Source organism: Malaclemys terrapin, chromosome 2 (genome assembly GCF_027887155.1).
Source record: "Malaclemys terrapin pileata isolate rMalTer1 chromosome 2, rMalTer1.hap1, whole genome shotgun sequence".
Classification (NCBI taxonomy): Eukaryota; Metazoa; Chordata; order Testudines; family Emydidae; genus Malaclemys; species Malaclemys terrapin.
The window spans coordinates 76,046,387-76,190,565 of NC_071506.1; the positions used below are offsets into that span (position 1 = coordinate 76,046,387).

At 40.2% G+C, this 144,179-nt stretch overlaps 1 protein-coding gene and 1 long non-coding RNA gene across 2 annotated transcripts; one reads left to right on the plus strand and one right to left on the minus strand.

Annotated features, from left to right (window-relative positions):
- Nucleotides 1-7,373: 7,373 nt before the first annotated feature.
- On the minus strand, nucleotides 7,374-46,710 carry LOC128831216 (desmoglein-1-gamma-like). The gene is made up of 16 exons (XM_054017494.1): nucleotides 46,539-46,710; nucleotides 36,316-36,351; nucleotides 35,768-35,896; nucleotides 34,832-34,987; nucleotides 34,504-34,651; nucleotides 32,390-32,553; nucleotides 31,976-32,110; nucleotides 30,041-30,226; nucleotides 28,184-28,455; nucleotides 25,262-25,404; nucleotides 23,384-23,605; nucleotides 21,650-22,018; nucleotides 17,526-17,674; nucleotides 17,102-17,165; nucleotides 15,128-15,345; nucleotides 7,374-13,782 (listed from the first exon to the last, which is right to left on the minus strand). The coding sequence occupies exons 1-16, from the start codon at nucleotides 46,584-46,586 to the stop codon at nucleotides 12,793-12,795; spliced, it is 3,429 nt and encodes a 1,142-aa protein (XP_053873469.1). The 5' UTR covers nucleotides 46,587-46,710; the 3' UTR covers nucleotides 7,374-12,792.
- On the plus strand, nucleotides 11,719-64,862 carry LOC128831217 (uncharacterized). Its single transcript, XR_008443779.1, has 3 exons — nucleotides 11,719-11,796; nucleotides 38,483-38,544; nucleotides 63,048-64,862. It is a non-coding gene; the product is annotated as an uncharacterized LOC128831217 (long non-coding RNA).
- Nucleotides 64,863-144,179: the final 79,317 nt, after the last annotated feature.

The window sequence follows — 144,179 nt, forward strand, 5'->3', positions numbered from 1 at the left end:
CAGTCCCTCTGCAGGAGTGTTAATAGATAACTGATTGTTCCCTTGTACAGCAAAGTTGCTTAACTGTAATTCATTTAAATTATGTGAGTTCTAATTACACATTTTAGTTGGCATGTTGAACAGTGTTGAACATGTTGACCTGTTTGCTTGGCAAAGCTGTTAAAACCTGACAAAATTCCTGTCTTTAACACAGGTTTCTGACATCATATCAAAGTCTGAAAAAGAAAGGCCCTTACACTGTACAGAAAAGGGAGTGGCAGAACAATTCATTTGTTGTTTCAAGCTGCGCAGCAACGCAGCTCATTTGATATGGATTTGTATGTTATCTAAAACGTCTTTTATTAAAGGCCACAGTGATGCTCTTTCTGGGCAAGCTCAGGTAGGGTAACCAGACACTACAAGGAGTAAGCTAAATTAAAGCTATTGATAGACATATATGTTGTGAATCAATCCCTTTATTCTATTTGTGAATCGTTCACAAACAGACTTTGATATTTACAAATCAGTTCACTCTTTGTAGTTATTCAGTAAACAGCTTCTGCAAACATATTGCAGCCTGAATAGGGGAGGAAATTACTACTGCTCGCATTGAAGTCAGTAAGAATTTTGCTATTGACTCCAGTTGAAGCAGGATTTCCCCCTTAGTGTTAAAGGCCATGTCTATGCTAGAAACTTTTGCCAGTATAGCAATGTTGATTGGGTGAGGAGGTGATTATTTTGTGACATTTCTACACTGGCAAACACCCTAGTATAGGCTCAATTATACTGATATAAAATTCTTGGTATTCCTTATTACGGTCACCGAACCTGTATAAACTGTACTACCTAAATCACTTTTTACCAGTATAAACTGCTTTACACTCAGAGTGTTTGCTAGTAGTTATATCAGTATAGATTTATCAGAAATCCTTTTCTAGTCTATTCCTAGCCAAAGGCATGGGACTTGAAAAAACTGTACCTAGAGATCAGGAAAAAATGCCTAAGGCTTGAAAACAAGCAATAATATTTTCACTGTATAGTAAGTTTGGAAAAGGGGATGAAGAGACAGACAAAAGTATTAGTAATCAAGAGGTTAGAGAGCTGGTGTTCTTGCAGAGCAGAGGAAAAAGGGAAAGATACCTGGGTGAAAGACGACGAAAATCATGTCTACTTCTGAATGAGACATAGAAGTGCTGATTACTTCTTCACTTTGAGACAACAGACCAGGAAGTGCTTTGGTCAAGGATGAGATCTGTGTAAGTGTTGCATAGATTTTGAGAGGGCATATCATATAGTGTCAAGTTAATTAGCCTGGGAGTTGCTTGAACTCTTAGGGTATGTCTTAACTGCAGTTAGCTGAGGTTCTTACTCAGGTGTTGGTCCTATCTCCCATCTGTTCCACACTCAAAAATGTCTCACTCAAGGTAAGTGGTGCTTGCAACACAGCCTGACTTACGTGGCTGAGGATGAAGGCAAGAACTTGGGTTCCACTTTCAGTTGGGCTGGTAACCTGTCCATCTGGCAGTGAAGAGGCACACTAAACCACTCAGGTGCTGATAGTCTTCTAGTACTTTCTCCAAATTCCTCCCCGTGTGCCACGAAAGTCAGACAAGTTCTCCCACAATTCACTGGGAAAAAATATAGAATGACTCAGCGTACTGCAGCACAAAAGAAACACAGGATATGCCCCCCAAAAGTCCTAGCGACACACATGATTGAATGCACCACCAGCGAGGAGACAGTAACTCAGGTAGGGCTTTGCAGTGTGGCTGCTCACACCTGGGCTAAGCTAACTCAGGTGCTCAGACCTGGGTGCCAATCACCTGAGTTAACTCTACAGGGAAGCTATTCCTTAGGGAACACAGCCATCAATAGGAAATGAAAGTGGTCTGAAGAGAAGACAGGAGCACAGTGTTGATCACCCTTTTCCTCTGCAGTACATAATAGCTAGCATTTAGTTGATGAAGCAAAAATCCCTGTAATGTCCCATGCCAAAGCTATTAAATACCGATACTTGCATGGTAAGCTTTTCATTACTAACTTCAGATATCCCAGTAGCTCCACATCAGAAGGGACTACAGAAACTAAGTTGTCCATTCCAAAAGGCATATTTGAATAGTAGGCAAAGAACAGTGTTTGAAAGTGGATAGCATTGGAAGTTGTGCAGTTAGTCTGAAATCCTATCTTCTTTTAAGGATAGGAGAGTACAAATGTGGAGGGCAGAGAGATCCATTATCTTTCAGCCAGGTAGAATGTGGCCATATCAAGATTTTGCTAGAGACTATTCTGAGCTGCAAAATCACCCCAAATTATCCTCTTGCCTAGATTCTGTGGTGAAAATTTTAGGTTAGAATTTGGACCTTTATTTGAATATTTTCTGGGAGAATAGGAAATTTGTACCCCTTGTGGTAATCTGAATTTATTCTTTTTTCTTACCCAAATCCCCCATAATGGCCTGGATTGCCGCCACACGTGGATCTATTTTTTCCAAGCAAAAGGGGGAATTAATCTATCTCCAGGGCAACTTTCCACCCACTTTCTGGATCATATAGAATGTCCTCTGTGGGTCTGAGTCCACCCTTGGGGAAAGTGAGGGAGAACAGAGGGGCTGGAGTAACACACACATTATCCTCCCTTCAAACCTGTAGAGATTTATAGGGAAAGTAGATACAGCTCAAGTTTGTTTTATCTTTTCTACATTCCCCACCCCAGTGGGGCAGCTGTGGCTGGAAGGGGTCCCTAATAGTGTGTTTTCAATGAAAGCCACTGGGAGGTCAGAATCCTTGCAGATCTTTGGGGATCAGCCAGGTTTGCCAGCAGACTCCATGGCTTTTTCTAGTGGGATCTCTTCCCGGTACCCTGACAGAGTGACATGGTGGATCTTCATGATGTGACCCATTAAGAGATTTCCTTCTGCACTTTTAACCATGGGATGATTTGGCCCACTAGTTCATCTGAGAGAACTTGATTACACTGCAATTTGAATAAGAAATACAATTTGACCAATTTGTGTGCTTAGAAATACCAGTTAAAATAAGAACTGCATATATGAAGGCACAATTAGGGCTTCAAGTTTTGGAGTCCTACTAGAGAATGAAGGAAAAAGATACTGTCATTATCTAGATAGGAGAAAGAAAAACTGTTATTGTGGGGAGGTTCTTATTCCTGTACTGATCAAAGGGTATTTGCCATCAGGCAGATTTTGTGTACTGGAGATGCTCTCTAATCAAAATCTACATAAACCTCAGCATTTCATTCTATCAGTTGTTACAGTTGGAATTTTACTTTTAAACATTATTGTTTTTCACATTTTACATCAGTGCAGCCTTTGAAATGAAATGTTAACTTACATCCAGTGATGTGTGAAACCAGAGAGTCCAGCATTATTCCTTTGTTGTCATCTGTCCAACATGCTTTTCTTTCTCGCCATATTTATAACACAAAGTGATCTGTTTGCTCTAGTTGGGCAAATATTGAGCGGAAGTGAGCTAGAAAAGATAACACATGAAAGATAAAATATGTTAAGAAGAAAAAACTGCAAGAATGGTATAGAATAGCCAAGACTTCCTAGGTGAAAGATTCATTGAATACCCAGTTACACAAACAACAAGGAGTCTGGTGGCACCTTAAAGACTAACAGATTTTAAGCATAAGCTTTCGTGGGTAAAAACCTCACTTCTTCAGATGCACAGTTACACAGTCTTTTTCAGTAATCTTTCTCACCCTGGGTATTCCTGTGAACTTTGATGGGATTACTCATGTGAGTAACATCCTACTCAGTGGTTGGGCTTTTCAAGAGTCCAAGTTACTTTGGAGCACATGTTCCATTAATTTTCAAGGGGAGTCATGCTCCTAAATCACTTGAGTGCTTTTGAAAAATCTTACCCAGTGAGAGTAAGGGTGGCATGATGGACCCTGAATGAACATTAGAACAATGAGTTCATGACTACCAGTAGATTTCAAAGAAATTGTAGGTAAAGACATCATGATGTTGGGTTCTGTAATGTCTAATGGTCAGCTAAAAGTAAATACAAAATATCCAGACTCCTCTCTTGCTAAGTTTTTCAGGTTTTTCTACAAAATAACTTTAAACTACAGGTACTGGTAAACCACAATATTATTGTTACTCTAGGGCCAGATTTCTTTACTCTTTAAGTAGCATCTTTCTCCTTAAGAAATCTCATTTACTTCAGTGGAGCTACACATACAGTAAGGTGCTACTCATTCTGACCCCTAGAAAGTATTACTTTATGTGCACTGAAATTTTGCTTAAACCTACCCATACAGGATGCTGAGCTGCAGTCGAGAGGACCTCAGGGTACTCAGTACTTCTTAGGATCAGGCCCCATGTTTCTCTCTCCTTCCATGAAGTTAAAACCTGAAACAAAAAACAGATATTCACAGAAAGAATAGTCACCTACATCTTTGTGCTTCACTGTTAGTTCTTTACCACACTGTTGATGGGTTTCAGTATGATTTGGTGATTGGTGGGTTTCAGTTTTATTCCACATTTCTCATGCTAGCAGTAGTTGGGAGCTTCATGTGGCTGACTCTGCACTCCAGAAAGAGGGATTTAGATCAGAGAAATAGTAGACTGAGAAGAACGAAAATAGCACTCTGAAAAGAGCCTTAACTCTTATCGTGTAAAAGGAGAATAGCATGATGCTACAGAAGCCTTTAAGGGTATTGGATGGGGGTCAGTGTTGTGCCCTACGTAGCAGAACTTATTCTTAGTTGGATTGGAATTAAATACAATTACAAATAGATCCTTTTAAGGATACATAAGAGAAAACCTAAATCACTCTGTATAGGGCCTGAAATCCATTATGTCGGATTCATCTACAATTTATCTCACCAAAAAGGCCCAATTGTTTGAGAAGCAAAACTGGTGAGACGCTCAACAGCAGCTGTATGGTTTGGAGACACTATGCGTTGGGGAAAAAGAGTCTTGCCCCATAAATAATCAACATTGCTACAGATTACAACATTATTACAACATTATGCAAAAAAAAATTGTTTTTTTATGTAATGCATGACGGGAAAGTGAGAGGCCTGTAACAGCCATTCATTTTGCTGAATATGCTGACTGTGGTGCAACCCTGATTTCATAGAATGCCTAATGAAATCAAGGGGACTTTCAAGCTTGAAGGATTTACTGGGTCTTTTCCATGATACTGCTAGTCTGTGGTATGGCATAGCCTGTGTCATATCACAGCTGAAAAGCATGCGTGTGGAAGACTATACGCCAATGGGAGCTGCTGGAAGTGGCAAGGGCCGAGGGATGTACTGGCCGCCTCTTCCAGCAGCTCCCATTGGCCATGGAGCAGTGACCCAGGGCTACTAGGAGCCGCAATCGGCCGAACCTGTGGATGCGGCAAGTAAACAAACTGGCCTGGCCCGCCAGGGGCTTTCCCTGCACAAGCGTCGGAACACGCTTGGGAACCACTGTTATATGCCATAAAATGCTGCAACCCCCATCTCACACTGAACCTGCTATTTTTGGTTACACATGGCTTTATCAAACCAGTAAAAAAAAAAACCCTCACCCCAATTACTTTTCTCAGAGGTATGATATTTTAAAAGATACCAAATTAATTGTATGTATGTGTAACATATATAATTCATATGTATATTTAGAAGTGTCATTTCCTTTTGAAATATCACATTACTGTACTGATGAAAATGGTTAGTTTTCTTTTACATACCATGAACAGTTATGAAGCAAGATAATATCTGTCGCAAGATGACAGTTCTGCCAGACATTACATGCCATATATTTTTATGCCAGATTTTCTGTGTGGAATGATTACAGGATAATTGGTTTATGGAAATGCACAATAAATTCTGGTTTAAATGGTAAATATAAAGAAAACAACAAAACCCAAAACCAAAAAACCCAAAATGGCTTCCACTCTGTTCCCACTGAAGTTAGTGGCAAAGCTTTCAGTGTTTTCAGTGGGAATAGGATCAGAACCATGGACCATAGTCACTAGACTCTCAGGATTTCACAGCTTTGTATGCTGTAGAGTGCAAGCTATTCTGGTTAATATCAGTGATAACATACACTTTGTTGCATATTTATTATTTTATGATATTTAAATATTTTTGACAGTTTAGGTCCATAACTTCACTGGGAATTTTACCTGATTAAAGACGTTGGGGCTGGACTTTTTGTTTATATTTCAAGTTTCAATAAATCATATTAGCAATGATATAACACCCGTGGAGTAATATAGTAAATGAGCAAAATAAATGTACTAAAATACATACCCAAAATAATGATATTGGCAGAAGATTAATATCCAGTAATTTTTGGCACCATTATATATCAATTGATTCTGATTTTGCTTCATATAAATACAGCGGGTTCTTTTGTCTTACATCAGAACTGCAGTATTGGTAATGTTAACTGAACAATGTTAGGCAAACTTTCAACTCCACAGAAATAATTTAGAAGCTAGCTCAATACTGTATTTCTGAGCTTGAAGTAGTGGATCTGTCAAATGCAAATTGAATGCAACAGAATTATTCCAAAATGTGCTGGCAGCCCTCAACTTCCTTTGGTTTTAATGCGCGCTGAAGGTAGGTTCTTAGCATTGAAGGTTGCACCAGGTGTTCAGTAGTCTACAGTATCAGATGCTGAAAGATACATGGTTGGAAAATCTATCTAGGTACTTATATGGTGCTCAGCACCATAGTATCTGAATACCACACAAACAATGAATTTATCCTCACAATACCTTAAGGGTATGTCTATACTGCAAAGAAAACCCACAGTGCTGAGTCTCAGAGCCCAGGTCAATTGACTCAGGCTTCCGGGGCTCGGGCTACTGGGCCATAAATAGCAATGTAGACATTTGGGCTTGGGCTGCAGCCCAGGCTTCGAGACCTTACCCCTTTGCCAAGTTTCAGCCTGAGCCTGAATGTCTACACTGCTATTTTTAGCCTTGCATCCTGAGCATCACAAGCCTGAGTCAAGTGCCCTGGGCTCTGAGACTCAGTGCCACGGGCCTTTTAGTGCAGCGTAGTCATAACCTAAGCGGCCAGGAATTAATTTTCATCCCCATTTTACAGACAAGGTACTGAGAGTTCTGAGAAATTAAGTGATTTGCCAAAGTCCCACAAGAAGTCTATTGCATAGCCAAGTTTCTTGAGTCCCAGGCCAGGGTAACAAGACCACCCTTTCTTCCTAAAGCACTGATCCAGCCATGAACTCCACACAAACAGATCCATGCACAGGTGCAGAGCTACATTGAAGCCTAGAGGGCTCCATACACATGGACTCATTGTAGGATTGGGAACTATGGGAGTAAAATTATCATCCGTTACACCTAGAGTTTGAATGACTTTAAATAAACCTTTAATGAACAAGCTGAAAAGAAATCTGCAATAAATACAGTGTATTTAATATCACTTTATTAGGGCTTTTGAGAAAGTACAAAAATATAGCCAATCAATAGACAATACATATAAAATCAGCTAAACAAACTTACTTGCAAATATATCTGCTAATGCATAATCAATATCAAAAGTCAGTCTACGTAGTAAATGTCAGTTAAACAGCTTCAGAGTTCTTATTTAGCTTCTTAGATAAACTATTTCATTTTATACTTTATTTAACTGCATCTTGAAATACCTATTCCTTCCAAAGAATACCTCTGATGGCCTTTTAAATATCAACGGCAACAAGAAAGTGACTTTTTTATGGTCGTATGATTGTTTTTTTGAAAATATCACAAGTATGTTTTTGTCGTTGTTTCCTTTTACATAAGTTTTCAGTGCAATTGGAATATGGTGTTATTATTTAGGGCCATAGGCTATCCTTGACCTGTACACATAACTCCCATAGATTTGCATGGGGGTTGCTTGTGCAGAAAAGGGGCATATCTGATCCTTTATTCTGCCTCTGTTTTGTTTCTACACTGAAAAGTAATGGGAGGCTTCTCAGTACACTGAAAATTAAGGGGAAATGTTGCCATTTCCAGTACTTCTCTTTGTATTAAATTACAGTCTTCCCAGGGAAGTCACTATATTATCAATATATAGTTGAAAATGATCAGTGACGAATAAAAGATAGAACTTGATGCCCAGATATTTAAATCAATTGTTTGCAATGTTGTATAAAATACTGAAGGAAAGAATGTCAAGATTTAACAGCAAAATATAGTGATAAATTAGATTTTTAAAAATTAAAAATGTACTTTTCTAACAAAAAAAATACCATACTACTTTCAAATAAAACATTTTAAAAGTAGTGCTGGTTGAAATTCAGAATTTGTGTCCCAAGGGAAATTCCAATGTTTCAAAATTTGTTTTTGTCACAAATTGAGTTGAAAAGTTGAAATATCAAAATTTTTCATAGAATGGAAATTTCAGAAAATGATTGATTCAGAAATGTCAGAATGTTTTGTTTCCACTTGTCAAACTGAATTGTTTTATTTTGACTTGATTCAACACTAAACTGTGTCTTTCTGAGTTGCTGCTCATGGGAGTTGTAGTGCCGCATGCCCCTATTCTTTTGTATGGGCTGGCCTACATGGCCGTATCTCCCAAGATGCAATCTAATGGTTCAGCCAGAAGGGAGACTGTGGGGCATCATAGGAAATATCATCCAGAAAGGGAGCTTGGCTCATAAAGGCAAATGAGGGCATGCTAGACAGATTAATGTTGAACTGACACAAACCAAAATGTTTTGATTCAGGTTGACCTGACCCCAAATAAAATATGTCATTTCAATTTTTCTGACTGAAAATCCAAACATTTTGGCATAATTGAAATTTTCTTGTAGAAAATTTTGCTCAAGCTGCGTTTTTTGTCAAAAGACATTTTGAATGAAAATTCCTGACCAGCACTTCTTAAAAAAGCATGACATATTGCAAATGGATATTTGTCTCTATTTTATTATTTCTGTGCCATTCATTGGCTATTACAAGTCAAATTTAGTTTAAACATATAAGAGAAATTATGCTGTTTGGGAATTCATTAGCAGAAAGTATTTCAAGAGTATGGCTATACTATCTCAGACAAAACAGGAAGACTCTCTAATGATATGCTTCATTTTTAAACCGTAAGCATGAGTCTTCTTGAGTTACAAATAATGGGCCCTATCCTACTCCCAATATTAAAAATTCTATTTATTCCAAAAGAAGCAGGAATGAGACCAAAGAGTTAAATCCTGCAGTTCCAAGTCAGGTAGTGCTCCAATTGAAGTAACCAGGCCAGATCCTCTGCTGGTGTAAATTTGCATAGCTCCAGTGACTTTAATGGCATTACACCATTTATACCAGTTGAGGATTTAGCTCATCCTGTGTAAAATTGCAGGATCAGGCTCAAATATAAAAGCTGTGGACCTCCTTCTCCAAGCCCTTCACACTTTAATGGGAATACTTTGTGGGAAAGGCTTGCAGCAGGACTGAAATCTATATATTCGCATTCAGTTTTGCCCTTCTAACTTGAACAGCACTTATGTTGCATATAAAACAACATTATCAAACAACCAAGGCAGAAACCACACTTTTATACAATAATTGAAGGAAAGCAAAATTAAACTAAATATCTCTTAATGAGGATTAAACTATATGCCATTTCCAGCAATAATAAGTCTAGTAAAAGTGTTTGTACAGAATTTTTAATAAACTGAATAATTTCTTACATTTCCAAATGTATTTTTATTCAACAATTTGTAGTAACCTAAAGACTTCCATATCTTACTAACAAAACTTTTTTAAAAAGCTGAAATTACACAGCAAGAGAAATTAATATTCAGAAATGCATTGGTAGTCCAGTTTGAAAGAGAATAATGTTGTTGCTACTTGATCCATGAGAAATCAAGTGTTAAAAAAGTACACTAGAATATTCTTTCATGACACTTCACTAAACATCAAACTACTGTTCTTTAGAAAGAGTTGGCAGAAATTATTAAGAACAAAGAAAGGCAACTACCATATAATCAAAATAGATCCAGATTTTTTAACATTTTTTCCTTTTTTTAAAACCATTTCTATTCCTAGACATGCAAGAGACTATAGCTAGTTCAAAAACTGATACATCATATAACATTCCTGTTCAACAGGGTAAAGAAAGAATACAGCAAATGTTTCTGAAACCTAATTTTACAACTAGTGAATATCATGGGGGGAAAAATATTTTTGATTTGCATAAGATGATTAGAGAAATACTTACACAACACTGATATTTTGCAAAAAATCCTTTTTTACATCAAAATCATCTTTGTTAATAAAAGCTTTTTGATTAGTGAAAAAGACAACATTTGATTTTTGTACTGAACTTTATAGTTTGCAATACTCAGTCATGAAACCATAAGCCTGTGTACAGTAGTAACCTGTTTTCCTTCTTCAATGAACAATCCTGCAATCCTTACTCACACTACGTAGGACTTACTGTTGAGAAAAAATTCATTTAAGTCAATAAAATCTAAGTGATACCCAACTTGAGTGAGGATTGCAGAATCAGGCCATAAGAGACTTTACACCAGCATTAATGTGTAGAATATGTAGCATAACAAGTGGCTTTATAAGAGGTTTGAAGCTGGATACAATACCATGGGAGAACTGTTTTGTGAGGCAGCCTTGGGCTTTATGATAAACTTCAGGAAGCCATTGATATCTGTAGCTGTAATGTCAGTGCAGAAGGCACTGCACAGTGTCTTTGACAATGGGCCAATTTGCATTTCAGAAAGCATATTTTAGAAAAGCCTTTAAATGACATCAGGCTCAGAAACTCTTTGTCCAGATCTTATGAGATAAATCAATCTAGGTAGGTGACTAAGTCTCCTCCCTTTTAACCCATGGGAAGTGATGTCAGAGATCAAGTGATTATTCTAATACAACTCTCGTAAACTCCTCAATAACTTACCCATCAGCATTGAAGGAGCAAAGCAAGAGGGAAAAGAAATTCAGATTTTGTAGCTTAGTGACAAAACAAGCCCCATTAATAATTTTATTGTATTTACACTAAAGTATTGTTGTGTACACTACAGTTACTATACTTTACATATGGTACAGAATTGAAACAAGGTAGCTACTATATTTCAGTATTTTGTTCATTCAGCTTCATGTATTCGATGATGTATATATGCAATTAGTAAGCTATCCACAGAGGCACTAAGCAATGGATAAAAGATTTCCAACTTTTTGTTAAGTATCAGCTGAAATTTGGGGCCAAATTTTTACTGTTTGTATTTATTTAGAATCAAACAAATAGAGATTTTGGCTGAGCTGGTGTCTTGTGGAAAAATAGGAACTAAACACCCAATTTAATTTAGATGATAAAATCCATAAGGACTTCCATGTAGTTTTCCCATTTAACATATTCAAATTCACATTCGAAATACAATGCAAAGTACAGACATGATATGAAATATCTAGTCTCTGTACTGTGTGCTAGCAAAGCTATATTTTCCCAAGTAGTCTTTTCTTCTCCTGAAAGACTTCTATGGCCAAGATCAGAATTATAACACTTTGACTAAACTGCAATTGTACCCACAGAACATGAAGCTAAGATGATATTTTCTTGTGATTTTTTAGTGCAGAGAACTAGTAAGATATAATAAAATACTCAGAATATACTCAGTAATTGGAGATTATCTTCTGGTTAGTAGATGGCAACAAGCCTGACTAAGAACCTCCGAGTCACTGAGGATAGCAGTCATGGCTGATTAGACTATGGTAGTAAGTTTAGTGGAGCCACAGACGTGACTAATAGTTTCATACCCTTACCAGATCAGATGGACTAGATGTGGTGTGTTTTGAGTCAAACCCTTTCGGATGGAAGCCTTGGCATTTACTGAGAAGTGTGGTGAGTAATGAGAATATACTGTATTTTTATGCTTGTAACTGTTTCTATACATTGTATTATGTTAGTGGCAAGGGAATAACTTTTGATAAGTAACTTTTTGTAAAACATATAGTGACAACATGCAATGTAAATTCGATGCATTTGAAAGTGATTAGTTAAACATTGTGTTGACAACTCATAACAATGACCCTTTCCCGAGACAGCACTGCACTATTGCCACACCACATTTGGAAGCGGAAGGGGGGCAGTTAATCAGTCCAAGGCCTTTAATCCCAATTTAAATAAAGGCCAACGATATCACGACAGGTCATAATAGGATAAAATATCTCAGCATGGGCACCATGTGAAATTCATGCAGCTCAATACTATACACATACAGTCAACCCTTCTCACTGACACATTCTGATACTAAGCTCTTTCTCCTGGACCAATTTTAAGCTCATTTTACCTTACCAGAGTAAGTACTGGAAATGGATTTACAAAATGAAATTTTTGCTCTGGATAGACTCTGCGTAAGTCGGTTAGTCCTGAGCCAAATGAACTGTTCAAATTGATCCTAAATATTTCAACACCGCTCCAGTGCTGTTCCATTTTCATATTGCCTGAGAAATATGGCAGAGAAACAGAGAGCAAGCTGACTAATGTATATTAGGAGGGTAATATTTTGAATGAACAATGCTCTCACTCTTAACACTGGCAGTATGCAAAAGGCCACGTTATGGAAGAGGAATCACCATCTGTTTTTAGCACTGCATTTGTAATAATAAAAGAAAATATTTAAAGTTGCTTACCTGAACTTTCCCCCATTGACAATGTTTCTGTGTTTCACTTTGAAACTGGAAAACTTTACGAGATTCTTACTCAGACAAGAATCACAGGAATTTTAGTACTATTTGCTAGTTATAAATAATAAAAATATACTTTGGTATATTTAGTAAGAGTTAAAAATTTCAATGTAAATCATGATCTCTGCAGAAAAATGTACTGATAGAAGCCTTACTGATTAGCATACTGTATTGTGCTGTATTTTGTTACCCGTCTTCGAGATGTACCAGGGGAGACGGATCCAACTGTCTGGCTAAGATGAGTGTCAGCGCTAAGCATTTGACCAGTCATGCTGCTCATGCCCCCCATGCCACTCATGCCCCCCATGCCGCTCACGCCCCCCATGCTGCTCACACCCCCCATGCCACCCATTCCCCCCATGCCAGGGCCAGACACTACTCTCTCTGTAACAACTACATTATGTGCATTTGATAGCTCAGAAGGAATAGTTAAATTGCCTGGCAGACCGGAGGCAGGTCTAATCACCCGTTCTGTCACCACTACATTTGATGCATCTGCTAGATCAGGAATACTCAAAGAAGGGGGTAGCCTTGAACCAGGTGCAATTACCCTTTCTGTGACTACAACATTTGCCCCATCTGTTAGATCAGGAATATCTAGAATGCCACGCAAATCAGAGGCAGGAGCAAGCACCCTTTCTGTTACAACAACATTTGATGCACGGAGAGGATCGACACTAAGTGTGGGTGGTTGAAAAGTTGAGCCGGATGTGTAGGTCTCAGTCACCATTACATTACCATGGAGCAAAGGATCAGGTATAGGCCTTGCAGGCTGTAGGGTAGAACCAGATGTGTAAGTGTTTTCGGTAACAATTGTTGTACTACCAACAGGGGGAGGCATAGATGAAGATTCATTAACGATGATCGTAGTTCCAGGTGGTGGCAGCTTTAGATCACTTTCGATATTGGGAAAGGTAGCACTAACACCTGGAATGGGTTCGATGACTTTGCCTAAACAGATTTCTGCCAAGGTCTTAAATTTTGGTCCTAACGTATCTAAATAGGTGTCATCGATATCTTCTCCAATAAAACTGCAGCAGCCAATGGAACCAACAGGAGTACCTATTCCTTCATGATCATATATTAGTAGACAATCATTTGCTGGTCGGCCTTCATCTTCATCTGCATAGGCAAATGCTTTCTGAAGGAGAAAACGGGAAAACAGAATTAGACTGACTTTTTTCTTTAGATCGGATGAGATCCAATATTAGCAATCTTTATACTGGTGATTTTCACAAGGCATTTAATGGTTTAGTGTCAAAAACAGGAGGAAGAGATGTTGAATATCTGAGGCATGATTGGAGGGATCATTGTGATTTGCCTGTTAACAAGTAGGCCCCTGAACCTTTGGTCATGGTGCATTATCTTCCATCTATTGTGCCTCTTGCAGAAGAGCAATGTTTCAAGTCGGCCAGAACTGAGGTAGCTGATTTGTGCCCTGTGGGTCTTCATCTACCAATTGTAGATTTCTAGCATGCATGAACTCCCAGGCAGAATGTGACCTACTGTGATAATACTGCAGAACACATGTGACTACAACTACAAGTGGATAAAAGCAGTGAGAAAATGTAGTCATTAATATTTGTGTGAATTTTTAATAAAATGTCTACTTATCAGTATTTGTCACCCTTTTATGCTTGCTTTCTGTGAACATTTAACCTCTCAAGCTTTTGCTAAGGCAAGTACTTATGAAGAATGAAATTTGAGTTCAAATATCCACCGGAAATGAATTTTGATAACATATTTAGTTATAACATTTGAGACTCAAAGGTCATGTTGTTAGCTAAAAACATAGTCCCATGATACTGTTTCTGTTCCATATTTAAATGACTTATGTAACTAATCAACATGGTGCAAACTGAATTTTACATTTGAATATACAATTTGCATTTCACACCATGTTGGTTAGTTACCTTAGTCATCCATTCAGGGAACAGAGACAATAAGAAAAGAACAAGACAGTGTGAAGTGATAATATTCACAATTCATGAACTATGCACTAACCATGCATTATTTGATGAAGAAATTCATGAGAAATTTTGAATCAAATATATATTCAAGAATTTCATGATCTATTCATAAATAATTCACAAACAGAAAAAAGGTGACATTCATCAAATGCATGAGTTGCTATGAGTTATTTACCAGCTCTAATCCTAACCAAGGCAATGATAAATCATTTTAATAACCAGTTTGACAATTAATGAAAATGTTCACTGTATCCCTCAACAAGGGGACTTTAATGCAAAATGCTATTGAGCATTCAGATTTATTATATCAATAACACATAAAGCAATTTCATTTATCATTCCCTTTTTTTCTTATCAATGTGCACAATGGGCTTGATTGTCCTCTCAGTTACACCATTTTATACTATGTAACTCTTTTGATTTCATTGAAGTTACTTGTCAGTTATACAGGTGTAAATCCAATTAGAATCTGACATTATATAGACAAATATATTAAAAATCAGGTAGAAAAATTACCTCCGAGAAGTAGCTGTCTAAGAAAGCCATATTCACTCCTCCTTCTCTATACTCTCTTAATGTCCCTCCAATTGACTCTTTTTTCCCCATTGTTCCATAGGCAGTAGCTGCCCCATAGCTGTTAGTTGTTCCATAACCTACAGCTGTTCCGAGCCCTGTAGTTTCTTCAAGTCCTGAAGTTACCACTGCTCCTCCTCCATATGTATTTGTATAAATGTCTGAAAATAGAAAACAATATTATCCTACAATACACTGTGAGGAAAACTTTCACTGAAATTAATTGCTTACCGTTTGATTACTACAAACATTAAAAAAACAACAACTAGTAAACCATCAATTAAGGGCAGTTTGGGCTAGTGTCATTCACAGATTCACACAAGCATGTGCTATAGTGCTAAATAGTGGAATTGCAATAAAAATTAAATGCATGCAAATATACACTTACAATCTTCCTGATTTTCTGTAAAGTTCTGGGCCTGTATTTGCATAAACAATACAGAATATGCTTGAAAAAATCCTTGATTTGCATATGCACATGATAGATGACTATGTAGTCATGTGTGTGCATATATCAGGGACTTGCATGAGTATGTCTGATATTGTACTTTAATATATGGACATGCATAAGTGTGCACCTATAATCTTACTGAAAATCAGTCCCTATGTTTACTGGATGTTAAGAATAGAAAGACCCTTCTGCCTTTGCTGTGCATAATTGTTCAAAAGCAGTGTTTCTGGGGGGAAAATAAAAGGCAATAGCTAAAGTATATAAATATAGTATTCCTAATGCAGAATGAAAAATTCCTTTTAAAATTCTGTATGTTGTGTGGAATTTTCTTTTCTCCAGAAGTCTTTATATGAGATCAACCAATGAATTGGTCTCAAATGTCAACTTGTACTAAAACAATTAGTTGCTCAGTCACTATTATCTTGACTATGACTGTGGTAAGTTATACCCAAAGGCCAAATTTTGCTCTCATTTATACCCAGTCACCTTTGTTGATCTTAACTGATGTTCGAGTTTGGCCCATAGGCTCTTGCAAGAGGACTGAAGAGAAGGATTGGAATGAAGTTGCAAATGTCTTAATCCTATAGTCATTATTCTGGCAAAGCTCCCCTTGACATCAATGAATAAAAGTTCCCATTCTCAGAACCATAAGATTTCATCTTTTGATTTATCTTGAGGGTAACAAATTTTTTGTCTATAAATGGCCATCATAGAATACGATTTGTGGAAGGGAATTCCTTGCTGGCATCAACCTAGTGGAGGTTGCTGCTGTGTTGGCCATCCTCACCTCATGCTTTGGCATAGGGAGAGTACTGGGGGAAGGAAGAGCAATGGTTACATTGATTCTCCACGGGCATAAGATCTCTAAGGGACCTTATAGCAGAGGTGTAAATTAGAGCATCACAATGGCTGCTCTAGCGGATGTTGTGTCTGGGCTGACAAAGGATCAGGGAGCAGAAACTAGCTCCCTGGCAGTCCCCACCCTCCTCGGTGCTAAACATTGCTTAAAGTCAGGGAAGAACTGAACTCTTTAGCTATTACTGAGAATTACATTATTCCAATACTGAACATGATTTTTGCTTATATTTCTTATGCTGTACCTGAAATAGTTAATTTTGATGAGGAAAAAATAATTTGCTAACTGGAATGTTAAAGCAAGATGTATTTGGGCTTGAAAGCATTGGCAAATATTTCAAAACAATTATTTCTTAAACACATAGCTAAGGCCCAAATCTACCTGTATCTAAGACTTAAACCTTACTCACGCAAGTAGCCTTTTACTCACATGACAAATCCCACTGACTTCAGTGAGACTATTTGTATGAGTAAATGTTCCAGGATTGGGCCCTTGCTTGGAAAAGGAAACCTTTTAAATCAGATAATGGCCTTTTATATCAAAAGGACATTCCATGCTGAAAGATGGCTCTCTGCATTACAAAACTTAGAGAAATTCAGTGTCTACTTACCAGAGGGGTCAACAAAGTCACCTGCAGTGGCAACTGATTTTGATGCATTGATGCCTGTGATAGCCTGGAAAATAATATTTCAGCTATTTAAATATGCACTAAGATCACCATTTGGGGTGAATTTCCATTTTTTCTCTTTTTTTACCTTGCTCATTTTTTTAAATTTGTAATTTACAAGAAGGAAAGGTCAGCTGTAATACTTTACAAATTCTGGGCCTGATCCTGCAACTTTACTCAGGTATTCACTCAGGCGTCTTAAGTCCTATGTAAGTCAATGAATAAACTTGCATGTGTAATAGTTTGCACTATCAATTCCTTTATTTAAAAAAAGACGCAGCACCACAATCACTGTCCCAACTCTAGGCATTACAATAGAATTAATTCTAAGTACAAATAACTGTGTTTTTACAAACTATGGACTGACCATGTCTTCAGGATGTGCTCCTTCTATTCCCCATGAATGAATTGCTCCTTCTGTGCATTCGGGTACAGGCTCAAATCCAGCCCCAACGCCACCTACAGGTCTAGCTCCATAACCACAACAGTCACTCATTGCCATCAAAATTGGAAACACTAATGGAGAAAGAAACAAAAAAGTAAATCAATTATCTTTTTAAATGTATTTCCATCTCTGATATATATCTACATCTAGATCTAGTTCTTCAGATGTCTGTTTCCTCAGAGGGCTGGTGATCAGCACTTTCTGAAAATCTGACTCCCTTAAGATGTTTCAAGTTGAGAACTCAAAAACTGGGACACTCAGAATCACTAGTGACTTTTTGAAAATGCACATATTATTTTGTCATCAGGAGAACTTCTGCTCCCACTTGCAATGGAGTAAATCTGGAGCAGAGTGGAGTTACTAATCCAGATTTACTCCAGTATAACTGGGAACAGATTTTGGTCCATACAGATATATCAGTAACACTTTAAAACCAAGCAGACTCAGGTTCAGGGTAACTTGAATCTACACGTATGAGCAGACATTTTCCTCTGAAGTCATTGTCAGAGCCTAAGCAAAAAGAAATTAAGGTTGCCCTGGCAACGTTAATTCAGCCCTCTTACGTATATGCATTATGAGACCATCGTTAATTACATGATCACATGCTATAGTTTCCAAAGGACCCTGCCTTATTCACCGAATGGGTTTATCTGAATACATCACAAAGATTATGGAGGTGGAAGTATTATCACCACTTTACAACTGGAAATACTAAGGCAGAGAGAGAGAGAGAGATTAAGGTCAAAATATCCACTGCTTTTGGGTGCTCAATTTGAAGACCCTCAGGCCTGATTTTTCAGGGTACTTAACAATTTTATATGTTCAAAGTATAGCTCCAATTGACTCCAGAAACCTGTAGGAACTCCATGGCAGAGACCGGGATATAATCCACTTCTCCAAGGCAGCATTCAACTGCCTTAACCATGAGGCCCTCTCTTCTCTTCTTAAAAGCTCCTGCCTCCTTCACTATATACCTTCCAACTTCTAAAATGCATGAGGCAAGAGTTCTACAGATAAGAGACTCATTCATGACACAGCCCTGACAATCCTGTGCAATGAATAAGGCAGAAGTCCAGTGGATAAAATAGTATGTGATCACGTAATTAAAGATTGTAGCATAATGCATATGAACAAGAGGACCAAATTAAATGTTCACAGGCAAATTTACTTCTGGCATTTCCTAAAGTCTGAGTTTGACTTTGCAACCTTAACATTCTTTTAATGCAGTTTTAAAAATGTTATTTCCTAGGTTTTTAAAAAAGCAAACTGAAAATTTCCATCATGTGGAACCATATGGATCCCAACATGAGACACCAATAGGGTAGAGACCTCTACCACATCAGACCACAGCACATACCTCTACCACTTGAGATAACAAAGTCAGTGGTTGCAGTGGTAGGTTATCCTCTATGTGGACCAGCCACTAGAAGGGGATGACATACATACTTGCCAGTGGGTTTCACAGCTATTTGCTTGACACCATGTTGAGACTCAGGAATAATGGGTTCAGTTCCAGGTTCTGGAGGGGAGTGTGCTCTAATGGTTATAAACCCTTCTGCCCCTGTGCTTCCAACCTGACCCCCTCTTGCTCCAATTCATTTGGCACATGTCTGTCAATCTCTGCTCCTATATTCTCCTACTCTGTTCCTCTCCAGCTCCCTGGCTCCTGCCCCCTCCCTCTCTGTTCATCCCTGCCCCCATGCCTCCTTCCTTCAGCCCTTTCTGAACATATCCACCTCCACCCAATAGCTCCTACCCCCATCTACTCCAGTTCCTTCCCCCCTCCCCACTTTTCTCTTTCCCACTGCTCCTATTCTTCTTTTCTCCCCTTCATTGCGCCTCATTCCAGTCAGGTTGCTTCTTCCTTTTCCTCTTTGTTCCCTGAGCACTAGCGTGGGATGATTGAGAGCAAAGGAGAGTTCCCATGAAGCTGAACATAGTGGACTTCAGTTGCCAAGAGGTGCAACTGCAGGAAAAGTTCTGCTATGGGCTCTGCAGTCCTGGACTGAAACATGCCCAGCAGAGATGGAATCTGAAGAATTTAGCCACCAAACTCTTACAAGTCTCTACTGAGCAAGTGAGAACTGTGATTTTCAGAGGCTTATTACTTGGCTAAATTTGCTCTGGTTTTCATGGGGACAACAAAGCATGGAAATGCTAGAGCTTCTCAATCAAATAGTTATAAGAATATTTTAATATCTGCACAACAGTGTATTTCCCTTAACCTAATTCTCAGAAACAGCTGAATTGTTTTAGCTGAAACTTTCAATGACAACAAAAATAAATCAGCCTGAGGCAGAAACCTGGCATGGAAAATTTCAGCCTGAACAGATTAAGTTTGGCAAAATTATAAGCAGGGTCTTAAAATGGAAAGTGTCAGACTACCTTAACTATAGGTGTTTCTATGGTGGTTCTTATAATTATAAATAGCCTCATCAGTGATTTGTATGTGAAATTTAGGCATTTGGGAAGACACATGAAACTCTCAAAACCTGGGGACCAAGATACATAAGATGTAGTCTATTTGGCCTCACATTTATGACCTTCTCTTCCACTTTTGGTTCCCATTGATTTGTCCTGTTGGCCTGATGTTTGAATAGGATGGTTTTCAACATGTTTTTATTGTGCTTTACTGAATTATTGTACTCCAAGAATCTTGGTGAGAGAACACTTTATAAATAAATTGATTATACTGAAAACCACAACAAGGAAAATACATTTCCTGTTTGGAAAATTGAATGTTTAAAGCCAAGGAACAGACAAGTTAGGGATGGGGGATTTCTTTGGCCATGACCTACAAATAAATAACCTGTAATTTCTACTGACTTTCAGAGGAGTAGTAAAATGCAGGGCTGTGGGTTATACAAAGTGGGTTATATAAAGTGCCTTACAACAATGGGCCAATGCAGCCAGGTGATGCATGAAGGTCTGCCCATACATATCACATTACAAGATTAAGGCCATGGTTTACCCTGACAGCTATTGATTATGGAGGTGGTTTTTGAAGGCAAAAATGGGGCTGCTAGGCGCATAACTTTCACTGAAAGTGAATGGGTGCCTAACAACTATTTTTATCTTTGAAAATCTGCACCTATTTTTATTTGCCCAATTGTAATCAAAGATTTAAAAATAAAGTTCTAAAATGGGAAACAAATTAAATTCCTACAGTAAATGTAGCCAATATTTGTGAATCAGACCATTTCAAAATGTTGTTAGACGGACATTCAGAATACTCTTCATTTCATAACATGACCAGCATGTTAAGAGCGGTCATACTGCTGAAAATTGTCACCATTTGTGATTCTGGCATTATGGGAGGTCATTTCTAAAGTTCATATACCACTTCTACTGCTGAAACACGACAGTGTGGATGGATTCATTCTTTTCCTCCCCAGATCACAACTTCCATTGTTTGAAAAATGAGGACATATTTAAATAAGTGATGTATTCTAGTTGTTCTCACAGAAAATATTAATTTTCATCAACATAATGAAATGACTTCTACATTAGGGCCTTGATCTTGCTACCATTGAAGTCCATGAAATTTTTTGTTCTGCCTTTACTGAAACCAGGATTGGGTTCTTATTTATTATTTTTTGGTTTATTTTCAGTTTAGCATCAACCGCTCTTTTTAGAAATGTTTTGAAATAAGGAGGCTCATTTATGTTACTGAGATAAATGCAAGTTGTGGTAAAGTTTTAGAGCCTACTTTTGCCCAGATTTTATTGACTCTTGATCCTAACCTCCACACTTCTTTCTGATCCTGCCTAAACTCCCATTGACTTCAGTAGGAGCAGCGTAAGATCCTTATTCTGATAAGGGCAGTGTTCTAGGAAAAAGCTATATATAAAAGGACAGAAAAAATAATTTCTGAATAAACTACATGCAAAAATTCATATTATTTAAAGGATGCTTCTTTTTTTCCCACAGAGATACTCTGTGCTTCTGTGTTTTAATAAAAAAAAATAAAAAAATATTTTGGAAGAGTAAAACAGTACTCTTTGCATAGAGAGATCATTAAATAGCATACCTTATTGAATACTTACACACAAATATTAAGCCTCCAAGAAACATCAGAGCAATAGCAGCACCACCAAGTGTAGTTATTCCACCCTGCCGGACTCCAAAATTAGGATCTCCATAAACATCAGTATAATCAGAATAAGGTTCAACAGGTATAACAGTACTACTAACAACAGTGATCAGACCATCATCAATTGTCACATCCGGCATGTCATTGGTAACATTTCGTTGTGTAGCACCATTAGTACATATTAGGCGGCTATCACAAAGACAGGCTTGCAAAAGAATTCTCTGTGGTCGTTGACATCTTCTGCCTTGGTTATCTATCATATGGACATAGACGTCATAAATGAAAAACTCGATATTTTGAGTGCTCAGTTCTGCAGAGTAACCTTTGGGGAAACAAAAGAATAAAAGATGATATTCTCATGCGGAACGCACCTGTTTCTGCCCTGCCTCTGCTGCTGACCTGCTCTGTGATATTGGGCAAGTCACTTCACTTGTCTGTGTTTAAATGGACAAGACAGACAAAGGATAGAAGCGAAAATAGTTCTTTGGGACAATGATTACTCTTACTATGTATTTGTGGAATTCCTATTACATTGGGTCCTAGATCCCAGTTGGGGTTCTGGGTGCTATTGTAATATAAATAAAATAATGTATATTCAATTCAGAATTTACACTGTGTTGTTTGGTGTAACATGGTGGCAGGTTCTCCTATGGACCCACCTTCTTGGCAGATTTTGACTCTGGGAGATACTTAGTGAACCTTGACTGTGTTGCCAGTGTGGTTTATTAACTCCACCCTGGATACAAGGAGGTAGGGGCACTCCTCTGAAAGATAAATCTAGGGAGTTGGGTATGGAGATTATTTTGAAGTGACTTGTTTATAGCCCCTTCCCCCACTCCCCAGAAAGGGGGTGATTTGACCATATACAAAATATGTGGACTTGTATTTACAGCATGGTTGGAACACCACTTGCTAACAGTCACTCTTTAAGTCATGTGATATTGTTTCCAATCCCTGGTTGGATGTCTTACATAGCTAACTGAAAGAGTAATCTGTGACTATTACAATATAAAATAGAATCTGAAAAGCACATTGTAATTTATGTAACTAATGTATTAAACTAATGTAGGGGACATTCCTTCCATTAAAGTCAGTGGCAAAAAACTGCAATGGATTCAGGATTGTAGATTGTAATACAAATTGTATTTGCAATTCTAATATACTCATTTCATAAATCAAGTATTCTGTTGAGCAAGAAATTCATGGATAACATATAATTAATACATTTGGGATTTTCATGACATGTTCAGAACTCTTTGGGCAATTGACAAAACAAACAAAATAATTACAAGATTAGCTTTAGACCCTCTTCAGCTATATACCCTGTACACCACAATTACAGTGCAGCAAAATAAAATCAAAAGCATAGCTGTCCCGTGGAATCTTCATATAGGTTTATATTTTAAAACTAATACATTTTAGATAAAATGCAAATAATGAGCCTCTTTCTCATCTTACACAGTTGAAAATCAGGAGCAACTCCAGTTAGTCAATGAACTATACCTATATAAAAACTATGCAAGTGATATCACAATGAGGCCCAATAACTGTATTGTTCATCTTAATTTCTATTAGATGTTTGATTTTCATTGTCGTCAATCTTACACATAAACAAGCAAGCAAGAAAACCCTAAATGAGTTTTTATTTCTATGACTTACTATGTTATAAAAATTTAACTTTACTCACCATCTATTGGTCTAATACTCCATGAACTTCTTGCAGGCTGATTAGCTATGATAAATGTAAAGGGAGGACTATATGTATCACCATCCAGATCTTTTGCTGTGATAATAACTCTTGGAGAACTCATACATACTTTTCTCATTTCAGTACTAAGAGTTGGACAGTAATAATTGGAATCGTCAACTACAAGCACAATGGTACCAGTGGAAGTTTTTGCAGGAACATCTGTCAACAATAATTGGTGTTAAAGAAGTATTCAAGGGGTTGTAAATGCCTGTCAAAACATGCACAACATTTATTTCTCTTTTATATCACTGTCTAAAATACTAATGCAGTAATACAGATAAATAATGCTAGCAATTTTCTTAAAATTTTCTTACAATTCAAGAATTAAATTTCTAACTCAACCCAAGCCTAACTTTATTTGTTCACACATTGATGGCGTGCTAATTAAAGTGAAGGGGTCCAAATCTGCTCTCAGTTACACAGGTGTAAATCCAGAGTAACACCATTGACTTCAATCGACTTAGTGCCCATGAAAGTCTCAATGAAATCAGTGGGACTAGTTGCATGCATAAGTAAAGATTTGCAGGAATAGACGTCACTTTGGACTTCCACGGATGTAAGTGAAAACAGAATTTGGCTTCACAACTACAGGTGGTTGAATAACGGGGAAAAAATGCATGTGCATTTGTTTCTAATTATTTTTTTAATTATGGGAAATTTTCAACATTTTTCCAACTCATTGTTCACAACTGACAAACACAGGCCACATTAATATCCCAAATCAAACTTATTTTGCAACATATTTGCTCCAGAAGCTAGAGCTTTGGACTGTTCAGTAGTATATTTGGAAGACATCCCCATTTTTGATGGCAATGTTTTGTAATTAGAATCCTTGCTGGTTCTAAATCTTTAAATGATGGTGATTATCATTTATTATTTCAGACCTATCAAAACACTCAAATCCTCCATGTCTTCAAAGGTGGCAGCCATAAGAATAAATAGCAATCTAGCCTTTGGGTGCAGTACTAGCTGAGTTTAGAAGGCCTGAGCTCAGGACTACTTAAGGCTGGTAGCGATTGATTCATATGTGTTAGTCATATTTGATCTCAACTAACAGTGGAGGGAAGGAAACTAGTTACATCATTTTTAGAACATTCTACGCTTGCTAATCTTACTCATGTGTGATCCCATTGAAGATACTCCAGTGAATAATGGTTTGCAGAATCAGACCTATATTAGGGCTAGTCAAAATTTTTCCATCTAAACTGATTTTCAGTGGCTAATTGGGTTTTCAGCTAAAGAGTGGCTGCTTTCTGTGCAAAAATCTCAATTTTCATTAAATATTTCAGCCAAAACCTGAAAACTTTTGGCTGAAAATGAGAGTTGCAGTGCCTTGGAGGAGTTGTAGTTTGCTCCTCATGCCCCATTCTTCTCTATGGGAGGGAATCCCCAGCTGGATGACATCTCCCATAATGCATCAGTCAGAGACTCCATGATGGACAGCTTCTCACCAACAAGGGAAGTATGATGCATTTTGGGAGATGTAGTACAGCTGGGGATCCCAGCCCATAAGGGGGAATAAGGGACATAAGGAACAAACCTCAGCTCAACTCCCATTTTTGGCTGAATTATTTTGGTTTTCCAGTTTCCGTTGAAAAAGCAAAAATTTTCTTGAAACTTTTTGATGAAAATTACAGTTCTTTTCATTTTTTGTTGAAGATTTCTATGTGAAAACACTTGGGTTTGGACCAGCTCCATCTTAAACTTTTTGTTCAGAGAAATAGCCACTTTAATAGGATAGGAGACCAGTATTATAGGGCCAGGACAGTTCTATAAATAAATACAAAATGACAAAGGGTAAATCTATTTTCTTACCTCTTGTAATAGCCAGCAACTTTGCTCTGTATAACCCATTGACTACATAGGATGACTCCCGATCAATAATTTTGTTCAAAAAGATTTCACCAGTTGTGGGGCTGACTCTGAACCAGGCAGCTGGATCATGTCCAATCCGATATCTGTTTTTGGTTTACAAAAACTGCTTAGGATTATGTTTAATGTAAAGTATTACAAACATGACAGTCCCAACTACTCAGCTGGTATAAATTAGCATAGTTTCATTGGCTTCAATGGAGATACAGCAATTTCCATCAGCTGAGGATGTGGCCTCAAATTTTGTTTATGAGAATTATTAATTTAACATTTATATTGAAATAAAGTTTAATGTGTTGGAGAAATACAAATATACTAACATGTTTTACAAACTATGACATTGCATAGAGTCATAGAACAGCAGGGTTGGAAGGGACCTCAAGAGGTCAGCTAGTCCAACACCCTGCTCAAAGCAGGACCAATCCCCAGACAGATTTTTACCCTACTTCCCTAAATGGCCCCCTTAAGGATTGAACTCACAACCTTGGATTTAGCAGACCAATGCTCAAACTACTGAGCTATCCCTTCTCCCTGTAAGAGTACAATGTTCATTACAGCTTTAAAATATATCTTACAGTAGCCTGCACACTACCTTTCCTCTATTCAGTATAATTAGCATGATAGAAAATCAGCCATGTAATACAAGGGTAATTTTATTCAGGAGATCCGGTGACATTTTAAACCTTGCAAGCAAACCTCATACAATTTGTCATAAAAATCCCCTAGTATAAGCTCATTACACTGTTATATACTGCTACATACTTGTTAATTTTAAAATAATATTTGTCACTTTAAGATACTTCCATGTATGCTAAAGTCCGAGTTCTATAGTCCTTAATCAGGCAAATATACCATTGGCTTCAAAAGGAGATTTGCCCGAATAATACCTGAGTATGGATTGAAGGATTTGGTTCTATATTTCCCCAGATCCACGCTGTGGTTAACATGACATCCCATTCTAATAATAATGTAGGGCCTAATCCTGCAAACCCTTCCTAACACCAGTAAGTACCACTGAAATCCCTTTGTACAGTATGATATCACATCATATAGTTATATGCCTTTTTATGTTATTGTCTGCTCTATGGAAAATTTTCAAACTCTCTCTCTTCCTAAATATGTAAGTTTGTATGTATTTAGGTAAATATATATGCACTAGGAACTAATCCTGCTCCCATGGAAATCATCTGCAAATTATCCTGTTGATAATCTCTATGTACAGACAGACACAAAGTGAAATAAATTGCAAAATTATCACTGATTTCAATAGGAATACATTATAGGATGAGCTGATAGTGACCTCTATATTTAAACTACTCTTACTTTCCATTATGAAAAAATATTGTGATTTAAATTTTTTCCCTCTTATTATTATTACTGAGATACTAACAACTACATTGTTTGCAGCAGACCTTTCATATTTGGCAGGCCCCAGGCTAGATGAGAGACTTTCATTGTCTAATTAATTTCTATTCAGGTTCAGCTCGGTTATAAACTGTTAGGCACTAGCATTTCCCCCCTCTTGCATTTAAGTCTAAGGATAATTTGGGCAGCTTAGCAAGATAACATGTAGCTAAACATGAACATTCTAAAGATCTGGGCCCTTGCTGCCACCAAAGCATGCACTGGGAATGCCTGGCAGCCGCAAAGCACAGGGAAGTAGGGAGAACACCTGGCATAGGCTCCCCTCTACCAAATCCCCCACTGCATTCTCTAGACCCAGCCCAGGTCCATAGCAGCCCTTCTTGTGGCACAGAAAGGGGAAGGTGCCCCTCACTTTCCAGGAAGTGAGAGAAAAATTTGGGCTGGGCTCCCCATTACCACCCTGGGGATCCAGGGCATATAATCAACAGTACATTCTTGGGAAAAGTCTTTTCCTTCTGTAGTTTAAGTAGTAGAATTCTGTGCTGCAGAGATAAATATCCAAGGTTCAACTGTTGATGATACTTGAGGGGATGTGGGCAGTTGCAATTGCAAATAATAGAATTTGTTTTTATATTTTTCTAAAAAGGAAATTACAAAAAAGCCTCTTTTTTAAAAAGAGAGTAATTTAGATTGCAAAATCAAACACTCAAAAATTAGGAGATGCCAGATTCATGGTTACCTGTACAAACTTATTTTGACCCCTTTGTGCATAAGTGTTATGATATAGTTTTTAAAGACATGGTCTCATACTATTTTTTCCCACAAGACTCCAGCCTCCTTCAGTGAATAGACTGGATGCACAAGGAACTAGAATTAAGGATTCCTGGGTGACTATAACACTGACATTTTCTAACTTTCGAGTGCTTGACTTCGCAGAATGTATGTTCTTTTAATGTAGTTTTTTTAATGTAATATATTATAAATCTTCAAAGGACAAACAATCTGACCATCCAGATAATCTCATGTGACTAAAACTGATTTAGCACCATTGCTTTCCTAGCAGCTAATATTCATTAGGACCAGCCAGCTAGATATTGGCTGGGCAAGGTCCCATACTCATGAAACAATCTGAATTGTCTTTGGCAATACAGGGATGTGATGAATACTGTCTCTTTGGAATATACATTGCTGTGTAATGTCTTTTAGAAATGAAGAGATAACACTGTTGCTGACTTTCCTATATGCTTTGTTTAAAATGTATCTGTTACCTGTTGGGATGAAACATTTTCAAATTATTTAAATGGTTATTTATTTCTTTATTTATTTAGTTTTTGAAATCTTTCTTGTTTTGAAATGTGCATCCGTCCCAGGCTCTGATTCTGTTCCATGGTCTGGAATAGAGGATTCCTTCCTCTCCCTGGGTACTCAGGTGCTCACATCATTGTTCAGGCTGGATGCTGGGGAGAGGATGTTACTCACAGAGAGTAAAGACAGTCTTACCTGACATTTGATGCAATTTTTCTAGTTTCCTCATCAGTGGCTGTATATGCTCCAATAATGTAATTTAACATGGCAGCTGTTGATAAGCTTCTTGGCAGAAAAAAGCTCATTGAAGATGGACTAAAGTATGGTGGTTCGACCACATTTTTTACATTTATCATTAGGGGTGTTCCACTAATTTGATACTGAGAAGCAACTGAATGGTGGAATGCAGCTTTGTTTCTAACACCAAAACTCAGTGGATAACTTTGCAAGTATTCATAATTCAGCGGCTAAAAATGTTAGAAACAAAGAAATAAGAACTTAGTCAAATCCATAAACTCTCAGTTCATTCATTAATTTTAGATGAATGAACACACACACACCCCTCTATTCCCAGTAGATTCTCTCTTACTGCTGTTAGAAAGGGATGTCCTTTGACTGGACAGCAGGGAACGAGAGAAGTCCAAAACACATTCATGACAGGGATGGGGGCTGCCCCTGCCTTTGGTTGTCTGCAAAGGTGGTTAGGGCCAGCTGTGTGGCGTCTTTTGTCTATTGAAGCAAGCCCAGGATTTTTGAAAGCCACTTACTCTCCAGCTGGGAAGGTATTTTGAGAGTCAGGGCTGTCTGGGGGAGATCTGCGAAAGGGACTACAGCTAGGAAGCCATTAAAGTTAAAGCTGAGCAGGATCCCAGGACCAGATGCTTGTCCTGCTGAACTCAAACTACACCAGAACACAGCCCATAGTAAAGCTTAGGAACCCAACAGGGTAGACACAATCCCAGCTGCAGCACTCCAAAGTTGTCAACAGGAGCAGCCAGGCTGCTTGCCTCATCGCTACCAGCTTGCCCCAGCTCCACTACAGTAGAACTCTTACATGGTGAAGGAGGGAGTTGGAGTATACCTGTCCTGTAAAGCTCCTACATTTTATGAGATTGGGGGTTCTGATCCAGCAGACTTGGCAGTGGCAGGAACCCCTCTTCAACTCTCTTTCTGCAGCTGATATTTTTTCTTTAGCTTCCTCGCTATTCTAGTTCCTTCTATCCTACTCCTCCAAGCCTCTGGTGGGTCTTTTATGTGCCACAAAAGAGAGATTTATGTGGTTGCTTTACAAAAGGGGAGGATTATGTGACTATTTGCATAATCACATAGTACATGGGGCTTTGCTCAGAAAACTATTATTCTATGTATCACTCTAAATTTAGTTTTCTAATTCTAAAAACAAATTAACAAAATATTTATGCTCCTATAGATAAATCATATGCTTTAAGACAAAGCACACATAACTATTAATGGGGGAACCTAAAGAAAAAAATCCATATTCAAAATACTATGCTTAATCAAAGTTACAGTAAGCTGAAAAAAGCCAAGAAATATAAAGTTAAAATTGACATTCCTTTTTTACTTTGTTTTTGCCACAGCGGCAGGAAGGAATGTTAGCCTTAACTTTTATTTTCTTTGTTCTTGCCAATGTGTATTGTATTGCTATATGAATAGTATATAGTGGCTATGTAAACCACAGCTCTGGTAAGGAACATGAATAGGGGCATCAAAAGCAAACTACCTGCACAGTGTAAAGACAAGAAGAACATAGTCATTGGCACTATAGGGAGTGTCCTGATGAGAGGCTCTCTCATGGAGGCATAATATGTGCATCCCTTGCCAAGGGTTGCCAGTCAGTGTGATAGCCCCTTCCCCAGCTAGGGGGAAGAAAGTATTCAGCTCTACTCTCAGCATAGGATTCTCTTACACCTTATACACGGGGAGTGCATGATTTGGGATTCCCCTGCATTTTATACACACCAGAATCTGGCCCTTAATGATATGGAAATGTCATTTTAAAATCTGTGAATTATAATACTTATACATCCTTACCTTAATAACCCTCAGAATACCCTCATTAGTTGCTGGATCTGTTACGAATTCAAAGCAGTTGTCTTCATTGCCAGATATAAAGAAAAATTCTGCCAACCAATTGTCCGAATACTGTTCATCAGCATCCAGAACTTGTATCCGTAGCAGTTCTGAACTGAGTGAATTTTCCACAACAGTTGCTGAATACTGGAATGACAGATGCACACTCTGTTAACAAGCACTGAAAAGATATTTTGTAATGAAGAAGCACTACAGAGAAGCATATGTTGGTTTTACATTTCTGAAATATGTTATCTTCACAATCAATACTAGTTGTGAAAATATCATGTGCCCCACATAGGGTGTGGTTCTGATTGCTATTCAAATGTGTGTATTGCCTCAGATGTCTGTGAAATCATCCTGGGTAAAGTCAGTGGGTGTTTTCCATGAATAAGGACTGAAAAAATCCTGCGGATGGACTACATAATTTGTCCCCCACTTCATATGCATGAACAACCACGGTAGCTGGTTTCATGGATGCAAAAGGAACCTGTGCATTTGTAATCAGAATTGTGTGTGTAGACCAGAGGCACTGACTTTTGTTTTGGCCAGTGAATGCTTTAGAAGAGGTGTGTGTGTTTGGGGAGGGCACTCTGCAAGTTTTGGGGGGGGCTATTTTCAGCATATTTATACACTTCTTTCATATTCTAGTTATTGAATGTGTCTATCATTGGTATCTTTACTATGTTAATAATGATTCAACTGTTATGAACTACATAATTACATTATCATGACTTACAGTATATTAAGATCATTGCAATCACCTACAAGCTGTCTTCACTAACAGTTTAAAGACATTATGTCTCACTATAGCTTTCTGGATGAAACTGTCAGCAATCTTAATTACATCTAGGTTCCCTGGTACACGTTAAGGACAGCTACATTATTCGGTTGTGTCTGATCCATTGATGACTGGAGATAATTTTTAAGTCTTCTGAAGCAGGAGAATGAGCATTCCACAGTTCAGGATGATGCAGACACAGTGAGAAGGATTCTTATGAATTTGCAGTACTCTGGAAACAATGCTTCCAGAGTACTGCAAATGACTCCAAGATCTCTTTCTTGATGGGTAACAGGTAATTTAGGCAACATCCTTTTGTATGTATAGTTGGGATTATATTTTGCCATGTGCATTACTTTGCATCTATCATTGAATTTCATCTGTCATTTTGTTGCCAAGTCACCCAGTTTTGTGAGATTCATTTGTAACTCTTTGCAGTCTGCTTTGGACTTAACTATCTTGAATAATTTTGATTCATCTGCAAAATTTGCCACCTCACTGTTTACCCCTTTTTGCAGATCATTTATGACTATGTTGAACAGCACTGATCCCAGACCAGTACAAGCCCTGGGGGGGGAGGGGGGAGGAAGGATACCTTGGTTTACTTCTCTCCATTCTGAAAATGGACCATTTATTCCTACCCTTTGTTTCCCATTTTTTAACTGGAGTGCCTGGGAATGCTTTCAGGATCATCTAACGATCCTTAATTTAATTTAATTTAATGACAAGCCTTTTGTTATCTTATTTACCCTGCCTCTGTTTATAAACAAACTCCTTGCCAAAAGGGCAGAAGTTGTTAGCAGCACAGAACTCATCACATTCCACACTCAAGTTCTGACTCCTGGGTGCTGAGCACCCATTATTTTTTTACTCTGGATGCTTTATCCCGGAGCACCCACAGAGTCAGTGCCTATGCTGTAGACCATGGGCCAGGTTGTGGAATGCCTGCTTACCTATGTTGGTGAGAACTTGTTCATGTGAATAGTACCTTTGTGATAGGACTATTCATAGGAGAAAGTTCTCCTGAGAATGAGTAAGGGCTCCACTGGTTATGTCTGTGATGTTAGGGCATAGAAATGTTAGGGGTGTTACTTTTGCTGGGAAAAAAAACTTACTGAACTCTGTGAAAGAACTGGGAAATTATCATTGACATCAATAACTTGAATAGTACAACTACAAAGGGAGGAGATTCCATCTGCAGCTCCATCGCGGTCTGAGGCTTTCACAACAAGAGAGTAGCTGCTATGTTGCTAAATTGGAAAGAAAAATGAACACATTATTTACAAGTTAAAACGTAATGAATAGTAATTTCTTGCTGCTCTTTTCAAATACACCAATTTGTTATAGATACAAATATTTGCTATGATACAATAAAAAAACCCATACTGTATCTATGTATTATAAAAAATAAAGCCTTTTCAATCTTCTATTTCACTTTTGTAACACTAAATACATTACTCTCTCTCTCTTCCCCTCTCTCACACACACGCATTCTTTCAGACTGAATATTAACATATCGAAGCTTTTACCTCTCTGTCAAGAAAATTTGCTATGTGAACTTCTCCAGTATGTTTATTTAGAATAAACATTGATGCACCTGCAGGTTCCTGACTCTCTATCTTGTAGGCAATTTTGGAATTCAAGTTATTTGGCTCATCTGCATCCGTGGCAACTATTTTCATCACCAGAGTATCTAGGAATTAAGACAGTATCACTTAAATTGGCATAAGAGCCCTATTTTGTTAATTTAAACTACTCATCAAGACAAGCAGTCATCAAAATACAAGAATTATATTACCTATAAGGAGCTATGTTTAATTTCATTTACTAAGAAAATAATAGAAAGTACTTAATTTAGTAAAACGGTGGCTGTACTTATTCCAAGTGAAATCTGTAGTTTTGTGATCATGAACATCATTTACATGCCATGGAAATGGTTATCATAATGTGATAAGCAGGGGTTTGGAAACCTATATCAGTGAATTTTTAAAAATGTAAAATCAGGATTGTAACTATTTATGATTTTTCCCACATTAAGTGGTTTTTATTTAAAGATGAAGAGATATGTTAGCAACCCTAGTATTTTGAAATGCCAGCAAATAATCTCACAGTAAATTAACTATTGTGTTGTTTGTTAAAGATGATATACTGCACATATAATCACACTATATTTTTAAAATTGTATTCTGATCTCACATATATATGTAGGATGCATAAACATCCATTTAAGTTTAGAATAACATAGTAACAATAAATTCAAAGTTTGTTTTAATGAAATCATGAAAATCAGACTTCATGCTGGGGTTTTTTGGAGAACGTCTTCATATTCAGTAGTTTATGTTGATGCCTTCCTGGAATTTTGTATATTCATTTTACTTTGCAGTATTAATTACACCAAAACATGCTTCCATATGTGAATCTATCAAATGAGTTAATTTTATTCACAAGGTTTTAAACTGGACAGCTGTGTTTTAAGTTTCCGTGGGATAAAATTTTGCCTTTAGTCTCAATGGTTAAAGTAGATGAACTTTGAAATTCTATGACCTGAGTTATGCAGGAAGTCAGACTAAATGATCACAATGGTTCATTGGGGCCTTAAAAAATATGAATACATGACAATAAGTAGGGGGAGTTCACTAATTTTGTGGCTGTATATTATCATGGATGTTGATATCATATGGTTAAACAAATTGCATTATTTTGTGCAAAGGGACAAGGCAGGAGGAAAAGAATGGGGGCATTTGAAAGGAATTCACATCAGGCCTATAGCACATAGTGTGAAGCTGTGAAGGGGAACAACCACTTTGCTCTCAACCATCCTCTCCACCCACTTAAGGATTGCCAGGAGGGGAAAGGGAACTGACAGAGCCATTAGGTGTCTCCTAGTTTCCTGCTTGGTGCATGATACAGATATGGCAATATGTCCTTTTTTCATAGGAGGGGAGAGAATGCTGGAAGAAGCAGACTCTCCCTCTTTCTTTTATTGACTTCCAGGGCTTGACTTCACTTCAAAATTGCCTTAAAAGGTCATTGAGTCCAGCCCCCTGCCTTCACTAGGAGGACTAAGTACTGATTTTGCCCCAGATCCCTAAGTGGCCCCCTCAAGGATTGAACTCACAAGCCTGGGTTTAGCAGGCCAATGCTCAAACCACTGAGCTATCCCTCCCCTAATATAGCCATACTATAGGCTATAACCTTCAAATGTATAGTCATGTGAGTAATCTTTATAGTCCCATTCAGTTCAATGATACTACTGATGTGTACAAAGATTATTCACATGAGTAAGGTCAGACGAATTCTCTTGGTAGTAAGCCCTGTACTTAGTGGGAAGGGTTTGCCGTATTAGGATGTTACTTTGCAGTTGCCAACGTCAGCCACATTTTTAGTTATACAAACACATATTTTCAGATCAAGACACATGGGGAAAATTATATTATTTATAATTATATTTACCCTCACAAACAAGTAACCAAACTTAAAAAGAAAAAAAAAACCAATTTTCCTAAACATTTCTAAATGTGAAAAGAATTTGTTTGAGAACATTATGAGCAGCTGAAAAAAAGCGTGGTAATTGTCTTGCAGTCTCCACTATTGCTATGGCTACTGACAATTGCTGTAATATGTGCACAAAATAGTTACTTACTCTCCATAGAGCATTCTTCAATAGATCCCATATACGTTGCTTGTGAAAATATCGGCGCATTGTCATTTATATCCAGAACTCTGACTCGAAGGTCAAGAGGCGGTTCTAAATCTCTATGAGTAAGTGCATGTTTAGCAAAGCAGCGAATCTGGATAAAGAGGGTTACAAATATGTATAATTTAAAAGAAGAAGAAACAAACTCAAATTTTGAAAATAATTATTAATTGAAACTTCACTTCCCTCTCTGTCAGCATTCATCAAAAGAAGGTATGAAGTAAAAAAGAAAGGAGAATATACTATGCTAATAAATGGATTGTACAATACTTACAACAAATTCTGATGTCACCTCTCGATCAACTATTGATGTTATATTAATTTCTCCAGTTTTTGAATTAATAACAAAGATCCCATAAGGTGGCTGATCAATCCCTACTCCAGAGATGCTGTATATAATTGGTAGGTTTTCTTCACAATCTGATCGAATCTACAACAATAAACAAATGGAAAATATTATGTTTATCACAGTTTACTGAGAACACAAGTGATGGCTTCTCCCCTCACAAAGCCTTACAGAATTCTCAGTTACTCTCCTCATGGGCCCCAGAGACTGCATTATGCCAGAATTCTCTGTAACATGGTGGGCTGGATGTAGCCCCTTAGAGAGCTTTCCAGTGCTGCTCTTTCAGGATATGTCTAAACTGCAATTAAACACCCATGGCTAACCTGTGTCAGATGACTCAGACTTGCGGGGCTTGGGCTGTGGGGCTACAAAAGTGCAGTGTAGACGTTTGGGCTTGGGCTGGAGCCTGGGCTCTGGGACCCTCCTGCTCTTCTGCCCCATTACCTCCCTGCACACTAGTCAGACACCATCCCAATCCTTGCTCTCAGGGATTCCTCAAAGTGGGTGGGGAAAGAGAGTGCCATTATGAAGTGGTGGTGTAGCTGTTATCAGACAATGTATGCTGCACTTCCCAAAAAATGCAGCAGCATTCATGCTCCACTTGTGCTCTAGGAGGCCTCCGTACTGACCCAAGAACACTCAGTAGCACAATCTAGTCCACAACTTTCTGATCTTATGTGGGTATGGTAATCGCAGTAGAACCAGCAGCTCTAGAACTCCTTCCCTCTCCTATTCTGCCTTTTTTCTTTTGGACATGCTAGGCAAAATGTATATTTCAAGGTCTCCACCAGTTAGCTCAGTTAGGTCTCTAGCTTTATCAGTTTTTCTTTGCAACATACTTTCTAATCAATCAACAACACTTACTTTGGCAATTGGATTCTTCCTTGAATTATCTTCTCCTTCCCTACAATTTGCAGCAAATTTAATCCATTCCCGTTTTTGTCTTCTGAAGGATTTCCATCGCGCCACACCATTTTCATTCCATTCTTTCACCTTAGGTAGAAAAAGTTCCAGGGTCACTATGACAAGCAGTCTGAATACAGTTGAAACCAATATAGACTGGTAGGATTTTAACAGTGTAAAATATGGAAGACAGTAGATAGTAAATAGTATGAACATTAGTATAGACTAATGATCTGTTTATAAAACTTATAGTCCCAGAGCCTAAGCTTGCACATCCTTACTCTTGCAAGTTCTTGCTCATGTGAGTAGTCCGCTGACGTCAATAAAATTAGGAGTTTGCAGGACCAGATCTCTTTCCTTAGCAGGTCAACATTTAAGTATTTTTTTCAGGTTTTATATCTTAGCTTATAAAACCCTTTCAATTCTTTATTTCATTTTTAATGATAGTTACATTTTCATTGCTCAGAAAATCTGCTCTTTAATAATAACTATTTTTATAAATATATTACCTCTACATGAAATCCAATGCTGAAATCCAAGAATACCTGCAAATACAGTAATACAGTTAGTCGAATACAAAGATTGGGTATCTTTCACTGACAAATGTAAGAAAAATGTACTGAGCCATATTTGGCACTCAATCTGTGTGTTCCACACAAGGAGTTCTGTGTGTGAAATGAGTAGATATATCCTGAAAAGAGCTGTGCACAGATAATGAAATTCCTTTTGTCTATAAAAAGCCTGAGTAATCTGGCTTTAAGTGGGTAAAATGTGGGATTGAGAAAGCAAAACCCAGTCTCTACATGCCATTAGGGCACAGAGCTGCAGCAATGTCCCATCCCTCATGTGCTACCCTAGCACACCCATGACACTTTGTGAGGAGGCTGCTGAATTGCTTTCAATGATTGGGCATTCCCCTGACACATGCCCTCTCTCCAGCCTGCTACCGTCACTGCTTTCTGTGCCTTTTCTGTACAGCTTCAATGTGGGGCTTAAATGGTATGGAGGGCTTTGTGTTAGTCCTCACATCAGTGTGACTTTTACCCAGATTTCTTTTCAAGTTTGGATTAAAGGAGCAATTTCACAATAGATAATTTATGAGCACGTGTTAACTGGTTTGATCACAAATAGTAATATTTTCAGAATGTAAACAATCCAGTTAAGAACTGTGATGTAGCCACAGAAGCTATACAACCAACGGCCCAACACTGCTCCCATTTCAGTCAATGGGAGATTTGCCATTTACTTCAGCTGGAACAGGCACTTCAGTGGGGCTATTTGCCTGGATAAGGTGAGCAGAATTTTGTCCTAATGCTACGAACAATGTTCTGGGCTTAGTTTTTTTGTTGAAAAAAAATAATCAAAGGAACACAAAGCAAAGAGGAACAAAGAAATCAAATTGATCTGAAGAAGGAGTGCTAGTGCCATCATTTCTCATCAGAGAATAATAAGAAAAAGCAAAGGACAGTTTATTCCATCCTTTGAGAGGGAACTCCTCGGCAAAGGCTCTGTCTGTAAAAAATTAAGAATCAAGTATGGCTTATTTCCTCTATGGGAAATAAATCATTTCAATAAATCATGGTGGTTTTGGGGGGGAACAGGAGGAAGTTCTTCCTTTTCTTCCCTTAACTATGCAAGATGTTCTGATAAAATAGAAAGCAAAGGTCAAGCATTTCACTGATTTACACCCTCTATAACATCATTGTCATCTATGGATCATATAGGGGGTAAATCATTATGGGACTTGCCTGATATACTAAGCCTCCCTCTTCCTGATGCATCAATTTGCATTCCCCAGCCTTAAATCCACCACACATATAAAACACAATGGTTAATCTTTTCCATTTCTTTACGTCACCAATGTTTATATATTAAAATAATTTGGGGGTTATATAACCTAAACAATGACTGTTCTGTCAAATGTCAAATATATATCAAAATACTTTTTTACACATTGTGTAGATTAGACATAACATTTCTTCTAGAAATAGGACAATACCAGCTTTTTAGTATCTAAAATAAAAAAAAGTTTTCAACATTGTAATAACTGACTTATAAATAGGCACGAATGGAGCAGTCTAGTGACCTAGACTCGGTAAAATAGGCTGCTAAGAAATATTATAAATAAACTTTAGTTTACAATAAAACAAGGAGCTGACAATCTTAATTTTCTCAATAATTCATCATGTTTTAGATGTTTGTCATAACAGGGGCAGTGTGAACTACAGTATTTGTAAAAAATGCAGGACTGAGTAATGGCGACCCGTGTTTAAGTCCTGGCATTACTACTGTCTTGTATGACTTTGAACAAGTCACTTACGGCTCCATCTTGCCTGGGTCCACATTAAGGTTGTGAGAAAGAAGTGCTGAGCCATCATGAGAGCTGCTAAGGATACTGGGCCTGATTGCTATTGAAGTTAGCTGGGCAAGTAGTACAAAACTGGGCTGTTAGGGCCAGATCCTACCTCCACTGAAGTCAGAGACATCCATTGATTTCACTGGAAGTGAAAGCGAGTCCTTTAAAGGCTGCCAACAATTTTATATTTAGAAAAAAATATGAAAATCTGTTCCCCCTCTACTTACCTTCTAAGACCCTGAGTTCAGGGATCAGTGTTTTCCTTGCAAGAACTGATCACAAAACAAACATCTAAAACTGAGCATTGTGTTTTGTTTTAGCATTACTGATGTCTTCAACTCCTGATGCTGTGGCACAGAATCCTAAGCTTTATCCTTGGCAGGTAAGTGAAGGATAAACTATTTTTCAAACATTTTGTTAGAAAATATAATTCATATTTCATAATTGTCTGTTCATAATTTAGAATCCTAATGTATTTTTAAATTTAAAAATTTAAACCTCTTCTTTAAATGTGCATAAACAAAATTAAATAAAAATTATCTGGCCTGATCTGATTCTATCAGAGTGGATTTCTCAAAGAAAGGACTATAAGACAAGGTCCCAAATTCATTATAAGGGAGATTTATTGGTATAAAGGCTGAAATTGTTCTTACTAGATTCATTCCAAAGTTCATACCTAGGCCAATATACTGGCTTTGTTTAAGTACAGGGGGATATACTCTGTGCCACTCTTCATATCATAGAATCATAGAATATCAGGGTTGGAAGGGACTCAGGAGGTCATCTAGTCCAATCCCCTGCTCAAAGCAGGACCTAATCCCAACTAAATCTTCCCAGCCAAGGCTTTGTCAAGCCTGACCTTAAAAACCTCTAAGGAAGGAGATTCCACCACCTCCCTAGGTAACCCATTCCAGTGCTTCACCACCCTCCTAATGAAAAAGTTTTTTCTACTATCCAACCATATGAGAAATTCTTACTTATATGGATGTTTCCATTGAAGTCAAAGAGATTAAGTTCTGGATGGAAAGCCCAGGGAAGTAAATGGAAAGATTCCCATGGAGTTTAGTGGGCTTTGGATCAAGCCCTAACCGAGAAAGAAAATACTCATGTGAGTAAAGATTGCAGGATCAGATCCAATGTGAAGTTGCTTTAAAATGACAAAAACCTCAGGAGGAAAGAGCCATTTTTTAAAATAAAATTTGAAATACAACTCAGTTTAGTTAACTATACACTTAAATATAGTATACAAGTGCAATTTGTACAGTAAAATTATCAGTTCACAGTGTCAGCTATGGATTTAGGCCCTGATCCTGCATCTCTTTCATGAAAAAGGACTTCTAATGTGAGTGTTACAGGATCAGAGCCTGATTTCCATTCGGCATTGAAAAGGCCCACCAATGTGAGTGGCTCAATGGAGTTGTGGACCTTCTCTTTTCTCACCATCCTTGGCTATCTTTTATAGCCTTCTCTTCCCTGAAGCCCTGCTACCAAGTCCATTTCTCAGTGGACATATGTGCAGTAAGTCACCACAGTTTCATTTGCTCTGCATTTTAAACAAATGGATTTTATGTCAAGTGTTGTGGAAGATAAAAAATAGTAGTTGTCACAGAAGTTACTATGTAGCCCATGGTAATTTCAACTCATGCATCCTTCCTGTAAACATTTTTCTCCAACGATTTACTGAATGAGTGTATTGTCAGAAGCTGGTCACTTAATACCGCTTGCTCTATTTTTTTTTTAAATCATGTATCTCCAATGGCAATGAGGTTCACAAATGGCAATTTTGCCCCCTGGACTCTAATTGGCCATATTGTGAACCATTTATGCATGTTGGGGACAAGTTACAAAAGTAGTGGGACTGCAAGTAATCCCACTGAAATCAGTGGGACTGCCTGTGTGACCGCATACCACTGAATAAGGTTTGACAGTCTGGCCCCAATTTATTAGTGCAAGATGAAGATAATTGATTATGGGTCAGATTTTGCCACCTGAATTTAAGACTACTCACAGAATAAGGTATTATTCACTGTGAGATTGGGGGGCAGAATCTAGACCTAAATAGGCTAGAAAAGTATTTCTCATGAAAGGATAACTATAAATGTGGATTGGCTCTTTAGAAAGAAAGAGCTATAGGCATGTTGGGCTAGTAGCTTTAGCCTCGCTTTTAATATAAAAATGTACACTAGGTGACAATTTAAACATTCAGCTATGGAATGGGATTTGAGTTCAGGCACAATTATTACCCACTTAGAGAGAGAAGGAGAGGATACTCTACCCACAAAGGGCTGCAGTCTGCTTGACAGGCACAAGCCTGCTTTGATGGCAATGCAGAGTTGACCCAATCAGGGAGAGTCTGAAGCAAATTACACTCACCACCAGGAAAAGGGCATGAGGAAAAACCCTGCCAAACATTACACTGATTCAGTGCCTATTAGGAGTTGCCTCCTTTGGCAGAGCTCCTGTGCAGCCCCTTTGGGAATTAAAATGGAACCCTAAGAGACAGTTCTGGTAGCCTCACTGCTTCCCCTTCCTTAGGCTGAAATCCCCTCTGGCATGCAAGCAACCTTGTTGGCCCAGAAAGGTGTACAAGAGTTAGTGAATCTTGTCCAGTGTCTGTATTAATTGGTGTATATTATAAGACACAACACTGTAACTTATATTCCATATGTTCACATACTCTAAGCTATTCACTAGAATTCCTTTCTTCAAAATGCATATTAACAAGGTATTACCACTGCACAATAATTGTGCTACTAAAGAAACCTTAAGTACTAATCTTTAAGGTTTTGAATATTCATAAAATCTTTATTTTCAGCCTCACCTGACCTGGAGATAACACAGCTGGCAAGCCATGAGAGATATAAGTTTTACACTTGAGATTTTTCCTTTGCTCTTGGGCCCCCACTAGTTGGGAATGTTCTGAACGTGCAGCTCAGAACTGTTGGGGGAAGAGAAGGATTTCATGCAACTATACGCCATATTTCACTGGGTGTGAATGGGAAGATTAGCTTCACCACTGTCCTCTAGTGGCTGCTCTACAGAAGAAAAAAGCCCTGACACTACTTGTGGGTAATGGAGGATCTCCTACTTAGGAGACATTTATTTTTGAGTCAAGAGTCCTCATGCTACAACTTTCAGAGTAACAGCCGTGTTAGTCTGTATCCGCAAAAAGAAGAACAGGAGTACTTGTGGCACCTTAGAGACTAACAAATTTATTAGAGCATAAGCTTTCGTGGACTACAGCCCACTTCTTCGGATGCATATAGAATGGAACATATATTGAGGAGCTCCTCAATATATGTTCCATTCTATATGCATCCGAAGAAGTGGGCTGTAGTCCACGAAAGCTTATGCTCTAATAAATTTGTTAGTCTCTAAGGTGCCACAAGTACTCCTGTTCTTCCTCATGCTACAAGTACACATTGAGCTGATGAATGTGAAGTCTGTATACAGTATAATAATAATGATGCTCTCTTATATAGCGCTTTTCATCAGTATATCTCAAAGTACTTAACAGTCTTTAGTATATTTATCCTCACAGTATATTTATCCTTTAGTATATTTATCCTGGGAGGTAGGGAAGTGCTATTATTACCATTTTACAGATGGGGACCTCAGGCACAGAGAGGCTAAATGACTTATCCAAGGTCACATGGGAAGTCTGTGGTGATATATCAATATTAAGTATGTCTATTACACCAAACACCTACAGAGTTAAGTGCTGTAGTATCTATGCAGCCATTGCTTTGTTACATGTACAGCAACAGATGCCACTGAAAGGGTACAAGGTGTGGGGTACGCTGTTGGAATTTTGGAGCAGGTGGGAAGTTGATTAAAGGGGAAAACTTGATAGCTTTGCTGGAAGGCTCAGGGGTTGAGCCTTGGTTCCCTTCAGAGTACCATCAAGATTTTTGTCCTTTCACAGATCATTAGCCTGTGTGAGACTTCCTGCTGAAGGGAAGTCCATAGAAGAGCGAGTAGGCACTTGAGGGAGGTATTTGCTAGATTGGGGTGGGGGATACGAGGCTGAAAAAAATCATCTTTATTGGGACAATCTTAAACATGTTTATATTTAGTCTGTCTCAAAGCTTTGCAATTCAGTTGGATAATATGAAAGATCTGTGCCACTGGCACTGGAGAAAAATCTGCAATAACACCATTAAAGTCACTGGAGCTACTCCAGATTTATACTGACGTAACTGGGAGCAGAATTTGGCCCTTAGCATTTATATAGTGCTTTGCATCTTCAAAGCAATGTACAGACATTAACTAATTGCTAGCTGACTGCCAAGCAATATTATAATATGCAATTATGGAATCCTCCCTGCTCCACCTATTCACATCCAAATGACTGAACATGCCCATAACTCCTTTTTTGCCCTGTTTCCCAACATTATTCCTAAAGGGCCTGATTCTATTCTCTTTGAAGTCAAGGGGAATATTTGTTGATCTTGTTGGGAGGAGTATTGGGCACTCACACTCAATATATTAGTCATCCTTGTGCCACTGTGGTTATGTTTGTGTCAGCACTTTAGGTCATATACTGCACTCCTTACTCAGCCAAAACTCTCACTGGGTAAAGGCCTATGAGAACAAACCCTTCTTTTCATGAATGTCTATTTCCAGAGTCTGTAACTCAATCATAAAAAAACCGAAACCAAACCAAACCACTGTATGCTAAATACTGAAGCTTAGAACTGATCTTTCCCCCTACATATTTAAACAACCCACGTAGTATCTTCTAAATCAAAACAGAAAAGCATATTTCCCATTGCCGTTAGCTTACTCGTTGTCCTCTAATTAACAAATAGTTTCATTTTTAAGGGGAAACTTTGTACGATGACTTTTCTGGTTGTTGTTGTTGATGATGTTAACTTTAAAATGGCCAGATGCTTTCTGTGATATATTGGAAGCTTAAGGCAACACTTTTACATGCTATGTTTTCCCAACCCTGCTCCCACTGGCGTTAATGAAAGTTACACTCCCCACTGCAATGAGAGCAGAATAAGGCCCAAAGCTTCATTCACTTTTAAACATTTGTATTCATGGAACTAAACACTTTAACAAGTTTGTCATCAGGATTTGTTCTCCTCTATCTGATAAATAATACAGGCCAAATCCCATAGAAATTCTGTGGGGTTCCATTTCTTAACTAACATTAACCATCCAAAAAATGAATGGAGAACTAACCCGAGTAAAGGCTCTAAGAACAATTGTTTTTCAAACTTGAATTTCATAAGTTAGGTACTTAAATCCATATTTAGGCTCCTAAATAAAATTTTCCAGATTTCCAGTGGTGCTTACAACCCACAGCTTCCATTCTGCATCTCTGAAAATCAGTCCACTTTTATTTAGGAGACTAAATATTGATTTAAGTACTTAACTTTAGACACTTTGAAAACTTTGGCCGAAGTTCCTAAAGCCAAAGTCTTCCCTTAGATACATGTTGCAGCTTCCATTGACTTCAGTGAGTGTTCTACAGGCATATTCAAAGGGAAGGTTTGGCCCCCACAGCATACTGTAATTATCCATCCAAATTATGAGTGGACAATGCAACCCATATCTTTGCAATTAGAAGAGAAAGTGAAGAAAATATATGGAAGAAAAGCAGCCAAGCAAGACAGGTGGTGAATTTAAGATTGTTATAAACTAACCATCACATGGTATCTGGAAGGAGATGAGTCATACTGAATCAAACATACAATTTCCACAAAACATGCCTGGGCAAGTACAACAAACAAAATCCAGTTCTACACCCTCTACTCATGCAAGTAATGCCTTTGAAGTCATATGAGTAAGGGTTGCAGAATCAGGCCCACGAATAGGGAAATGTGTACTAAAAATTTAATAGTTGCAGAGCACAGTCTGTTTCTGGTAAAATAAGGTTTTCATTTCAGAATGCATTCAGAATACTACAGGGTGTATATTTCTATAACAATTTTATTTAGCTTAATTTGTTAATAATATGCTAATCCATCATCAAATATACCACTCACATAGATGTCTTTCATTAAAAAAAGAAAAAAAAGATGGAAAACCTAACCTCTAAATCAACGTGAGTTTTGGGTGAATTGGGAGTACAAGGTTAGGCCTCGTGTCATTTTTTAAAACTGAATTCTTTCATAATTTATTTACCGTATATACTCTTTCATTAGCCCATTCGTTTATAAGCCAACCTCCAAGATGGTTAAGTAAAAATAGCAAAAACTATATGACCCTTTCATAAGCCAACCCTATATTTCAGGGGTTGGCAAACTTTGGCTCCTGGCCTGTTAGGGTAAGCCACTAGCAGTCCTGGACGTTTTGTTTACCTGGAGTGTTCACAAGCACGGAACCCCTCAGCTCTCGGTGTCTGTGGTTTGCCATTCCCAGCCAATGGGAGCTGCGGGAAGTGGCGCATTGGCTGGGAACGACAAACCGTGGACACTGAGAGCTGAGGGACTCCGTGCCTGCAGACGCTCCAGGTAAACAAAACAACAATGTATTAGATATTCAATTAAATGATTCCATAGAGTTTAAAATAATCAAATTTTGGTGAAGACCCATTTATAAGCCAACCCCCGCTCTTTGATGCGTCACTTTTTTACCAGAAATATTTGGCTTATGAACAAGTATATACGGTAATCTCTCTACTTCTATATGTACAAAAAAAGCCTCTTTTTCTTATCCATTTGGACTGAGACTGAATTAAAATAAGATCCCTGTAAATTCCAGCTATGAACATTTGACCAGTCCTTCTGTGACAAGAGAAAGACATATTCCAATGGCTTTACTTGATATCTCTGCATAATGACCATTCATACAGCTAACACCTGCCAAAATGTGGTTAGTGTTTACATAAACTTTCACTTCTCCTGGTTGAAACTGAAATCCTGACTCAGTCACAAAACTATGGTAAAATTTATGTATTTTTAAAAAAAAATTAAAGTGCTGCAGTGTTGAAAGAGATTATTTTTCTACAGTAAAATGTGCACTCGAATGGATGGTAATTTATAGTACTGTTATAGTTTATTTTCACTGAAGTTCCAAACATGAAAAATACCTATTACTATGTGATTTAATAAATCTCATCTTACCTAATGCTGATAATGTTGAATAAAAGGCTAAAATTGTTATTTTGTCACACACTATTCCAGACCTGGAAGAGACCTGTATGTTGCCTTAAACAAGCAGAAACTAATCTGAATCATAACCTTGTCTGTTTTTTGCCAAGCCTTAAAATTATTTACTTGGCCTCTGCCCATGTTGATTAGTTCTACTTTACTGAATGCAAATCTAAGAGCTAAGGTTTGCTTAATCTTTCCAAAATAAGCCCCAGTATTTTTTATTCGATGTCAATAATCCTTTAGATATTGTTAGTACAGTAGTATTATTTTAAAAAGTTAATATAGGTGTACACTTTGTTGTATAGATTGTGTGAAGCAAACGCCACAAAACAAACCATTGTACAGGGAATCTATTCTTTTTAGTTTTTAGGGCCTTATAATTGTCCTTAATTCTAGAAAAGCAAGATAAACTATGAAGAACAAATCCAAAACCAATAAAACAGAATATGATGCCAGAACAGATCGTCACAATATCCTCTGTGATCCTCTTTTATATCTCTCTGGTTTTAGTGAATTTCAGCTTCCTGATGCCTACACCTTACACAACTATTCTGCCTTACAACAAACACCACTTTCTTTTTTTGCAATAATATAAACAAACACAGTAAGAGAATAACACCCCCAATGTAAGGATTTGTTTATTCTCTACTTTTATACACTAATGCTACTATGTTAATGTACCAAGCAGTGATGGTTCCTTGCAATATTAACTAATGGGCCAAATCCTGTAATTGTTACTCAATCAAAACCTCCACTGAGTTCAATGAAATGGGAGGTGGGGATGTTACCTGAATAGACTATAGGGTTTGATCTATTTTGAAGTAATCTTAGCCATTATTTTTTAAAGAATGCTGGATTTTCCCCCCTCGATACACTGGACAAATGAAGACAAACATACAACTAAATAATAAAAATAAAATAATAAAAATAATAATAAAGAAAGCAGCTTGTTAAGAAGTATTTATTATTATAAATATGTAATGCATTAATAATCAGAATGGTACAATGGGTACAGTTATACTCAAAAGAAATAATTCTGATAACATTAAAATTAAAGATGGGCTGTTTTTGCAGAAGCTTTTTAAAAGATTCAGTTGAAAACGAGCAATGGTTAGTTTCTAATGCACAATGTTTAAAATTGCCTTATTGATTAATATGAGTTTCAATGTAGTTAAAAGTGGAGGCAGCAGTAAATGTAATCATCTGTAGAAAAGTACGTTGACAGACATTAAAAGAGAGCTTACAAATATTGTTTTAAAATTCTACTTACCATTAAAATGAATAGAACAGCAGTTGTTCTGAAGGGGAGCCAATCCATTGCATCTGATTACTCTTAGATACAAGTCCAAGTGAGTTGTGGTTACCCTGCTGTTCCCTTTCCCCCCTCACTTTAGTGTCAGTGTAAAAAGACACTCACTAGATGTTCTTACACCCTAGCTCTGGAGGCGTTCTGCTTCCCTCTGAAGGAAGCACTGAAGATGGTGTATAACAGAGTCTGTTTCCCCACCCAAAAATCCTGGGTTGGTCTCAAGTGAAACGCTTGACAACATCATTATTGCTCCCAGGTAAAAGCTTAGAGACACACCTTAATTCTTATTGCAACAAAACCCTTTGCTGGATACCAAAGAGACCATTTTAAAGAGAGAAGACAAGCTTTCCCGGGAAGATTCCGAGTGCATTATAAGTTACAGCATGATAAATAATTAAAATGTTAACTGGTCACTTCAAATGCAGTTAGAAGACTTCTCCTTACTGCCAGTAGACTAAAGGCACATAATGAAATTTAGGAATATTTTTGTAAAGAGTATGAACTTTAACAACTGACTAGTGCATCTGAAAATACATATCCATTTCCTATAGAAGAGTAAAACCAGTATCTGTCTTCTGGGCCAGACGTAGCCCAGGCCCATCTACACTATATGTGCGATTAGGAAGAATAAACTAACTTGTCACAAGCAAGATCATACAATATTTTGATAAAAAAAGCTTTATTTATTGGGTTATAAAAACATCAGAAGTATCTAGGATAAGAAACCAAGCCCTTATGATCCTATTAACTGCTGTGCTTTGACACTATCTTTTTTCCTGCTATGGGCCAACTCCTCCTTGGTGCTACCAACTGGAAGCAGAGATGCTGCAGAGTACATCCTCTGAAACAGGAATCCTGCTGACCATGATTAGATCTCTCATGGCAGGCCAAGGAGATGTGGTGTGGAACTCAGTTGGGGCCAGACTCTGAATGGCCCTTGCACAAGTGTATGAGAGAAGAAGGTCTCAAGGAGCTTTCCTCTCTTTACACCCAATTTAGGGTGGGCCAAAATTGCACTTGAGAATACAGCAAATGAAGAGACTTCACCCCCAGGTGCACAAGCCACCCCAAAATGAACAGAAAGAAGGTGGGGTAATAGCCCCACCTTCTCTCCAAACCAGCCAGTTTTCTAAATGGAGGTACAATGGGTGTGCCCCTGTGCAATTGGGGAATTCTGGGAGCAGTCTGCCTCCCTGAGGCACAATGGGCCTGATTTGCAACGTGCTAAGAATCTCTTGAGATGAGTTCAATGGGAGCTGAGAGTGCTCTGCACTCAGGAATTGCTCAGCACCAGTAGAAGTCATTCCCAGTGCCACTGAATGCTCTTGCTTGTAGCTCATAGGGCTAGCTTGCCTTTATTATATTCACTGTCTTGCCTTCATTATATTCTGCCTTTATTATATTCAGCAGTAATGCAAGGAACCTACAGGCCTGTATCCTATAAGACATTAGCTTCAGCAGCTAGCATAAGGCTTGAAGCCTGTGAACTCTGGCACAGACAAACAGCCCAACAGAAACTTTCAAGTTTTGGGGAACTGAGAATAGAGGATATAAGGGGGATTTTTGTTGGAATTTACTATAATGACACCAGCCAACCCCAGGAACACGAGCTAACATCTGCAGATATCTGATCACAAGAGTGCCATGGCAACGAATTGACATATATGATAAGAAGTTGAGAATTCATATACTAACCTATAGGAAAAGGGCAACCCAACATTATTAGGGTGAGGAAATACAAATAAGGAAGTGGGGGGAGAAACCTCTACTGAATATGCATTATACATAGCATCAGTGTAACATTATAAAAGTTGTATCCCAACCTGGCTGTGGGAGTAGAGAGATGTAGCCCCCGGCAGGTGCTAGAATGATGGCCACTGGTGATGAGGAGGAAGGTGATGGTGATGAGGAAGACAGTGGTTACCATTTCAGGTTTCAGTGGCTAACATTTGCATGTGAGTATATAGATGTTCAGATGTTCATTCTGTATTATCTCTATCTACCTTACTGAGTTAGAGTGTTTGTGACTTTGCTAAATGTATGAATAAACTACAGTAATATAGAAGGGTTCCTGTAGTGTGAGTGTTGCAACTGTGCACATAATACTGGGCCTAATCTTGGGACAAGAACCTATCAACACTCAAAGTGATAACTGGGAATTCTTAAGTAATCAATATAATTACTACATAATCTATAGCTTGGACTATATGCTGGCTCTGCAGCTCCACACTGCCCCCTACGTAGGCCGTATCTAAAAGGGTCAATCCGTGTCCCTTTGTCCTGAGCAACTTAAGTTACATCGACTTAAGTGGTAATGTAAACAAGGCCTGAGAGCAGAAGCAAATTATGCTCCTACTTGCTGTCAACCAGCATTTGCTATTGATTGCAACATACCTGCTATCCACTGAGGGATAGGGGCTGGGATAGACATACCCGTAATTCACTGATCATTACCCCCTCGGGACATGTTGCACAGGCTGATGTATTTAGTCAGGCTCATTTCTTAGTGCTCTTATTTGTGCTATAGAGCAGTGGTGATTCCCACAGCTCCCATTGGCTGGAAATGACAAACCAAGGCCACTGGGAGCTGCGGGCAGCCATGCCTGTGGACGGTCAATGTAAATACGGTCTCGCGGCCTGCCAGCAGATTACCCTGATGTGCCATGTGCAGCCCGCAGGCCCCAGATTTTCTTCAGATTGCCCACCACTGCTTTAAAGGGATTTAATCCTGTTCAGTGCATAGGGAATAGAGGCTTCATATGCTTTCTGCCTCAGTCCTTTGTGCACCAGCATAGGAATGACCCCAATATAATGCTATACAAATACTTTTATATAAACTAACATGCTGTAAAAAAAAAAAAGTCCCTCCTGTCTCTTTGTGGAGTGTTTTCACTGAAGACAAACTTGCATGGGATTCCTTGTTAGGTTTACAGTAACTCCTCGCTTAACGTTGTAGTTATGTTCCTGAAAAATGCGACTTTAAGCGAAATGATGTTAAGCGAATGCAATTTCCCCATAAGAATTAATGTAAATGGGGGGGGGGGTTAGGTTCCAGGGAAATTTTTTTCTCCAGACAAAAAACTATAAATTATATAGATATACACACAGTATACGTTTTAAACAATCAATTTAATACTGTTCACAGCTATGATGATTGTGAAGCTTGATTGAGGTGGTGAAGTTAGAGGGTGGAAGAGGGAGGGATATTTCCCAGGGAGTGCCTTACTGCTAAATGATGAACTAGCACTCGGCTGAGCCCTCAAGGGTTAACACATCATTGTTAATGTAGTCTCTCACACAAGGCAGCACAAACATGAGGGAGGGGAGACAGCATAGCAGAGACCAGGGCCAGCTCCAGGCACCAGCTTACCAAGCAGGTGCTTGGGGCGGCCACTTCTGAGAGGGGCGGCAAGTCCAGCTGTTCGGACGGTCCCTCACTCCTGCTGGGAGCGAAGGACCTCCCGCTGAATTGCCGCCGCAGATCGCAATGGCGATCGCGGCTTTTTTTTTTTTTTTTTGGCTGCTTGGGGCGGCCAAAACCCTGGAGCTGGCCCTGACAGAGACAGACACACACCTTGTGTATGAGAGAGAGAGAGAGAGAGAGATGCACACTGCCCCTTTAAGTAAGCTGACCCACACTTAAGTGCATTGTCTTTTTAAGTGGATCAGGAAATTGAGACAGCAGCTGCTGCCCCAAGCTCTCTCTGTCTCTCTCCATCCGTATCCCCTCCTTGATCTATATGGCGAAGGAGTAAGCGGGGTGCAGGAGCAGGGGGGTGGGGGACACCCTGACAGTAGCCCCTCCCCATCCCCCCCTGCACAGCAAGCAGGAGTCTCTGGGAGCAGCTCCAAGGCAGAGGGCAGGAGCAGGACATGGCAGTGGGAGGAGGGACAGCTGAACTGCCCAGCAATTGATAGCCTGCTGGGCGGCTGCAGCACAGGGAACTTAGGGGAGTGGGGAGCTGATAGGGGGGCTGGGGGTCCACCCTCCTTACAAGCCCCCACCAGCTAGCTGCAATGGGCTGCTCTTCCTGGAAGCAGACAAAGCAGGCGGCTGCCAAACGACGTTAGAAGGGAGCATTGCACAGCTTTAAACGAGCACATTCCCTAATTGATCAGCAACGTAACAACGAAACAATGTTAACCGGGATGACTTTAAGTGAGGAGTTACTGTATTTCTAATTCGAGAAAACAGTAATCAATCCATTGTTTTACTAGCCATATATATTTTTATACCAATAGCAACTCAGAATATTTGCTGATGAGTGAATTATGCCCATTGGGTCAAATTTTAGTAGTGTTTTAGAAGCCTAAGTCTCATTTTTAAAAGTGACTTAGGGCCAGATTTACAAAGATATTCAGGTATCAGAGGGGTAGTCGTGTTAGTCTGAATCTGTAAAAAGCAACAGAGGGTCCTGTGGCACCTTTAAGACTAACAGAAGTATTGGGAGCATAAGCTTTCGTGGGTAAGAACCTCAAGTGAGGTTCTTACCCATGAAAGCTTATGCTCGCAATACTTCTGTTAGTCTTAAAGGTGCCACAGGACCCTCTGTTGCTTTTTAAAGATATTCAGGTGTCTAAAGATGCAGATAGGCATCTAGTGAGCTTTACAAGGAAGTACTGAGGGATCTGGGGGTCATAGTGTAACACAAGTTAAATATGAGTCAACAGTGTAACACTGTTGCAAAAAAACCCCAAACATCATTCTGGGATGTATGAGCAGGAGTGTTGTAAGCAAGACACGAGAAATAATTCTTCCATTGTACTCCACATTGATTAGGCCTCAGCTGGAGTCCTGTGTCCAGTTCTGGACATCACATTTCAGGAAAGATGTGGACAAATTGGAGAAAATCCAGAGAAGAACAACAAAAATGATTAAAGGTTGAGAAAACATGACCTCTGAGAATAGAACAAGAAGCAATGGGCTTAAATTGCAGCAAGGGCAGTTTAGGTTGGACATTAGGAAAAATTTCCTAACTGTCAGGTTGGTGAAGCAGTACAATAAATTGCCTAAGGAGGCTGTGGAATCTGCTTCATTGGAGATTTTTCAGAGCAGGTTAGACAAACACCTGGTCATGGATGGTCTAGAATACTTAGTCCTGCCATGAGTGCAGGGGACTGGACTAGACAACCTCTCGAAGCCTCTCGAAGTCCCTTCCAGTCCTATGATTCTATGATTCTATGCAGCCTAAGTCTTATTGATTTCAAGGAGAGTTTGAAGCCTAACCTGCTTAGATGCTTTTGAAAGTCCCAATAGGCATCTATCTGCCTCTTAATCTGACCTAAGTGACTTTTGAAAATGAAATTTAGGGTTCTCAGCCACTTAGATGCTTTTGAAATTTTTACCTACTATGCTCACTTTAAAGATCACAACTGATTTCATACAGCAAGAAGCTGGGAGAAGTACCCAATGTCATGAACAACTAACTTATCTCTAATAGTGGCTAGTTTTCACAGTTCAGCAATCTTGAAAAAAAAGAAAAAAAAAGAACTTGTTTCAACTAAGAGACAATTTAGTGCTTACTAAATTTTTTTTGGCATTAAAGGAGCCAGTTCTGTAGACGGAAGAGGAAATTAACTCAGATTTTCTTTCAAATCCAAATATGATTTATTATAATACTTAAAGACATGGGGGGGATATATTCTTTTTCAGATGTCTATGTTATATACCAGCGTATAGTACCATACTTGTAGGACAACAAAGTACTACAAAGGGACCCAGAAATGCTAGAAATATGAGCAAGGAATACCAAAATTAGATTACATTCAACATGGAAAAGTTAGTGAATACATTTCAATATTGGGGAAAATATTGAAACATTGGGTCAATACAGCCCTGGCCTAAGGAGGTACAACTCTACTGGAGCAGAATCTATGGCACAGAAATGCAGTGACAGGGAGACACTTGGAAAGCATTAATGCTGAAAGACACATATGACTGATAATAATAATACTATAATAAAACATTGCACTTATTTGGCTCTTTTCAACCCATGTTCTGAAAGCACTTTATAAGTGGGTAAGTCTAATTGTCCACATCTCGCAGATTAAGGGGCCAGTTATGGGCAAGGACTGGTCTTCCCATTTGTGGCATCCACAAAGTTTGTGCCTTCATATTTGAAGCAGCACATTGCAGGCACAAATCTGAGTGCTTGAGCTTCTCACTACCCAATTTGTACCATCAATCATGTAATTAGAGGCACAGGTACTTAGATTTGCATCTTCATGTCAATAGCAGGTGCAAAAATTCAGGCAAAATTTTGTGGCCAATTGCACCTGCAAAACAGAGGTTGGCCCTTTGCAAATCCTAAGCAAATTGACCCAAATCACAAGGGTACTTTGTGACAGAAATGTGATAAGCCTGTCCTTCTTCTTACAGATTGGACAGCAAACTCAAAAATGACCCTGTAATGGGATATATGACTTTTAAAAAGGCAGAAGTGTGATTTTTGTTCAAACACACAGTGGCATCACAACACAGACCAGGAAGACAGTCACTGTTTGGGGAGAGCTGACTGAATAGTATTAGACTATTGCCACTAGCAATCCTACCCTAGCAGCCACTGTTTTGCTTGGGGGCTGATGAGTACAGGGAGGTCCCGCTGCTGCAAAAGGAATAAGCAGGTTCCAAGGTCTCCCTCAACCCAGGCTAATTGACTGGGCAGGGAAGAAACAGAAAGCTGAGTGGAAGCCAGGAGGGCCAGGATGAGGTGGAAGAAAGATGCTAAATTTCCATTTCAAAGCAGGACACTCCTGCTTCTGCCCAGGAGCGAAGATAAGAAGATGGCAACTCTTTTCAAGTCACACCTTCATCTGTCTGCCTGGTGAGCCCCATGTCTCAGTAGCATCCAGATGTGATAGACGTGGGGAGAAAGCCACCTGCTCAGCAAGGATGGTAGTGGCTGCCTCATTTGCCAGCCACCATCCGATGCAGTAACTGGGGGACTCAGTAATGGTGTTTGTGCTTGTGGGTTTACCCAAATATTCTTGTGCCCCTAAATACAGTTGTGGCCAGACTCGTTTAAGAGGAGAAATTAAAGGAACTAAATATCAATAAATGATGAAGATGGGGCTGAGGTATGAAAACCATCTGCCAGGAGGTAGCGGAATTGTGTAAGATGTTCCAAGAGGGACAGCATAACCAGAAGTAATGGACTAAATTTAGGAACAGGAAGATGTGTGCTGAATATCAGGAGACAATTCCTAATCATGAGGACTATTAAAAACTGCAGTGAGGCTCCAAGGAAGGTAATGGAAGTCCCAACACAAGAGAAATTTAACACTAGACTGGAAAAAGCACTAGAGAACAAAATGTAGGGAAGCCCAGTTGAGGTTGGCAGACTGGGTAACCTGCTACTGTGGTTCAATGAATCTCTATCTGTTTAGTTGTTTTGCAGAGCATGTAATAAGGAAAGGCTGTACAGTTCTCAGGGAGCACCTCTCTTCCAAATCCCACCCTTGAATCTCAAAATATTCATTTCTGTTTATCACCAGAAAGGGCTATGCAGAGCACTGGTGGTTTATGGCCCATACTTTGAGAACCAGTGTTGTAGGTCTTTCCCACCACTAAAGTTAATGTTTCAATGTTCCTAAGTCATGTTGACTTCCAATAGGATTTTAAGCTCCTAAATTATTTAGGCTTGGACTACGTTTTAAAATTATATTGGCATAGCTACGTCGATCAAGAGTGTGAAAGAACCCATCCCTCAGATTGACATAGCCGTGCCAAGCTCATCCCCCACTGCAGAAGAGTGCTTCTGTTGACATAGCTGGCACCAGTCGGGAAGGTGGTGTTCCTATCATATCAGAAAATCTCCGGCTGTGTGTACACTAAGGAGCTATGCCAGCGTAGGCTCTGTAGTGTAGACATAACATTTTTGAAAGCACCAAAGGCTATCTGCTAGCACAATATAAATCAGCATTATATAATCTGTTTAATATAATTGGATTTTAGAATGAGATCCAATTCACAGCCCTCTAAAACGAAATAGTCTGAATACTTGTACTTAAAGAGACAGATGTGCAGCCTGGATTCATCCTGGCACAATTTTGCACTCACAATTCTTTGCATCCACAATTTAGGCTCTTTAGACATCTAAATACCAGATTTGTGGGTACGAGAACTTACATCTAAATGATCTAACTCACTCTGAAAATGTTAGGTGGGGAAATATGAGTTCAGCGTTTGAAAAACTAGCCCAGTATATCACCATATCACCTTCAGGATTTATTTTTGGTTAGTATTTTGTATTGCTATCAGGGATAAATATGGTCTCATCTTTAATTATTCTAGCAGGCTATAGATGTAGTTAACTCTGTGACTCCATGAAGTGGTGACTTATTCTTCTGGCCAGCTGGACATACTATGAATTCTTCAGCTTACGGCTATCACCTTGCAAGAAATTTTTTGAGTGGGTGTTATTGAAGCAGCAGACTTATTGTGATTGCAATGCAGAATCATGGTTTCTCCATAGATTTTTGTCTCCAGATGGGCAATTCTATAATCTGTGTAACACATCCAAATGCCCCCAATGTGTCTCTAGGAAGGGCATGTGGGATGGATGAAGAGGGGCGTCTGTAGCTCAATGCAAAATGAATGCATTATAAGGTCTCCAAATTTGTAAAAATGACTCCCAGGTCTTATTGAAAACAAATTCTTCTCATTTTAGGTGGATTAACTCAGAGAGCTCAGGGGATGTAGACACATGAGGAAGTTGATTGACCATATCTACAGCCTACTCATGTATTGTTCTATCATTGTAAAGGTCAAACCAACAGTACTGATGAAGAATTTCAAACAGATTGTGGGTCCTCCCTGGAGGACATGTCTTATATGACACCATAAAATCAGGCTTTCCATTTGTGAAAGATGTATACCAGCTCTCATGTCTCATTCTAGATGACAGGAAATGTCTCATACCAGCACTTAGGGCCTGGTTCTCCTCTCACTCAAGTCAATGGGAAAGCATAGTGGTGCAAGATCCCACCCTTAGAAATTCCTAAAGCATCACCTTTCAGCAGGGAGGTACTCAGAAACACAGATGAAAATAACTTAATCACTGCTTGATGAGAGTGCCTCAGAGGAAAGTGTCTGTTACCCATGGTGAATGCCATGTCTGAGGGAACCCTACATATGGTAAATGACAAACACCATAACTATATGACAGCTTAATAATAACACTAATGCCACCTAGCTCTTATATAGCACTTTTCATCCGTAGTTCTCAAAGCACTTTACAAAGATCAGCATCTGCATCCCCACTTTGCAGATGGGGACACTGAGGCACAGGGAGCTGAAGTGACTTGCTTAAGGGCACCAAGCAAACCAGTGGCAGAGCCAGGGAATAGAATCCAGGCTCTTGAGTCCCAATCCCATGCTCTAACTACTAGGCCATACCACCTCGCTGTAGTTTTCTGTTGCATTTAAGGATATGGCAACTATCACATCTGCCATTATAGTGGCCTCTGGTACACATTATTTTACATCTCTGGAGTTAGAGGTCTCTTCAGTATTATTTAACCATTATGGCACATGAAAAGTTTGCAGTGCTTGAGATACATGGTTCATGGTATGTTTTGCCTTGTTCTTGTGAATCTCACTTTTGTTTCAATAAAGCTGCGCTGTGCCCAATAATCTCTCTCTTGGGTGAACAGTTAGTCCAACTGACAATAGTTCAGGCTGTCAAGTGTCCATTTCGTTGTCAGTCTTTTCAACCTTAGCACAATTTACCGCCCACCAAAACAGCTTCAAGCAAAGGACGTTTTTTTCTTCATATCCCCTGGGGTTAAAAACACCCTATATCCTACTATTGATGGAGTTTTTCAAGCCTGGACCATCACACAGGCAGTTTTTCAATTTCTAGACATTCTTTTCAGGCCTCATTCCATTCCAGCTGATTATAATTATTATTATTAATAATAATTTTTCAGCTCCTAAAGGTGCGTTAGGCGTTTCTGAGTAGACAGTGAAAGGCACAGTCCCCGCCCCAAAGAGCTTGCAGAAATCAAACATGACATAATGTGTGGGAGGTGATGAACAAAAGGGAGGGGTGAGGCATTAGAAGGGTTACAGCAATATGATCGCACAGTTACTCACTTTAGGACGCCTACTTCACTGTCAGATCTCTGAAGTAAGCAGTGATGGAGGAAAAATAAGTAAGATATGTTTGATATCAGCCCACAAGTCCCTAGGAAGCTATGGCCTGCTACTTCTTCCTCTGGGACAGTGTCTCCTGAATGTCCTTGACCTTTTCCACATGCATTACAACTTTCCCTTTCCCTATTATATATAGGTAAGGTACTTTACCCTTTGGTGAAGCCTCGCTTACTAACTCAAGGCTTTACCGTCTAGCCAGCTGTTCAGATTTTCTCCAGCATAGTGTACAGATATATTAGATGCTCCTGCCATGACTCACTGTAGATAATGCCCAGGCATGAAATCCTGGCCCTGGCCCTACTGAAGTCACTGACAAAGCTCTCATTAACTTCAATAGCCAGGACTTCACCCATATCCATAGCTACAAAATAGCTGCTGCTGACACATGAGGGCAAGCCCCTTGGAATTCCCCCATGGTGGCAGCAGCAGAGGAGTGGCATCAGAAGGCAGATCAATTGCTGAATGCTGAAGTTCTGCAAAGAGAAGCAAGATCTGTAGGGGAGAGACAGCTGGAGCTTCAAATTCTAACAGCAGGTGAAGCTGGGATTTGAACCAAGATCTCCATAACAAGAGATGGACATAGAAAGAGTGGTTGCATCCCCCTTAAATCCAACGGCAAAGGGTGGTTGAGACACACTCCCCAAAATAACTGTCAGTGGTTGGTCAGTTTATGAGGCATGGGGGTGGGGAAACTAGGCCGCTTTACAGGCACTGTCATTATCTATTAAACCAGGCATCTGAACTCAGATCTCCTCAGTTCAGAATGGCCTATCTGTTTCCACTCTGGTTGGTTGGTATCCAGGAATGTTATAGGTGACATTCCTGACTCACAACCACTCGTAAGAATTTGGAGTTTGAGAATCTTAATCCTGGGTACCCCCAGCTATCTGGGAGCTATTGGTATTTGTCTGCACTCCTCTTTGATCCTATTGCTTCTGCAGCGGCTGAAAGAACTTTTGTCTTCAGCAGATCAACTGTCTCATGTTACTGGTTTTCCTTTCTATTAAAAAAAAGAGTAGCTGTTCTCATGGAATCTGAAAAACAGACATGGTACATTTAGACTAGTGGACAGAGGACATATGAGTGCAAAATAAATGCAGGTTTTTTTCACGGTTTTTCAGTGTATACCCTGCTTATTCAGATAATATATGTTACGCCAGCTACACCGATTCCAATATTATGCTGAAGGATCAAGACATTTGATAAACTGTCATAACTTACCTGACCGGCTCTGGGGTGTGGTGAGGTAGGTATGTTGTATTATCTCCACAGCAGTCTCTGTCAGTACTTTGAAATCTTCTGGTTGTGATCCAGCCAGGGCTACCACTCTTATATATAGCTGGAGACAACGGGCCAAATCAATCCCTGCCATAAACCCCTCAAAAGACAGAGTCATACCAGGGATGCAGTTGAGCCATTGTATTGGATACTAGTGAGTGGGTTTGTGGTTTAAGGACCTCTCCCATTTGTCTAACTTCAACAGGAGTTGAGAAAACTCTGCATCTCATAGGATTAGACCTTAAAATTTGAGAAAAGATGAAAAGGAGTCTATGTGAAAATAAAAACAATGGTATTAGAAGCACTAGTCGTCCTTGACAGTATTAATTCAACAATTGCTTTTAGCAGAGGCTTTCAGAGAGTTAGTCTTTGTAAGGTTTATGCCCAAAAAATAAGAACTAAGGTGCAGATTAATAATGCCAGGATTACAGAGGCAAAATTGTCAGTGGGAGCATCAGGAGCTCTGAAAGCTGCCTTGTAATAAATACTTCTATTGTTTTAGTATTATAATAAATAAATATTATTATTATTTGAATATTATAATGAGCATTAAAAGCAAATTGAGATTGTTATTATTATTATTCATACACATTTACGTTGCAATAGCACCTGGAGGCCACCATCAGAATCAGGCCCCATTACGCTAAGTGCTGTAAAACCATGTATTAACGAACAGTCCCTGCCCTGAGGAGTTTACAATGGAGAAAAGGAATTTGCAGTTTTAGAAAGGCTTTTACAATCTAAAGTCAACATTTTTTCATACAAAATAAAGCCAAAGAAACAAAAACAAACAAACAAACAAACAAAAAAACAAATGAGAGTTTCCAAACGTGTCTTCCCTTTTTGCTCCCACAATTTGTGGACACACTTTAGGTCATCTGTATATCTCTGGATAGTACTGCTATGTGCCTAGAAATCAGGTACACAGATATATTAATAATCTAAACCATATCCACAATTACTTGGTCAAGATTATGGTTGTGGAATCTCCATCAGTGGCGATTTTTAAGATCAGGTTAGGCAAATACCTGTCAGGGATGATCTAGATCAGTGCTTCTCAAAGCCCGTCCACCGCTTGTTCAGGGAAAGCCCCTGGCAGTCTGGGCTGGTTTGTTTACCTGCCGCGTCCGCAGGTTCGGCTGATCGCGGCTCCCACTGGCCGCGGTTTGCTGCTCCAGGCCAATGGGGGCTAAGGGAAGGGCAGCCAGTACGTCTCTTGGCCCACGCCGCTTCCTGCAGCGCCCCTTGGCCTGGGACAGCGAACCGCAGCCAGTGGGAGCCGCGATCGGCTGAATCTGCGGATGCGGCAGGTAAACAAACTGGCCTAGACCGCCAAGGGCTTTCCTTGAACAAGCGGCGGCCCGACTTTGAGAAGCACTGATCTAAATAATACTTAGTCCTGCCATGAGTGCAGGGCACTGGACAAGATGACCACTCGAGGTCCCTTCCAGTCCTACAATTCTATGATTATGTCCCAGGGATTTAGTCCATACAGGGCCGGCTCCAGGCACCAGCTTCTCAAGCAGGTGCTTGGGGCGGCCACTATGGAGAGGGGCGGCACGTCCAGGTATTCGGCGGCAATTCGGCGGACGGTCCCTCACTCCGCCTGGGAGTGAAGGACCTCCCGCCGAATTGCCGCCGCAGATCGCGATCGCGGCTTTTTTTTGTTTGTTTGTTTGTTTTGTTTTGGCTGCTTGGGGCGGCCAAGACCCTGGAGCCGGCCCTGAGTCCATACTTAGGGGCAGTGTAGGGTAGGAACCGTGTCTCATGGAGCCATAACTCCTTTCCTGCTGCAGGGTGATAATATATTACCCAAAGCTTTTAAAAGTCATTTGACCTATCTCTAAAATGAAGTTCCTTCCATCTAGCACATAGAAGAGAAACACACACACACATACAAGTGCCAGTATATTACACTGTCTAGGCAGAACAATGTCCTAACATGGGGGACAATGGTCAATCCCTCTCCACGAGCAGGAACCCCAGCTACGTGCAAAGCTATCCAACTATCCAGTTCCCTTCTATTTCCAGACCACTGCCTCTCTCAACTCACTCTCTAAGCTTTGCAAATGGAGAAGAGAACTCTCTCTAGGCTTCAGGAAAGAGGTCACCGCCTTTCTGTTTTCTTCAGACTTTCGCGGCGGCTGTAGAAGCTTTGGAGCTCTGTTTAAAATATAAATAATAATAAAAAAATTCAACAAAAAAACCAAAAGCTTCAAGCCTACAATGCTTAGGGCAGCAACACAAACCTGTGTGGACCAAAGAGTATATATTTTCCTTCCAACATCAATTATAACTTAAATTTACTATACTGGCTCAAGCCAAGTTCTACCTCTTTCAGTGGTAACGTATGATTGTCTTAAGGTTTTGCTACTTCACACACCCCTCTGGAGTTCTGCCACAATGGGCAGAAGACAAGCAGACACACATGCTGCCCTAGGTCTATACATGTAAGCAGCAAGATCTAGGGCAGGATCTATCTTGCAGATCTGAACATTCAAAACTTTATGAAACTAGCAGGATATTATTGGATCACTTCTTTTACATGGGAGCCCATAATAAACCTCAAACGTTTAACTTGCTGGACTTTCCACCGATCTTAAAGGGAAAATGTGGCCAGCAAATGCATGTCTAAACTCACAGAAGTTTAAGGGAACAACTTCACCCTATTTGCATGACTATAGATTTTTAATTGAAAAGATTGCAGTGCCTAAATATGCGGGTGTGGTAGGTGATCACAGTTGTTAGCCAGACTTATTAAATTCAGTGCAAAAATGTATGTAAGCATTTGGAGCATGGCACTCAAATCCCCATTTATTTTAAAACATTTTCTGCTCCTTTTGAAAAGAATGCAGTTAAAAGCCGTTAGAGAGCCAGTTGACCTGTAGTCTGTGAACAAGGATGGGCAGGTGTTCAGTGCAGGAATGGTAATCAGCTGCATTGGCAGAAGGCATCTGATCTGAGAAGGGTTGCACCCTAGATGTGGCACTGATGCTAGGCAGCCAGGATGGCTGACTTACTCCATGCTTTGGATGATAGCTGAGGGAAGAAGTCATCTCTCTTTATGTTCATGATTTAAAGAAGCAAGGCACTTTTGCGATTCGGTTCTGTTTAAATACCCTGTGCCGATTAGCACAATAATGAATGTCAGTGTTACCATGGTACTTCATACATGTGCACTGAGTCATTTGTGAGATTACCAGTAAGCATTTAGCAAGGCTGGCTTCCATGACATGTCCCCGTCTCCACCTGCCTGTACATCTGTTTTGGAGGAGACTGCCTAGTCCCTTCTCTGAGCCCGACTGGCTCTCTGGCCTCCCACCTCTCGCTGCCTGTCTGGTGAGAGAGGGGCACACCTTCTTCCTAGCTGTCTCTGTGGGATTCGGCAGAACTCTAACTACAGGTTTAGTCCAGAAGAGGACATGTCTCCACAAATGCCTCCTGAGTTGATGGGGAAGGTCACTAGTTCCCTAACTGCCTCTCTTGTTTTGGGGAGAATTAAAGAAAGAAAGAAAGATTCACCCAGCTCATTCCATTTGAATCCACTGTACTGCAGCACTAAGATGGCTCCAATGACTCAATCTGTCATTGCTTGGAGTGGGTTAGGGAAACCCCTACACTGGCCTTGCATAGCAATGACCAAATGTATTAGAGCACTAGTGAAACAGTTGTGTTAGTCTGTTATCCTCACTGAGGCTCAATGAGCACGAGTAGAGTAGAGTATCATGGCGGCAGCAATGAGCCCTGATGTCCATGTACTACTGGGAATATAATCCCTTCTTTTAAATATAGTGCCTACCAGGTAGTTGGACAGCAACCAAGGCGCTGCATGCAGTTTCTTGCCTAATCTGGCGGTGCTCACTCAGTAACTGTTGTGTGAATTGTTGGACTAAAACCACAAAAATATTCTAAGTCTTTACAAAAGGCCTCTCCCAATCTAATTTCTCTTGTGCCATCAACCTGAAGCCACAAAGAAAGAGTGTGAAACTAGTTTCAAAGCACTACATATTTTACCATCTTCAGACAGACTCTTCCCATCTCTCTCTCTCACACACACACACACACCTTTTCATTTCTCTATGATATTTAGCACTCTTTATATATCAAACCCACATTCAGGTAGTAGGTGGGTGACAGGGACTCCATTTTGCTTTAAGTTCCCAGTAGACTATAGGCTAATCCTCCAGGGATGCCTGCTTTCAAATACCCCACACCCGACCCCGCATCTGGAGAATAGCCATGGGCAGGTTTCCTGTGATATGCATCTATAGGAAGAGAAGAGTAAATGCTTTTCTCTTGTTTTGTCTGTTTCTGTGCTCTCTTTTTTAAATGAACAGTATGCTGTTTAAATGCAGCTATAATCAGTATTTATCTGTTGATCCAAGGATAAAAGCTGCTGCTTACATACTCCTAGGATTGAATAACCCACCCTTAGGAAGTACAAGGAGACAGGCCAGGGTACCTGGCATTCAGAGAACCAAAGTCAGTAGAAACGTACTCAAGAGGAACAGCATTCTCTACTCAAGAGGAGCTGTCATAAAGTGAACCCTCCAAACTTGGGGAAACCAAGGCACAGTGACCCCACTTACTGCAGGGAAAAGTGAAACAATCAATGCTGAACAGAGGTGTTGGGAGCAGACACCAAGATAAGATCCCAGAAGCTACTGTAAACCAACACTGATGCTTTGGAGGATCAGCAAAACCCTGCCTATCAGTTCTCAGTTGACCAGTCCGATTACCTGCTGGCAGAAACATTATTGTAATGAAAAGTTTCTAAAAACCAGAGAGCTCAGACAGCTTTTCATTTATATTTTTATTTACTTTCCTACTGCTGGCCAATTAGCTGAGCTTGTCTAACACTTGTTCTGTCAATGATAGGTATTGTTATATCCCTCAATTGGATGGTTAATACTCATATTTCAATTTACATGTGTATTATTTGACGAGGTAAAATGAATAGTCAGAGACTAAAATGAAGCAGAATATTTTATACAGATGAAGTCTGACAAAGCACAATTGTCTCTTCTATAATGCAGGCTGCTGAAGATCACATTGGCCTCCCACAGAATGGTGGTGTCTCCTCACTGATTTACACAGCAAGATGGGGGAGCAGCTGTCTGTATGGATGACTACTGTGCATCTCTTTTGTCCAAGACTCCACCTTCCTCTGGAAGGACAGTTCCATGATGGATAAATATGGAGTACTACTAGAGGCAGAGATTACTGCTGCTTCATAGGATATCTGACCTTTTTCCATTCCCTTGGGTATGAGTACTTTTTCTAGTTTACCCTCCTAGGCTTTCTCAGATCTACCTGAACATCCTGCCAGCATCCCAGCAGGAGTCATCCTCTCAGAGACTTTCAGACTTCCTGTTGCAGCTAAAGTTCTGTTCTCTGAATAATTGACTGTGGGGATTTCTCACACTCCTAAATGTACCAGGCCAATATCGGTCACTTAACCACCGGCTGGAGTAGGAGTTACAGTGGTCTTTTGGAATGATGCTCCCTGTCCTCCCTTCTGCAGCAGGACCCCTCTGTGGGTCAATATGAAGATAAGATGGGGCTGAAGCCTCACCTCTTCCTTGTTCTGCTCCATTCCACTTGGTGCACGGTGCACTGTTGTGGTGCCCTGCAGAAGCAGACTGTAAGTTCCCACGTGTGCATGGACTGCAAACGTGACAGGTCCTTGCACTGGTCACACAGGGGAGGAGGCTCACCGTGTGTTACCCCAGTGCACCTGTGTAAGCATCTGTCACAGTCTGGCCAAGAAACATCAGAGACAAGCTCTTGGAGAATACTTAGATTGGGTTGGGTGCTTATTTAATAGGAAGCAATTACTGGAACTACATATGGAAACCAAGAATTTGTGCAAGCAAATGGCCAGTTAGGTATTTAATTACACTTCTATAAACATACATTTTGTACATACATTAATTATGCACACACCATTATGGACATAATTGTGTTCACATTATTTGTCAGGCCATTTGTGTTTGGGTCTTTGTACTTTGAATTTTCAAGATTCTAATGATCTTCTAATTGCACTTGATTGTGGTGGAGAGAAACTTATCTTCCCCCTACAAAGTTTCTATTTCTATTACTATTCATTTTATTTAAAGCTTCTTCTGCCATCTGTCTTAAAATCTTTGTTCCTTGCTGTGAATATTAAAATATATTTATGTTTTATAGGGACTTAAGTTCTTTTCATCATTACATCTGGATTAAAGTTGGTTGGACATCTTCAGAGGTCTTGAGATAAGACTGTTTTTATGGACAAGAGACCTGGGAGCTTTTTGGAATAAAGACCTTAGTGACATTACCTGATGTCAATTTACAAAGACTGTTGATTATTCACAAAACGATTGTCACTATTCCTTTCAGATAAAAATATTTGATATTTAATTATATAATTTATTGTTAATTTATTAATTAATTGAAAAATTACCTGTCCTTAAAATGAAAGATAACCATGTGTATTCTCTCTTGCTGCCTTTTTTCCATCCCAGGAGTCTAATATATTTACCAGTATAGTGGAGACACTTCAACATAACAGTTTGATTAATGGGTCTTTTTCTGCAATGGGTTGGCAAATACATTTGTCCCATGTAACACTGAATCACAGAAGAAAGATAGCTATAGAAAAGACATATTATGGCATCTAGCCCATTCCCTACCAGAACAGGCTGGTTCTAAATGCTGTGGCAAGATCCTCAGCAAGTGTAAAATGTCATACCTCTACAGAAGTCAATGGAACTACAAAAATATATGCCAGATGAGTGGCTTGTCCTGTATATTTTAATCAAGAAAAAATGTTCTAAAAACAATGTACTGTATTTAATGTACATTATGGATTATACTATTTCTGTAATTTATTCGCATGACATATGACAAGTATAAAAATCTAGAATAATTTTCACTTTATTCAAAGTATATATTATTCCATTTATTATGCTCTCGCTTATTGTTCTTGATGTAGTTTAACTAAGGAAACCGCCTTTGGGAAAACACTTACTCATATTATTTTCTTTATGTTTGTATGATATTTTGGACAAAATTTCACTCCTCAGCCCGAAGAAAGCTAAAAGTGACCCCTTTCCTGTCACCTATGTGCTTTTAATATACTGGACAAGGTAGGGGCAAAACAAAGTGAGAAGGCACCAGCAGAAACTTAAGAAGGCACAATTCCTCCCCAGTTGCCATCCACATCTGCATCTCATTTGGTGCAACGTGTGTCTCACAAACCCACACTCTTACAAGCTATTGTTATGTCTGGTGGCTAGACACTAAGACTACACCACGAGCAGTTACCCACCTCTTAATTGAATTTACATCATATTTGGGCTTGGCAGAATTTAATTATTTTTTTATAATTTTGACTGATAATATCAGTGTTTATTTTTAAGCTTTTTTCTATTTTTATCTATTAAAATTGTCATAGTTATGGGAAATTATGAGGGGATTAGACAATAATAACTTAATGACAGACATTGAGATTCAAAAAATTAAAGCTTTATAACCATTAACGTACAAAATGTTAACATCAAAGTCAAAATATACAAAGTAAATATTCCAAAATCCAACTCTAAAGTTATCAAACAGCCATTTTTAAAAAACTCTGCCTATCAATAAATTTCAATTATTATTGATGGAAATATTTTAGTCTGTTTGTGTTTGTATCGTGAAATTGACATTTACCCATAAAAATCTAGTCCTTCCCAGCCTAATTATATTCATCAACTCCCATTGCTGTCAAAAATTGAAATTGGACTTTGAGAATGAGTTGGTTGCTTTTCTTCTAATAATAAACAGAAAAACTGGCACCAGCCCAAATTTCCATCTTCCAATGTGTGTGAAACAAACCCAAACATTTTGAAAGGTCAAGATAAGTTCAGACAGAGATATGAGAGAAAAAAAACCCATCGGGGATAAATGCCCAAATTTTATTATCAAAATTTATTGGTAATTTAGAAAACCCTCACCTAGACTCCCTTTGACTCAGTGACTATAATGTACACAATGAAGCGGTATAAAAACAAAGACTAGAAAACACAAAAAGTCCTTTTTATTGTTAAACATAAATGGATGAATCAAGAGAAAGAACTGTCACTGCCTTAGTTAGTTACCAGCTGCCAGTTTCTCAAGGATATGATAGCATGCATATAATTATTCTGTGAACAGCATAAACGAATGAGCAATGAGAACTCAGAGGTGTAGCTTTACAGCACACTGAGTATTGAGTCACGCCCAAGAAAACATGCAGCCACCTAGGAAACCGATAAACAGTTTCTGTACTTCACACACACAAAGTGATAAGCAGAAACCCAGGCTAGCCACCAGGACGCTTCTCTGACTGTTGCAGTAGCATGCATGGAAACTGAAAATCTGACAAGGTGATTTCAAAATTACCTTGTACAAACCATAAGAACATTTCTGTCAAGCACTGAGATTCATTTGGTTGTTCAGTAAAATTACACATTTAGTTAGTAACCTTCTCCATTGGCTCCCCAGGCAGTCCCCTATGAAGTCTAAGAATACACAGATCAATAATCCCTTTACCCTAACTCCTCTGAACTGTGGTTCTGTGTGTAATATTGTTCATATCTTTCATTAGTCATTGGAAAGCTGTTTGGGCAGAGAACCTGTCATTATCTAGGCTTCATAGATTTATAGATTCTAAGGCCAGAAGGAATCATCTACTCTGACCTCTTGCATAATACAGGCCATAGAACTTCCCTCAACTAATTCCTGCTTGACATTCTTAAGAAACATCTCATCTTGATTTAAAAATTTTAAAGGATTTCCCAGAAGAGAATACATCTGTTTTCTTCAAGTGAGACACTTTTCTGCCATAAAATTAATGCAGGCGCAGCTGGCAAAAGTTGTAGTTGAATTGTTCTGATGGTTTAGAAGTGTTCAAATAAAAAATAAAGAACACTAAATGAGATGCTGAATATAGTTAGGGGTCAAGCCTGGGAATTCGGGTGTTTTGAAATAAGATTAAAAGACAGATGTGAACTACCATTGCTGGTAATATTATTGGTTCTTTGTGTAGAACAGAAGTTCTTAAACTGGGATGTGTGGAATGTCTTCTGGGGGAGGGCATGAGAAGCAGCTGCCCAGCTCTGAAGGCAGAGTGGAGAGTGGCAACTACTGGCAAAGTGCCCAGCTTTAAAGGCAGCGCTGTCACCAGCAGCAGCGTAGAAGTAAGGGTGGCATGGTATGGTATAGCCACCGTTACTTCTGCGTTGTTGGTGATGGTGGTACTGCTTTCAGAGCTGGGCACCTGGCCAGCAGCTGCTGTTCTCCAGCCACCCAGCTCAAAAGGCAAAGTGGCATACATATCAGCATATGTATTTAGGTGGCAGAGTGAGAGGCAGGGACGGCTCCAGTGTTTTTGCCGCCCAAGCGGGCCAGAAAAAAAAAAAAAGCTGCGATCAGCGGCACTTCAGCGGCAGCTCTACCGCCGCCACTTCATTCTTCAGCAGCAATTTGGCGGCAGGTTCTTCCCTCCGAGAGGAACTGAGCGACTGGCCGCCGAATTGCTGCCAAAGAGCCAGACGTGCTGCCCCTTTCCGTTGGCCGCCCCAAGCACCTGCTTGCTGCGCTGGTGCCTGGAACCGGTCCTGGTCAGAGGGGGTGCAAACACTACATATTCAAAGAAGAGGGGTGCGATCAAATAAGTTTGAGAACCACTGATAGAGAAAACATACAGTTTATAAAATAATCAAATCTCGCTTTTCTAAACAGCTGCCAGAAAAGCTAAAAGAAAGGCAGTGTCTCAAACTGACACTACTGGTATTAAAGGATTTAGGAAACAGCTGAGGAAGAAAGTTACATATCTATATGGTAGTAGCTACCATGGTTCTCCTCCCTGTATGGAGAGTGTTAAGAAAGCAAAAGGAAGCCAGTCAACTTTTCAAATGCCTACATTTGCAATCAGATTTCTCTCAGCTGTATTAAGCATATCCCAAGCACATGGATTTACAGTTGAAGTAGCTCTTCTATTTGTCCTCATCAGCTGGGAAGATGGATATATCATGCACAAAGGATCAGTTTCCTTTTTTAAAAAAACACCTGAAAGAGGAAACCATTTCCATCCCATCCCACTGAATACAAAGGAATGGAGGGCTCCTGGCCTAGTCTCTAGAAATGATGGAGGAGCATGCTGCCCTCATAAATGTACATAGGGGGGAGCATGTGCACAGCAAGTGGTTGTAGGGCCACTTTGAAAGCTTTCCGCAATTTGGAAGGAGAGAAGGAAAGAGTTTTGGGCAGAGGAACAGGAAGAACTAAAACCCATCCAAACAACCCAAAAAAGGAAAGAAAATCATCATCAGCAACGAGGAGATGGATAGCTGCAGAGCAGCAACAATGATGTGTCCAGCCACCAGCATGAATGGTTTTTGAAGTGTGGTATGTGCTTGGTCATTCAGCTGTGTGCTTGGAACTCCGCCAGGCAGCGAGAAGGGGAATGAATGATCAGTTCAAGCAGATGCATACTGCTAGCCAAAGGGCAGGTGGCACTCAAAAGTATACACTGTTGCAGAGAGGGCATCTTGGGTCACCAGAGAATGGCAACACAAAGTGAAGGGGGCCAAGCAGTAGTTGAGGGGGTCACAGTAGAAGGTAGATGGAGTGGAGGAGGACCTTGATCCTGCCTTTGATGCCAACATCTCCCATCTGACAGCAGTCACTTGGCACTAATAGATTGCTCAGACCATAAGGGAGCAGGAATTTGAGCACAGAGAGAAGGTAACTGAGGAGGACATATGGGTGTTGCTGGTGTAGAAACAAATGCTGGAGGTAGGCCAGAATGTGCTGTGACAGCATTGGGACACCATGCAGGAGGACGCTGCAGTGGCTGTGGTGAGGATACGTTGATCCTGCAACCTTCTTCTGCACTTGTTGCTTTGCTGGATTCTACTGGTGCTGTTGCCTCAGCACAGGCATATCAGGTAAGTTACACAGGGTTGATCAGTGGTATCCTGAAAAATTCTCTCAAACCCATGATTTCATCCTTGCCTTCTATTTACCAAGTGCTGTACCCTGGTCTTCCACTGTTCGTGGCTGTTTGCATGCACCAGTACAGGCAGCAATACAGATATGTCCAGTATTCGTATTAGTCACTGCAACCTTTCATTAATCTAGTAATACCAATTTCTTCCCCTCAATCCGCATTTCTTTGCGATGCTCTGCGAGTCTGATGTCAGCAGCATACTACGGTAAACTCCTCCTCTCTGCCCACTACTACCACTGCCCTAGGTTGCTATACAGGATTCATAGATTTTAAAGCCACAAGGGACCATTATAATCATTTAGTCTGACCTTCTGTGTAAAACAGGCCATAGCTTCTGTTTGAGCTACAGCTTATCTTTTAGAAAGACATCCAGTTTTGATATAAAAGTCTTCAAGTGATGGAGAGTCCAACACATCCTCTGGTAAGTTGTTTAATATTAATTACCCTCCCTGTTAAAATTTTGCATCATGTTCAGGGCCGGCTCTAGGCACCAGCCCTCCAAGCATGTGCTTGGGGCGGCACTTTCTAAAGGGTGGCACTCCGCCCCCCCCTTTTTTTATTTTTAATTTTTTTGCTTGGGGTGGCATTGCCGGGAGCCGCCCTGGCCCAGCCACTCGCCCTGTCAGTGCGCGAGCCGGGATCCGTGCCCCCTGCCCAGCCTGGCGGCGCCCTGCACAGCCCACTCAGGGAAACGCCGCTCGGCCCTGGGGAGACTTGCAGCGGCAGCAGGACCCCTCCTCCCTCCCTGCATCCTGGGCCCTGCTTCCCTCCCTCCCTGGCTCCTCACACACTCCGGGAGCTCCTCTTGCTGCCGCCATCTGGGCTGTGGCGGCGGCAAGAAGGACTCCCAGAGTGTGTGAGGAGCCAGGGAGGGAGGGAAGCGGGGTCCCCTGGAGCCGAGCCCGGGCTGCGTCGGCAGTGAGAGGGGCTCCCGGAGTGTGTGAGGAGGTGAGTGGCCGGCTGGGCTCGTTGGTGCTGAGCAGGTAGCCCTGCAGCTGGAGATCCTCGCCTTCCCGCCCGCCGGGGGCTGGGCCAGGGCGCAGTGAGGCTGAAGAGCAGCAGGTCCGGGGGGCTCTCCAGGTCCTCGGCCACTAGCATGTCAGGGATGGGGCGGTGAGCACGAACTGATCCACCTCAGCCACCAGCAGCGCCGCGAAGCCCAGGGAGGGGGCCGTGTTGTCCGCGCCACCCCGCAGCTGCACTGCCACCTGGAAGTACTCCCGCTCCGCACCTCCCAGCAGCTCCACCCGCATGGGGACAGAGTTGCGGCTGGGACAGGGCTTGGCCGCCGTCTGCTGGTAGTGGATCCCACGTTTGGGGGGGGAGCCCAGTGTTGGGGCGGCAGGGGGTGCGGGTGTGGGGGCACTGGGGGGGATCTCAGGGCTGGTGGGGGGGGCAGTCGAAAGTTTTTTTGCTTGGGGTGGCAAAAAACCTAGAGCCGGCCCTGACCATGTTTCCCATTTGAATTTGTTTAGCTTCAACTTCCAACCATTGCCTCTTGTTCTGTCTTCATCTGCTAGAATGATTAAAGGGCCTGTAGTAACAAATACTTTCTATTCATGTAAGTACTTACAGGCTATGAAAAATACTTAGGCTCTCCTGCTCCTCAGGAATAATTGTCACTAGGGCAACACCACCACTAATCAATCATAAAGATTTCTCTCAGAAGAAGAAAACCCCAGCCACAAATCCTCTGCAAATGAACCCTTCTTTGGTAATTACGACCTTCATAGTCTAATGAACAGACAAGAGTGGTTACCATCCCCTATAATCAAAAGAGCCCCCGCTAAGTAACAATATTTCTCCTTTTCACACAAACTGTGTGCTATACTGAAATTTCTGCTTAGCGGATCACTATGTTCGGTTAGTGGCAGGAGTGAAAGACAGTGCAATGATTAATTGTGCTGGTGGTACTCATGTTAGAAGTGTTCCTGTTCCCCTAGTATCATCTGGGGCCTAAGCATGACTTGCTGGTAGGCGCTAACCTCTGTAAAGCTCCACTTCCTGTGACGACGTTGGCTATTCACTATGTGTGCTGCTGATACTCATCAGAGAGTGATTAATGTTAGCATGGCAGGGGGAATGTGTTAATCCAACAGCGTTAATCAAAGAGGAGACAATGATAGGTGCCCACAAGTACCTGCAACTACAATTACTTTTTGTGACTATGACATGAAAAAGGAAGGGCCAGATTGTGAGAGGTCCTAAGAGGACAGGAGGGGGCCAGAAGCCATGCAAAACACCCTTATAGCCACAAAAGCGGTCGTAGGGAGTGCTCGCTGTTATTCCCCTTAGAAGGAAGTAACCAAAAAGGGAGCAAGGACACGTGGGGAGGAGGTAGGGCCATGACCCCTCCTCCCCTGTGTACTGGTGCATGGAGTGGGCTGGCACCCTGGGAAGAGCAATCTGTTCTGACTGACTATGCACTGAGCAGCATCAGGAGAGACACCACCTACTGAGGCACAATCTCTCTGGTGTTGCTCATGGGGCAGTGTGGTTGTGCACCAGCCCCTATGCAGGGCAGATAATAAATCTGGTGTCAAATTATGGCCTCATTACAATGAATGGTAAAACTCCCATTGACTTCAATGGAGCCAGGTTTTCATCCCTAGTTCATAGCTTTCTCTCTTCCTCCGATTCAGGAAGCAACTCAGGTATTTTAAATACAGGGCCCTACACACAGCCTACTTTCCAGGGGAAAAGAAGAAAGTATTCTAAAATTTCTTCGGCATACTTATCACTTGAACCTTCAGCCCTGAATTGCTCTCCACCATCTCCCTGAGGGAATCAAAGTTCCAAAGATTTTTTTTTAGCTGTGCTCCCCATTTATAAAAGTTAGGTTATCTAATCAGAGACCAGAAACAATGCCCTGTGACTCAGGCCCAAAGGCCACACCACTCCAAAACTGCTTGAATGAGTCCGCAAGCAATCCATAGGCTGAAATCTATTCCCAGTGAATGTTTGTCAGTTAGGCATAGTGAAAAAAACCTAAATCATAGCTCCAGAATAATCTGTGAACACCAACAAGTTTTAAATTTACCAAAACAAATGATTCACTGCAAATGGCTCGCTCAGGTATTCTTTCCCAGTCATTTTAAAACATAGCTACAGCTGATTCCTAAACAGAGAGGAAGGATGGTCTGGTGGCTTGAGGAGGGCGGGGTTCAATTGCCTACTCTGAAACTGACTTACTGTGTGATGTCGGGCACACCCAGATCCTCAAACTCCCATTGGGCGTAGGGTGACCAGATGTCCCGATTTTATAGGGACAGTCCGGATTTTTGGGTCTTTTTCTTATAGAGGCTCCTATTACCCCCCACCCCCATCCCCATTTTTCACATTTGCTGTCTGGCAGAGGTGAAAGTAAGCTGGTACGCCCCGGTACGGTGTCCCGGCAAGAGCTGGGACGCTGTACTGGGGTGGATTGGCTTCCCCTAGCAGGAATTTAAAGGGCCTGGGGCTCCCAGCAGCAGCTGGAGCCCCAAGCCCTTTAAATTGCCGCCAGATCCCTGCTGCCGGAGCCCTGGGGAAGCAGCGGTGACGCTTGGGTGGCGATTTAAAGGGCCAGGGGCTCCTGGCTGCCGCTACTGCAGTGGAGCCCCGGGTCCTTTAAAGCTTTAAATCACCCTCCGATGGTGATTTAAAGTGCCCGGGGCTCCGCTGCGGTAGCAGCAGCTGGAGCCCCGGGCCCTTTAAATCACCCCCGGGGCTTCCAGCCACAGTAGCTCCAGGGATGATTTAAAGGGCCTGGGGCTCCCAGCTGCTGCTACCACAGCCCTAGCCCCAGGCCCTTTAAATCCTGATTTAAAGTGCCTGGGGATTTAAAGGCCCCGTCTCTTCCGGTTGAGGCCCCACTCCCTCCTAAGGACTCCAGAATACCGGTAAGTTCTTTAAGTTAATTTCACCCCTGCTGTCTGGTCACCCTAATTGGGCGTGTGGCACCTAAATATCATTGAGGATCTGGGCCTTAGTCTCTGAATCAGTTATTCATCTGTAAAATGGGGATATTAGTACTTCCCTACCTCAAATGGACACTGTGAAGGTAAATAAATTAAAGAGTGTAAGGTGCTCAGATATTATGGTAGTAGGGGCCATTTCAGTACTGAAGATACGCAGGACAAATTGTTCATGAAGTCACCCTCACTGTGAATATTGTCTCTACTGAATTATTGCTAAGGCCAATGAGAATTCAGTTTATCTGGTACATTTATAAATTCACATATATTACTTATTTGCAAAGGCTCCTAGGCCCAGATCCACAAAGTATTTAGGTTCCTTACTCCTTTTCTGCTTCTTTCATCCTCATATTGGACTCCACTGTAACATGCATGTGTCAAAAAGCACATATAAACTTCCAGACGTCTGAATACCATACATTCCATCAGGACCTTGTTACACAATATTTTCAGTAAGATGAAAATGGCATTTTTCGAGACTTGACACCCTGGTGGAGAAAAATCCTCAAGCTGAACCCTGCACTTAAATATGCTCCCAGCCCACTCTTGTGCATCTTGTAAAACCAGCTAAGGTGCCTTTGCTTCCACTGATTTTATGAGAAAACCCACACAGAGATATGAGATAGCACAGCAAAGAGCAGGATCTAGTCTATCATTTGTAAATTATGAATTCAGCCAACCAAGAGACATTCCTGCTTATCAAACTTGGAAATTAATTGCACAACACCCTCTCCCCCACCACCAACACCACCCTCACCCAGTTTTAACCAGTGTTAGCACAGACAGGCCTTTCAAGCATATCTGCTTCTTCTGATAAAATTCATTGGTTTTGTACATACATGGAGAAAAAGGGGAGCTATGGGTGAATTAATTACGGGAATTTGCATGGGGAGGTTGAAATTGTACCTACCTATGCCAGCGAAGGGCACAATGTCCACAAGAGGAAGGCAGCTTTATATTTTATCAAGCCAGGAGAGGCTATGGGGGACATCCCCAGCCACAATGGTAATGCCATTTTTGGGGGTTGGGATGTCTGTCTGCAGATACCTTGGTGGAGGAGAGTGTTGCAGGCATTGTGTGCCACTGCAGTCCTCCTCTAGGCTAGGGTGACCAGATGTCCCAATATTCAGGCGTGGTCTTATATAGGCGCCTATTACCCCTCTCCCCCCCACCTTGCAGATTTTTCACTCTTTCTATCTGGTCACCCTACTCTAGGCAGAATTACCATTTCTGGGGGCCAGCAGACACAGCAAAATTACTGCATCTATCTTGTATTTTAGTCCTTCGTTTAGTTTTCAAGAGTTCAGAACAAGTTCCTCTGCAAGACTAAATCTTGTTCATCCTTCTCGCATGAGCAGCCCCATTGAATTCAAGGAAGATGAGAGGCTGCAGATTAAGTTGTAGCCAAACTGTGGACTAAATTCTACCCTGTGTTACATCAGTGTGAAACTGGAGTAACTCCTTGACTTTAATGGATATTCCAGATTTACACAGTTGCATGCGGGAACATGATTTGTTTCTATGCCTTATTTTTATTTATAGACAGTACTGTTCTTCTATTATACCTGCATAGGGTGAAGAGAAATATGATTTATTTTGTAACCATTCATCCTTGCTTGAAACCAAGCAAGTACACGCAGATAGGAATTTCTGGCCACACCTCTATATGAATATATGGATCATTCTCACACTGAGCTACAGCGATGACTAATTCTAAAACTTTCTGTTCACAAGCCTGAGGATGCCTACAAAGCTTTTCCTTTATTGATGGTTATGCTCCAGGAGTATTTTATAGAAAGCAGCAGAAATTGTATCTCCAAGAGAGAGATGCTGCACATTTCAATGCAAAGAAATACAAAAGCACACTTACAAGATATATCAACGTGGAACAGAAATAAGAACATAAGAATGGTCATACTGGGTCAGACCAAAGGTCCATCAAGTCCAGTATCCTGTCCTCTGACAGTGGCCAATGGCAGGTGCCCCAAAGGGAATGAACAGACAGGTTATCATCAAGTGATCCATCCCTGTCACCCAATCCCAGCTTCTGGCAAACAGAGGTTAGGGACACCATTCCTGCCCATCCTGGCTAATAGCTATCAATGGACCTATCTTCCATGAATCTATCTAGCTCCCTTTTGAACCCTGTTATAGTATTGGTCTTCACAACACCCTCTGGCAAGGAGTTCCAGAGGTTGACAGTGCATTGCATGAAAAAATACTTTCTTGTGTTTGTTTTAAACCTGCTACCTATTAATTTCATTTGGTGGCCCCTTGTTCATGTATTATGAGAAGGAGTAAATAACACGTCCTTATTTACTTTCTCTATACCACTCATGATTTTATAGACCTCTATCATATCCCCCTTTAGTCGCCTCTTTTCCAAGCTGAAAAGTCCCAATCTTATTAATCTTTCCTGATACGGAAGCTGTTCAAAACCCCTAATCATTTTTGTTGCCCTTTTCTGAACCTTCTCCAATTCCAATGTATCTTTTTTCAGATGGGGCGATCACATCTGCACGCAGTATTCAAGGTGTGGGCATACCATGGATTTATATAGAGGCAATATGATAGATAATAAAACAGAAACTATCCATTTCTTAATGATTCTCAACATTCTGTTTGCTTTTTTGACTGCTGCTGCACATTGAGTGGATGATTTCAGAGAACTATCCATAATGACTCTAAGTTCTCTTTCTTGAGTGGAAACAGCTAATTTAGACCCCATCATTTTATATGTATAGTTAGGATTATGTTTTCCAATGTGCATTACTTTGCATTTATCAACATAAAATTTTATCTGCCATTTTGTTGCCCAGTCACCCAGTTTTGTAAGATCCTTTTGTAGCTCTTCTCAGTCTGCCTGGGACTTAACTATCAAATACACAGTGAACATCTCTCTGAGGAAAAAACAGAGCAAGGTGTTTTAGAAAAATTTCTGAAATAAATATTTATAAAAAATATTTAGGAGACACATACATAAAAATAGCCATTTTAGATAGAAGATAGTTGCATATTTAAAAGTAATAGTACTTGCAGAAATTTAGCATAATGATTAATAAAATCATGCTTTGCCCTGCCATAATTTCCAAGTATCTGGAAGAGCTTGTTATCTTCCACAAAGAACAAACAAAGCTAAAATTGCTAACGCAATGACTCTGTTCAGCAAGTGACTAATACCTACAGCCTGTTTCTAACTGGGTGTGGAGGTGTAATTTGCTCCTTTAGCTCTCTCTCAGCTTGGACAGCAGCCAAAGTGAACTCCCATCTCAAGTCAACATAATTTAAAAAACGTTTTTCAGAACTCTCGGTTCCCATGAACGAACTTCCATCGATAAAGCACTTTGAAACTCAGATGGAATTGAGCATTAATTAAAATATAAAAGTGTGTGGAATCTTCAGGAGTGAAATCCACAGAAAGAAAAAAAGAAAAATCAAATTTTTTCTAGAATTTGTTTGTCCTTAAACAATGTGAATTAATTTTTCTGATGATGATTAACTAAATGTTTAAAAGTTGGAGATGTACAGATGCAATATGTTGTAATCACAAGCAGAGACATACTGTGCATTAAAAGGATTTTGAATTTATAAAAGCTACATTATAGCTCTTATTTTCTTTTAGATTGCAAGAAGATATCACTGGAAGTGGTCTTCTTGTGCAAGACTTGATTATATTTTTAAGTGGAGAAAATCCCTGTGTCACGAATTCCAGCTGTTTTAATGTTACAGAATCTGACAAAGGTTATGAATATTTTCAGAAGTTCACCATCCAGTCATATGAGCAAACATTTCTCCATAGCTAACAACTCTTGTGTTTTTGTTTTGTTTCATTTTAAACACCACCACCTTTGGACATCTCTAGCCTACAAAACTTTGGGAATGTTCCAAAAATTTCAACATGCAGTTGCCTTTAACGTGCATTGACTTCTTGTTCTTATTAATAACAGCTCCATTCCCAACTATCATTATAGTTAAGCATACTACCACTCAGGCATGTAAAAAAGGTACTACACAAAAACTGCAGCCTAAGATGTTCAATGCATGAATTCAGTCATTGGGAAATCTTTCAGTGCAGCATGCAGAGGAATAAGGTGAACAACTCCTGTTATTGCACTAGATTGTTGTTGGGTTTAACAACAGGGGAGTAAGGTCCATTCGCACAACTGTGCATGGACATATTAAACTGGCCTGGTCTGAGGGTGGAAATGGGGAGAAGAGGATTTGCAAATTGCTCACAAGGGGAAGTAAGGGGGCAGGGAGTGGGCAAGGAGGGGCAAAGAGCCTTGATACCACCCTCTCCATGTGTTGGCCCCCAGAGATGATTGAATATGAGAGGTGAGAAGAGAGGAGCACCAAAGAAAATGCGTTTCAGAGGGGTGTCTCTGAGGCACAGTGCCTCATGCCTGGAATGGTACAGTTTATACCCTGTCCCTGACTCAGGGCTCTTCCCAAGGGCACAATCTAGCCCAGTTACAGTCATGGTCACAAGCCTAATTCCCCACCCACAGTGCTGAAAGGCTAACACCCGTATGTCTATTACATTTTTTCCTTTTCTGTCATTTTGATTTTTTTTTCTTGATTTTTCTGATATACATAATTTTGATCACCTGTGACTAAATTTTAATATTTAACACTCAGCCATTTCAGCTTCATTGCAAAAAAAAAAGTTTGCAGGTTTTTAAATGGGAAAAAGTGGTGTTTTCTGCTCACCTAAGCAAATACGGCTGAGTGGATTTTCATTTATTTTCTAAAAATTCAAGCACATCAAGTGTGTGATGTTTCAGCACATTTCCGAAACACTGGGAAGAAAATTTAAGACTCATTCAAAACAGATTAGAATGGGTTGGCCTTCTCAAGTTAAACTATAGCATTCCTATCTGCAATGTTATAATAAAAGAGTTTGAGAAATGGCTAGAACATTTTATATTGTAGTCCTGTAGTTAGCTGGCAGTTACAATCGGTAACCACTCCCAGCTGTTTCCCCCGCCTCGGTCCCCTTACCCAGTCTGGGTCCCCCCTCCTGGAGCTGCGGCCCTGCTCCTGGCCCTGGGGGTGATGTGAGGTAAAAAGTTTGGGGATCACTGGTATATATTAAGGGTTGGAGCAAAGATGCCATGTCCCAAGGAGAGCACTGGGAGGCATTTGTGCCTGTTACTACACCCATTTGTGGGATGCAGCTTACTTCATCATGTATGGCTAACTAGCACCACTGGTTGGGGGGTGGGAGGGATGAAGAGAGGTGCTCCCCAAGGGAATAAGAATGGAGCAGCCCCTACAGTTTCCTGAGGACAGGGTCTACAATTCTGCCTGGCCTTCTCCATGGGCTCGGGAGGGAAGGTCCCTATGTCTCTCCCACTTCCAGCTCTGCACTTTTGGGTAAGAGCTAAGCAGAATCTGGCCCTAAATAAGGGGCCTATTCCATTCTCATTGAATGTAATGGGTCCTTTTCCTCTGACTTCATTGTGAGCCGAAGTGGTCCCTAACTTTGTACAAATTTGAGGCCAGCTTTTTTACTTTGCTTGTGTAGAGCTCCTGAGAGAGCGTGAGGAGAGACCAAGCCTCCGATGTGGCCTGCTGCTTCTATGCATGGTTGTGTGCCTGTGGAGTCACAAGGTATGTGAACCAGTGGCCCTGCCCATTATCCCCTTTCTGCTGAACATCCAGCCAAGTGCAGCTGGAAGTCATAATAAATAAACAAACATATCCAAGTAACTGGGGACAACATTGGGGATCATCTACATTTTGGGGGCACGAGAAGGCTGAATTCTCATTTATATTAAGGCCCCTTTACTTTGGAAAGAGGCCTTAAAGTGAACATAAATTACAATTACATCCATTTTAAGGCCCCTTTACGCTGTCAGCATGGTGTAAAGGGGTCTTTGTGAAACACAAATCAGGAGCAGGATGTGTCAATTTTACCAAAATGTTGCAGTATGCAACATTAATACAGCTAATGTTTACTCTGATTCATAATAGTTATTGGTGTGGAACATTAAAAGGAATCTAAGGTGAAGGACTTTTAAAGCTGTTTTACCACTGTTTAACAAAGCATTACACATTCTCATTAATGATGTAAATAGTTCTGCCTAACTAAAAATGTGTTGCAGTGCTAAGCTGGGCTTTTAATATTATAGTATTCAAATGCGAACATTAAAAATATGCACCTCCATTGTTTTAAAAAATGCTGAAATACTCAGTGAAGCAAGATATTTACATATGTACAATACTTAGTGTGACTTTTCAATATCTTATATACTACCAATAAACCTCTAAGCAAACATAATGTTAACACAAGCCATACTCTTGGCTATGCTGTATTCATACTTCCGATAGGGCTCTGTTGTTAAGTAGTGCATATAATTATGTGGTAATATTTTGTGGGTAGCTTTTTTACATGTGTTGAAGGTTATGTATGGATTTGCTTATAATGCTGCCACCTTCAGGAATTACGCTCCATGTAACAGTCACTGTAGTTTGTTTCTAAATTGCAATTTTAGGGATCACAGGGTGAAATTCAGATGTGGGTTTAAATAACTCTAGAGGCAATCTAAACTGGTGTAACTTACCATGCATGTTAAACCAACTTAGACTCACACCTGATTCTAGGCTAAGAAACTCTAAGGCAGTCTGCCAGAAGATGGTTTAACTAATGTGCCAAAGGACTAGAAAAGAGGAATGCACCATGTAAGGCAACTAACAGAAAGTTATACAAATGTAGGTCACCATGTACATGTTCTTCCAGCTGCTCTGTGAATACATTCTACCAACGTGGTGCAAGAGAGGCTATGGGCTCAACTCTGCCTTAAAGGCACAGCCCATAACAAGAAGCTATGTGGAGCTGTATCTCCCCAGGTGTCTTCTGCTACATCTGTTTATAGAATGAAGTCTGCTTCCCCAATGTAGCTGGCCAGCTCCATTGCTGGTGCATGGGCAGTGGGGCATAACCATAGCCCTACCTCCTTCACCTCCTCCAGGGCAGTAGGGAGACAGCAGTCTGCACCCATCTGAGGTCAGGGACTCTAATTCTCCATCATCGTTTCACAGGCTGTCTATGAGGAAGTCTGGGGGACGAGGTTCTTTGTATCTTCTACCACACTGTGCATCTGTATAAGGATCCGGCAGAATCTGGCATCAACGTCTTGATTCTGCAAGTTGCTGAGCACTTTAGCTTTGATACAGTGAAGAACTTAAGTACATGCTTAACTTTAACTGCTATAGTGGACTGGGGCCAGAACACTTAGCACCTTGCAGAATCAAGCCTTGAGATACTATAAGGGAGTCTATTTTACACTGCTTTACAATTTATTTCTGCATATGGCCAACAGTGTCCATTGGCAGGTACACAAAACTTCCATTAATTTCAGTGGGAAATGTCAGGGGAGGGGAGATAGACGGAGAGTAGAATATGTTCTGATAAATTTTCAAAAACATTTTCCCTACAGAATACATATGACAAGCTCCTTAGTTTTCTTTAAACAGTAAAACATATGGTGTAAATTAAAACCATTTTCTTTTTTGGATTGGATGTAGATTGGATTCTTTTTTTAAAAAAAATAAACAAAGTACAAGTATTTAGTAAAGAAGTTCTGTCTCATCAGTGCACTGTAAACCATAACAATGGAATTCACAGCTGCATAATACGAAGCCTTAAATTAAATAGCATAATAAAAGTCATCATCACCACTGTTCTCTGCTGAAGTACATCCAATATATCAGTTTACATAAATCCATGCACCAAATGTATTGTATTCATGTACTGTATTCAGTTGGAAGGTAATTCTTTGACAGGAATAAAACTTTGCAAGTGTCCTTGTAGACATTAAATACAAATATATTTATTCACTAGTAACATTTGATTATCATCTCAGTGTCATAATCTACATCAATATCTATATCTATATGAGAGAGAGCGCTAAAATATCATTTTGGCTTGAGATGCCTGAAGCTCATCATAAAAGAATAACACTCCAAAACTAATATTAACGTGGAATGTTGCTGTATTGCAAGGTAATGTAGAGATGGAGTAATTAAAGCCCAGACAGGTTGTGCCAAAGCTGGTTCAATTCTTCCCTTAACTTGAGGTAGAGAAGGGTCTTGAACTTGTGTCTCCCTGCTGCTATAAGCATGCCCTAACCACTGTGTTAGAGTCTGTCTCACCCTTTTGCTGGCATAATGCATATTTAAGTATTTACACAGTGGAATAGCTTCAACTGGTACAAAATAAGATGAAGCATGGTAAAGCTGCTAGTGAAGACAAGACAACTGTTGATATAATCGAGGCAGTTGGAGATACTGAAGTAAAGTGGCTTCATATACTGGGGAGAATGGCAGGCAAGCAGGGGGTAGACAGAGTGTAATTGGAAGAAATTGGGGGCAAATGGACTTGGGACTCGCAGTGATAGATAGGCTGGAGAGTACATGTTTGAAGTGGGCTGGACCTGTGATAAGAATAGGAGAAGAACAACCAGCAAAGAAAGCTTGGGAGACAGAGAGGGCAAGAAAGGATGTGGAACACTGAGAATACAATGGAAAGACTCTGTCAGGAGAAGTTTCAAGAGAAAAGGACTGAACTTCAAGACCTATGAACCCATGCCACTGCCCAGAAGGAGTGGCAAAGAATCATGGGCACATCCGACCCCAAGAAGTGAAGTGAAGAAATGGAACAACTTCAACAGGAGAGACTGAAAGAACCCTGCACCCCATAGCCCAATAGTTGGGGTACTCTCCCTGGAGTGGGAAGACCAAAATTCAAGTCCTGTCTCCATATCAGGCAAAGTGGGGAATTGAATCCTGGCCACCCATATCTTGGGTAAGTACCACAGACCCCTTTTGGGGAATACAGACAGAGCAGCCATGGATCTGATCAGGGTGCAGCATCAGAAAGTTATAGCTAAAGTGCAAGAAGCAAAAGGAGCCCTATGTATAATGGAGGAGACAATTTGGGAAACATCTGAGGATGTTTTCAAAGGTGAGGGATGCGTTGAAGGAAAGCTGTCACTGGAAGTAGACCCTCTAGTAGTACCTGTGTGCTTACCATAAAGGAAAATTCCAGTGGCACTATGTAATACAGTGTAAAAGCTTGAAAGCAAAGCAGGGGTATCATAGAACCTGTAGAGGCCAATACAGCCTGGGTAAGCAGCCTGGTGGTGGTAAGGAACCATCAAGCAAATTATGGATCGACCCAAAGCCACTGAACCAGACACTGAACCACTGCCCACAGTTGATGAGATCTTGCCAGAACTCTCCGAAGCTGGAGTCTTTATAGTCCTGGATGTGAGGAATAGGTTTTGGCACATAAGCTTGGATAAAAAGTCCAGCATCTGGCAACTTTTGCAATACTATTTGGTAAATACAGATTGGTTGCACATGCTGAAGTTCATAAGCCCAGCACCAAATGTATTCCAGAGAAGGTTCACCAAGCACGGGAAGGACTTCCTGGGATGAAAAATAATTGCAGATGAAATCTTCATTGTAGGAGAAGGGAACAATGATTCAAGCAGAAAGTCTGTAATTGGTTAACAAAAGGCCCACTTTGTGAAACACAGCATTCTGGATACTGTATTCACTGACAATGGTCCTCAGTTTGTCTTGGAAGCATTCAAAGAATTTGCATACACATGGGAATTTGATTACCACAGTCCCTTCCCAGCATATGCATAGAGTAATGGGAAGGTGGAATCAGCTGTGAAAACAGCTAAGAGACTGTTGCACAGGGCTGCGTTTTCTGCTTCAGACCCCTTGTTAGAATTTTCGGCACACAGAAATACCTTATCAGATTAGTGCCAAAACAGTCCAGAGCAGACACTGATGGGATGAAGGACCAAAGCCTTGCTACTAATGAGGTTAGACTTGTTGAAGCCAGGATAGAAAGGTTGCCAAGAGGAGGTTGCCAACAATCAGATATAGCTGTCACCAGAGTACAACTTGGCCTGAGAAACCCGCGCTCTCCTGTGAGGATTCAACCATTAAAGAGATTCCAGAAGGAGTGGGCTAAAGGAGTGGTGAGAGATGCAGTGGCACTCAAGTCATAGGAGATGATTACACAAGAGGGACAAGTTATCCAAAGGAACAGCACATACCTGTGAGTTAGCAGACAACACCCAGAGATATTCTGCAGAAATACAGAGGTCATCACAGAACAGAGAGGCAGTGAACCATCTGGAGACTAACCCCACAGGGAGGAGACTCCTGAAAGAGATAGTTTGCTAGACTCACAAACAGATGACATGGGACAGAGATAAGTCATGCCCAATGTGGTACCTATTGATGAGACAAACTATCTCAAAGACTATGTAACCAGCTGAGTCTGTGGTAAAGACAAGATTCAAACTCAGCTATGTGCTAGCAACCTCTGGCCAAAGGGACAGGGGGTGGGCATCTGGGAGTAAATTATTTGCTTTTAATGGTTAGATTACAATGTTTGTAAAACAGGGAAGATATATCATGATCAGTAGAACTGGAGAGGGCCCCCGTTATTGACAGAACACCAGGAAAATGGAAATTGAGGGGAGTTAGGCTGGCAGCAGCTCAGCCGCATGGACACAACAATCCATAGAATTTAATAAAGTTCCACTTGTTCAATTTAACACTAACAATGGCTACCTGATCAGGCCCCACAGATGAACTAGACTTTCCCTTGCCTACCTGCAGAATCCTGCTGAGGGCTAGCCACTAGGCTGAGGCAGCTGTGCACATGCTAACTGGCAGATTTGTAGCTGCCTAAGGAACTTTACCAGCAGAAATGTAGACACTTTGGGACTTTAGTTGCCTACAGAGTTATGCAGCAGCTGAGCAGGGAGCTTGAGGAGCTAAACATTGGATTTAGGCACCTGAAGTGGCAGTTAGGCACCTAAATCTCTTTGTGGCTCTAGCCCTAAGGGTCCAGACCTTCTGGCTTTCTGATCACTTAACTCCCACTGATTTCAGAGGCAGTTTTACAGAGGGACTTTTGGATACAGAGTACTTACATGAATGGAATCTCATATTTCCTAAAGCTCTCAGTGAAGTTGCTTACCACTTGATCCAGCTCTCCAGCTGGATTCAGGTGGAGCAATGCCAAGCATCAAAAACCATGGATTTGCTTTAAAAAAGAAATAAAGACTGTGGAGTCTATGGGCAAAACAATAACCTGAATGAAATTAGATGGGAATAAAATCGATACCTATTTTTTTTTTCATTTAAATTATAATAATCAGGTGGTGATACATTCTTTAAAATCTGGCTTTTAGTCAGAAATGGGTGAACATGCTATAAGCACTAATTAACCATTAAAGCAAATAATTTTACTTTAAATGCCTGAAACACCATAATTAAATAGTTGTATTAAAAAAATTCTGAAACACAAAGACAAAGCAGGAAAGCTGTAATTGAGCGAGTCTGCTTGCTATACTTGTTTCATTAATCATACACTAATAAAATCAGTGGCTACAATGCAGTCCTCTGGCAAACTGGGAGGCATTTACTCTCCAACATTGATGTTGTTCTGTGTAGTGCAGAGTACTACCTGGACAAAGATTTCACTCACTTTTGAATAAATTATACATTAAGAGCTATTTGGAGCTATAGTGCATCTTTTTAGATATAGGCATATTTCTTCCCTTCTAGTCACAGTTAGTCTTTGTGAAACTAGAAAGAATAGTTTCCAGTGACAAATAAAAAGATGAAATTGAAGAACACTGAATAGATAGGCTAGAGGAGAATTTGTTTTTATAGCGTTACAAATATAAAAGGCTAGATGCTTAGCTGGTGCAAATCAACAATCAAATTAGCTTCAACAGAGCTGCTTCAATTTACACCACCTGTGGATCTGGGCCAAACAGTTTATGCTTTTCCATTATACAAAAGAGAGAGAATGGGTCTGATCCAATATTAATTGAAGTCAAGAGGGATCTTTTCATTAACTTCAATGGGCTTTGGATGAAGTCCTATATTCACAATTAAAAGTTCTCGCTTGTGTTTTGTTGACATTTGGGATGCTATTCAGATTTTTATTAATCAATATATTTCAGCAGACAACTCAGGCTTCCTATGCCTTTGCTTTCCAGCTACACTACAGTACATAGACTTCTACAACAACAACAAAAATGCTTCAAAAGCATTTCAGAAAATTACATGAAAAAATGTTCAGGGCTATTTATATACTTTAGCAAGCAGACCTTGGATGATAAGCCAAAGTTAAATATACCAGTCACATCACAGAAAACTGAAAAGATGCATCAAGCTTGTGGAAATGAAAACAGTGTGGGTTAACTTTAGTTAAACATTAAATTCAGTCTCTGAACCATGTGTCTGATAACAGAGGAATGCAGGCTTGCCTTGGATTCTGGAAAAATAACGGAGAGAGAAGTTTGCAAAATAAAAGTGAAATTGTGTCAACCCATCAATAGGGGCAAAATTATTTATTTCTAAGAGGTCATTCAAATATAGTCAGAAACAAAGAGAAATGGGCAACCTGAACTGAATCAAAATTTAAAATACATTTTAAATAAATGTTTTGTTTTAAACCAATCTTAGATTGACTTTCTAATTTAGAAAAATAAAAGTGAACATGGAGTTTTACTCTATCAAATAATGAAATGCTGTTTTGCTTTTTTCCTCAGTTACAATTCATTAGAGAGATATGTTTGAACGGTTGGAGCACAGCACCAGGAGCCAGGAATTCCTGCGTTTTAATCTTTCATTTTAAACTTGATTTTCTCTGTGGCTTTGGGAAAATTAATTGAAAAAGTGTGTCAACCAAAAAGTGCACATACTTTACTTACATTAAAGGGTTATTGCTAATGTTTGAAAAATGGTTTGAAGATGAAGAGAGCTACATAAGTACTTGGTGTTATTAGTATCTCTTTAATAAGTAATATTGCAAACCTTTCATGATCTGTTGCAAAATATATAATTTACAAAGACAATACAATATACAAAAGCATTAGACCCAATGAAACACATACAAATTACAGTGCTCTGTGAATACCAGAGCACTTTAATATTTGCCAGTTCTACAGACCTCTCTCTTAAATGAAGATACTTAAAAGCTGTATATGAAATTATATGAAACTAAGTGGGCACATCTATGGCAATCTTGCAGTCAGGTTAGTACAACTGCAGTATGAACATATAAACTAAGACAGTTTCTTGAAAGAATGAAGTTTAATAATTAATATAGTGTGTTGCTTAAGAATTTTTTAAAGCACTGTACTCCGTGGTTGAGATTTTCAAAGCAAGTCTGGGGATTTAGAGATCCATTAACTTAATCCTATAGACGTCTTTGAAAATTTCAACCCATTTATTTATTTATATAACAGTCAGCTCTTTTACCCTCTGTTTTGTCAGAAAATTCCCAGCTATCTCTAAGTAAGGGTAGCTTGTTAAAAAACTGATCTGAGCTTTCAGTCATAAACTGTTGCAGAGTGCTCTTTTCTCTTGTTCATACACTTTCCCCTTCAGCTCCACCCTGGCCTCCTCTCCTCCCCGCCCCCGCATTCCATTATCTCTGAACCCACTACTGTTATCTTCTTTATTTTCTCCTGTTCTCTTCTCTCTCTCCTTTGCTACTCTCAGAGGCTATCTTTCCCTTATTAAATCCAGACTGTGCATGCTGTTAGAAGCATTTCAATAAACACGCAATAATATTTTTTCAGCTGTTCATCATGGGCTCACTCATTTATTAACTCCGCGGGAATGGGTCCCTAAAAATTGTTGCCCGAGCCCCGCTGCTGGAGCTCTGGGTAGCGGCGGCGGGGCTCCTGCAGTGATTTAAAGGGCCAGGGGCTCCCAGCCACAGCTACCGCAGCTGAGCCCCGGGCCCTTTCAATCGCTGCCGGAGCCCCATGGGTCCCAGCCACCTCCACTACCCTGGGGCTCCGGCAGCGGGGCTCTAGCAGCAATTTAAAGGGCCCAGGGCTCCAGCCGCTGCTCGGAGTCCCAGGCCCTTTAAATTGCCACCTGGGGAAGCCGGTCCAGTATGCCGTATGGCTTTTGCCAGTATCACGTACTGGGGCGTACCGGCTTACTTTCACCTCTGGCAAGCACCCATGACCACCTTTTGAAACATACTTTGCAGTAATGAGTTTAACCACTGCTCTTCTCTCATGCAACCCAACTCCCCATCTGCCAGGATCCACAGTCAGGTATGTAGAGGGTTGCTTATAAGTATAACATTATTATCAAAGACAGACCCTTTAGTCCACTGGTAGTTGTTGATCAGAAGGACATCCACCCTGCCATCTCCATTGGGTACAACATTCAAGCTGGCATTACTAAGCCAAGAAGGATGTCGGTACATGCCATAGGGGGTCCATTTGAGCCTGCAAAGTACAATCTGGATCTCAGAAAGAATTCTGTCAGGTCTCCCACAGAGAAAGATAAAGAAGATAATTAGAAAAAGAAAGTTTATGGAAGGGAAGTAGAGATTGGGGATGGGGAGACAACATACAAAACAAGAGTGAGCAAGAGATAGGAGCAAATAGCAGAACACAGGATAGCAAAGGAGGGAGAAAGATAACAGAGCAAGAAAGATTAGGGGAGGAACACAATGTCCATGAAGGGCCTAATTCTCCTCATGTTTACTTGTAAATCAATAAATTGGTGTAAGCAACAGGAAAATCAGGTCCACCAATATCTTTAAAAGATCATTATTCCCTAGTACCATTTTGTGATATAATTATTCCCTAGTACCATCCGTAGTGGCCATTTTAATGTTCTTCATCTTGGTAAATAACACACAAAATATGCCTGAAGTAATAATATACACCCATTTTTAGGGACCCATTCCCTTTAAATCTCCACCGGCTCCAGGAGCGGGGCTCGGGCGGCAATTTAAAGGTGAACTTTCCTGGGATGAGTTTGGGCAAAGCACAACCATTATCAGACTGATCCTTTGCTAAGGTAAATAGTTATGGCTCAGTTGACTTCAATGGAGCTACAACCATTTATACTAGGAGAGGATCTGAACCATCAAACCTAAGCAGCGTCTCATTTTTTTCCTCTCTCTTTTTTTTTTTTAACTAAAAGCAAACACACACACACACAAAACTGCACACCCTAGGGGTTGTGAAGAACAATAATCAAAAATACTTGGAACTACCTGTGAGCTGAATCCACCACACTTAATGCAGGTACAATTAAAAGGCCTCCAAGAGTTGACTAGTCTTACCCAAATTAACAACTAGGAGTCTTTATTTGTACTGCCCATTGAAATGGGTTTCAAACACAGTGTATTTTTGACACAATATTAATGCTCACAGTTAAATCATTTTTAGGCCTTTAAAAGCAACAAACTTTTAAATCATCTTAAAGTTGACCTTGTTGCCTACACATCAAACTTAACGTAATCTGTATCCATAGATACAACTTTTTTAGAATGAAAAAAAAAATGTATATTTTGTGGTTTGTATGTGTGGTGGTAGTGGGGTGGACAGGAAGTAGTATAAGAGTACATGATAGTCACTCAGTACTATTAAGTCACTAGAATTTGTATAGGATATCACTGTCCATGCCCCACTAAGGATTTCTTAGCATTTAAGCCTTAAGGTCATAAACATCCCTTAGTCTTTTCAGTACTTGATGGTGCCTTGATTAGTGGAACACATCTATGTATCTACAAAAACAAAACTTGCAAGGAGACCCTGGGTCTCTGCAATATTGTAGTAGTAGATTACACCTGCAATTCCCTTGTTTAACATTTTGTTTTCAGATATCTTCTCATAAAAAGGAGAGAAGAATTACTGTAAAAAGTAAAGATGGACAAAACTGGAGGTGGTTTTGGTTTGCTAAACTTTTCCCATTGAGTTTTGATTGTCCTGTACGAAAGAGAAACAGGTGGTTCAGATTTGGGTTATGTAAACTTCCAGGGACTGGGTGTTAGGAAAGTTATTCTGGTTTGGGCTAATCTCTACTAATTCCTAACACAGTGGATACTAGTCAAATCTTGAAGGCCTTTCAATTATGCCTGCATGGAAACATAACACTAACACAGAGTAGGTATCCTCACCAGTTCTGATGTATATTTTAGGAGATGTGGTAAATGATTAATCAGGGTACCAGCAAGTCCTGACAAATAAAGGGACACATAAGACCCTCAGGCTTAGAACTAACAATGTGGAACAAGATTCTGCCTGTTTGATGTAAGCCTTGACTAAATACTCCAGTCCAAGAAAATAATATCTGAAGACAGTCATAACATTATAGAACTGGAATCCAATCCAAAATGTTTCAGCATGTATATTAATGTTTATTTCTTGGGTGCAGACAGCAGGCCTCCTTCTCATTTGACTTACATTGGTATAACTCAGGAGTACGTTGCCTGAAAGAGATACACAGGTATAAAAATGGTGCAAGTGATTGGGGAATCAGGCCCAATGTGCTTACAGCTGCTCAATACATACATGAATATGATTCTTCACTACATTGTACCTTGCATAATCATTTACACCAATGCAAAGTGTGTATAACTATTATATATTATAAATATAATTGTTTGGAACACACTTTCGACAGATGAAATAAATATACAAATACAAGGCAGTGGAGAATCAAGGCCAAAGCTCTTACTTGGCCATAGCTCCTATTGACTTTAATTGTTTTCACTGAGTAAGGACCATAGAATTTGGCCTGTAGTCAAAAAAATTGTGAGCTAAATTGCTATAGATGTCTTATTTTTTTTCATTTTCAAAGCATTTCCTCACCAAAAGATTAACAGCAATGACTTACATTATGACCAAGCTCATAAACAGGGTGTGGATGACAGTGTATTTGTTGCATAATTTCTCAGCATACACTCAAACAGCCTGACTCTTGTCCTCACTTTAAGGCAAGATACTAAAGTTATTAGCTCAGCAAAAAATAGATTTCTTACAGCAGAGTCAGACTCATCCACTGAAGAATGTAAAAGTTATTAGATTTCTTGGGTAACAGGATTGACCAATGAATCACTGATACAACATAACCATCTATTCGAAAAAGCTACTGCAGGTGAAAAAGGAGGAATAGATATTCCAAACCATAAAAAGAGAAAAAAATCACCACACCATATACATAGGAAACAGCAAAACAGTTGTATAATAGACCTCAAATTAATCTGGCGTAACTCAGTGTCACCACTTTAGTACCAGAATCAGTAAGATTATATTTTGTGTATGGCATTTTTATTGCTGACAGAGTTTGATGGTGTTTGTTAGGAAGAATGCTCGTTGCTCAGTTAAGAGAAAAGTACGTTCCCATGCATAGTCCAAATAGCTATAAATCTGCATGGTACTATTCTTGATATTTGTAGAAAGGTTAAGATTTCGTATACTGGTTGAAGGAACAGATCCATGTTGTTATACACTGTACCATTATAGCTTTTCTAAAAACAATTGTTTAAATATTAGGTAATTAAGCAGCCAAGAATAAAAGTTAACGTATCACAATGGGTACACGGACCAGAATAAAAACAATGCATTTTATTGATGTTGCTGTCTATTTTAGGATTAATTTGCTTCATAGCTGCAGAAATAATGGATCTCTTCCTTTTCTTTTTTTTTTAAATGTGAGTTTTAATTGTTGCCAAAGTTGTGGCATTGAAGACAGAAGCCTACCAATTTTCCATATTATATACACACACACACAAGATGCACCAAAAATTCCCTTTGTCTTACTGGCCATTCAACTTTAACCTTTCTACTGACACTACCACAAGGGTACCAGTTAGTGCCAGGTTATGATATGGAGAGCTCTTCCCACCGACTTCCTAGTTTAAATATTAGGTATCAGCCAATCAGTGGGCTGTGAGGGGCCACCACTCAGGCTGTGCTGGATAGTACTTACTGCCAAGCATAACTTCACAGGATCCTCCAGTAGTGATTCAAAGGTGTCAGCAGCCCAGACACCCTATGGCAGGGGTTCTCAAACTGGGGGTCAGGACCGCTCAGGGGGTCGTGAGGTTATTACTTGGGGGATCGTGAGCTGTCAGCCTCCACCCCAAACCCCGCTTTGCCTCCAGCATTTATAATGGTGTTAAATATATTTAAAAGTGTTTTTAATTTAGAAGGGGGGTCACACTCAGAGGCTTGCTATGTGAAAGGGGTCACCAGTATAAAAGTTTGAGAACCACTGCCCTTTGGTCCCAGGTTTTAGCCCTTCAGGCTGGTACTGGTCCAGAGTTGGCTTGATGAGCCTTCTGGAATTCCCCTATCAGGTCCAGGGCATGGATATGGGATACAAGCTCCAAGTGTGCTATTTGGGGAAGTAGTCTTCCCAGTCCACCAGATGGTACAGGCAGCCAGGTGTCCATTGGGAAGCAAGGACTCCATGCACTTTGTATTCCTCATGACCCTGGATTTCAGCTGGTGGAGCCAACGGTATAGATTGGTCAGGGAAGGGGTTCTCGGTGTGAGCTTCAGAAGGGAAACAGGAAAAAGTGGCTGTATTTTGAGAGACTGGGGAGGCTGTAGTCTGAAGGTAGCTGGGTTAATCTGCTGTCATATCTGCAAGAAATGGAAGAATCATAGTCCCCAAATAAATACTTGTCTACTCGCTAATCAAACAGGAAAGTGGGAACATTTTTAGTGATATCAGTCACAGTAGAATCACTTCTCAAATTGCCACTAACCTTCTGTGTACCATTCTAGTAGTCAGTAACAAGAAGTTATAAGGAAAATACATTAAAAATCAATCTTGCTACATAGGATGGAGATATTCACAAATTTCCAAACAAAACATAAGGACATTCCCAAAGTTTTCCTCCAGAAACCTCTGCAATAAAATAAACTAGATCCACAGAAAAATAGTAGCATGTATTGGCCCTGATTCGTCTCTCATTTTCACTATTATAAATTAGCTGCATGGAGCGCTACACTGTAAATGAGAGAAGATTCAGACCTATAATCTTCAAAGCAATATACAATAAACCAATAAATCTTATATTATTATTATTCTCATTGTACATATGGGGACGTTGGAAGACAGAGAAGTTAAGTGACTTGCCCAAGGCTACAAACAGAGTCAGCAGCACAGCCAGGATTAGAAAACATGTGATACAGATTACCACTTATTTCACACTTCCTCCCAAGTATTCAGCAATGAATATTTACTTGTAACCATGTCAGATACTCAAATATAATATGTACATGAGGCTATGTCTCCCTTTCCCTTCTTTAATAAAATTTCTGCCTTAAAGAAGGATTTTTTTATCCTAAAAAGTTACACTAACATAAAATAATTATATACTTCTTATAAATCATAAAAATGATATTGTTTTATTTTACTCCAAACAACTTTAAATAAGTACACCTGTTAAATAGGGCACATGAAGATTCTGTATTGTCAGCAAACTGATTATTATACATATTGTCAGCATAACTGATGTTATCAGGGAAGTAGGTGTCACAGAATTCCAGCTTTTCAAGGTGGATTTTTTTTTTAAAAAAAGAAGAGAAACAAAATCATGAAAAAATAGCAAAGCATTAAGAAGACTAAGCCACATTCAAATAAAATATGAACAAACAATATGTTTTCAACATAATTCAACTGTGAACTGCAACATCCACAGATAAATTAAAGAAATAAATATTTTGCTGTAGTATGTAAGCAATGGCAAAAATTTTATCATGTGCAAGAGCAGTATAAAGCATACAGGCCATAATGTGGTTCCAGCTATAGGATGACAGCTCAAAGATTCAAGTCAGGTGTGGCTCTAGAGTTTCATTGCTCAAGGCTAATTATTCACAAAACACCCAACCCAAGAAAGTAGTTTAGCAGGTTTTTCTGTTTGCTTGTAGACACTTTTAAAGAGAGCTATTTTACATGGCACTCTACAATCTTCAAAACAATTCTGCATCTTTTAAGAGGTAGTCAAATAAGCCTTTTATATATGTGGACGTAGGTTTGTTGTTTTCTGCTAGGAAATGGAGAAAAACAAACCCAGTCATACCATGCAACGAGCACAGAAATACATGAGAACCCCATGAATTTTAGGTTTGGTTGAACTCCAACTAAAAACTGTTTCAGTAAGCAGGCACAAGGCACAAAACAATCAACTGAAATGATCACCTTCTTAAAGAACAAGTCGCTAAGCAACAACAAAGCGTCACCTATGCCATTATTAATCCTGGGCACATGTTTAGCAGTGAAACAGATGCTATAAGTTAAACACCACGGGAGTAATGCCCTCATCAACCTCCTAACCCTGGGCGATTGGGGGACTAGCTATTGATAATGTGTATCACCTCCAAGCTGTCACTCGAAAATCACACTCTTTTGTTCACAAACTCCTGCCTCCAACTAGCCACTGCAACCGACATGGGAAAGAATTCTAGAAATGTTACTTTACTATCTCTTTTGGTAGCCAATCATTGGGCCACATCTGTCCTGGTTAAAAAAAAAAAAATCCACCATTCCCCTTTCATCTACCTCCTCCCCCCGCACATCCTCTCTTCTCCCTCCTATGATGCATGTGCTCCTGCCATTGCTCACTGTAGATGGGTGAAATCCTGGACCTACTGAAGTCAATGGCAAAGGTTTCATTAAGGTCAATGGCCAGGATTTAACCCCAGATACACAGCCACAAAGCAGCTGCTGCTGACACAAGAGAGGAAGCCCCTGGGAACTCCTCTGTGGTGTCAGCAGCATGAGACTGGGGTCAGAAGGCAGATTAATTGCTGAAGGCCGAGCAGGGTGGGCCTGCCTATGATCTGGCCTAGTCCTGAAGACCAAGTACTTCAGTACCTGGTGTTATTGGTACACCATAGCCTGGTGTCATCAACCATCTCTTGTTACTTAACAGGCATCACAGTTTGTAGCAGAATAAAAAATGATCCAGACCTTTGTGGTCGGTTTTAGTTAGGGGATTGTTAGTGGAGTGTTGTTGAGCCAAAGGCCAAAGGCAAGATCCCGGCCAACCTGTCACTATGCAGATTCTTAGGGATCTGATGCAAGTTCTTCACCAGATGTGACAATGCAGTTGTTCCAGGTGACAGTCCTGTAGCATTTTTTGGAGCATTAGAGTCAGTGAACTTGTGCCTGAATTGGCAAGGTTTGGGACTTTCAATGGGGTGAATGATTGGTGGGATGTCAAAAACAGATCCGGGAGGGCAAGCTGAGTCCATAGTGCTACAAGAAAATGGTGATCTAGTTGGGACTTCAAGAACTTACAAACATGGAGGCTGGTTGGGGTTGAACCTTTCTTTCTTCATGGTGACAGAAAGCACCTCACAAAATACCAGTTTGTGGGAGTCTTTTAAAAAAGGGTCTTACGTCAGGTAATTCAGGTCCCACTCATTCAAGATTGGGGCAGCAACAGCTGCGGCCCAATTCAGGAAGGTATCAGGGGTACAGGCAATTGGGCGTTAGCATTCAAATGCATACAGGATGTCCATGAGGCCTCTGACTGAGAATCAGAGTCCAATAATGTAAAGGGCTAATTTTACTATATATCCAGTTTCAGGAACAAGTGCACAGGTCAGGCGTGTGGCTCTGTGGACACAGGATTGTGCACTGGGCGCACAGGCAAGTGGTTACGTTCCCTGGAGGTTCACAGCTGGGCCTCAGTGGAGAGAAGATTCTGAGTTGGTATGGAAGGAGAGCCAAGGGACCTCCTACATTCTTTGGCAGCCAGGGGCCACCAGATACTGGAGCTGCTGTCCTCCATGGGTTGACAAGGCCAGACGGTACATGAATTAAGAAGTGGCTAAATCTGTACATCAATGGGAAGTGTCAATAATTACCCATCAAAAAATATCATAATGGGTACCTGATCCATACAGGGATAATGGGGTATACTTCTCCATCGGGGGAACAAACATATTTTTGGCTGGTGTTAGGGAGGGAATTGTTAACTATCTGGGATCCTGGATTGGGTTGAGTCTAGAGAGGGGGCTGGGCAGCCAAGCTAATTGCTGGTGCTTTCCTGATGGCAGGTGTCCAAGTCAGGTACTAGTTGTTCCATAGGGGGTCTGATTCCCTGATAAACTGGAGTTGGAACTGGAAGTGCACTTAGAAAGTTGGGGAATGGAATTAGGGCTCCTACTGTCTGGTACAGCAAGGAGACAACCCTATTTCCCCAGTCCCTTAACCCTCATACTAGGTCCTCGTAATGGGCTGGGACCAGATTTGGGGCAGAGGAGAGCACTGATGCAGCCCTCAAATATGTGGGAATGATTAAGGGAGATGGATGATCTGCAATGCCAAATAGTTCCCAGGTGAGTTAACAAGGTTGTGACCTAATCCCTTGTCTTTCCTCCTGCATGGGACAATGCAACAAAGTGCATTGATACAGTCACCTTCTTAAAGAACAAGCCTATTCAGCAACATATTTTCTGGGCATCAGGCCAAAATATATGAACAACTATATTCCTTACCACAAGAAAAATATCATTACTTCAAAAATACATTAACCATCCACAACACTTTTGAATAGAAAATTCCTACAGAGCTGTTTATTAAAGAAAAATGATGCCTTTATGCTGGGCAATAACTCATTAGCTACATTCATTAATCTTATCTCATTTCTTTTTAAACACATAGAGGGAAAACATCCATCGTTGCCACGGCTACCACACAAATGAAATAATCATATTGATAGTCTCGTAGAGACAAAACCCTGTGTCCTGAGCAGCACATTAGATCTCAACTCCTCCAATTTATGCTACGGGTACCCAGGATTTATTCACTACCCCCTCCCAAGCCCACCCCTATTCCTCATGAAGATCAGCTGGTAACTTCTGGCTTTGTTTTTTCCCAATTTCAATATTTTAGTGGTGGATATTTGGATATTTTTGAATCTCATCTACTCTTTTGTGTGAGCAAGTGATTGGGAGTGATAATCTTATTTCTTAGAAATAAGGTCACAATGATCATTCGAGCATCTAATAATTTCAGAAGATTGATTCTTTTTCTTGGCAGTAGAAAAACTGTGGTTATTGTTTCCTCCTGCTTCTGTTCACTTATATTCATTTTTTCTCCACTGATCTTCCTACATTTGCCCATTGAAAAGTCTTTATGGTGTAGAAAAATTCTAGCTTTTGTCAGGTCTGAAGTCTTCAAGAGGCAGATGTACCACAGTCTCACAATTTTTGTGACTGTTTGAAGTCCACCTATGAATTTAACAATAAGAGATGAAATCCTGAAGTTCTTACTCAGAAAACATTCTCCTTGAAGTCTGACTGAGAAATGAGTAAGGGCTTCATGATTTGCTGCAATAATAAATACGTACAACTGACTGAGAAATGAGTAAGGGCTTCATGATTTGCTGCAATAATAAATACGTACAACTGACTGAGAAATGAGTAAGGGCTTCATGATTTGCCGCAATAATAAATACGTACAACTTTTCATCTTCAAAGCAAACATTAACCAATTACATTAACCAATTAATGCAACATCCCTGTGAGGTAGGCATTATTGTTCCAATTTGCAGGTGTAGCTGCTCTGTTAGAGAAGATAAATGGTATGCCCAAAACCATGAGGGAGTCATTGTCAGAGACATGATTAGGGCTCATGGAATTTTAATCCTGTGCTCAGGCCATTAGATTACAAGTCTCTCATGAAATACTGTATCCAGTCATAAAAAAATACTATCCCACAGAATCAGGTTGTCTGGGTCACGGGGAAGTATGCTATGCTACAAACACAGGCTGCTCCAGACATACTTGCTCTCTAGGTCAGGCAGACAATTGTCCTTGTCCTAATATTTCACCCACTTAATTTCTTTGGCCAGTGACAGCTCCTATGAATATGAAAAAAGTAGTTGATGTAAGCAGCTGCATAGGGCCGCCTGACTGTTTTGGGAGAGCGAGTTCTAACTGATATTTAAATATCAATTTCTTTAAGATTTGTGAAACTACTGAGAAAGCTACGTCTACTTCATTCATATTTGTTAGGGAATATCATGAAAAAACTATTTAATAAATAAAATGATACCGACTCAGGTCATTCTAATTACAGTCTTGCTTTTCCCTCGCCTCAATTCCAGCATGATTTTTAGCAGCCTGTGTTATGCAGGTCAGAGAAATAGAACATAATGTCCCCCTTCTGTCCATAAATCAATGTTTTCCTAGACTTCTAGAGTCAGAGATTAATGTTTCGTGTAGTATGAAAAACTATATTACTAGATTTTGGGTACCCTCCTTTTATAAATATTTTGTGAAATGTCTAATGTGTCTTTGTCCCCCACTTTCAGCTCAGTGAAATCACATTACAACACAAAATTCAAAGCAAAAGGAGTCACTTCTAATACTTCACCACCTTAGGGTTGTATTTGAATCGATGCACAGTGCTGATAGTGCTTTAAAATACCAATAGATTACTTAGATAGATTTTGACACTGACTCATGCAACATGCAGGGATATGGATATTGATTTCCAGACATAATTAGTTTGGCCAACTCCATTCACGCCTTCAGTGTAATAAACTTATAAACAGTGCATCCCATGTATTTTATGTAAAATATAAGAACTATATCTTCATTTACCGATAGAAAGACCTCCTGAGGTCTCTTCCAACCCTAATATTCTGTGATTCTATGAACATCAATACTATCAAAACTGCCTTGGGAAAGACTTAAACCAAAACATTCCTTTTTAAAAAAAATGTTGTAAAGTGACAACTGTGTGGTTACCTAGGATCATAAAAATAGGAACTTGGGAGCTGTTAAACCATATCAGATCAGAGGGTTCATCTAGTCCAGCATCCTGCTTATGACTACATGTATAACATTATTCCAAGAAACGCAATTATAAGCATACTAGAAAAAATCTAATGATTGATAAAGATACTGTATTAACCAATAATTCCCACACTACAATATCTCTTAAAAGAAACAATTGAGATATCAAAAAAGTTTATTTTAAAAAAATCTCTTGATCAGAATTAAAGTTATTGTGTTGTGGTAGAATATTCATTTCTTGTAATTATTAACAATAAAGTTTATTCTTAATAGGTGGGAAGTCTAAGATTTATTATGAGCGAGACGAGGTGGGTGAGGTAATATCTTTTATTGAACACCTTGTCTCTCTCATATCCTGGGACCAACACGGCTAACACTGAAAACAAAATTTATTATGTCATTTAACTTGTTTTTATGTGACCCAGGGACTTCTTGATGCCAACTGGCAGAAAGCACAAGGTGTACAAGGGCTCCCCTGGGTCAGATATATGCATGTGGCATGTCAGGAATCAATCTAGCCCAGTAGCCCAATGATTACATAATCATTGTGAAATGTATGTACAGATAATATGTAAGGAGTTATGTATCTGTACAGAAAATTATGTTCTTAAAGCAGGTAACCAGAAGGTGACATGTCTCAGACAGGTTCCTTTCAGGCAGGGGATAACAGATGCTTATCTCCCTATCTGGTCATTGTGTAGTGTGTGCCTCAAAATGTATGCCTATTTGCATACCAAGCCAGATGCTAATTAAAAGATTGGAAAATTTACAAGCAAGTAGTATACAGGAAAAATCAACCAGCAGTGGGGTGTCCTGTTTATGGGTAAGGACAATGGATTGTTCTGTTGTTAGATATGGGGGTGAAAACAGACACCCTGGATCTTTTCACTGAGGAGACAAATTGAGAGTGTGACTTGTCTCATAAATGGAAGGTCCCAGGCAAGCCTGGCTGTAAAACGCTGGAAGGACTTTGGGTGGTCATTGCTCTGTGTGACATGAAAGTATCTAGTTAGTGAGTCCAGGTTCTAGAATGCATCTTATGATTTTGATTTGATACGTAACCATTTGTTTCCATACTTCTTCTTGCTATTACTTTGAAGCTCTATGCTTTGTTAAATAAACCTATTCATGATTTCACTATAAACATATGTAAGTGCTGTGCTCTGAGGTGTAGCTGGTAAGCTGGGGTGTACTGCTTCTTCGGAAGCAGCCAATCTGTGAATACTGCAAGTGTCTAGTAGAACAGAGGCAGGACACTCTAAGGAGAAGCTCGGAGGGCTCGGGGGTTACAATGTGCCTATGGCTAACCTGTAGAGAGAGAAGAGGGCCTGAATAGGTCCAGTGGGGAATGCTTATGTTGCCTGTGGTTGGTGGAGTTGGGGAGCTGATTCCCGGCAGGTACAGACAAGTCTTCCTCATGCTAAGGGCAGATGGTAGAGAGGTGCCTCACAACCCTGAGTACCCCTGAGAAATGTCACATTTCAACTTCTTTGATTTTGTAAGATATATGTGATTGTGTTTTCAACAGGTTGTGAAAGATAGCCAAGTTCATATATGAAACTGGAAGTAAATTGTGCACAGTATCAAGCTACATGCTGTTTGGGTTCATGTATCTTTCATGAGGGGGAGGGATAGCTCAGTGGTTTGAGCATTGGCCTGCTAAACCCAGGGGTGTGAGTTCAATCCTTGAGGGGGCCACTTAGGGATCTGGGGCAAAATCAGTACTTGGTCCTGCTATGAAGGTAGAGGGCTGGACTTGATGACCTTTCAAGGTCCCTTCCAGTTCTAGGAAATGGGATATCTCCATTAATTTAATGTAATTTAATCTCTGTGCACATATACTTGGATAGAGGAAAGGTCTTAAAAATAAGTATCCTGGCATTCCGATGTGAGCGCATAAGGGATATTAGAAACTGCATGCCCACCTCACTGGAACTAATAGGCAGAGAGCAAGTAGTGTATTGTCTCTGTTCTGCCCTCCCAATGCTCCAGCCAGCGCAGCTAAGCCATTATAGAGGTTGTTATAATTTGCTGCTGGTATAGGCTGGCAAAATATTAATACTCGCTCGAAGAAAGAGAAAAGTAGGGATGGAATTGTAATTCAGAGGGATACATCGAGGGCCCAATGGCTTCCCAGGCTACTCTTGGTAGGGTACAGTTCATTCAGTCTTGCTTAGGGGTGTGGCCCAAAATATGTGCCAAGACACAGCTAATATGGAAATACTTATAAAGTACCACACTGGACTGATATATTTATGCAAACATGTTTATGTTCACCCTCTATATGTGAGTACCAAAAAAATAAAAAAACAGAGAGGCATTTTTAAAATGTTGTGATACTATAGATTACAATTTGATTTTTTGCTTTCTCAGTGGCTAGATAGGTTTAGCTTTCTTCTAACCGTACATACTTGGAGTAGGGGAGGAGGTAGTGTACATGGAGAAGTTGTGTGCTATAAATACTCCTAAAGAATAAGTATTTTTAGCAACTGGTGTTTTTCAGGAATTTAACAAATAGTTAAAAAGTGGAAAATGGTAAATAAGAACCAAGCAGGTTAACTTTTCATGATTTACTGCAGTTGATACTCCCTATTTTAACTGGCTATTAAACTAATCATGAACTACAAAGATAATTCCTTCCTTGGCTAAATGACAAAGGAATTCTTATTTCCATGATATGTACCGCTGAACCCCTAAGGCACTGTGCAAGCTAAGGCTAACACATTGTGTATAATAGAGACCTTCTGATTAGTAGTTCTCAAGTTTATTTTGGACATGGTATGATAAATCAGGGAGTGGCATCCTTGGTACAAACCCTGACATTACACCTCCTTTGCACTTAAAATAATCTGCACTTCTAACTTACATTCTCAAGAAAATGAACTTAATTTAGGGTTGATGTGCCTTTGACATTCCAGATGTTTGATAATTTCTCTAACCTGATTCTGTTCAATTCAGAATCTTATATTGCGCCCATCTCTCTGATAGCTGACAGCTTTCCAAAACTGCATTAAGCAGCGTGACTAGGTTAGCTCATGTGTGGTTCCTTCTCTATTATTCTCCCCAGTAGGAAAACTGCATGTGAGATTGTTTTTGCTTTCAATGTGCTATGTGCTTTTATTTGTAAAGGCGAGGTCAAAGAAGTGTGCACTAGGAAAGGAAAATTTTTGAGCTTGTGGTTTCATACTGGTATACCCATATCGCTTTGTTCTCACTAAAGTGAGCAGAATAAAACATGTAAAAATCCTGTCCAAATAAATAAGTGAGCAACATAAAACATGTAACACGCTGTCTAAAAGATGGTGGACTGTTATTTACAGGTAATATATTGATTTGGTAACTGAGAGCTCAGTTGTGGCTTTGCCTTGAGACCAAAGAAAGAAGCATTATTGTAGTGCCCCAGGAGCAGCCTAGGAAGGAGATTATGACTCTGAGGCTAGAGGCACAAATTCCAATCTCCCTCCCAGTTTCTGCACTGCTATCCAGGGAAGGAATATACTTCTCTGGGTCTATGTCCTGGCTAGCATAAGCTGCCTGGCCCTTTCCCACCCTGCAGCTGTATGGAGCCTGCTTCCCCACCCTTGCTGAGAACAGCAGTAGGAGCACTGTGCAAGGGGGTAACAAGGTGCTTCATGTCTCTTTATTCCCTTGTGCTGGTGCATAGGATGGGCCACAGTCCCACCCTGAATGTCCTTATTGTAGCATTATTAATTTAGACACGAACGACCACATTCTCAAAGATAATGTGCAAAAATGCATGCATGCACAAAATACAGAGATGCAACACACACACCAAATATCTGTGCATGCAGCAAGAGGGCTTAGAAACACCGAAGTAGAACGAAATAGAAGCTAGTTATCCTCAGCTAGGTCATTCTGGCAGCTTCATTACTGGGTGTAGTTATTAGCCAAGATTTAGTCAGTTGTCAAAAGGAAAGAATGGTGTGTTCAATCACAGCGTCATTATTCACGTGTAGCTGAAAGACGAATATAACTGATATTCTACTCTGCACATGATGTTTGTGGGTCACACAAGGGGAGTCCACAGGCTTGGTCCCACCCTCCCCACCCAAAAGTTGACACCGTGTATAGAAGATGAAGCTCATAAAACCTGGAGCAAATGATTATTAAGGGCTAGATTCACAAGCAGGATTTAGCTACCTAACTGCCTCTTTCAGCATCTAAATACAATGTTTAGGTACCACTGGCATGCACAAAATCTCAGTCAGTTGTTGCCTAACACTGTAGGCCTCTAAATTTCCTATGTGCCTAAATTTTTGCTGCTGGGCATGTGCAAAGCCATCTAAGTCCCCCAGTGGGATTCAAAAATTAGGCATTCCCCTACATATCTCGCCTGTGGGTTCCGATCTGGTAGGCCTAACCCCAACAAAAGACAGGCATGACAGTCAGGAGGTGGTGCCCCCATGGTATGCAGGTCTTCTACCTCCCAGATGAGTGCCCTAACTAGTGAACTATCAGCTGGCATTCTGAGGTGGGGTATCTTTCTCAAACTCTCCTCTTGAAACTATTCCACTTTGCATGAAATACTTAAATAGTCATTAGGCTGAAGTGGAAATGACTCTAACCCCATGGTTAGGGAAACCTGGTTTCAGGTTCCTGCTCTGAATCAGGCAGGGTGGAGTTTTGAACGCTGGTCTCCTACATCTCAGGTGATTGCTCTAACTATTGGGCAGAAGGTGGGGGGTGATAGCACCTCTTGTGTGTTTTTGGTGAAGACAGCTGACTGTGTTTAGGTAAATGATCTTGGAACTCCCCCTGAAACTCACTATTCCCTGTTCCAATCCCATTCTCCTCCTCCGTTTTAGGGCCAGACAGGGAAGGGAAACCACTGCAGATCGTCTGTGGCTCAAGTGTGAATGGGGAAGGCCAGGAGAAGAGAGAAGAATGAAGCTGAAGGGCTAGGATCAGTTTTTTGTTTCAAAATAAACACATACCTTGCCTAGTAAAAAAGAAAAATATTTCTTTGCAAGTGCCTTTTATCCAAAGATCTCCAAGCACTTTACAGATATGTTTTTAAGTGAATAAACCTCACAGCATAATCTGAGAGAGGTAAATGTTCTTATTCCTGTTTTACAGATGTAGGAATTAGGGCACATCAAGGTCAAGGCCAAAAGTGTCAAATTATCCCCTATAGTACCATCCTTTCCACAAGGAACCAAATAATTCTTTGCTTTCTCTTCCCAGTAGCAATCACCCTTTGCTGTTCATCTTCTCCTCAAGTGACTGAGTTAGGAGGTGGTCCAGGCCCATCATCCACAACCAGTGATAGATGAGGAATGGTCTTGTGGTTAAAGCAAAGGAAGGTGAGGTAGGAAATCCTTGGGTTTACTCCCAGCTCGGGCACTGATTCACAGTGTGACTTTGGACAAGACACTCCGGTCAGTTTTTTTTTAAAGCATCTATTAATTTTGGGTGCCTCTGTTTCAGGGTGCCCAACTTGAGATACCCCAAATTACTGCTGAATAATACAGTATGTGATATGTACACATTAGTTTTCAAATCTAAGCTACTCCTAGTATATACAATTATCTCTCAGTATAATTATTTAATACTTAATTGCAGTGACTACTTACTGCTTGATTTTGTATACCATAATTTCACATTTAGTAAATTCAGTACAGTAATGCTGTATATATTAAGGGTACAATTTTCAAAAAAGGGACAAGTAATTATGCAGCTGAATCACATCGGCAATTTTGAAAATTGTACCCTTAATGTATATATATTTAAACTAATAATACCTCCCTCTACATCAGTGGTCTCCAAATTTTTTTGACTGCGCACCCCTATAAGTAAAAAATTTTTGAGCACGCACCCCCTGCCGCGCCGGCTCTACCATTTTTGCCAAAGCAAAAAGAAAAAAAAAGCCGTTCAGACTCCCGTCCGAACTGCCGAAGCAAAAAAAAAAAAAAAGCCGCTCGAACTGCCGAAGCAAAAAAAAAGGGGGCTTCTGCTGCCGCGCACCCCCAAGGATCCCCACTTTGGAGACCACTGGTCTACATAGTGCTTTTCATCAGTAGCTCTCAAATAACTGAACAAAGGAGGTAAGCATCAGTGTGATGGGGAAACTGAGGCACAGAGAGGGGACATGGCTTGCCCTAGCAGTCCCCTAGAAGCCAGTGCCAAAGTTGGGAGTAGAACTTTGGTTTTCTGAGCCCTAGTCCAGTTCTGCTGTATAATATGGCTCTGCCTGAAGAATTTGGAATATTTATGAAATAAATATAGAGCCACAAGGCTGCAACTTGATCCATAAGGAAGCAGGGGCCTGCCCATGAAGGATCAAAGCTATATTGTGATGAAGGACTGGGTCCATAAATTGTACTATATTCCAACCTACACTTCACTATGACCACAAGAGATGGCCTTACTGACTCCATTATTCCATAGCTCATCAAAATTATGCCCATAATGAAACACAAAAGAGTAAGGAAAAATTAATTTTCCACCAAATAGTTTGTAAAATAATTATTTATTTTAATTTGATCTACTAGTAACAGATATTTTAAATGGCTATTTCTATTATGAATATGAGAAAATAGGACATCAAAACTCTAGAAACAAGATGGGACAAATGTCCTAAGTATTCTACTAGTCCAATATAACAAACAATTGGTTCAGAAAATACTCCTTTATTTGTAAAAAATAGTTTATAGATTTTTTTTAATGAAGAGAGAAATTAATATTTCACATTTCTTGAGCAATTTGAGACCAGCTCTGGTTTAGACTACAGATGGTAAGAAAGTAATCAGTGACCAATATATATGATACACAATTAACATTTATGGAGAGCCTGCAAATGTTTTTCTCAATGTAGCTAACCATTAACTATTCATAAAAGCTGAAAGCCTTTCCCCTTAAGCCCCTGTGCAGTGGTTAGATACATTTACAATTACTGCACTCTGCCAAAGGCAATGATTGTTCCTCATTAAGGTCCCTAGGGGTCAAGACATCCAAAAGGAGCCAGGGAGAAGTAGAAGCCATTGCTTGCTGCACCCTGCGCTCCCCCCTTCACAACAGAAGCATTCTGGTCTGTTCATAAACTGCCTATAAATTTTGCTATTCAAAATTATTCATGAATTCCATCAGCAAACTTGCAGTGACGGTTGTTAGTCGGGCAACAGGAAGTCTAAACGTTTTGCACACAAGCATTTCAGGAAGTCCATATTACTATCCTTCTTTGGCTCAAAATGTTATTGAGTTGGTCGTCTGACCTCCAAGGCCTGGCTCCATGATTCAAACCAAGAAATCAGGTTACATGCCTAAGAACACAGTAATGTAATGCTGCCACTAAGCCTACAGGTGGGCTTCTCTTTTTAGCTGTCATGTAGCTATCCCCCTGCCTCTCCTTTTAGAAATAGGTTCAAATGCTGTTTGGGATATAAGTGAAAATAAGTTTACTTGTTTCTAACTACAGTAATCTCAAACTTTAAGAGAAAGAGTTTGGTCCAGTGGAGAAGGCTAGACTAGGAATGAGGTGACCACATTCGGTTCTGAGAGCCCCTGATCTCCTCTGTGTCCTTGAAAAAGTCACTTCACTTCTCTGTGCTTCTATCTGTAAAATGAGGATATAGATATTTACCATCCTTTGTAAAATGCTTGAAAATCTGAGAAGAAATACACTATATACATGTTATGGTATACAAAGAGTAGCCTCTGCTCAGGACAGAAATGAGTACTTGTGATCAAGAGTCAGAAATATTATTGTAGCTGGGTGAAGAAGATTCAATAATGCCTGGCTCTAGTTAGTTAGTGCTTGTACTCTACTTTTACTAACAAGAAATTAATCCAGCATTTTTAACAAAAAATGAATGTTTTTGCTCATAACAGTTACTCTCTTTGTTTTATAGACTCGTGTAAAACAAAACAAAAAGTGATCCTGTAATAAGGCACTTCAGAGTTGTATACAGTCCAAGGTCTTGAGTACATCAGAAAGGGTTTGCTGCTGAAGCTTTACTGGTGCAGACATATTGGTAAACCCTCCTAGTGGAGACACAGCCTATACCAGCAAAAAAAAAGAAAAAGTTCTTTTGCTGATGTAGTTTTTACCAGCTCACCGAACTAAATAAGCTATACTGGCAAAATGGCATTTTTGGCTGGTATAACTGTGTCTACACAAGGGCTTTTGCTTGCATAGCTATGTCTGTTAGGAGTATGGGGCGGGGTGGGGGGAACACAACTTGTTGCAGACATAGCTATGCCAGCAAACGTGTTAAGTGTACAGCAGACCAAAGTGAAAAGCATGCAATATTTTTTGATGTTTAGCAGACTTAGCTTCCAGCTCCTGCCAAAAAAAGCAGCTGTGGTGTGCATATATCTCACTATCCCGGCATACTTGTGCTTGTGTTATTCTTATTCCTATCTGCCACTCCTTCATATGCGTTTACTGTATAAATAGCCACGCTTTGTTGACATTTCTGTGATCTGCCCAGGAGCTTTCACAGTAAATCACGCAAGCACAAAAATGAAAAGAGCCAGTTTTGCAAAAAAAAAAAATCTTACTTTTCAATTCTCACAAATGTTTGTGCAGTAAAATCCAGAATATATTTACCATCAAGTAACATGTATTCTGTATAGTATTTGATTTTTTAACTTACTGTTTTCTATTGTTTATTAATACATATGGGAAAAGATAGATATTGTGTACATATCAAATGTCTTTTTTTACACACTTTATAGTTGCATTAGTTACCCTTTCCCTGTATCTCTCTAAAGAAATGTTATTAAGCAGTAAGCTACCATTTTCAAAATTTAGTTTTAACTCACAAATGTATTTATTTTGGCAAAGAATCTATTTTTCAACATGACCAATTCTGTTTTTAAAAGAAAACTCTAGTGTTTTTCTATGGATGTCTTATAGATAGACAAATATTTCTGAAAAATATTATGCACAACTACATATTTAAAAGTGACAAATAATAAAAATGAGTGCAAAAGATTCAGCGTTTCTATGCTGTGAATGACATAGCACCAAAGAAGCTGCTGTTTGTGCAAAATGTGGGCTAGTAGGATGGGGAGAAACTCATTTTGTAAAGAAATAAATGGAAAAAGCAGGCAGTGCTGAATGTTATTTTTGGGGAAGTTTCAATGCTTGATTACAAAACTGGACCTAGAGGGGATAAACATACAGCGTACATACCTTAAATCAACATATTTGGGTTTATTTTATAGGGAAATTTGGGTCAGAGCTCGATGAAGAGGATAATCTATATCAGGGGTCGGCAACCTTAAAATAATGTAAATTAATGGAGATATCCTATCTCCTAGAACTGGAAGGGACCTTGAAAGGTTATTGAGTCCAGCCCCCTGCCTTCACTAGCAGGACCAAGTACAGATTTTGCCCCAGATCCCTAAGTGGCCCCCTCAAGGATTGAACTCACAATCCTAGATTTAGTAAGCTGATGCTCAAACCACTGAGCTATCCCTCCCCCAACCTTTCAGGAGTGGTGTGCCAAGTCTTCACTTATTTACTTTAACTTAAGGTTTCGCGTGCCGGTAATACATTTTAACGTTTTTTAGAAGGTCTCTCTCTATAAGTCTATATTATATAACTAAACTATTGTTGTATGTAAAGTAAACAAGGTTTTCAAAATGTTTAAGAAGCTTAATTTACAATTAAATTAAAATGCTGATCTTACGCTGCCAGCCCACTCAGCCCACTGCCAGCCTGGGGTCCTGTTCACCTAGTTTGGCAGCGGGCTGATCGGGGCCTGCGGGACCCCGGCTGGCAAGGGGCCAGCAGCAGGGACCCCAGACTGGGGGTGCAGGTGGGAATGTAGGGGTAGTGGTGCAGGAGCTCCTGTTTGGTGCTCAGGGTGGGGGTGGGGATGTGGGGGGGTGCAAGAGTCAGAATGGGGGCTGGAGGTGTGTGAGGGGGTGCACAGGTCTGGGTGTGTGGAGGGGATGCAGGGGTCAGGGCAGAGTGTTACTGTTGCCCTGAACAGCATTAGCTTGTCCTCCATACATTTGGACTGAGGTTGAGATAGAAATAGGAGACAGACTTGTTGAAAGTCTCTGGGCAAGGATTTTATATGTGATTTATACTCATCTCATAGAACTGGAAGGGACCCTGAAAAATCATCAAGTCCAGCCCCCTGCCTTCAGTAGCAGGACTAAATACCAATTTTTGGCCCAGATTTAAGTGGCACCCTTAAGGATTGAATTTATAACCCTGGGTTTAGCAAGCCAATGCTCAAACCACTGAGCTATCCCTTCCCCCAGATAAAAGGGGTAAAAAACAAGGGTGATTATAGTAAGGGTCTACTACAGACCACCTAACCAGGAAGAAGAGGTGGATGAGGCTTTTTTTAAACAACTAACAAAATCATCCAAAGTACAGGATTTGGTGGTGATGGGGGACTTCAACTACTCAGGCATCTGTTGGGAAAATAACACAGCAAGGCACAGATTATCCAACAAGTTCTTGGAATGTATTGGAGACAATTTTTTTATTTCAGAAGGTGGAGAAAGCTACTAGGGGAAAGACTGTTCTAGATTTGATTTTGACAAATAGGGAGGAACTGGTTGAGAATTTAAAAGTGGAAGGCATCTTGGGTAAAAGTAATCATGATTCTAAGGAATTGTAGGAGGGAGAACAGCAAAAGAAAGACAATGGATTTTAAGAAGGCAGACTTTAGCAAACTCAGGGAGTTGTTAGGTAAGATCCCATGGGAAGCAAGTCTAAGGGGGAAGACAGTTGGCAGTTTTTCAGAGACATTATTAAGGCCCAAGAGCAAACTATCCCACTGTGTAGGAAAGATAGGAAGTATGGCAAGAGAACACTGTGGCTTACCCAGGAGATGTTCAATGATCTAGAAATTAAAAAAATGTCCTATGAAAAGTGGAAAAAGGTCAAATTACAAAGGATGAATATAAACAAATAACACAAGTATGTAGGGACAAAATTAGAAAGGCCAAAGCACAAAATGAGATCAAACTAGCTAGAGACATAAAGGGTAACAAGAAAACATTCTACAAATACATTCGAAGCAAGGGGAAGACCCAGGACAAGGTAGGCCCGTTTCACAATGGGGGAGGGAGGAATAATAACAGAAAATGTTGAAATGGCAGAGGTGCTTAATGACTTCTTTGTTTTGGTTTTCACCAAGAAGGTGGTGGTGATTGGACATCTAACATAGTGAATGTCAGTGAAAATGAGGTAGGATCAGAGGCTAAAATAGGGAAAGAAGGAGTTAAAAATTACTTAGACAAGTTAGATGTCTTCAAGTTACCAGGGCCTGATGAAATGCATCCTAGAATACTCAAGGAGCTGACTGAGACGATATCTGAGCCGTTAGTGATTATCTTTGAAAAGTCATGGAAGACAAGAGAGATTCCAGATGACTGGAAAAGGGCAAATATAGTGCCAATCTATAAAAAGGGAAATAAGGACAACCCGGAGAATTACAGACCAGTCAGCTTAACTTCTGTACCCGGAAAGATAATGGAGCAAATAATTAAGCAATCAATTTGCAAACATCTAGAAGATAATAAGGTGATAAGTGACAGTCAGCATGGATTTGTTAAGAACAAATTGTGTCAAACCAATCTGACTGCTTTCTTTGACAGAATAACAAGCCTTGTAGATGGAGGAAGCAGTAGACATGGTATATCTTGACTTTAGTAAAGCTTTTGATACTGTCTCACATGACCTTCTCATAAACAAACTAGGGAAATACAACCTAGATGGAGCTACTATAAGGTGGGTGAATAACTGGTTGGAAAACTGTTCCCAGAGAGTAGTTATCAAAGGTTCACAGTCATGGTGAAAAGGCATATTGAGTGGGGTTTCACAGGGATCACTTCTGGGTCTGGTTCTATTCATAGACTCATAGACTCATAGACTTTAAGGTCAGAAGGGACCATTATGATCATCTGGTCTGACCCCCTGCATGCTGCAGGCCGCAAGACCCTTCCCTGGACTCTGCCGTTGAAGTCCCCAATCCTGTGTTTTAGTGACTTCAATCGGCTGAGACCCTCCTGCTAGTGATCCCTGCCCCATGCTGCGGAGGAAGGCGAAAAACCTCCAGAGGCTGAGCCAATCTACCCTGGAGGAAAATTCCTTCCCGACCCCAAATATGGCGATCAGTAATACCCCGAGCATATAGGCAAGAGTCTCTAGTCTGACCCTTGTTGGCCATTATGCTATTTACGTACCATTGCTTGGTTTTCCTTGGCTACTATGTTTTACCATTAATCCATTCCCTCCATAAACTTATCTAATTTGATCTTAAAACCAGACAGGTCCGTCGCCCCCACCGTTTCCCTCGGAAGGCCGTTCCAATATTTCACCCCTCTGACGGTCAGAAACCTTCGTCTAATTTCAAGCCTGAACTTTCCCACGGCCAGTTTATATCCATTCGTTCTCGTGTCCACATTAGTACTAAGCTGGAATAATTCCTCTCCCTCCCTTGTATTTACCCCTCTGATATATTTAAAGATAGCAATCATATCCCCCCTCAGCCTTCGCTTTGTCAGACTAAACAACCCAAGCTCCTCTAATCTCTTTTCATACGACATGTTTTCCATTCCTCTGATCATCTTAGTCGCCCTTCTCTGCACCCGTTCCAGTTTGAGTTCATCTTTTTTAATCATAAAAAACCAAAACTGCACACAGTACTCCAAATGAGGTCTCACCAGCGCCTTATACAACGGAAGCAGGACCTCCTTATCCCTACTAGATATACCTCGCCTAATACATCCCAAGACCGCATTGGCTTTTTTCACCGCCACGTCACATTGTCGACTCATAGTCATCCTGCGGTCCACAAGGACCCCTAGGTCCTTCTCCTCTTCTGTTACTTCTAACCAATGCGTCCCCATCTTGTAACTAAAATTGTTATTAGTCATCCCCAAGTGCATCACCTTACACTTTTCACTATTAAATTTCATCCTATTTCTGATACTCCAATTCACAAGCTCATTCAAGTCTCCCTGCAGAATATCCCTATCCTCCTCCGAATTTGCAACTCCTCCCACCTTCGTATCATCCGCAAACTTTATCAGCCCACTCTTGCAATCGGTTCCGAGGTCAGTTATAAATAGATTAAATAAAATGGGTCCCAAAACCGAACCTTGAGGCACTCCACTAGTAACCTCCCTCCAACCCGACAATTCACCCTTTAATACGACCCACTGCATTCTCCCCATTAACCAATTCCTTATCCACCTCTGGATTTTCATATCGATCCCCATGTTTTCCAGTTTAACCAATAATTCCTCATGGGGTACAGTATCAAACGCTTTACTGAAATCCAGGTATATTAGGTCCACCGCATTTCCCTTATCTAATAAGTCCGTTACTTTCTCAAAGAAGGAGATCAGATTCGTTTGGCATGATCTGCCCTTCGTAAAACCATGCTGTAATTTATCGCAATTGCCATTAACCTCAAGGTCCTCAACTAGTTTCTCTTTCAGAATCTTCTCCAGCACCTTGCACACTACAGATGTTAAACTAACAGGCCTGTAGTTACCCGGGTCACTTTTTTTCCCTTTCTTGAAAATAGGAACCACGTTGGCTATTCTCCAGTCTAACGGGACCACCCCCGAGTTTACTGATTCATTAAATATAATCACTAATGGGCCTGCTATTTCCCGCGCCAATTCCTTCAATATTCTCGGATGAAGATCGTCCGGTCCTCCCGACTTAGTCCCATTAAGGCGTTCAAGTTTTGTTTCTACCTCGGATGCGGTAATCCCCCATCCTGTATGCCCCACTGTAACGGTGCTAGTATCCCTAATACCTTCATTGGCCTCATTAAACACTGATGCAAAATATTCATTGAGATATTGCGCCATGCCTTGATTATCTTTAATCTCCTCTCCGGCTATAGTCTTCAGCGGTCCCACTTCTTCTTTCTTTGCTTTCTTCCTATTTATATGGCTGTAAAACCTTTTATTATTGCTTTTAATTCCCTTTGCTAGGTCCAACTCTACACGGCCTTTGGCCTTTCTCACTCTATCTCTACATTCTCTGACTTCACTAAGGTAAGTTTCCTTACTGATCCCTCCCCTCTTCCACTCTTTGTACGCTTTCTGTTTTTTCCTAATCGCCCCTTTCAGTCGGTCGCTCATCCAGCTCGGTCTAAATCTCTTGCTTAGTAATCTTTTTCCCTTTTTGGGGATACAGGCCTCTGACAGCTCATGCATCTTTAACTTAAAGTAATCCCAGGCTTCTTCTGCCTTTAGATCCCTTAATACGTTTGCCCAATCCACTTCCCTTACCAGTCCCCTTAATTTGTTAAAATTGGCCTTTTTAAAATTATAAACCCTAGTCTTTGACTTAATTCTGGTACTCCTTCCATTTAGTTTAAACCGAATTAGCTCATGATCACTGGAACCCAAGTTGTCCCCCACTACCACTTCCTCAACGAGGTCCTCACTACTTACCAGAATCAAATCTAAAATGGCCTCCCCCCTCGTCGGCTCAGCTACCACTTGATAAAGGAATTGATCAGCAAGCACATCTAGGAACATCTGAGCCCTATTATTGCTACTAGCGTTTGTTCCCCAATCTATATCCGGGAAGTTAAAGTCCCCCATAATTACACAGTTTCTATTAGTATTTACTTCCCTTAATACATTAAATAGTTCCTTATCCATATCCTGGGTCGATCCCGGCGGTCTATAGCACACCCCAAGCACTATCCCCGGAGAGGCTCTAGTAGTCATTTTACCCAGCGTGAGTATCGCCCAGATGGACTCCGTGTTATCTATTCCATCCACTATTATTTCTTTACAGCTTATTTCACTATTGACATACAATGCCACCCCCACACCTTTACCTTTATCCCGGTCTTTCCTAAACAGCGCATACCCCTCCATACCTGCGTTCCAGTCGTGACTGCCATTCCACCACATTTCAGTTATTCCTACGATATCCGGTTTCAATTCTCGGACCAAGAGCTCCAATTCCTCCATTTTATTACCTAGGCTTCTCGCATTGGTGTACAAACACCCTAATGTATGTCGTTTAGCCTGTCTCCCATTAGTAGCATTGTATGTTGCGGGCCTCTTTGTGTCCTTCCCCCCTGTCCTTCCTATGTCCAATCTCATCTCCCCGGCTATGTCTCCTCTTATTTCAATATCTTCATCAATGATTCAGATAATGGCATAGAGAGTACACTTAGAAAGTTTGCAGATGATTCCATGGTTGGAGGGGTTGCAAGAGCTTCAGAGGATAGGATTAAAATTCAAAATGATCAGGACAAAATGGAGAAAAGGTATGAAGTAAATAGGATAAAATTCAATAAGGACAAATGCAAAGTACTCCATTTAGGAAGGAACTATCAGTTGCACACATACAGAATGGGAAATGATTGCCTAGGAAGGAGTACTGCAGAAAGGGATCAGGGGGTCATAGTGGACTACAAGCTAAATATGAGTCAACAGTGTAACACTGTTGCAAAAAAAGCAAACATCATTCTAGGATGTATTAGCAGGAGTGTTGTAAGCAAGACACAAGAAGTAATTCTTCTGCTCTACTCCACGCTGATTAGGCCTCAGCTGGAGTATTGTGTCCAGTTCTGGGCGCTACATTTTAGGAAAGATGTGGACAAATTGGAGAATGTCCAGAGAAGAGCAACAAACATGATTAAAGGTCTAGAAAACATGACCTATGAGGGAAGATGGAAAAAATTGGGTTTGTTTAGTCTGGAGAAGAGAAGACTGAGAGGGGACGTGATAACAGTTTTCAAGTACATAAAAGTTTGTTACAAGGAGGAGGGAGAAAAATTGTTTTTCTTAACCTCTGAGGATAGGACAAGAAGCAATGGGCTTAAATTGCTGCAAGGGAGGTTTAGGTTGGACATTAGGAAAAACTTCCTAACTGTCAGGATGGTTAAGCACTGGAATAAATTGCCTAGGGAGGTTGTGGAATCTCCATCATTGGAGATTTTTAAGAGCAGGGTTAGACAAACACCTGTCAGATAATACTTATTCCTGCCATGAGTGCAGGGGACTGGACTAGATGACCTCTCAAGGTCCCTTCCTGTCCTATGATTCTATGATTACTCTTTTGAGGGAAATCGGGGAGACAGTTGATAGGATGTCAGCTACTGACAGCATCATGGAGCAGATTGCTGTTTATCTGGTGCTCTGGGATGTCAGCATCAGGGCTCTCTTGTACTAAGTACTGCACAAACTCACAGGTAAACCCAGTCCCGGGATTTTCCTGTCTACCTGGTCAGTGCATCTGAGTTTTGAGTGCTGTCCAGAGCGGTCACAATGAAGCACTGTGGGATACCTCCCGGAGGCCAATAACGTCGAATTCCGTCCACACTACCCCAATTCCGACCCGCAAAGGCCGATTTTATCGCTAATCCCCTCGTCGGAGGTGGTGTAAAGAAACCGGTTTAAAGGGCCCTTTAGGTCAAAAGAAAGGGCTTTTCGTCGTGTGAACGTGTCCAGGCTTAATTTGATTTAACGCTGCTAAAGTCGACCTAAACTCGTAGTGTAGACCAGGCCTCAGTCTCAAGGAGCTTACTGTGTAATTTGAAATAGGACACAACAAGTGAGTGTGACAAACAAAAGAAGAGAAGGGGAGGAAAGATTAGAGTAACAAAAATAAGATCACATGTCATATAAGGAATGGTGAACCACGGCCACTGGGAGCTACAGGTGGCCGAACAAATGCAAACAAACTGTCTGGCGACCTGCCAGCAGATTACCCTGACGGGCCGCAGGTTGCCCACCACTGGTTTAGGTTCCACACTCAATGTGCTGGCTTCTGTGAATCCCTTTTTAGCTGCCTCACTCTCCCCAGGCATTGTATAAAGCACCTAAAAGTTAGGCATTCCAACACCTAAGTCCCCCTGGTGAATCAAGCTCATATTATTTTACATCATTTTTTAGTGAGAAAGAGTTGAGCTGTTCTAGGCAGTTTATACTTCTGACTCACTATGATCTAAACAAATTAATCTTTACAATGTCTGGTTTCAGCATAGCCAAATTCAGGTAACAAGCATGAAGTTGCCTGAAGCAGTATCACTTAAAAACAAACCTGCATTTGCTACATCAAAAGTTGTATTCAACAGGCAAAGCTTGAGTTTCAAATGCCATATCCCAGCTGGAAATGTGCAGTGTCACAGGTTGCTGGCCAGCCTACCTGTGACAGGCTCCCCTAAGGAGAACAAGCAAACCCAGAGCCACCTGTGAGTAGTTCATTGCATAAATGGCTGAGTGATGGTTCATTAGCTAAGGAACATCTGAGCTAATAAAGGGCTATGAGGGCCCAGTAGCAGAACTGAGGAAGATCCTGAAAAATGGGACTTCTCAGGGGAGTTGGTGAGGGTGCTGACCAGGAAAGAGAACGTAGGGAAGGTACCCCTAGAAAGAAGAGGTTCTGAAAGAAGTGCTACAAATTCCAAGCCCTAGGGAGAATTGGTCCTAATGAAGAGACTTTACTATGCAGTGGCAGGCAGTCCAGATCGCTGAGGAGCTATGTGCTGTTCCAGAGAAGAGTTGCAATGATTTGACCTCTGTGGGCCCCCTGAGTCCAGAGAAGGAATCTTCTTCAGGTCATGGCAAGAGGCCTGAATCCAGAGTGGGGTCCTGGATTGAGAGGGCCTTAGCAGTAAGGAGCCTGGGTGGAGAAAATAGATGGATTCAAGTGGGACAAACAGACTAAGATTAACTCAGCCCCCAGCTAGGATGCTGGGGTGAAGGTTTGCTTGTGTACCATGTTTGGCTTTTGGTTAAAGAAATCAGACCCCTGAAGGGGCATTGTTTACTACTTGAAAGCCTCATTGAAGTCGCTGGAAGCCTATTGGAGAAAATGAAGCAGGGATATACCTGTGATTCTGCACAGGGCCACCATGTCAGGCTTTATACAAGTGGGTACTCCATGAGTTAGTGCCCACCATTATATGGAGAAAAAGAACTAAACATTATTTCTAAACTCATTTCTCAGCTCAGAGATATCTGAACATAAGTATTTGATCCTGCCTTGTCCTGAAGTGCTAATTAATCATAAGTATATATAATTCACCATCATCGTAGTATTTGTGCCTTCAAGGTTAGTTCCCAAAGAACACATTATAGTAGTTTAGACAAGTACCAAGAAGAGAATGGCTGTTCATGGTGAGGTCTGCATCTGATATGAAAAATGCTCAATATTTTTTTCAAAATTAGAGCTGGGCAAAGTCTTCCGGCAGATAGTAAATGTGCTACAAATGCAGTTTTGGGGCAGCCAAACCTAATCATGAAATTGAGTCAAACTCAAATAGTTTTGAATGAATAAAAAGAGGGAAAAATTCAAGAAAGTCAAAATGGTTTGACATTTTTGAAATTAACTGTTTCAACATCTTATTTTGAAACATTTTCTAAACAAAATATTGTTTGACATTTGAAAAGTTTTTTTTGACCAAAGTGAATTTTTTTTAATTATTATTTTTTTTTTTTGACAAGAAGTATAGAAAAATTTCAGTTTTGGTTTGAAATTAACAGAATTTTTTTTTTCAGTTTGGTCACTGAACAAAAAAATCAACAACAGCATAGGTCAAGTTTTGCCATGGATGCCTATGAAGTTTATAATATAATCCATTTAATTAATGATTTACTCCTATCATCGAAACTAAATCAATTAAACTGAAATTAAAAATATATTTTATTGTGATTGTCAATGTTATAGCAATAAAGTGTAGCTATTTCATTATTTAAGCCAGAAGAAAAATGCATACGGAATAAAATTGAGAACAGGAAAGTAGGCCATTATGAACTGATTAGTCTCACTAGAGTTCTAAGTAAAATATTGTTAATTTTTATATAAGCTATTTTAGGGCACTCATTTCCTTAGAAAATGTGGTAAACTATATCCTGAAGATAAGACGTGTAAAACACAACAGCTAAACGCCAACATGTCTTTATGAAGAATTGATTGCCAGCTAGATAGATCTTTTATTCAATTTGGCAAACTAGGATATCTTCCTTCAATAAGTTCTAGTGATTTGCCTTGGTTACAAACATCACAACAGGAAAGGTAGTGTGCAAGGATAAATTAGAACTATAATAATGGAATAGGGGTTGTCACAGTATAGCCACATCCTGTCAGTGAACAAATACAGAGAGCTTCCATGTATTTTACTTGGCAACTTAGAAATAAGAGATGCAGAAAATATCTAAACAGAAAAGATCTTGAGTAACATGCTAGAAGACATCGCCATTCAAGAGATTCTTATGATATTTCAATGAAGTGAGGTTGAATGGGGAGGGGATCATTTAGTTCTGAGGGGCCTGCTCTCCCATCTGACAAGTCAAAATATTTTACCCAGCTCAGACAGGCAGTTGAGGTAGAGGCTGTGTGAGGACAAAGCACCTCATAACCATACTCAAGCCCCACCAAAATGATTTTTTTTTAAATCTTTCTCAGTCCTGTGTATCCAACCTGTAGTTGCTGTCATCTCTGTGGAGCTTGCTAGGCGAGATAGGGGACAGAATACATAGAAAACTGCTCAATGGACAGGGAGCTCATTTGTGTGAGCTCCGCTCCTTTGTGGGTGCTGATTGTGAAGCGAATATAAAGTATCTTCATGGACCCATCCCAAACCTAGAGATCAGTCAGGCTAGTGATGACTTCACATAAGTAGATGCAAGGGGCATATCCAATGCCTTACTCCTCTGCAAAAGAGGAAAATATTTGTCCCCATAATAAAAGACTAAAATTCAATAAAAAAGTGAATACAGATTTATACAACGCTAATGGAACAATTAGGTCATGGGAAAAATATTTCAAAGATGTCAGCTGAGTTTGCATGTTCTATACGACCAGTGAAGTTTCCCTTATTGTCACTCACCACAAACCTTCACCTCCCCAAAATGGCAAGTCAGGGGAGTCTGACTTTACTAATCAGTGATCCCCATTGCCATATCTGACAATAAGGGGGAAGAGTTACAGAGTCAGCCAACAAACAGCCTTCATCTCTAGGAGGCAATGTAACCACTGTTTAGTATGGAGTTCCTCCCTCAGGGTCCCTTTTATTCCCCTGTAATCCATCAGTGCTCTATGGCTGCAAAAGAAGCACAGGCTATGATATGGCTCACTTAAGATAGAACTCAAGGGAACAATTAAAGAGAGAAGAAAGAAGTGGCAAAGAAGCTTCTGAGTCTATCCATTTTGAAGAGGGCAACATTTTGGGTTAAATGCTAGGCTTTGGCTTGCTTCAACTTGTACCTACTAAGTTAGCATAAAAATACAAAACCACAGCAATGACTCATTGAGAGAAAGGAGAAAAGATCCACTGAAAACAGTTTTTTTATAGACCTAATATAGTAACTGAAAAGCAATCAGACAGGGAGTGGTGGAAGAAAAAAAAAAATTAGTGCTGTAGTGGTGACACCAACTGAGTTATTTACTCAGTTATCTGGAGATAACACCATGATGTTTTTATGAGTGATCAGTTTCCAGGACTCGGTGTGCTGCGCAGTAACAGAATATAGCCTTTGTTCTGACCTCAGCAATGCTATTGAAACACTGAACATTGTAAAAAGAACAGGAGTACTTGTGGAACCTTAGAGACTAACAAATTTATTAGAGCATAAGCTTTCGTGGGCTACAGCCCACTTCTTCGGATGCATATCATACTCTGAAAACTGAACATTGTGACTCAAAGCCCTGCTTAATTTGATGGTGGTCTTCCACTGTCTGTGACAAAGAAGCTTTCCAACACAAAATTAAATCAACCCTCCTTCCCCCCCAAATCTTTCTATTAATTAAAATATTTTACATTTATGTGGAAGAATTTGAGGAAGACAGTAATCAACTGGAACACTGGAATCTCAAGGAGGAATCTGAAGGAAGAGAGAGGGAGCTTGGTAGAAAAGAGTAGGGGAAACCTTTTCAAGCACAGAGGTGAAGAGGAAATGAGATTACTCAGGTGAGAGATAACTGGGAGTATAGTAGTTAGATGGAAGATGAGGGAAAATGGAATTAGAAATGTAAATTGGATAAGGTTATGTCAGGCCCTGGAGGTGAGGATGAGTTTAATGGCATTAGGGCTAGGAAGATGGTATAGGGATTCAAGGCTGGGGAAGGGAGGAAGGCTGACAGGGGCAGTGTAGCAGGAGAGATGGATGATCTTAGCACAAGCATTTTGGATAACATTTGGACTGGAGAAAGGAGAGACATAAGAAGTCTAAAAAGGAGAAGATAATAAGAATCAAAAGGGATGACCAAGGCATGGGTGAGAGTTTTGGGGAAAAGGATAAATAAGAAAAGGTATATTTTGATATTGGAAAGGAAGAAGAAACCATAGCTAAAGACTGAATGAGGAGAAAAAGAAGAGGAAGAGTCAAAGCTGACATTGACTTGAAGAAAGGATGTTTAGTTGAATTGCTGTTGTAGAAGGAAAACTGGGAGAGGACTGAGTCATGGAAGCTAAGAGAGAGGTACATAGAAAAGGATATAGTTGCAGGCAACAGACAGTTTAAGATAGATAAGAACAGAGAATTGTCCCTCAGACTGAGGTAGGATCAGGTCCTTAATTGACTAGTTAGCTATGTTTCATTGGAATGAAGCAGGGAGAAGTCAGATTGCAGGTGATAAAAGGAGAAAATTAGAGGACAGAAATCTCAGGCAGGTGACCACTCATTCAATCTAGGCTCTCTTTCGGTAGCTGCCTAGAATTAGTTATTGCCCCTGTCCTCTGAAAAGGGCCTCTGGGGCAAAAGAGGGGCATGCTGGTTCAGTAATATCTAGGGAGATGAGATGGCTGGTAACCCCTACTCTGGTGTGTAGAGAACTTCCCAGTTGGAGAGGACCAGCCATCCCATATTCCTCTAAGTCCCAGGAATGTAGGGAGAAGACTTGGGATGGAAACCTGGGTCTACTGAAGTCCATGACAGAATTCCAGGACTTCATCAGAGCCAGGATTTCACATTTGGTGTTAAGATAAGGATGGCTGTGGCCAGGCAGGGCGGAGGTTCTCTGTGAATACCTCAAACAATGAAGTTCTCTTCCTGGGCATAAAGAGCCTTATTGACCGTGGATGCTTAGTCATACTATACTGATATCAGTATACAGATTATAACATACAAAATTAGAAACCAACGACCTCCTACATTTGTATGGTACATCCCTCTCTGGCTGGCTGAAGAACATATTATTGTCTTTTAATGCCCTGATGTTCAACAGTGCTAAGGACCAGTAGCACTCTGATTTATGGATATTCAGCTCTTCTGAAAAATCAGGCCAAAAATCTCATCAAACAGAAGCATGTTACTAATGGTACATGGAAGAACTGTCATGCTGAAGACCTGTTGTAGAAATTGGGGGCCTGTTAGGCTACTCCAGTGGTGAGCTTAATTGTGGGAAAGTAGATGGAAGTATATAAAATGATTCAATCACCTGTAAGAGCAAATGGTGATGGGAAAAGGTAACGGAAGTCCAACTCAGCTTGTTAAATAAGATTGTTTACCAAAAAATCAGCAAAAGTGAAAAATACTGAGTTAGTCCAAACAAGGCAGCTTTACAGATATAACTCAAGGCTTATGTTGAGACTATGCCTGGTAAACAAGGAGAGCGTGGGACTGGAAGTTACGGGACCAAACTTGGCATATCAGAAATTAGACCAGTGGTTCTCAAACTTTTGTATTGGTGACCTCTTTCCCATAGCAAGCCTCTAAGTGTGACCCCACCCCCAATAAATTAAAAACACTTTTTAATATATTTAACACCATTATAAATGCTGGAGGCAAAGCGGGGTTTGGGGTGGAGACTGACAACTCGTGACTCCCCATGTAATAACCTCGCGATCCCCTAAGGGGCCCCGACCCCCAGTTTGAGAACCCCTGAATTAGATCAGTGAGAGGATGGACTATTCCACCCATTACCCCTCTTTTGGGGCTTTGAAAGAGAGACTTTAGGAGGTGGGAACAAGAAGACTGACTGAGGGATTCCTGTGGGGTGAGGCTGTCAGGATTCTGCTCCACTCCAGGGATGTCCTTTGCCTGTGGACACTGAAAATCATTGCACTATTGTAAAACCCAGAACTCAGCACTCCAGCAGAGATACCTGGACATGACTGCCACACCAGCAGAGACTCCAGCCAGAGACACATGAGACCCCACTCTGTCTTCCCTTCCCTTATGTGTTCTTCTCTGCCTCCACTATTTCTCCTCCTGTCCTGTTTCTCTCTCTCTGTTTTTCCTTTGATCTGGAAGTCAACTGTACTACGTGGCATCAGCACAATGAGACAAAGATGGCCCATCCAGCTCTGCCTAGCCTGAGAGAGACCAGGCCAACCAGATGATGTCCCAAACCCCAGACTGGGAGGTGAACCAGAGCCTAGGGCAATTGCTGTCATGACCAACCTGCCAGTCCAGGGCATCCATCTGCAACTGACCTGCCTCCCAGAACCCTGAGAACATCAATAAAAAACCACACCTTTACTATCCTATTAATTCGAGTTCAGCAGTCTCTCTTTGGAGTCTGAATAAATGGACACAAATCTGACATCAGGAATCATAACATTCAAAAACCAGTGGGAGAACACTTCAACCTCTCTAACCACTCAGTGACAGACTTGAAGGTGACAATTTTGCAACAAAAAAACTTCAAAAACAGACTCCAAAGAGAGACTGCTGAACTTGAATTAATATGCAAATTAGATACAATTAACTTAGGTTTAAACAGAGACTGAGTATGGTTGAGTCATTACACTAATGGAATAAATTTGTTAGTCTCTAATGTGCCACAAGTACTCCTGTTCTTTTTGTCAAAAACAGGAGAATCATAGATTCATATGCCTGTAAGCTCTTTTTGGGCAGCAATGATCTGTTACTCTGTCTGTACAATGCCTAACACAATGTTTCCTGCTCTTGGGTGGCCCTTAGGCAATACTGTAATACACATAATTAATAAAATAATAACAATAATAAATCTGATTAACTTTCATGTAGGAACAGATCCATTGACTTCATCCATTGGGGTTCTACCTGCCTGATGAAGATGAGCAGGAGTTTTCCCATTGTGTCTTGCTTAACTTAACTCTTTTCAACATGGCTATTTGCTTATATTTGACATACTTATAATACATGACTTCTTTGCCCCAAAAAACTGTACCCATACACAATTAACTATGGGCATAAATCCTAGCACTTAGATAAATTTGGTACTTCCACATCTAGTGCGAGATCCTTATTCTAACTCTGGTCCCTAGGGGGCATAGATCAGTGTTCATGTCACACTCTCCGTTAGTACCTGGCTTGAGCCGGAGAAGCTAATGATCCAATCAGTGGTGCATCTTGGTCACGCGCTGCTTGAGGCATGTTGCACATATGCTAAGATGACTCTGGTCCCTTAATGTCATATAAAAGGCCAAAGCAACCCACAGGAGCCCTGAAAATCCTGCATCCAGCTGGGGGAGAATTTCCCCAGTGCAGGTATTATGGAAGACAAACTAGAAGGCTGCCTCCTGAGGATGCACTCAGTAGTCTATAGGTGCGAGAGGCATGCCAAGGCAGGCCTGCAGCATGCAGCACTGTGGGATTGCAGGCACTGCTGCTGTCCATAGAGGAGCTCCAGCATATTATAATTTAGGTCTGTAGGGTTGTCTAAGTTACACCAGTGGCCATTCTGCCCATAGAACAATCCAGGATCAAGAGGCTGCCTCTCAAAGATGCAGCGTAGAATCTCACTCCTGGGGGGAGATTTTCAAAGCCCGAATGAGAGTTCTCTACTCAAATCCAATTGACTTTAAATGGGAGCTGGTTGCCTAACTGTTCTTTGTGCCTTTGAAAATGTTCTCCGTATAGTCTAGTATTTTCACCAGCAAATAACTGTGGTTGCAAAAAGATGCAATTGCAGGGGGGGGGGTTATGTTCCCCTCCCAAATTAGATGTAACTGTCCCCCTTGAAATTGTGATCCTGCAGGTCAAATTTAGTCCACCACTGCAACCATACAACTCCCATTGTAATCAATTTGACCTCCTTCTTAAGACCTTTTCATATAGATAAACTGTTCTTCCCCCACAACTTGGTCTTGTATGGCTTCTATGTAAACACTAGTAAAGACTAGATCTGGCTTTTTCATTTTTAATTAAAATAATTAATGTGGATTGTACATCAACTTATCTTGAGGTTAATTCCCTTCAATGTAGAAATTAAAAAGATCTGATGACTATATCCCTGTATAATGTCTTTTTAAACAAAAGCTAACTGTTGTAATGATTGTTTTGTTTCTGATAATTACATGGCAAGGATTTGTAAACTTGTTAAAGCTTCCTAAATAAATGGTTAAAAAAAGAATTAACACTTTAAACATTTTCTAAAAAATCTTCTGCACCAAGGATTTAATGCCTTTTTTTGTTCGGGGCTGGAAGCTAGATATAGTACCGTATTTTCCGGCGTATAAGACGACTGGGCGTATAAGACGACCCCCAACTTTTCCAGTTAAAATATAGAGTTTGGGATATACTCGCCGTATAAGACTACCCCTCTTCCAACGCACACCAAATAAAAATTAAAAAAACATCAGATTTGATTTCAATATGGTAATTTTAATTCAAATGCTTATGACATGCAGGTACTTAGCAGGAAAACTGTCACTTATAAACATAAGGCTGTTTGTCATCAAACATGTAAACATAAAACAGTGCAAGTGGATTAAACTTTTCCTAATTCACTCTAAAGCTGAAAGGAAGGATAAGACAATAAACCCATGGGAGCTGCCATGCTGTTTGTTTTCTAAGCTGTCAACCAAACTGGAACTGATGATGATAGGAGGAAGATAACAAACAATAGAGAGAGAGCAAGTGCCGGGCAAGTCTCTGGCGAGTTAGCAACGCCCATCATAACTGCAAGCTATGGTATTTTTACAGGTTTTGCTGGCATGACAGTTTCCCTTTAAAAGCCTTCAAAATCCTCCTGTTCGTCATCTGATATCATAAGTACATCAATGACATCTTGTGATACATTTGTAAGGCAGTCATCGTATGGATCGAATTCCGTATCAGATGGTGTGGTCTCAGCTTCAGCTTCCTCTTCATCTTGCCACAAGTAGTCGTCCTCCATACCATCTAATGAATTTGATATGCCACACTTCTTGAAAGACTTGATTACTGTTTCTGCATCAATATCATTCCAGGCTTTTATGACAAAGTTGCACAAAACATCCAACTGTGGAGCACGCATGTTTCCTCCTTTTGTGAATGACTTTTCGCCGCTAACCATCCATTCATTCCACTGTTCTCGAATGCGATCTTTAAATGGCTTGTTTAGGCACACATCCAGTGGCTGTACCAACGATGTCAATCCTGCAGGAATAACTGCCACATCTGTGTTTAGTCTTGCAAGCCTTTGCTTGGTGCTGGGAGTTAAATGAGCCCTGAACATATCCCACACCAGTAGACTACATTTTTGAATAAGTCCACCTGGTCGCCTGCTCCATACATTATCAAGCCATAGCTTTACCCCTTCTTCATCCATCCAGCCTTTTTCATTCACATGTACAAAACAACCAACAGGGAACTTGAGTTTCGGCATTGTTTTTCTTTTAAAAATAATCATTGGTCTCAGTTTGGCACCATCAGCTGTGCATCCTAGTACCACTGTAAAACTGGACTTCTCATGTCCTGTTGTTTTAATTAAAATTGTTTTTTCACCTTTTTGATGGACAGTTTTATTTCCAACCATATCAAAATTAATTGGAGTTTCATCCATATTTCCAATACTACTTAACACATAGCCATGTTTAGTGTGCTGTTGTATTACGTATCGATGGAAACTATTTACTTTGCTATCAAGATCTGCAGGTAATTTTTGGGCAATTTTCGTCTTTTGCCTCAGTACCATATTATGCCTTCCCATGAATCTAGTACACCAGGATACAGTGGCCTTAAATCTGTTGCTGTGATCTGGGTTAGATTTGGCCCACTGAAGTGCAAACAAACGTATTTTATTTCGTGTCACTACATAACCGTTTTGGCGATGCTCATTCACCATGTCTGCTACATGTTTTTCGAGTTCTGGCCAATGTGGGGTGCCTCTTCTTAATGCACACTTACCCTTTGGCATACTCTTTAATGCTTTTTCATTTGCTTTCCAGTCCCGAACCATCTTTTCTGTTACTCCATATTGTCTTGCAGCAGCGCAGTTATTATGTTCCATGGCAAAGTTTACAACTTTAAGTTTGAAACTGGCTTCATATTTCTTTCTTCTTGCTGGTGGAGCCATGATGGGGTTTTGACTGTTGGAAATTTGTATACTGTACTGTATGTACTGGTGCTATACTGTATGAACAGGTACAGATACTGGTGCTGTACTCTATGTGGTACCCAGTATACAACAGCGATGTACCTTACCGGCGATTGGCTGGTTGTTGTATACAAAGCCTGCTTGGATTGGTCAGCTCTCCCTGCCTGCCCAGCCCTCCCTGTCTCCAAGACTATCAGAGCGGTAGCGCAAACACGCCTCTTTCACCCGTCTGGCCCGCCCTTGTATCCTATTACCTCCTTCTCTGCCTCTCAGATCTCGCACATGCGTGCCTGTGCCGCTTCACTGCAGTCCTCAGGAGCGAGATCTGAGAGGCAGAGAAGGAGGTAATAGGATACAAGGGTGGGCCAGACGGGTGAAAGAGGCGTGTTTGCGCTACCGCGTGTTTTTCTGGGCACAGCGCCGCTCTCTCTCTTTTTTCCATACCCCGGGCGTCCCGGACGCCTGCAGCTTGCTCCGCCCTTGCTGCTTTCATACGGTCGCCGCATACGGCGGGGATGTGGCCGCGGCCGTTTTTGAGCTCCCCCCACCATATGCGGTGAACTTCTCCAGTCCGGCTTGGAAGTTTCAGCACCCGCCCTATAAGACGACACCCGGCGTATAAGACGACCCCCGACTTTTGAGAAGATTTTCCTGGGTTACAAGGTAGTCTTATACGCCAGAAAATACAGTAACTTTTGTAGTTTACATTGGGGTTCTGCTCTAACATCTGATTATGTAAAAGCAGAACCTTCTTACTTAAGATATGTGCCCAGTGTGTATTCAGTCATATCTGCATATGTTAGGGACTAAACAAAAGCCCCTCAAAGTCCATGAAAAGGCTCCCAGTGACTTCACTGAGCTTTACATCAGGCCTTCAGGGACAAAAATAAGTTGTCACAGTTCCAGGGTCAGCTGTCCCATTTGTGGTCTCTGAGTGCACCCACTCAAGTGTCAGGCCTCACCCCTTTACTTCTCCCAGGGTGGAATTTTGCAATTTTCCCACTCCTAGACTGGGCCCTGGGCTATAGTACCCTCTGTAGCAACCATGCTCACTTTGCAGGTCTGACTGAGTTCAAGTACCTGCAGGAGTCTGTGGTACATAGTGACCAGACAGCCTTCTTAAGACCCACTCTATGGGCTAGTCTGCACTACCTCTTAAGTCATTGTAACTTACGTCACTCAGGGGTTTGAAAATTACAGCCCCCTAAGTGACGTAAGTTTCATCGACTTAAAGCGGTGACCACACTGCGCTATGTCGGCAAGAGATGCTTTCCCGCTGACATAGCTTCCGCCTCTTATGGAGGTGGAGTAATTATGCTCTGTATCCATCTGTTGTCCCTTGTCTTATGTTTAGATTGTAAGCTTCTTTGGGCAGGGACGATCTTTTTATTGGGTTTGTACAATGCTTAGCAGGGTTCTGGTCCATGAGTGGGACTCCTTGATGCTATAATACAATTTATTATTGTAACAGTAGGAACAAAGCATTTAGAGAAAAAAGATTTTAAAACAATAAACTGTCTACATGCACATGTATAATGCCTAAAGGCTTACCATCCTGCTGGTAACCTAGGCAGGCTTAACTTCTTCAGACACCCAACAGTTGTCTGTGGCTTAACCATAGTTCCACCCCCCAACCCCCACACAAGAGTGTTCCTTTTTCTACACGATACAGTTCTTTTGATCTCATGTTTGCATGGTCTTTTCCTGTCCTGGTATCATCTCTTAACAGCCCTCAAGTGTTCGCAGAGAAGTGGCTTATCTTGAACCAGACCTTTTCCTTCTGTGTTTTTCCTCACAGTTCCTTCCTGCACTAAACCAGTATCTTCGTATTATACAGAAGACATCCCAATAACCAGGTCAAAACACAGTATTCATAAATTATTACAGAGCAGCTCCAAGTCTATCACATTAAGTTTTTACTGCTTTTATTGTGGTAAGCATAACAAAGGAAAGAGAACTGGATTCTATACCCTATTACGCATACTCAACACAAAGACTTACTACATTCCAAGGATTTGCATCTGTACAAACCCAATTAAAGCAAGCAGTTTCCACAAGTGGCACTGAGGTTATAATTTGAAGACAATGGGTTACTCAAATGTCACTGAGGGCATAGACTGCCCTGAAGAGCCTTAATTACAGGAAGGAGAAAATGCAGCTTGAATTTCACAGCCCAGACTGAGTGTAACCAGAAAAAGAACATCTCTTTTTACTTACAAACTGCATATATTTATTACAGATCAATCATAGAATCATAGAATATCAGGGTTGGAAGGGACCTCAGGAGGTCATCTAGTCCAACCCTCTGCTCAAAGCAGGACCAATCCCCAACTAAATCATCCCAGCCAGGGCTTTGTCAAGCCTGACCTTAAAAAACTTCTAAGGAAGGAGATTCCACCACCTGCCTAGGTAACCCATTCCAGTGCTTCACCACCATCCTAGTGAAAAAGTTTTTCCTAATATCCAACCTAAACCTCCCCCACTGCAACTTGAGACCATTACTCCTTGTTCTGTCATCTGCTACCACTGAGAACAGTCTAGATCCATCCTCTTTGGAACCCCCTTTCAGGTAATTGAAAGCAGCCATCAAATTCCCCCTCATTCTTCTCTTCTGCAAACTGAACAATCCCAGTTCCCTCAGCCTCCCCTCATAAGTCATGTGCTCCAGACCCCTAACCATTTTTGTTGCCCTTCACTGGACTCTTTCCAATTTTTCCACATCCTTTTTGTAGTATGGGGCCCAAAACTGGACATAGTACTCCAGATGAGGTTTCACCAGTGCCGAATAGAGGGGAATGATCACGTCCCTTAATCTGCTGGCAATGCTCCTACTTACAGCCCAAAATGCTGTTAGCCTTCTTGGCAACAAGGGCACACTGTTGACTCATATCCAGCTTCTCGTCCACTGTAACCCCTAGGTCCTTTTCTGCAGAACTGCTGCCTAGCCATTTGGTCCCTAGTCTGTAGCAGTGAATGGGATTCTTTCATCCTATGTGCAAGACTCTGCACTTGTTCTTGTAGAACCTCATCAGATAACAGTGAAAGTCAAACATGGAACCCAACAATACCATTTTATAGTAACTTCTTAGAGAAGATTCACAATTTTATGTCTCTTTAGCACAGAGTTAATTAATATGAAGTTAAATATAAGGATTTTTAAATACCACTAGCATATTGTTATAAGGAGGTAGGGAGTAAGAACAAAAGGTTTACTTGGGTGTATAATTTGTTAAGATTTAGAATACAAAACAGGTATTGGCTGTATGTAAAGTCCCTAATACATTGTTCTTAAAAAGAAGAATTAATAGCTTTACCAGATTATTTTATCACAATTAAAAAAAATGTTAAATTAGAAGTTAGCTATAATAGACAAAACATTGTCTATTGTCTGGTGTGTTATGTATTAAAATGCAGACTGAAACAGCATGACAGTATTTCATGATATTTGAAATGTTTAGACACAGTTTGTACTTGAAGATAATCAAAAGTGAATTTTGCCCTTAACTTTATCACTAGGTGTGTGTGAGAGATTTTTTTCCTCTAACCTTTGAATACACCACTAAACCACATGTGATGCTTTTCTTTTACTAACATTACAGGTAGAGAGTCAAAGATCCCAAGTGTTTAGAAAACGAAGTTCTTTAAGATGAGTTGTGGTGCAAGAGACACTTTATCAATGATCTTTACCTTACAACTATTTATCAACTTATTTATATCAGCTAAAGAAGAACTCACTGCCATCTAGTTTCTTCACTGAGGGATTGCCTTTTTTAAAATCTGGAATCTCACAGGCTTCCCTGTATTCTGACTAAAAAAAAAATCATAGATCCTAACTCTATGCACCACAACTAGTAATACAAGACTAGTTTCTAAGAAAGCAACTGTGGTTCAAACTTAACATGTTACAAATACATCAAACCAATATAGTAAAGAATATGAAGAGAAAAATGTTTTCAGTTGCTTCTATACCAATATTAGGAGTCTGGAGCAAGCAACAGGAATATGAAATTCTCATTGATCAAAATAAAATTGATATAATTGGTATTACTGAAATCTGGTGGGATGATTTGCATGATTGAAATGTTAAAATCGCTGGTTATAACCTAGTGAGGAAGTATAGAGAGGGTAAAAAGGTGGGTGGAGATGACACTCTACATTAAAGACTCCAGTACTTGTTTTAGAATTATTGATAACTCACAACCGCAGGATCTTGAATGCATATGGATCAATATGCTACCTAACAAAGCCAAGATGGGTACCTGAGAACAGGATGACTTACTCCATTAGCACCTGTCTGTAATGTGTGGAAAGACAAATTGTGTTATGCAGGACTTCAATTTAGGAGACATATGGTGAAGGACCTATGCAGTCAGTAGTAAAACATCATTAGATTTTCTAAAAATTATACACGATAATTTTCTAACACAAAAGGTATTGCGCCCAATATGAGGTAACTATTTTGGGCCTTACTATGTTGCATAAATATGAATTAATCACTGGATTGGAAGAGGGTTGTTGCCTAGGGACCAGTGATCATGACTTGATTACATTCAATATGGGCAAACAGAGGAAAGTTCCAACCAGCAATCTGAGAGCTAATTTCCCAAAACTGAGAAAAAATATAAGTGAAATTAACTAAGAGGAAAAATTTAGAGAGACAAATGTGAATGAAAATTGGGAGTTCTTTAAAAACAGTTTATTAGATGGCCAACCTCTGTGGTGAAATGAAGACAGCAATTAGAATATACATATAAAAATGGAAGGTGAAACAAGAACCAAATGGCTAGAAGTGAAGCCAGACACATTCACATTAGAAATAAGGCACACATATTTAACTGTGAGGGCGATTAACCATTGGAACAAACTACCAAGGGAAGTGGTGACTTTTCCTTTCTTGATGTCTACAAATTAAGACAATGTCTTTCTGGAAGATGTTTTAGTTAAACATGAGTTATGCTTTAATCAGACACAAGTTAATAGGCTCAATTTAGGGATAACTGGGTAAAATTTAACAGCCTGTCATATACAGGTCAGACTAAAGGATCTAATGGTTCCTTCTGGCCTTAAACCTTATGCCTCTATTAATTCCATTTTGATATGCCCCTTTCCCACTAAGTTTCATTTCCAGGCTCACTAACCAGTTTTTCAGGACAAAAGTTAGATGCCAAGTTCACACTAACTTCAATCCTATCTAGACCCAGTCAAGAGTGCAACATTAGGTACAGAGAAGAGCCTTGTTAGTGAGGCTATACAGTTTCAGCTAATGTAGAATGGTTGGTAAGAGTTCATCACTTCTAAGCTTTTCTAGTTTAAGTTGTAAAACCTGATCCAGTGGGGAAGTGTCCATAGCCCGGATTGAGGCATGATTTCAAATCACTAAAAAGGCACTTATTATGTGATCTTACAAAGAAATAAAATATGTAAGACACTGCAGCCCCAGGAGGTATCATTCAATATATTCCAGCTCTCCTGACTGACTTCAGTCAATGGGTATGTCTGTCACCCCTGGACTGAAACGGATACAGAAAAGAAGCCTGGGCAAATATCAACAAGGAGAAGTTCTGTATTGTGTGCAAGGCTGGTATATGTATCCTTCTAAAAAATCCTAGTTGAGTGACAGTATGTTTGTAAAACCTAGATATCGCAGGATATAAAGAGCCAACTCTTTAGCTGGTATAAATCAGCACAACTCCATTAACTACACTGAAGTTACCCCTATGTGCACCAATTCAAGATCTGGCACTTCGGTAGCTGGCATTCTCAATCATCATATTACTGATGAAATGCAGCCTGTAATTAAAATTTACATGGAAGTGTTTTGTCTTAACCTGCAAACATCCTTGATCTGAGATGTTATTTAGTATAATTGGAGGCATATCACATGAATCATATACTTTTTCATTTTTTGTTTTAACAGATTCTAATCCAGTGATTTCCTGTTGTTCAGTGTTGCATTTTATTTGCTGCTTTATGCTCTCCATCCCTTTCTATTGAGTTGATGTCTTCAAAAAGGACATATGCAGCAAATCTGTGCAGGACATGCAAGATAGATATGTTTTTAAAGAGACAAGCTATTTCCAGTGGACAGGTGAAGGAGTGTAATTTAAGGGTACATAATTTGGTGGCTTTGCCTCCTGACCAGCTTGATTCATAACAATCAGGTTGACCGACACGGGAATGGATAAGTCTATAAATACAAAGAGTGGGGACAAGAACATTGGCTGGAATGGTGCCCACTGAGATTTTCAAAAGTCTTTAGGTGCCTACTTCCATGGGAGTTAGGTACCTAGGTATTTTTGAAAATCTCACTAAGTGCCTATGTGCATCTTTAAAAATGTATCCCATAATCTTCAAGGAATCCAAGTACCATTATTACTATTATTTATTTGCATTCCAGGAGAGCCATCAATGTCGTAGGTACTGTACAACAGGCAGAAACATGGTCCTTGTTCTGAATCGCTTACATCCCAAGCAAGTTTTGCTTACCATATAAACATAAAATTCAATGGGAGTTAGACAGAGTTAAACAGAAGGCTATGGCAACTGGAACTTAGTGAAGGCAGCTGCTTTGGAATCTGGTGTGTGTTACTTCCATTTTGTAGGTATGTTTTATGTTTTTGATGCAGTTAGAGAGATGCTGACGGAAGAAATGCATATGAAAAATATTTATACCCAACTTCTGGCCCCAGAGCATTTTCTGCTTTTTATTACATGATGCTTCAAGAAGGAAGATGTAAATGAAGCAGGTCTCAGCTTGTACAGAGCATAAAGTCCTAAGAGTTATCACACAGAAATGGGAGGTGTTGACAAGCAATTGCTGCACTGATGTCACTAGAAGTAGTAGACCTGCCCGGTTTGAACAGTGGGTGGAACAGATAATTTCCAAAATTACTAATCAAACTAAATCAGATTATTTCTAATGAACAAAAGTAATTGTTGTAATTGTTTGAAATAACAAAGCTGCTGTTTTCTGATTATCAAAAAGAAGGGTTGGTGTTTATTATTCTGTGGGGAAGAGGTAAATCAATATGTCATAATATCTCATATGTTGATACACTATCTTTTTATACATATATGTATGTGTATACACATACACACACAAACCAGACTGAGAAGGTGTACACAATGAGGAAATGAAATGAAGTACACAATTGCAAACACCTAATTTGCACTCACAGTTATCACAATTGCATATATAAACTGAGTAATTGCACATGAAAACAGATAATTGGATGATTTACAGATGCAACTACAAGTTTACTTTCACAATTGAAGTTCTTAGGGACAGAGGACTGGAACAGACCTCCTGGGTAAATGTGTCTAAAACACCATGTCTACTTCCTTAAGTTCTGGAGTTATTAATTTAAAAAAATTACAGTTTTCCCATTAGAATAGAAACAACAAATAAATCACACCCAAAGCTCCAGAAAATTTCTTTCTATTTTGAAATGATTTAAACTGAATAAATGAAATTAATATTTCTGAAACTATTGTACCTGATAAACCTTGTCAGAATAAGGCAGTAATACAGAGAGCGCTAAAGAAATTCTGTATAAGCTTGAAAGTTTGTCTCTTTCACCAACAGATGTTGGTCCAATAAAAGCTATTACGTCACCCACCTTGTGTCTCTGAAAACATATAGACAGAAACACAAATTAATACACATCCTTCCTTTCCCTGAACAAAAGTCAAGTTTCTATCCATACACTGATTCTTTTATCTCAACATGTGCTTATGAGAAAATGGCAGGGAATCAAATGTATGCTTCAGCTGAGAGCATGCCAGCTAACCAATGAGTCATGGCGTCTTACCTAAAGCAGGTGTATCTCTGATACAAAATAAGAGTTTGCTCCACCCTGCCTGGAAGCAATTCTCTACCCAAGCTAGGAGTTTCTAAGTTAACTTCTAGAGTTAGTACCAAGCCCATTTTTAATTGGCAAGTTAATCGTGTGAAAATGCTGACCGAATACTATTCATAAGTACTAGCCTTTTAAAGAAGCAGAGTTGTGGGTGTGGCATATATGAGCATAAGAACACCAAATATAATTTTCGTACAGCCTTAGGACTATCTGAAAACTACACTCTGGAATTCACAGTGTCCTTTAGTTCAGTGCTTCTCAAAGTCGGGCCACCGCTTGTGCAGGGAAAACCCCTGGCGGTCCGGGCTGGTTTGTTTACCGGCTGCATCCACAGGTTCGGCTGATCGTGGCTCCCACTGGCTGCGGTTTGCTGTCCCAGGCCAATGGGGGCTGCGGGAAGCAGCGCAAGCCGAGGGATGTGCTGGCCACCGCTTCCCACAGCCGCCATTGGCCTGGAGCGGCGAACTGCGGCCAGTGGGAGCCGCGATCGGCTGAACTTGCGGACACAGCAGGTAAACAAACTGGCCCAGACCGCCAGGGGCTTTCCCTGCACAAGTGGCGGACCGGCTTTGAGAAGCACTGCTTTAGTTAATGCCCACAGTAGAAGTTCCTGAAAACTAAAGATTCAAGTCCAAACTCTGTGGGTGGAAATGGATAAAATCCCATTCCAGCAGAGAATTTGGCCTGCCAGCCATTTGTATGCATATGTTAAAGCAAAATTTGTCTTTCCCCATCAAAATATGTACTTTACCAGCTCTCTTCTATTCAAATCTAAATACAGGATACAACTAATGAGCTAAATTCTGAAGTAATTTCCAAGTAAAATCTCATTGAAGTTAATGGGGTTGATTCTCCCTTTTCTCACATTCGTGTAAATAACAGATAATATCATTGAAGTCAGTGGAGTTACACTGGTGACACACCATTAATTTCAATTGAATCACTGATTTCCACCAGTATAAGTAAGCACATAATCGAACCCAATGGGCATGTTGCTCTAGAAAGGACAGATAAAACTGAAATAGGGTCTTCAGACTTCTGCCCACTGAAATTACCCTCTGACAAAAATTGATTCTATAGAAGTGAAAGGAGTCATTATTAGACAAAAATTGCATTGCCTTAAATTGTAAGTATTTAGCCTGAGTCTCCTCAGACTTTAAATGATATAAACTGTGTGGTCAGGAAGGAGTTTCCCCCCCAGTGGTAAAGAACCATTATAAGTGAAAGAAAAATTAGGCCCATTTTTTTCTAGAGACAGGCCCAAACCAAAACCTTTTATCTAAAACTCTTCTAAACACTGGGGAACATTTGAATCCTGATCTAAAACTTAGTAGCTTAGTTATACCATAATATTCTCTTATTTTTTTGCAGGGAGTTATATAATTTGAGGCAGGTAGGTGTTTAATGGGAATAACAGCGAGTGCTTCTGAAAGATTAACATTCATTATAGTGAAACCCACTTCCAAGTACTATGGATAAATTAATATATTGTTTAAATATTCTTTATGTTCAAAATCATTTTATTCTCAATAATAACTGCAACCCTCAAAAGACTTGTTAAATTAATAAAATTGTTTTAAGTATCTCATTATTCTTTTAGCAGATTAATTATTATTTACTACGTGTCCAGTGCCATACAAGTACAAAGTTAAAAAGGTCTCAGCCTTGAGGAATTTCCAGTCTCTCTGGGACTATGTTAATTCTAACAATTTAAGGGTCAGACATAAGAGTGGGTGCAGAGAGGTAGAAGAGGTCAGTGATAAAAGGTTAACTGAAAGAAATGGGATTCAAGGAGAGATTTGAAGGCGAGGAAGGTCATGGGATGCATAGGCGTACAGGAAAAAAAAGAAGTTATTCCAAGCAGTTTAATTTATAAAATTTCTTCAAACCCTCCCCCAAAAGAATTATTGATCTTGAGCATTTATTTGGAAGTTTGGTAATGATCAGAAACTGATCTTTACAAAAGCAGGAAGAAGGTGGTGGGAGTAGTGGCATGTGCTGGAAGAGTGGAATTTCCATGTAATTATTAATTTCCTATGCTTTATAATGCTTTCTGTTTAGTTTGCAATAATTTTTAGAAAATTAATTCCTGAACCTGCAGCTTTTACTCATGACAGTACGGGTGACTAGGGTCTGAATTTGTTCTAATCTAACCATTTGTGTTTCAAACTGTGGATCAAATTCTGGCAAGTGCAAAGAAAGCCCACTTCTCTCTCCCCTTTCTCCCTAAAATGTACACATCTGTACACAGCAAGATTTGAGGGATATATGAAATAAAATATATAGATTGCTAGAATTTACAACACATGACCGCATTTTTAAATCTTGTATCTGGAAGCACATCATATTCATTTACCAGGTGAATCTAATTATCCAACTTTTCCCAGTTTTGAAACCAGAGGATGACACAAAAGGAAGGAAATCTGCAGTTAAGACAGACTGTGTGTGTTTCAGTACAAATAAATATGTTACATTCAATCTCCTATAAACCTCCTTGGGTGGGTGCATAACAGAAATGAAGGCATTTAGGAATAGACACAATCTATATTATGCATGCATAACTCTCATTAAAGATAATGGAAGTCACATTTGCACCTTCAATGGGGAGTAGATAGTATGTTATAATATATTGGCTCATAAAGTATACTTGCAAATGTTTTGTTCTCAATTTCAAAGTTTTACTCATCTTCTTAGACTCCGTAAATGAGATAAACTATGAAATAACATAATGGGAAATCATATCTGAACGTGATTAATCCGTGTGAAGAGCAGTGGTGATTAGGTTGTACTCAGTATCTTGAAAGCTCTTTGGTATCAGGCAAGTAAAAACTTGTTTCATTATGCATCTTGGCACTGCTATCTCCAAAAGAACTCACTACCAACAAAAGAATACAAAATGATTTGAAGAGGATGTTTTAAACCTTGTGAGAAATACAAAAGAAACAAATAGAAAACTGTAAAAGGAGGATTTATAAGCTATGCTACCTTTGTGCCATTGGTATCATAGCTGAAAAGCTGCAATAATTAATATGTCATCTAGTAATTATAGAGGATTATTGTTCTTATAGCTTGGCATTTAGGGGGAAAACTACTTAGAATGACAAACACTGCATCACATGCTTCATAGAGCATAGAGACACTTATTAATTGTGTTGTGAAGACATTGTACAACAATCAGTGGAAGGAAAACAATCTAATATGGTAAATTGCTGCATTTCCCACATTTTAGAAAGAAGTGTTTGAGCGGTGGAAGTTGTTGGCATTATTTGCAGATTTTTTTAAGGAACTGTTTTCGTATCCTCAAGTGAGATTTAAAAAAAAGATAAAAAACAAAAAGAAGAAAGGCCAGAAAGATTATGATCCATTTAATGGAAATGAAGAAGAAAGCAAGCAGTACCAATGCTGCCAAACTACAAGTACAGTCTCCTCCTCCAAGCGCATTGTAGCAAGAGTCAGTACAAGCGAAGACAGCAACCAAGCATAATCCTGCAAGCTGTGTACCTGGCAGAGATGGTGCGTCAAACACAATACTAGGAGGAGCTGGCTCAGCTGCAGCATACGCCCAGTTATGACAAAGCAACTTCAAATACCATTAGTATATCCTGTCCAGGCCTGGGTCTGTCCCTTCAACACCTGAGGAGCTTCCCGTAAGTCTGTAATAGAAGGGCAGCAGCTAAAACTAATAAATCACTCTGACATTGGCAAAGGAACAGTAAAAGCAGCAGCTCAAGTATCTCCTATATTTATATCTACCACACAAAACTTTGTTAAATTGAAGCTTTAGTTGCTCATTTTCTATTAATCCAATTAATAAAAATCGGAGAAATCACCAGCGAAGGAAGTGTTAACTTAGACACTAACCTCAGCGCACTTGCCTTTCCCCGGCAAACATTGTACTATTCCAGTGCACACATTCAGTTCTTCACAATCACACAGTGTAATCTCTAGCCTCAGACTTTCTTATGTACAAATATGTTCTAGAAAAACATGTAGTGGAGTCTATAATATCTTAATCTTGCTAAGGTTGGAATTAAGGTTGTGGGTTAGAGTGTGACTCGGAAGAACTCAGACATCATAAGACTCCAGAGTAGGAGTCCCTTCTAACAGACCTACTAACAGATTTTAGTGAGACAAGGTGGGTGAAGTAATATCTTTTCTTGGACCAATTTCTGTTGGTGAGCGAGACAAACTTTTGAGCCACATAGAGCTTTTCTTATGACCTGATTCATTCTTCAGACCTGAAGACCTCTGTGTGGCCTGAAAGCTTGTCTCTCTCACCAACAACAGTTGGTCCAAGAAAAGATATTACCTCACCCACCTTGTCTCTCTAATATTCTGGGACTGAGATGGCTACAACTACACTGCTATGATCTTTCAGTCTGGGCTCCTCTTCGGAAAAGGTTCACCAGAGTGAGAAACTGCCTCTGAGGTCAAGCTGCTAAATCCACTCCTGGGGTACCTTTTGTTACACCTCTCCCATTCTTCTTGGTTTTTTTTCCACCATCTTCTAGCCCCTAAGAACAGGGGCAGAGAAATAGAAAATTACTCTAAAAGTGGCCTAAGGAACAGAGCTAGCAGCTCTGTTGCGTAAGCAGCTTCTCTTTCTGGCAAATCTCCTGTGGCTCACTAGTGAGAAGCCTGATTCCAGTCAAAATGGGAATCCCACTGATGATGTGTAGAACATTTCAGACAAGCTGGTGGGAACAGGACATAGGTGTGGGGACACCATGGATGATGGAGCACAGAAGCGTCTAGGATGCGAGGTTGTCAAGAGCAGTAGCCAGGAACCAGGGAGGGAGTCAGAGCTGGAGGACTAGATGTCTGTGGATATGCCTGTCTTAAAATAGCCAAAAGTGGTTTCAGTTCAATGTTCTTGCGGTTTTCTGGTATAAACTTCACCCTTAAACAGTTCCCCAACACTCACGGTGACTGTCGGGGCCATTTATCTGTGCCAAAGTTCACCACCTTCAAAGCCTTATGCTAACTGCTTAAGCCAATGTTTTAGAGGATACAGACCTATAGTCTCATTGCTTTACTGTTTTAACTTATGCCTATGCCTTACCTAGAAAATACCTATAGGCTACAGTGTACATAAAGTCTGGTATGCTGTGTGACAGGTGCATGAAGCTATGTGATGCTGGAGTCTGAGGTACACCTTTGCAGAAATTTCTGGGTAAGAATTCCACTATGGCATGGAACCTCTTCTGTGGTAGATAAGCTCTTGCTGACCCTGAATCTAACACAGCTCCTATGATTTACCTAGGATCAGCCAGTTGTCCAGGTGTGGGTATTCCTGAGTGCCTTGTCTTCTTAAGTGAGCTGCAATGACCACTAGGCACTTTCTTAACACTCTCAATGACATGGAAAGACAAAAGGGCAGAATCCTGTGTTGGTAGTGAGTCCCCCCCAATTCTGAATCCGAGCTATTTTCTAGTGTGCGGCACTTATGGACAGAGTGAAATAAGGGTCATGGAGGTCAAGAACCATGAACCAATCTTAAGGATTTAATGAGGAAATAATTGAGGCCAGCGTTACCACCCTGATCTTGAAATAACAGATTAATCTGTTGCAATGTCTCAAATCCTTTGGGATTAACAAATAACGGTAGTAGAACTCCTTGCCTTTGAATTCCAGGGGCACCTCTTCCACTGTGCCAAGTTGCAGAAGGTAATCTCTCTCCAGTTTTAAAAGTATATCAGAAGAAGTGGGACCCTGAGAAAGGATGGGGAAATAGGGTATAAGGCTCTCAAACTGGATAGGACACCCCCTGTTTATAATTTCTAGTACCCACTGGTCAGAACTGATTCATGTCCAGGCCTCCTGAAAATTAAAAAGGAGAATGCCACATGGGGGCATGATAAAAGGGGTTTAAACCCTGAGATGATTCTGATTAGCTCTTGATGATGGTATCAAACCTGCTGCTGTGAGGTAGGTGCAGAGTGTGCTGCAGAGAAGGAAGAAGCAGAGGACCTACTATGATGGACTCTCTACTGCTTCCTCAGTGGGTGTCATGTTTTCTTTAGTTATGGCAATAAGAAGTAGAGTGCTTCTGTCTGGTGAAGTTTTGGGAACTGGCCTATCTTCTTGGGGCCCAATGAGCAGAGAGTGACTGTTGAATCCTTTAAAGAATGAAGGGTTTAATTGGTTCATGCATAAAATAGTTCATAATCTTTGAACGGGAGGTCCCTGATGGTCATTTGAACCTCCTTGGGTATTTCAGAAGATTGGAGCCATGAAGCCCTGCACATCACAATGCAAGTGACCATTGAACATGCTGCTGTATTAGCGGTGTCTGAAACAGCCAGAAGAGGTTACTGCTAATTACTCTTCAGACACAAGGAATTTTAGCTCCTCCCTGTGTTCTTGTGGAATCTTCTGTATGAATTGTGACACCTTATCTAATTCAAATAGTCATATTTTGACAGACATGCCTTAAAATTAGAAATGCACATCTGAAGACTAGCGGGGGAGGAGGTCTTGCTGACAAACAAGTCAAGTTTTTTTAATGTCCTTCTTCTCCCTTGGTGTCAGCTTTGGAAGCCCTTGCTGTTTTGATCTTTCATGCTCTCCAGCCACCACCAGTGAGCTCAGTAATAGATGGGTGTCAAAATACTCAACTCCCTTAGAGGGAACTTGATAATGTCCATTGGCTTTTTTGGACATGGGTGGCTCAGATGGTGGGGTCTGCCACAGATCCCTATCCAGTTACAACAACCCCTTGTTGGAGACATGATGAGCCTACCAGGCATGGAGGAGTGAAGAATATCCAGTAATTTTTGGGATTTTTCTTGCACCACCTCCATCAGAATCTCCAAAGTTCCATGTGTTGCAAGAAGTTTAGCTAGCAGTAGAAGGGATGATTGCCTCATTGGGGCCCTAGAATGATAGTCTACAAAAGGGATAGGAGTGAGCAAGTGAAGAAGATCTTGACTGCTCTGCTGGGCTCCATAGTCAAGGGGGTTAATTTCTATGATGAATAACAAGCCCTGGAGCCCAGTGTAGATTTGCGACTCACAGGAACACTAGCTGATTGTGGCTGTTCTGGCTCAACAGAATTTTTCTCATCAAGCTCTGAAGAGGCCTTCATTGAGCATTCCAGTAGAAAAAGCTTTCGGCAGGTCTCCCTTATTTTCTGTGTCCTCTTGAAAGAGCAATAGATAGAGCACTTGTCAGGGGTGTGTCCTTCACTCAGGCAAAAGAGGCACCGAGAGGGCCCATCTTTGGATGGGATAGCAGACTCTCAAGAGGGGCAATTTTTAAATTCTAGGGATTTTTTTTTGTTTCAGCAATAGCAGCTACAATCCCAGGACCAGGACCTATAGAGTCCCCTGATCTATAATAAAATGGTGGTTCTGTTTTGTTGCCAATGGGTATTTAAAAAAGTTAGTAACTATTCTAAGTACACCAACTATTTCTAACTAGCTTAACAAGAGATCACACAGTGAGCAGAGAAGAGGCCAGACACTGGAGGAGTTCTGTCTCATTGCCACAGGCAGTAAGAAGGAAGTGAGGGATGGTTCGGCTTTATGTCCTCAGGTAAGGGGCAGTGAGGGTATCGGGGGCACAGGCTCAGCTCCAATAGTAATTCTAGCCAAAAAGAATCTGATCTCATGAGCCTGGGGTGCACACATTCCAGAAGTGGAATCCCTGTGAACATTCGAAGAACTAGACTTTATTTCCTGGCCCAGTCACGTGATCTGGGTCAGCTGATAAAGGTCAATAGTGGTCACATGTCAAGGGTTGGTATTGTTTGACTCTACTGGTTATTGTTACCACTGGAAATCTATATCTTAAACTGATGACCAAAAACTGGACCATATTAACAAGAAAGAAGATGATTTGCAAGGCACTACACAGTATTTTGATTCACTTTTGACCCATATTCTCCTCATTTTGAGGAGACTGAATCTTGTGGAACTGGACACTGAAGTCATGATTAGGCCAGTGAAATCATGTGCTGCATAGAACATGAACTGGCTTACCCAGGCTAGAAGGATGGATGTGATTTTTAGAACAAGACAAGGATTCTGAATCTGAAAATGCTGCACTTCCTGGTATCAAAGGAAATGATGAAGATCTTGGGTGTAGGGGTGGGGGGACGGGAAGCATCATCTTATATTTACATATGTATTTTTCAGATTTGGATAACGTTATGAATATTTACCGAAACCTACCTAACCCTCCAACACTTTTGTAGCTTTTTTTTTTGTCTTTAGTACAAACATGTCTTACAGAATATTCAAAATAATACAGCAATGTTCTAGCTGCTGGCAAACTACTCATATTGAAACCTGATAGGGCAAAAATATATAGCTGATGAAATTAACTTAAATAACATAACATCGAGAGAGAGAGAGTATTAAAGAGAGAACTCTAAAAACTGAGTACCACAAATGAAATGTCCATGTTTTCATCAGGTATTTCTGGCTCATGTTTTTTGCATTCATATATAAATACTACCATTTCAAAGTCTGGTCTTGCAGAAGAGAGAAACCATATAAGCTTTTGTAGGGAAACTACTCCCTATCGTGAATAATTTTCAGTTGCAAGAACACATGAGTTACATTAGGATTTTGCTTGGATGCATGCTGTCTGGGAGATGGGAGGGGACGGTAGGAGACGCACTGTTGCAAAGGAAAGGGAGTGGTTCAGTACCTGTTTATTTTTTGCAAAGTAAAACATTTAATGTGGTTTAATCTAATTAATTAATGAGTGTTGTTATAACTACACCATACGTACGGAACAAGTTTAACTTTCATCTTTGAATCACAATAGCATTAATAACAGCTCACTGGAGCTATAATTAATATAGTTAAAACATATTACCCAGGAAGATTATTCTCTCACTCTGCTGGTAGGGGATGGGAGGGCTACAGAGATGGCATTCTTAGTTCCCAGTGAAGGGAGGCATCAAATCTTACGTCACTCAAAAGAAACACCTGGGTCCTGCTGCCATTGAAGAGGGTGGCAAAACTCACATTGACTTCAAAGAGAATACTAATTAACTTCAATGAAAGCAGGACTGGCCCCCTGCCAACCTGTAAGGGTATCTCTACACTGCAGCTGGGAGTGAGCCTCACAGCCTGAGTAATCAAACACGCACTAGTGGACTCGAGCTAGCACGCTGCAGTGTGGCCATTCCCGCTTGGGCTGCAGCTTGGGCTCTCAAGCCTCAGGGGCCAGGTGGGCTCAAGACACCAAGCTGCAACATCCAGAGTGCTAGCTTGAGCCCGCTAACATGAGTCTATCTACCCACGCTGGTAGGCTTACTCCCAGCTGCAGTGCAGAGACACTCTAGGGGAGCATAATTCAGCACTCCTGGATTAAGAACTCAGGCATATAGATAGAAGGCCTCTACACAGAGGAGGAGGGTTATCCAATGGAGAAGTCTTATAGGGAGAAACTGCCAAAATATTTTAACCTTAAAAATCATCTTATTCTTATATCAGCTTCCCATAAATGTCAGCTTTAATTAAAAGAAAATACTGGAAACATTCAGTATCACCCAGGGTAGGACCCTTGGGGCTACATCCTACAGGCCAAGTAAAAAACTCACACGAGGAAGTAAGGGGGCTGTGCCACCTCAGGAGGAGCTCTGGGAAGGATCTGTGTTTTAGAAGGATAATCCCTGCCCCCCCCCCCCCCCAAACCCCCATATTCATGAGCATTATAGGAAACCCACAAATAGCCATTATGCACACTGCACTGTCTCTTGATCTTGCCTCCTCTCTGCTTCTCTCTCTCTGCTTTGGAGTGAATTGCATCCTGGAAACCTTAGAAAGGAGTATTTCCTGTGCTCCTTGATTTTAGAAATCAAGGGTCCTGGCCCTTGTATGTGGAGTGAGGAGCAGAAGGAGTAGGCTCTTTGCACCCTTTCTCTGTGCAAATGTGGCAGAACCAGACAGAATTTGGTTACAAAGAGATCCTTCACAATGTAAATAAGTGAACGCTATTCCCTAGCATAGTCAAAAATTCTCTCCACCTAACCTTAGTACAAAATTCATGATGTCATCCTTCACCTATTCCATTCATCCTAGTGAGGTGTTAACTTCAAAGTCTAACTCCTCTTTCAAAAAAAATTCCCACTGTTCCTAACACTGAAGCAGGGTTGGCAAGACTCATACATAACCTGCTAGCTGCTGACACCATTGACACAAAGGTATAGGTTTAATTTCAGTTCAGATAGATGAAAATGGCGTCCATAGACATAGCCTTGTCAGGACTCCTGATGCTGCTAACATTGGTTCAGCTGAACTTATAGCAATTTTGGGAACATTTTCAAAAATTATCCCTGGACCAGATAAGGCCTATTTAGTGTTATTTAAATATTATTAAATGGGAAATGTGAGGAAGATACTTATCTGAAATTGAAGTATGATTTTTTTTTTAAAGTTCTTATATACCATCATACTATTTTACCCAGAATGGAAGGTGGGTCTTGGAGAGAAAACAGTGGACGAATTGTGGCATTTCAAACAATAGACTAAATAAGTTATGGGTTTAAAAAAAAATCTTTCATCCATTTTATTCAACTAACAAACTTTCCGTATTTTCAGTTAGAATAAGTGAAAACTGTATAAAAAGTTTGGGGGGCATTTATTCTCATCAATGTTTTATTCTTTTATTATTAAATCTTATAAATGGACTTCAGATGCAAAACAAAACAAACTTTGATGAAGGCACAGGCAGAGATGGAATGCCTGCTATTCTCTCCTTGAATTTATGACATAATCACTGTTTAGCATGGGGTGGGGTGTGGGGGGGAACCTACACATTAAAAAAGCAGCAGTGCAAATAGGGGTCAAATCCTGAAATTTTAAGTCAGCCCTTATAAGCAAAATACTCACGGAAGAACTGCAAGATTGGGCCCTAAGATCAAGAAAGGGGGAAAAAAACATTGAGATTACTTTCTGAAACAATCAGAGGGAATTATCATATAGACGCTACATACAGATATATACAAGTGAGTTGCAGTTTACCTTTATTAGGGTGAAATGTAATGGGGAGGTAGATTTTATATAGCATTTTGAAAGATCATAGTACACTTTACAATCATATCCAACTGCTGTACAAGCTATATACAAAGATGACTTCATCCACCTCTGAAAGGGAGCAATCTATGCTGTGAAATATAGAATTGTTTAACACATTATACTATAGAACAGTTTAGGACAGAAATGAGGAATACCTTATTCAACATAAAACTGCAGGTAGAATGTAATTATCTGCATTGTACTAGGCCTGGATACTGAGGGCAGATCTTCCAGTGTGATCAGAATACACAGCGCTCAAGCAAAGGAATCTCAAAGCACTCTTTTATACTCCCTTGATCCTGGTGCTAATTCTATGTGTTTCTCACTTAGGTCATGCTGTGATAGCCATTAAGGACCAAAAAGGCAGCCCCGAATTTGGGAGTTTTAGGGGCATCGTGACTATACTCTTTTTCTCCTGCCATGCTGTTTTTTCCCTATTATGTTGAGAATTGGATACATATGT

Coding starts and splice junctions, on each gene's coding strand:
- LOC128831216 (XM_054017494.1), bottom strand. CDS start 46,586: ATGGATTGGCTCCCCTTCAGAACAACTGCTGTTCTATTCATTTTAATG. Junction 34,652..34,831: donor AGGTGACATCAGAATTTGTT/GTAAGTATTGTA, acceptor CTCTTTATCCAG/ATTCGCTGCTTTGCTAAACA. Junction 30,227..31,975: donor CAGTTCTTTCACAGAGTTCA/GTAAGTTTTTTT, acceptor CTGTCATTCCAG/TATTCAGCAACTGTTGTGGA.